The 121896-nt window shown below is 49.4% G+C and overlaps 2 protein-coding genes across 3 annotated transcripts; one reads left to right on the forward strand and one right to left on the reverse strand.

The window, feature by feature from the left end:
* Positions 1-39081: 39081 nt before the first annotated feature.
* On the reverse strand, positions 39082-86637 carry TRIR (telomerase RNA component interacting RNase). Of its 2 annotated transcripts, XM_063931184.1 has the most exons (3): positions 85810-86607; positions 42204-42284; positions 39082-40630 (listed from the first exon to the last, which is right to left on the reverse strand). In XM_063931184.1, the coding sequence occupies exons 1-3, from the start codon at positions 86368-86370 to the stop codon at positions 40523-40525; spliced, it is 750 nt and encodes a 249-aa protein (XP_063787254.1). In that variant the 5' UTR covers positions 86371-86607; the 3' UTR covers positions 39082-40522. The 2 variants fall into 2 exon arrangements, with proteins under 2 accessions (XP_063787254.1, XP_063787255.1); XM_063931185.1 differs by lacking the exon at positions 42204-42284 and having other exon boundaries at positions 85810-86637.
* A 280-nt stretch (positions 86638-86917) lies between these two features.
* GET3 (guided entry of tail-anchored proteins factor 3, ATPase) lies at positions 86918-120670 on the forward strand. Its single transcript, XM_063931183.1, has 7 exons — positions 86918-87118; positions 94493-94640; positions 94879-95027; positions 95967-96117; positions 96212-96319; positions 118723-118920; positions 120108-120670. The coding sequence occupies exons 1-7, from the start codon at positions 86976-86978 to the stop codon at positions 120237-120239; spliced, it is 1029 nt and encodes a 342-aa protein (XP_063787253.1). The 5' UTR covers positions 86918-86975; the 3' UTR covers positions 120240-120670.
* Positions 120671-121896: the final 1226 nt, after the last annotated feature.

The raw sequence follows: 121896 nt of genomic DNA on the forward strand, positions 1-121896 counted from the left end.
GGTGGAGGTCGTGCCTGCTGAGGAAGTCTGCTTCCCAGTTGTCCACTCCCGGAATGAACACCGCTAACAGTGCTAGCACGTGATTCTCCGCCCATCGGAGAATCCTTGTGGCTTCTGCCATCGCCATCCTGCTTCTTGTGCCGCCCTGTCGGTTTACATGGGCGACCGCCGTGATGTTGTCTGACTGAATCAGCACCGGTTGGTCTTGAAGCAGGGGTTCTGCTTGACCTAGGGCATTGTAAATGGCCCTTAGTTCAAGGTCTGACTCGACCACTGTCCTTGGAAGTTTCTTCCCTGAGTGACTGCCCCCCAACCTCGGAGGCTTGCATCCGTGGTCACCAGGACCCAGTCCTGAATGCCGAATCTACGGCCCTCGAGAAGATGAGCACTCTGCAGCCACCACAGCTGAGACACCCTGGCCCTCGGGGACAGGGTGATCAGCCGATGCATCTGAAGATGCGATCCGGTCTAACAGATCCCACTGAAAGATCCTTGCATGGAACCTGCCGAAGGGAATTGCTTCGTAAGAAGCTACCATCTTTCCCAGGACTCGCGTGCAGTGATGCACCGACACCTGTTTTGGTTTCAGGAGGTCTCTGACCAGAGATGACAACTCCTTGGCCTTCTCCTCCGGGAGAAACACCTTCTTCTGTTCTGTGTCCAGAATCATGCCCAAGAACAGCAGACGTGTCGTAGGAATCAGCTGCGACTTTGGGATATTCAGAATCCAGCCGTGCTGTTGTAGCACTTCCCGAGATAGTGCTACTCCGACTAACAACTGCTCCTTGGACCTTGCCTTTATAAGGAGATCGTCCAAGTACGGGATAATTATAACTCCCTTCTTTCGAAGGAGTATCATCATTTCGGCCATTACCTTGGTAAATACCCTCGGTGCCGTGGACAGACCAAACGGCAACGTCTGGAATTGGTAATGGCAGTCCTGTACCACAAACCTGAGGTACTCCTGGTGAGGTGGGGAAATGGGGACATGTAGGTAAGCATCCTTGATGTCCAGTGACACCATAAAATCCCCCTCTTCCAGGCTTGCAATAACCGCCCTGAGCGATTCCATTTTGAACTTGAACTTCCTTATATAAGTGTTCAAGGATTTCAAATTTAGAATGGGTCTCACCGAACCGTCTGGTTTCGGTACCACAAACATTGTGGAATAGTAACCCCGTCCCTGTTGAAGGAGGGGAACTTTGATTATTACCTGCTGAAGGTACAGCTTGTGAATTGCCGCCAGTACTACCTCCCTTTCCTTGGGAGTAGCTGGCAAGGCTGATTTGAGGTAACGGCGAGGGGGAGACGCCTCGAACTCCAGCTTGTATCCCTGAGATACCACTTGTAGAACCCAGAGATCCACCTGTGAGCGAACCCACTGGTCGCTGAAGTTCCGGAGACGGGCCCCCACCGCACCTGGCTCCACCAGTGGAGCCCCAGCGTCATGCGGTGGACTTAGTGGAAGCAGGGGAGGATTTTTGTTCCTGGGAACTGGCTGTCTGGTGCAGCTTTTTCCCTCTACCCCTGCCTCTGGGCAGAAAGGACGCGCCTCTGACCCGCTTGCCTTTCTGAGGCCGAAAGGACTGTACTTGATAATACGGTGCTTTCTTAGGCTGTGAGGGAACCTGAGGTAAAAAAGTCGACTTCCCAGCTGTTGCTGTGGATACGAGGTCCGAGAGACCGTCCCCAAACAATTCCTCACCTGTATAAGGCAAAACTTCCATGTGCCTTTTAGAATCAGCATCACCTATCCACTGCCGAGTCCATAATACTCTCCTGGCAGAAATGGACATTGCATTAATTCTAGATGCCAGCCGGCAAATGTCCCTCTGTGCATCCCTCATATATAAGACTACGTCTTTAATATGCTCTATGGTTAGCAAAATAGTATCCCTGTCAAGGGAATCAATGTTATCTGACAGGGTATCAGACCATGCTGCTGCAGCACTACACATCCATGCTGAAGCAATAGCAGGTCTCAGTATAGTACCTGAGTGTGTATACACAGACTTCAGGATAGCCTCCTGCTTTCTATCTGCAGGCTCCTTTAAGGCAGCCGTATCCTGAGACGGCAGTGCCACCATTTTTGATAAGCGTGTGAGCGCCTTGTCCACCCTAGGGGATGTTTCCCAACGCAACCTGTCCGTTGGCGGGAAAGGGTACGCCATTAGTAACCTCTTAGAAATCACTAATTTCTTATCTGGGGAACACCACGCTTCTTCACACAATTCATTTAACTCATCAGATGGGGGAAAAGTCACTGGCTGCTTTTTCTCCCCAAACATAATACCCTTTTTAGTGGTAACCGGGTTAATGTCAGAAATGTGCAACACATTTTTCATTGCCATAATCATGCATCGGATGGCCCTTGTGGATTGTACATTTGTCTCATCCTCGTCTACACTGGACTCAGACTCCGTGTCGACATCTGTGTCTGCCATCTGAGGTAGCGGGCGTTTTTGAGCCCCAGATGGCCTCTGAGACGCCTGGGCAGGCGCGGGCTGAGATGCCGGCTGTCCCAAAGCTGTTACGTCATCGAACCTTTTATGCAAGGAGTTGACACTGTCCACATATCCATCCACTCTGGTGTCGGCCCCGCAGGGGGCGACATCACACTTATCGGCTCCTGCTCCGCCTCCACGTAAGCGTCCTCATCAAACATGTCGACACAGCCGTACCGACACACCGCACACACACAGGGAATGCTCTGACTGAGGACAGGACCCCACAAAGTCCTTTGGGGAGACAGAGAGAGAGTATGCCAGCACACACCAGAGCGCTATATAACAGAGTGATTTACACTAACACAAAGTGAATTTTCCCCCAATAGCTGCTTATATCACCTTTTGCGCCTAAATTTGTGCCCCCCCTCTCTTTTTTACCCTTTCCGTAGTGTATACTGCAGGGGAGAGCCTGGGGAGCATCCTTCCAGCGGAGCTGTGAAGAGAAAATGGCGCTGGCTGTGCTGAGGAAGATAGCCCCGCCCCTTCAGCGGCGGGCTTCTCCCGCTTTTTTAATAAAATTTATGGCGGGGGATTAGGCACATATACAGTTTATAACTGTATTATGTGCATTTTGCCAAAAAGGTATACATATTGCAGCCCAGGGCGCCCCCCCCCAGCGCCCTGCACCCACCAGTGACCGGAGCGTGTGGTGTGCTGTGGGAGCAATGGCGCACAGCTGCAGTGTTGTGCGCTACCTTATTGAAGACCAGAGTCTTCAGCCGCCGATTTTCTCCTGTTCTTCCGTCTTCTGGCTCTGCAAGGGGGACGGCGGCGCGGCTCCGGGAACGGACGATCGAGGTCGGGCCCGGTGTTCGATCCCTCTGGAGCTAATGGTGTCCAGTAGCCTTAGAAGCACAAGCTAGCTGCAAGCAGGTAGGTTTGCTTCTCTCCCCTCAGTACCTCGTAGCAGTGAGTCTGTTGCCAGCAGATCTCACTGAAAATAAAAACCTAACAAATACTTTCTTTTCTAGTAAGCTCAGGAGATCCCACTAGGTGCATCCAGCTCTGGCCGGGCACAGATTCTAACTGAGGTCTGGAGGAGGGGCATAGAGGGAGGAGCCAGTGCACACCAGATATAGTACCTAATCTTTCTTTTAAGAGTGCCTAGTCTCCTGCGGAGCCCGTCTATTCCCCATGGTCCTTACGGAGTACCCAGCATCCACTAGGACGTCAGAGAAATATATATATATATATATATATATATATATATATATTATAAACACACTTCACTGCTCCAATTACATGTGCCCCCGTCCCCCTCTTTTATGCCCTCTGTAACCGTGGTCAGCAGGGGAGAGTCCGGGGAGCCAGCTTCTGCAGTGTGCTGTGGAGAAAATAAGAATTTACTCACCGGTAATTCTATTTCTCGTAGTCCGTAGTGGATGCTGGGAACTCCGTAAGGACCATGGGGAATAGCGGGCTCCGAAGGAGGCTGGGCACTCTAGAAAGATCTTAGACTACCTGGTGTGCACTGGCTCCTCCCACTATGACCCTCCTCCAAGCCTCAGTTAGGTACTGTGCCCGGACGAGCGTACACAATAAGGAAGGATTTTGAATCCCGGGTAAGACTCATACCAGCCACACCAATCACACCGTACAACTCGTGATATGAAACACAGTTAACAGTATGAAACAATAGAGCCTCTCAACAGATGGCTCAACAATAACCCGATTTAGTTAACAATAACTATGTACAAGTATTGCAGATAAACCGCACTCGGGATGGACGCCCAGCATCCACTACGGACTACGAGAAATAGAATTACCAGTGAGTAAATTCTTATTTTCTCTAACGTCCTAGTGGATGCTGGGAACTCCGTAAGGACCATGGGGATTATACCAAAGCTCCCAAACGGGCGGGAGAGTGCGGATGACTCTGCAGCACCGAATGAGAGAACTCCAGGTCCTCCTCAGCCAGGGTATCAAATTTGTAGAATTTTGCAAACGTGTTTGCCCCTGACCAAGTAGCTGCTCGGCAAAGTTGTAAAGCCGAGACCCCTCGGGCAGCCGCCCAAGATGAGCCCACCTTCCTTGTGGAATGGGCATTGACAGATTTTGGCTGTGGCAGGCCTGCCACAGTATGTGCAAGCTGAATTGTACTACAAATCCAACGAGCAATAGTCTGCTTAGAAGCAGGAGCACCCAGCTTGTTGGGTGCATACAGGATAAACAGCGAGCCAGATTTTCTGACTCCAGCCGTCCTGGAAACATATATTTTCAGGGCCCTGACAACGTCTAGCAACTTGGAGTCCTCCAAATCCTTAGTAGCCGCAGGCACCACAATAGGCTGGTTCAGGTGAAACGCTGACACCACCTTAGGGAGAAACTGGGGACGAGTCCTCAATTCTGCCCTATCCATATGGAAAATCAGATAAGGGCTTTTACATGATAAAGCCGCCAACTCTGACACTCGCCTGGCTGAAGCCAAGGCCAATAACATGACCACTTTCCACGTGAGATATTTCAGATCCACGGTTTTTAGTGGCTCAAACCAATGTGATTTTAAGAAACTCAACATCACGTTGAGATCCCAAGGTGCCACAGGAGGCACAAATGGGGGCTGAATATGCAGCACTCCTTTCACAAATGTCTGAACTTCAGGTACTGAAGCTAGTTCTTTTTGAAAGAAAATCGACAGAGCCGAGATCTGTACCTTAATGGAGCCCAGTTTTAGGCCCATATTCACTCCTGCTTGCAGGAAATGCAGAAATCGACCTAGTTGAAATTCCTCTGTTGGGGCCTTTTTGGCCTCGCACCATGCAACATATTTCCGCCATATGCGGTGATAATGCTTTGCCGCAACATCTTTCCTGGCTTTAATAAGCGTAGGAATGACTTCCTCCGGAATGCCCTTTTCCTTCAGGATCCGGCGTTCAACCGCCATGCCGTCAAACGCAGCCGCGGTAAGTCTTGGAACAGACAGGGGCCCTGCTGCAGCAGGTCCTGTCTGAGCGGCAGAGACCACGGGTCCTCTGAGATCATCTCTTGAAGTTCCGGGTACCACGCTCTTCTCGGCCAATCCGGAACCACGAGAATTGTGTTTACTCCTCGCTTTCTTATTATTCTCAATACCTTTGGTATGAGAGGTAGAGGAGGGAACACATAAACTGACCGGTACACCCCGGTGTCACTAGAGCGTCACTAGAGCGTCCACAGCTATCGCCTGAGGGTCTCTTGACCTGGCGCAATACTTCTCTAGTTTTTTGTTTAGGCGGGACGCCATCATGTCCACCTGTGGACGACCCCATTGATTTACAATCATTTGGAAGACTTCTGGATGAAGTCCCCACTCTCCCGGGTGGAGGTCGTGCCTGCTGAGAAAGTCTGCTTCCCAGTTGTCCACTCCCGGGATGAACACTGCTGACAGTCCTAGTACATGATTCTCCGCCCATCGGAGAATTTTTGTGGCTTCTGCCATCGCCGTCCTGCTTCTTGTGCCGCCCTGTCGATTCACATGGGCGACTGCCGTGATGTTGTCTGACTGGATCAGCACCGGCTGGTGTAGGAGCAGGGATTTTGCTTGACTTAGGGCATTGTAAATGGCCCTTAGTTCCAGAATATTTATGTGAAGGGCAGTCTCCTGACTTGACCATAGTCCTTGGAAATTTCTTCCCTTTGTGACTGCCCCCCAGCCTCGTAGGCTGGCATCCGTGGTCACCAGGACCCAGTCCTGTATGCCGAATCTGCGGCCCTCCAGAAGATGAGCACTGTGCAGCCACCACAGAAGAGACACCCTGGTTCGTGGAGACAGGGTTATTAAACGATGCATCTGAAGATGCGATCCGGACCACTTGTCCAACAGGTCCCACTGAAAAATCCTGGCATGGAACCTGCCGAATGGAATTGCTTCGTAAGAAGCTACCATCTTTCCCAGGACCCGCGTGCAGTGATGCACCGATACCTGTTTTGGTTTTAGGAGGTCTCTGACTAGAGAAGACAACTCCCTGGCTTTCTCCTCCGGGAGAAACACTTTTTTCTGGGCCGTGTCCAGAATCATTCCCAGGAACATTAGACGTGTCGTGGGGACCAGCTGTGACTTTGGGATATTCAGAATCCAGCCGTGCTGGCTCAGCACTTCCTGAGATAGTGCTACTCCCACTAACAACTGTTCCTTGGATCGTGCCTTTATTAGGAGATCGTCCAAGTATGGGATAATTAAAACTCCCTTTTTTTTCGAAGGAGTATCATCATTTCCGCCATAACCTTGGTAAATACCCTCGGTGCCGTGGAGAGTCCAAACGGCAGCGTCTGGAATTGGTAATGGCAGTCCTGTACCACAAATCTGAGGTACTCCTGGTGAGAATTGTAAATGGGGACATGCAGGTAAGCATCCTTGATGTCCAGGGATACCATGTAATCCCCCTCGTCCAGGCTTGCAATAACCGCCCTGAGCGATTCCATCTTGAACTTGAATTTTTTTATGTATGTGTTCAAGGATTTCAAATTTAAAATGGGTCTCACCGAACCGTCCGGTTTCGGCACCACAAATAGTGTGGAATAGTAACCCCGGCCTTGTTGAAGTAGGGGTACCTTGATTATCACCTGCTGGGAATACAGCTTGTGAATCGCTGCTAGCACCGCCTCCCTGTCTAAGGGAGCAATCGGCAAGGCGGATTTTAGGAAACGGCGGGGTGGAGTCGCCTCGAATTCCAGCCTGTATCCCTGAGATACTATTTGAAGGATCCAGGGATCCACCTGTGAGCGGGCCCACTGATCGCTGAAATTCCTGAGGCGGGCCCCCACCGTACCTGGCTCCGCCTGTGAAGCCCCACCGTCATGCGGCGGACTTGGAAGAGGAAGCGGGGGAGGACTTTTGTTCCTGGGAACCTGCTGTTTGCTGCAGCCTTTTTCCCCTGCCTCTGCCTCTTGACAGAAAAGACCCTCCTTTTCCCCGCTTGTTTTTCTGGGACCGAAAGGACTGAACCTGATAAAATGGCGCCTTCTTAGGCTGTGAGGGGACATGGGGTAAAAATGCTGACTTCCCAGACGTTGCTGTGGAAACTAGGTCGGAGAGACCATCCCCAAATAATTCCTCCCCCTTATAAGGCAAGACTTCCATGTGCCTTTTGGAATCTGCATCTCCAGTCCACTGGCGAGTCCATAAGCATCTCCTAGCAGAGATAGATAATGCACTTATTTTAGATGCCAGCCGGCAGATTTCCCTCTGTGCATCTCTCATGTATAAGACTGAGTCTTTTATATGGTCAATTGTTAGCAGGATCGTGTCTCTGTCTAACGTGTCAATATTTTCTGACAGTTTATCTGACCACGCAGCGGCAGCACTGCACATCCATGCTGACGCAATAGCTGGTCTGAGTATAATGCCTGAGTGTGTATATACAGACTTCAGGATCGCCTCCTGCTTTCTATCAGCAGGTTCCTTAAGGGCGGCCGTATCCTGGGACGGTAGTGCCACCTTTTTAGACAAACGTGTGAGCGCTTTATCCACCCTCGGGGGTGTTTCCCAACGTAACCTATCCTCTGGCGGGAAAGGGAACGCCATTAGTAGCTTCTTAGGAATTACCAATTTCTTATCAGGGGAAGCCCACGCTTCTTCACACACTTCATTTAATTCATCTGACGGGGGAAAAACTACAGGTAGTTTTTTCTCCCCAAACATAATACCCTTTTTTGTGGTACCTGGATGTAAATCAGAAATATTTAACACCTCTTTCATTTCCTCAATCATGCAGTGAATGGCCTTAACGGGCATTAAATTTGACTCATCGTCGTCGACACTGGTGTCAGTATCCGTGTCGACATCTACTTGTGCCACCTGAGATAACGGGCGTTTCAGAGCCCCTGATGACTTTTGAGACACCTGGACAGGCACGAGCTGAAGACTCGGCTGTCCCACAGTCGGCATGTCGGCAAATTTTTTATGTAAGGAGTCTATACGTGCACTCATTTCCTGCCATAATACCATCCACTCAGGTGTCTGACCCCCAGGGGGTGACATCCCTGCTAAAGGCATCTGCTCCCCCTCCACATCATTATCCTCCTCAAACATGTCGACACAGCCGTACCGACACTCCACACACACAGGGAATGCTCAAATAGAGGACAGGACCCACAAAAGCCCTTTGGGGGGACAGAGTAAGAGTATGCCAGCACACACCAGAGCGCTATATATATACAGGGACTAACTGAGTTATGTCCCTAATAGCTGCTTTTTATATAATATACTGTATACAGTGCCAATTTTAATGCCCCCCCTCTCTTTTCCCTCTTACTGTACTGTAGAATTGCAGGGAAGAGCCAGGGAGCTTCCTTCCAGCCGAGCTGTGAGGGAAAAATGGTGCCAGTGTGCTGAGGAGATAGGCTCCGCCCCTTTTTCGCGGCCTATTCTCCCGCTTTTTATGGGATTCTGGCAGGGGTATTTACCTCATATATAGCCCCAGGGGCTATATATTGAGGTATTTTAGCCAGCCAAGGTGTTTTTATTGCTGCCTCAGGGCGCCCCCCCCCCCAGCGCCCTGCACCCTCAGTGACCGGAGTGTGAAGTGTGTATGAGGAGCAATGGCGCACAGCTGCAGTGCTGTGCGCTACCTTGTTGAAGACAGGATGTCTTCATGCCGCCGATTTTCCGGACCATCTTCTTGCTTCTGGCTCTGTAAGGGGGACGGCGGCGCGGCTCCGGGACCGAACATCAAGGCTGGGCCTGCGGTCGATCCCTCTGGAGCTAATGGTGTCCAGTAGCCTAAGAAGCCCAATCCGGCTGCAAGCAGGCGAGTTCGCTTCTTCTCCCCTTAGTCCCTCGCTGCAGTGAGCCTGTTGCCAGCAGGTCTCACTGAAAATAACAAATTCTAAGACTATAACTTTCTAAGAGCTCAGGAGAGCCCCTAGTGTGCATCCAACCTCGGCCGGGCACGAAATCTAACTGAGGCTTGGAGGAGGGTCATAGTGGGAGGAGCCAGTGCACACCAGGTAGTCTAAGATCTTTCTAGAGTGCCCAGCCTCCTTCGGAGCCCGCTATTCCCCATGGTCCTTACGGAGTTCCCAGCATCCACTAGGACGTTAGAGAAAATGGCGCTGGTTAGTGCTGGAAGGATCAAGCCCTGCCCCCTCACCGGCGGGCTTTGGTCCAGCTCAAATTATTTATACTGGCGGGGGTTTATTAATATACTGCCTCTGCAGTATCTATTTTATATGCCAGTGTCCCTTGAGGTTAATAATGCTGCCCAGGGCGCCCCGCCTGCGCCCGTACAGTGCCTGTTGTGTGTGATCTGTGTGGGAGCAATGGCGCGCAGCGTTACCTCAGTGAAGATCATGAAGTCTTCTTTCTTCTCATACTCACCCGGCTTCTATATTCCGGCTCTGTGAGGAGGACGGCGGCGAGGCTCCGGAACGAACGGCGAGGGTGAGACCTGCGTTCTGACTCCCTCTGGAGCTAATGGTGTCCAGTAGCCTAAGAAGCAGAGCCTATCATTTAAGTAGGTCTGCTTCTCTCCCCTCAGTCCCACGATGCAGGGAGCCTGTTGTCAGCAGTGCTCCCTGAAAATAAAAAACCTAACAAAGAGTCTTTTTCAGAGAAACTCAGGAGAGCTCCCCTGCAGTGCATCCAGTCACCTCTGGGCACAGGATCTAACTGAGGTCTGAAGGAGGGGCATAGAGGGAGGAGCCAGTGCACACCCATTCTATTCTAAAGTCTTTAGAGTGCCCATGTCTCCTGCGGAGCCCGTCTATACCCCATGGTCCTTACGGAGTCCCCAGCATCCTCTAGGACATGAGAGAAAATAAGATTTTACTCACCGGTAAATCTATTTCTCGTAATCCGTAGTGGATGCTGGGGACTCCGTAAGGACCATGGGGATTAGCGGCTCCGCAGGAGACTGGGCACAACTAAAGAAAGCTTTAGGACTACCTGGTGTGCACTGGCTCCTCCCACTAAGACCCTCCTCCAGACCTCAGTTAGGATACTGTGCCCGGAAGAGCTGACAAAAGAAGGAAGGATTTTGAATCCCGGGTAAGACTCATACCAGCCACACCAATCACACCGTATAACTCGTGATACTATACCCAGTTAACAGTATGATAACAACTGAGCCTCTCAACAGATGGCTCAACAATAACCCTTTAGTTAGGCAATAACTATATACAAGTATTGCAGACAATCCGCACTTGGGATGGGCGCCCAGCATCCACTACGGACTACGAGAAATAGATTTACCGGTGAGTAAAATCTTATTTTCTCTAACGTCCTAAGTGGATGCTGGGGACTCCGTAAGGACCATGGGGATTATACCAAAGCTCCCAAACGGGCGGGAGAGTGCGGATGACTCTGCAGCACCGAATGAGCAAACTCTAGGTCCTCCTCAGCCAGGGTATCAAACTTGTAGACTCTTGCAAGAGTGTTTGACCCCGACCAAGTAACAGCTCGGCAAATTTGTAAAGCAGAGACCCCTCGGGCAGCCGCCCAAGAAGAGCCCACTTTCCTCGTGGAATGGGCTTTTACAGATTTAGGGTGCGGCAGTCCAGCCGCAGAATGTGCAAGTTGAATCGTGCTACAGATCCAGCGAGCAATAGTCTGCTTAGAAGCAGGAGCACCCAGCTTGTTGGGTGCATACAGGATAAATAGCGAGTCAGTCTTTCTGACTCCAACCGTCCTGGAAACATATATTTTTCAGGGCCCTGACTACGTCCAGAAACTTGGAATCCTCCAAGTCCCAAGTAGCCGCAGGCACCACAATAGGTTGGTTCACATGAAAAACGGATACCACCTTAGGAAGGAATTGGGAACGAGTCCTCAATTCCGCCTTATCCATATAAAATACAGATAAGGGCTTTTGCATGACAAAGCCACCAATACTGATACACGCCTGGCCGACGCCAAGGCCCACAGCATGACCACTTTCCACATGAGGTATTGTAGCTCCACGGATTTAAGTGGCTCAACTCAATGCGACTTCAGGAAATCCAACACTACGTTGAGATCCCACGGTGCCACTGGAGGCACAAACGGGGGCTGACTATGCAGCACTCCCTTAACAAAAGTCTGAACTTCAGGCAGTGAAGCCAGTTCTATTTTGGAAGAAAATCGATAGAGCCGAAATCTGGACCTTAATGGAACTCAATTTTAGGCCCATAGTCACCTCTGACTTGTAGGAAGTGCAGAAATCGACCTAGCTGAAATTCCTCCTTTTGGGGCCTTACTGGCCTCACAGCACGCCACATATTTCCGCCATATGCGGTGATAATGGTTTGCGTTCACTTTTTTCCTAGCTTTAAATAGCGTAGGGATAACTTCCTCCGGAATGCCCTTTTCCTTCAGGATCCAGCGTTCAACCGCCATGCCGTCAAACGCAGCCGCGGTACGTCTTGGAACAGACAGGCCCCCTGCTGCAGCAGGTCCTGTCTGAGCGGCAGAGGCCATGGGTCCTCTGAGATCCTTTCTTGGAGTTCTGGGTACCAAGCTCTTCTTGGCCAACCCGGAACAATGAGTATAGTTCTTACTCCTCTCCTTCTTATTATTCTCATTACCCTGGGTATGAGAGGCAGAGAAGGGAACACATACACCGACTGGTACACCCACGGTGTTACCAGAGCGTCCACAGCTATGGCCTGAGGGTCCCTTGACCTGGCGCAATATCTTTGTAGCTTTTTGTTGAGGCGGGACGCCATCATGTCCACCTGTGGCCTTTCCCAACGGTGTACAATCATTTGGAAGACTTCTGGATGAAGTCCCCACTCTCCCGGGTGGAGGTCGTGTCTGCTGAAAAAGTCTGCTTCTCAGTTGTCCACTCCGGGAATGAACACTGCTGACAGTGCTAACACATGATTTTCCGCCCATCGGAGAATCCTTGTGGCTTCTGCCATCGCCATCCTGCTTCTTGTGCCGCCCTGTCGGTTTCCCTGAGCGACCGCCGTGATGTTGTCTGACTGGATCAGCACCGGACGGTGTTGAAGCAGGGGTCTAGCCTGACTTAGGGCATTGTAAATGGCCCATAGTTCCAGAACATTTATGTGTAGGGAAGTCTCCTGACTTTTCCATAGGCCTTGGAAGTTTCTTCCCTGTGTGACTGCCCCCTAGCCTTGAAGGCTGGCATCCGTGGTCACCAGGACCCAGTCCTGTATGCCGAATCTGCGGGCCCCCTAGAAGATGAGCACTCTGCAGTCACCACCACAGCGACACCCTGGCCCTTAGAGACAGGGTTATCCGCCGATGCATCTGAAGATGCGACCCGGACCACTTGTCCAACAGATCCCACTGGAAGATCCTTGCATGGGACCTGGCGAATGGAATTTCTTCGTAAGAAGCTACCATCTTTCCCAAGGCTCGCGTGCATTGATGCACCGACACCTGTATTTGTATTAGGAGGTCTCCGTCTAGAGACGCCAACTCCTTGGATTTCTCCTCCGGGAGAAACCCTTTTTATCCTGTTCTGTGTCCAGAACCTTACCCAGGAACAGTAGACGCGTCGTAGGAACCAGCTGCGACTATGGAATATTCAGAATCCAGCCGTGCTGTTGTAGCACTTCCCGAGATAGTGCTACTCCGACGAACAACTGCTCCCTGGACCACGCCTTTATAAGGAGATCGTCCAAGTACGGGATAATTATTTCGGCCATTACCTTGGTAAATACCCTCGGTGCCGGGGACAGACCAACGGCAACGTCTGGAATTGGTAATGACAATCCTGTACCACAATTTTGAGGTACACCTGGTGAAGAGGGTAAATAGGGACATGCAGGTAAGCATCCTTGATGTCCAGTGATACCCTGAAATTCTCCAGGCTTGCAATAATCGCCCTGACGATTCCATTTTGAACTTGAACCTTCGTATATAAGTGTTCAAGGATTTCAATTTTAGAATGGGTCTCACCGAACCGTCTGGTTTCGGTACCACAACATTTTTGGAATAGTAACCCCGGCCTTGTTGAAGGAGGGGTACCTTGATTTCACCTGCTGGAAGTACAGCTTGTGAATTGCCGCCAGTACTACCTTTCTCCGAGGGCAGCAGGCAAGGCTGATGTGAGGTAACGGCGAGGGGGAGTCGCCTCGAACTCCAGCCTGTATCCCTGTGATACTACTTGCAGAACCTAGGGATCCACCTGTGGGCAAGCCCACTGGTCCTGAAGTTCCCGAGACGCGCCCCCACCGCACCTGTCTCCACCTGTGGAGCCCCAGCGTCATGCGGTGGACTCAGAGGAAGCGAGGGAAGATTTTTGATCCTGGGAACTGGCTGCCTGGAGCAGCTTTTTCCTTCTTCCCTTGTCTCTGTGCAGAAAGGAAGCGCTTTTTACCCGCTTGCTTTTCTGAAGCCGAAAGGACTGTACCTGAAAATACGGTGCTTTCTTAGGCTTTTGTGAGGAAACCTGAGGTAAAAAAAATTTCTTCCCAGCTGTTGCTGTGGATACGAGGTCCCAGAGACCATCCCCAAACAATTCCTCATCCTTATAAGGCAGAATCTCCATGTGCCTTTTAAAGGCAGCATCACCTGTCCACTGCCGGGTTTCTAATACCCTCCTGGCAGAATGGACATTGCATTAATTCTGGATGCCAGCCGGTAAATATCCCTTTGTGCATCCTTCCTATATAAGACGACGTCTTTAAAATGCTCTATGTTAGCAAAATATTATCCCTGTCTAGGGTATTAATATCATCTGACAGGGTATCAGACCACGCTGCAGCAGCACTATTTTGCTGAGGCAATTGCAGGTCTCAGTATAGAACCTGAGTGTGTGTATACACAGACTTCAGGATAGCCTCCTGCTTTTTATCAGCAGGCTCCTTCAAGGTGGCCGTATCCTAAGACGGCAGTGCCACCTTTTTTGACAAACGTGTGAGCGCCTTATCCACCCTAGGGGATATCTCCCAGCGTGACCTATCCTCTGGCGGGAAAGGGTACGCCATCAGTAACTGTTTAGAAATTACCAGTTTCTTATCGGGGGAACCCACGCTTCTTTACACACTTCATTCATTCATCTGATGGGGTAACAAAACACTGGCTGCTTTTTCTCCCCAAAAATAAAACCCCTTTTATGTGGTACTTGGGTTCATGTCAGAAATGCGTAACACATTTTTCATTGCCGAGATCATGTAACGGATGTTCCTAGTGGATTGTGTATATGTCTCAACCTCGTCGACACTGGAGTCAGACTCCGTGTCGACATCTGTGTCTGCCATCTGAGGTAACGGGCGTTTTTTGAGCCCCTGATGGCCTTTGAGACGCCTGGGCAGGCGCGGGCTGAGAAGCCGGCTGTCCCACAGCTGCTACGTCATCCAGCCTTTTATGTAAGGAGTTGACATTGTCGGTTAATACCTTCCACCTATCCATCCACTCTGGTGTCGGCCCCACAGGGGGCGACATCCCATTTATCGGCCTCTGCTCCGCCTCCACGTAACCTTCCTCATCCAACATGTCGACACAGCCGTACCGACACACACAGGGAATGCTCTGACTGAGGACAGGACCCCACAAAGTCCTTTGGGGGGACAGAGAGAGAGAGTATGCCAGCACACACCAGAGCGCTATATAATGCAGGGATTAACACTATAACTGAGTGATTTTCCCCCCAATAGCTGCTTGTATACATATATTGCGCCTAAATTTAGTGCCCCCCCTCTCTTTTTAACCCTTTGAGCCTGAAAACTACAGGGGAGAGCCTGGGGAGCTGTCTTCCAGCTGCACTGTGAAGATAAAATGGTGCCAGTGTGCTGAGGGAGATGGCCCCGCCCCTTTTTCGGCAGACTTTCTCCCGCTTTTTCTGGAATACTGGCAGGGGTAATTTTACATCTATATAGCCTCTAGGACTATATATGATGTAGATTTGCCAGCCAAGGTGTCATATATTGCCCTCAGGGCGCCCCCCCCCAGCGCCCTGCACCCATCAGTGACCGGAGTGTGAGGTGTACATGAGGAGCAATGGCGCACAGCTGCAGTGCTGTGCGCTACCTTGGTGAAGACCGAAGTCTTCTGCCACCGATTTTCCGGACCTCTTCTTGCTTCTGGCTCTGTAAGGGGGACGGCGGCGCAGCTCCGGGAACGAACACCAAGGTCGGGTCCTGCGGTCGATCCCTCTGAAACTAATGGTGTCCAGTAGCCTAAGAAGCCCAAACTACCACCTGTTAGGTAGGTTCGCTACTTCTCCCCTTAGTCCCTCGCTGCAGTGAGTCTGTTGCCAGCAGATCTCACTGTAAAATAAAAAAAACTAAAATATACTTTCTTTCTAGGAGCTCAAGAGAGCCCCTAGTGTGCATCCAGCTCAGCCGGGCACAAGAATCTAACTGAGGTCTGGAGGAGGGTCTTAGTGGGAGGAGCCAGTGCACACCAGGTAGTCCTAAAGCTTTCTTTAGTTGTGCCCAGTCTCCTGCAGAGCCGCTAATCCCCATGGTCCTTACGGAGTCCCCAGCATCCACTTAGGACGTTAGAGAAATGGGGTTTGGATGATATGTAGATCATATTGCTGATAAGGTGTCTTATATGTGATTTTTGGAAATAAATATTACGGAAGCGCTTATAAACATTAGTGTAACGCAACAGTAGCATTTCCCTACTCTTGGGGAACCCTAACAGTCCGTGTTTTCTAGACTACATGCTGAAGCACAGGCACTACTAATCAGTTTGCTTGTAATTCTGTGGAGAGACCTGGAACACCCGTACTGTTAGGGTTCCCCACAGACTGTAGCTGTGGAACACAGTACTACAGTGCAAAGCACATCCAAACTGACTACTTTTGGTCTGCATTCCATTAACAGAACAGGCCCACCAGGTGTACCGAGATGGTAGGTGACCCTTTATACACCCCCTACTCATCGGTTAGTTTATGAAGGAGCAGTGTCGGCAATATCCATTGGATATTATTAATAGTCTAGTGCAAATAATATCTTACCACTACATCCATGCAAGAGACAACTTTAGTCCATGAAAATAAATAAGAATTTACTTACCGATAATTCTATTTCTCATAGTCCGTAGTGGATGCTGGGGACTCCGAAAGGACCATGGGGAATAGCGGCTCCGCAGGAGACTGGGCACAAAGTAAAAGCTTTAGGACTAGCTGGTGTGCACTGGCTCCTCCCCCTATGACCCTCCTCCAAGCCTCAGTTAGGATACTGTGCCCGGACGAGCGTACACAATAAGGAAGGATTTTGAATCCCGGGTAAGACTCATACCAGCCACACCAATCACACCGTACAACTTGTGATCTGAACCCAGTTAACAGCATGATAACAGAAGGAGCCTCTGAAAAGATGGCTCACAACAACAATAACCCGATTTTTGTAACAATAACTATGTACAAGTAATGCAGACAATCCGCACTTGGGATGGGCGCCCAGCATCCACTACGGACTATAAGAAATAGAATTATCGGTAAGTAAATTCTTATTTTCTCTAACGTCCTAGTGGATGCTGGGGACTCCGAAAGGACCATGGGGATTATACCAAAGCTCCCAAACGGGCGGGAGAGTGCGGATGACTCTGCAGCACCGAATGAGAGAACTCCAGGTCCTCCTCAGCCAGGGTATCAAATTTGTAGAATTTAGCAAACGTGTTTGCCCCTGACCAAGTAGCTGCTCGGCAAAGTTGTAAAGCCGAGACCCCTCGGGCAGCCGCCCAAGATGAGCCCACTTTCCGTGTGGAATGGGCTTTTACAGATTTTGGCTGTGGCAGGCCTGCCACAGAATGTGCAAGCTGAATTGTACTACAAATCCAACGAGCAATCGTCTGCTTAGAAGCAGGAGCACCCAGCTTGCTGGGTGCATACAGGATAAACAGCGAATCAGATTTTCTGACTCCAGCCGTCCTGGAAACATATTTTCAGGGCCCTGACTACGTCCAGCAACTTGGAATCCTCCAAGTCCCTAGTAGCCGCAGGCACCACAAAAGGCTGGTTTAAGTGAAATGCTGAAACCACCTTAGGAAGAAATTGAGGACGAGTCCTCAATTCTGCCCTGTCCGTATGAAAAATTAGGTAAGGGCTTTTATAGGATAAAGCCGCCAATTCTGAGACACGCCTGGCTGAAGCCAGGGCTAACAGCATTACCACTTTCCATGTGAGATATTTTAAGTCCACAGTGGTGAGTGGTTCAAACCAATGTGATTTTAGGAATCCCAAAACTACATTGAGATCCCAAGGTGCCACTGGAGGCACAAAAGGAGGCTGTATATGCAGTACTCCCTTGACAAACGTCTGAACTTCAGGAACAGAAGCCAGTTCTTTTTGGAAGAATATTGACAGGGCCGAAATTTGAACCTTAATGGACCCTAATTTGAGGCCCATAGACAGTCCTGTTTGCAGGAAATGCAGGAAACGACCCAGTTGAAATTCCTCTGTAGGGGCCTTCCTGGCCTCGCACCACGCAACATATTTACGCCAAATACGGTGATAATGTTGTATGGGTACATCCTTCCTGGCTTTGATCAGGGTAGGGATGACTTCATCCGGAATGCCTTTTTCCTTCAGGATCCGGCGTTCAACCGCCATGCCGTCAAACGCAGCCGCGGTAAGTCTTGGAACAGACATGGTCCCTGCTGGAGCAGGTCCTTTCTTAGAGGTAGAGGCCACGGGTCTTCCGTGAGCATCTCTTGAATTTCCGGGTACCAAGTCCTTCTTGGCCAATCTGGAGCCACGAGTATAGTCTTTACTCCTCTCCTTCTTATGATTCTCAGTACTTTTGGTATGAGAGGAAGAGGAGGGAACACATACACTGACAGGTACACCCACGGTGTTACCAGAGCGTCCACAGCTATTGCCTGAGGGTCCAGTTTTTTGTTGAGGCGGGACGCCATCATGTCCACCTTTGGTTTTTCCCAACGGTTCACAATCATGTGGAAGACTTCTGGGTGAAGTCCCCACTCCCCCGGGTGAAGATCGTGTCTGCTGAGGAAGTCTGCTTCTCAGTTGTCCACTCCCGGAATGAACACTGCTGACAGTGCTATCACATGATTCTCCGCCCAGCGAAGAATCCTTGCCACTTCCATCATTGCCCTCCTGCTTCTTGTGCCGCCCTGTCTGTTTACGTGGGCGACTGCCGTGATGTTGTCCGACTGGATCAACACCGGCTGACCCTGAAGCAGAGGTCTTGCCTGACTTAGGGCATTGTAAATGGCCCTTAGTTCCAGGATATTTATGTGAAGTGACGTTTCCATGCTTGACCACAAGCCCTGGAAATTTCTTCCCTGTGTGACTGCTCCCCAGCCTCTCAGGCTGGCATCCGTGGTCACCAGGACCCAATCCTGAATGCCGAATCTGCGGCCCTCTAGGAGATGAGCACTCTGTAACCACCACAGGAGAGACACCCTTGTCCTTGGAGACAGGGTTATCCGCTGATGCATTTGAAGATGCGATCCGGACCATTTGTCCAGCAGATCCCACTGAAAAGTTCTTGCGTGGAGTCTGCCGAATGGAATCGCTTCGTAAGAAGCCACCATCTTTCCCAGGACCCTTGTGCATTGATGTACTGACACTTGGCCTGGTCTTAGGAGGTTCCTGACTAGGTCGGATAACTCCTTGGCTTTCTCCTCCGGGAGAAACACCTTTTTCTGTACTGTGTCCAGAATCATCCCTAGGAACAGCAGACGTGTCGTCGGAATCAGCTGCGATTTTGGAATATTTAGAATCCATCCGTGCTGTCGTAGTACTACTTGAGATAGTGCTACTCCGACCTCTAACTGTTCTCTGGACCTTGCCCTTATCAGGAGATCGTCCAAGTAAGGGATAATTAAGACGCCTTTTCTTCGAAGAAGAATCATCATTTCGGCCATTACCTTGGTAAAGACCCGGGGTGCCGTGGACAATCCAAACGGCAGCGTCTGAAACTGATAGTGACAGTTCTGTACCACGAACCTGAGGTACCCTTGGTGAGAAGGGCAAATTGGGACATGGAGGTAAGCATCCTTGATGTCCAGAGACACCATATAGTCCCCTTCTTCCAGGTTCGCTATCACTGCTCTGAGTGACTCCATCTTGAACTTGAACCTTTTTATGTAAGTGTTCAAGGATTTCAGATTTAAAATGGGTCTCACCGAGCCGTCCGGCTTCGGTACCACAAACAGCGTGGAATAATACCCCTTTCCCTGTTGTAGGAGGGGTACCTTGATTATCACCTGCTGGGAATACAGCTTGTGAATGGCTTCCAATACCGCCTCCCTGTCGGGGGGAAGACGTTGGTAAAGCAGACTTCAGGAACCGGCGAGGGGGAGACGTCTCGAATTCCAATTTGTACCCCTGAGATACTACCTGCAGGATCCAGGGGTCCACTTGCGAGTGTGCCCACTGCGCGCTGAAATTCTTGAGACGGGCCCCCACCGTGCCTGAGTCCGCTTGTAAGGCCCCAGCGTCATGCTGAGGACTTGGCAGAAGCGGGGGAGGGCTTCTGTTCGTGGGAAGAGGCTGTTTGCTGCAGTCTTTTTCCCCTTCCTCTGCCCCGGGGCAGATATGAGTGGCCTTTTGCCCGCTTGCCCTTATGGGGACGAAAGGACTGAGCCTGAAAAGACGGTATCTTTTTCTGCTGCGAGGTGACTTGGGGTAAAAAGGTGGATTTTCCAGCCGTTGCCGTGGCCACCAGGTCCGATAGACCGACCCCAAATAACTCCTCCCCTTTATACGGCAATACTTCCATATGCCGTTTGGAATCCGCATCCCCTGACCACTGTCGCGTCCATAATCCTCTTCTGGCAGAAATGGACATCGCACTTACTCTTGATGCCAGAGTGCAAATATCCCACTGTGCATCTCGCATATATAGAAATGCATCCTTTAAATGCTCTATAGTCAATAATATATTGTCCCTGTCCAGGGTATCAATATTTTCAGTCAGGGAATCCGACCAAGCCACCCCAGCACTGCACATCCAGGCTGAGGCAATTGCTGGTCGCAGTATAATACCAGTATGTGTGTATATACTGTTAAGGATATTTTCCAGCTTCCTATCAGCTGGTTCCTTGAGGGCGGCCGTATCAGGGGACGGTAACGCCACTTGTTTTGATAAGCGTGTGAGCGCCTTATCTACGCTAGGGGGTGTTTCCCAACGCGCCCTAACCTCTGGCGGGAAAGGGTATAATGCCAATAATTTTTTAGAAATTAGCAGTTTTTTATCGGGGGAAACCCACGCTTCATCACACACCTCATTTAATTCATCTGATTCAGGAAAAACTACGGGTAGTTTTTTCAAACCCACATAATACCCTTTTTTGTGGTACTTGTAGTATCAGAAATGTTCAAAACCTCCTTCATTGCCGTGATCATGTAACGTGTGGCCCTACTGGAAAATACGTTTGTTTCCTCACCGTCGACACTGGAGTCAGTGTCCGTGTCTGTATCGACCTGAGGTAACGGGCGTTTTATAGCCCCTGACGGTGTTTGAGACGCCTGTACAGGTATTAACTGATTTGCCGGCTGTCTCATGTCGTCAACAGTCTTTTGTAAAGTGCCGACACTATCACGTAATTCTTTCCATAAGACCATCCAGTCAGGTGTCGACTCCCTAGGGGGTGACATCACTAACACAGGCAATTTGCTCCGCCTCCACACCATTTTCCTCCTCATACATGTCGACACAGCGTACCGACACACAGCACACACACAGGGAATGCTCTGATAGAGGACAGGACCCCACTACCCCTTTGGGGAGACAGAGGGAGAGTTTGCCAGCACACACCAGAGCGCGCGCTATATATATATATATATATATATATATATATATATATATATATATATATATACACAGGGATAACCTTATATAAGTGTTTTTCCCTAATATAGCTGCTGTATATATTAATATGCCAATTTAGTGCCCCCCCCTCTCGTTTTACCCTGTTTCTGTTGTGCAGGACTGCAGGGGAGAGTCAGGGAGCCTTCCTCCAACGGAGCTGTGAGGAAAAAATGGCGCTTGTGTGCTGAGGAGATAGGCTCCGCCCCTTTTTCGGCAGCCTTTCTCCCGCTTTTTTGTGGAAAACTGGCAGGGGTTAAATACATCCATATAGCCCAGGAGCTATATGTGATGTATTTTTAGCCATTTAAGGTATTTTCATTGCGTCCCAGGGCGCGCCCCCCCCCCCCCCCCAGCGCCCTGCACCCTCAGTGACCGGAGTGTGAAGTGTGCTGAGAGCAATGGCGCACAGCTGCGATGCTGTGCGCTACCTTATTGAAGACAGGACGTCTTCTGCCTCCGATTTTCCGGACCTCTTCACTCTTCTGGCTCTGTAAGGGGGCCGGCAGCGCGGCTCCGGGACCCATCCATGGCTGGGCCTGTGATCGTCCCTCTGGAGCTAATGTCCAGTAGCCTAAGAAGCCCAATCCACTCTGCACGCAGGTGAGTTCGCTTCTTCTCCCCTTAGTCCCTCGATGCAGTGAGCCTGTTGCCAGCAGGTCTCACTGAAAATAAAAAAAAATAAGATTTTACTTACCGATAAATCTATTTCTCGTAGTCCGTAGTGGATGCTGGGACTCCGTAAGGACCATGGGGAATAGCGGCTCCGCAGGAGACAGGGCACAAAATAAAAGCTTAAGGATCAGGTGGTGTGCACTGGCTCCTCCCCCTATGACCCTCCTCCAAGCCTCAGTTAGGATACTGTGCCCGGACGAGCGTACATAATAAGGAAGGATATTGAATCCCGGGTAAGACTCATACCAGCCACACCAATCACACCGTACAACTTGTGATCTGAACCCAGTTAACAGTATGATAAACGCAAAGGAGCCTCTGAAAAGATGGCTCACAACAATAATAACCCGAATTTTTGTAACAATAACTATATACAAGTATTGCAGACAATCCGCACTAGGGATGGGCGCCCAGCATCCACTACGGACTACGAGAAATAGATTTATCGGTAAGTAAAATCTTATTTTCTCTGACGTCCTAGTGGATGCTGGGACTCCGTAAGGACCATGGGGATTATACCAAAGCTCCCAAACGGGCGGGAGAGTGCGGATGACTCTGCAGCACCGAATGAGAGAACTCCAGGTCCTCCTCAGCCAGGGTATCAAATTTGTAGAATTTAGCAAACGTGTTTGCCCCTGACCAAGTAGCTGCTCGGCAAAGTTGTAAAGCCGAGACCCCTCGGGCAGCCGCCCAAGATGAGCCCACTTTCCTTGTGGAATGGGCTTTTACTGATTTTGGCTGTGGCAATCCTGCCACAGAATGTGCAAGCTGAATTGTACTACAAATCCAACGAGCAATCGTCTGCTTTGAAGCAGGAGCACCCAGCTTGTTGGGTCCATACAGGATAAACAGCGAGTCAGATTTTCTGACTCCAGCCGTCCTGGAAACATATATTTTCAAGGCCCTGACAACGTCAAGCAACTTAGAGTCCTCTAAGTCCCTGGTAGCCGCAGGTACCACAATAGGTTGGTTCATGTGAAATGCAGAAACCACCTTAGGTAGAAATTGAGGACGAGTCCTCAATTCCGCCCTGTCAGAATGAAAAATTAAGTAAGGGCTTTTATATGATAAAGCCGCCAATTCTGACACACGCCTGGCTGAAGCCAAGGCTAACAGCATCGACACCTTCCATGTGAGATATTTTAAGTCCACAGTGGAAAGTGGTTCAAACCAATGTGACTTTAGAAAACTCAACACAACATTGAGATCCCAAGGTGCCACTGGAGGCACAAAAGGAGGCTGTATGTGCAGCACCCCTTTTACAAATGTCTGAACTTCAGGTACTGAAGCCAGTTCTTTCTGGAAGAAAATCGACAGGGCCGAAATTTGAACCTTAATGGACCCTAATTTTAGGCCCATAGACAGTCCTGTTTGCAGGAAATGAAGGAAACGACCCAGTTGAAATTCCTCTGTAGGGGCCTTCTTGGCCTCACACCACGCAACATATTTACGCCAAATGCGGTGATAATGTTTTGCGGGTACGTCCTTCCTGGCTTTGACCAGAGTAGGGATGACTTCTTCTGGAATGCCTTTTTTCCTCAGGATCCGGCGTTCAACCGCCATGCCGTCAAACGCAGCCGCGGTAAGTCTTGGAACAGACAAGGCCCCTGCAGTAGCAGGTCCTTTCTTAGAGGTAGAGGCCACGGTTCGTCCGTGAGCATCTCTTGAAGTTCCGGGTACCAAGTCCTTCTTGGCCAATCCGGAACCACGAGTATAGTTCTTACTCCTCTCCTTCTTATGATTCTCAGTACTTTTGGTATGAGAGGCAGAGGAGGGAATACATACACTGACTGGTACACCCACGGCGTTACCAGAGCGTCCACTGCTATTGCCTGAGGGTCCCTTGACCTGGCGCAATATCTGTCCAGTTTTTTGTTTAGACGTGACGCCATCATGTCCACCTTTGGTTTTTCCCAACGGTTTACAATCAGGTGGAAGACTTCTGGGTGAAGTCCCCACTCTCCCGGGTGAAGGTCGTGTCTGCTGAGGAAGTCTGCTTCCCAGTTGTCCACTCCCGGAATGAACACTGCTGACAGTGCTATCACATGATTTTCCGCCCAGCGAAGAATCCTTGCAGCTTCTGCCATTGCCCTCCTGCTTCTCGTGCCGCCCTGTCTGTTTACGTGGGCGACTGACGTGATGTTGTCCGATTGGATCAACACCGCCTGACCCTGAAGCAGAGGTTTTGCTTGACTTAGGGCATTGTAAATGGCCCTTAGTTCCAGAATGTTTATATGAAGAGATGTTTCCATGCTTGACCACAAGCCCTGGAAATTCCTTCCCTGTGTGACTGCTCCCCAGCCTCTCAGGCTGGCATCCGTGGTTACCAGGATCCAATCCTGAATGCCAAATCTGCGGCCCTCTAGTAGATGAGCACTCTGCAGCCACCACAGGAGAGACACCCTTGTCCTTGGCGACAGGGTTATCCGCTGATGCATCTGCAGATGCGATCCGGACCATTTGTCCAGTAGATCCCACTGAAACGTTCTTGCATGGAATCTTCCGAATGGAATCGCTTCGTAAGAAGCCACCATTTTTCCCAGGACCCTCGTGCACTGATGCACTGAGACCTGGCCTGGTTTTAGGAGGTTCCTGACTAGCTCGGATAACTCCCTGGCCTTCTCCTCCGGGAGAAACACCTTCTTCTGGACTGTGTCCAGAATCATTCCTAGGAACAGTAGACGTGTCGTTGGAATCAGCTGCGATTTTGGAATATTTAGAATCCACCCGTGCTGACGTAACACTACCTGAGATAGTGCTACTCCGACTTCTAACTGTTCCCTGGATCTTGCCCTTATCAGGAGATCGTCCAAGTAAGGGATAATTAAAATGCCTTTTCTTCGTAGAAGAATCATCATTTCGGCCATTACCTTGGTAAAGACCCGAGGTGCCGTGGACAATCCAAACGGCAGCGTCTGAAACTGATAATGACAGTTTTGTACTACAAACCTGAGATACCCTTGGTGAGAAGGGTATATTGGGACGTGGAGATAAGCATCTTTGATGTCCAGAGACACCATATAGTCCCCTTCTTCCAGGTTCGCTATCACTGCTCTGAGTGACTCCATCTTGAATTTGAACCTTTTTATGTAAGTGTTCAAGGATTTCAGATTTAAAATTGGTCTCACCGAGCCGTCCGGCTTCGGTACCACAAACAGCGTGGAATAATACCCCTTTCCTTGTTGCGGGAGGGGTACCTTGATTATCACCTGCTGGGAATACAGCTTGTGAATGGCTTCCAAAACTGCCTCCCTGTCGGAGGGAGACTTTGGTAAAGCAGACTTCAGGAACCGACGAGGGGGAAACGCCTCGAATTCCAGTTTGTACCCCTGCGATACTACCTGTAGAATCCAGGGATCCACTTGCGAGTGAGCCCACTGCGCGTTGAAATTCTTGAGACGGGCCCCCACCATATCCGAGTCTGCTTGTAAAGCCCCAGCGTCATGCTGAAGACTTGGCAGAAGCAGGGGAGGGCTTCTGCTCCTGGGAAGCGGCTGCATGGTGCAGTCTTTTTCCTCTTCCTCTGCCCCGGGGCAGAAAGGAGTGGCCTTTTGCTCGCTTGTACTTATGGGAACGAAAGGACTGAGTTTGAAAAGACGGTGTCTTTTTCTGCTGATGTGAAGTGACCTGGGGTAAAAAGGTGGATTTTCCAGCCGTTGCCACCAGGTCCGATAGACCAGCCCCAAATAACTCCTCCCCTTTATACGGCAATACTTCCATGTGCCGTTTGGAATCCGCATCCCCTGACCACTGTCGCGTCCATAACGCTCTTCTGGCAGAGATGGACATAGCACTTACTCTTGATGCCAGGGTGCAAATATCCCTCTGTGCATCACGCATATATAGCAATGCATCCTTTAAATGTTCTATAGTTAACAAAATATTGTCCCTATCCAGGGTATCAATATTCTCAGTCAGGGAATCCGACCATGCGACTCCAGCACTGCACATCCAGGCTGAGGCGATTGCTGGTCGCAGTATAACACCAGTATGTGTGTATATACTTTTTAGGATATTTTCCAGCCTTCTATCAGCTGGTTCTTTGAGGGTGGCCGTATCAGGAGACGGTAACGCTACTTGTTTAGATAAACGTGTGAGCGCCTTATCTACCCCTAGGGGGTGTTTCCCAACGCCCCCTAACCTCTGGCGGGAAGGGATATAATGCTAATAATTTTTTAGAAATTAGCTGTTTTTTATCGGGGGAAACCCACGCTTTATCACACACCTCATTTATTTCCTCTGACTCAGGAAAAACTATTGGTAGTTTTTTCACACCCCACATAATACCCTTCTTTGTGGTACTTGTAGTGTCAGAAAGGTTCAATGCCTCTTTCATTGCCGTGATCATGTAACGTGTGGCCCTACTGGACATTACGTTTGTCTCGTCACCGTCGACACTAGACTCAGTATCTGTGTCAGGGTCTGTGTCGACCCACTGAGGTAACGGGCGTTTTAGCGCCCCTGACGGTGTCTGAGACGCCTGGACAGGCACTAATTGATTTGCCGGCTGTCTCATGTCGTCAACAGTTTTTTGTAAATTGCTGACATTATCACTTAATTGTTTAAATACAATCATCCAGTCAGGTGTCGACTCCCTAGGGGGTGACATCACCAACACAGGCAACTGCTCCGCCTCCACATCATTTTCCTCCTCATACATGTCGACACACGCGTACCGACACACAGCACACACACCGGGAATGCTCTGATAGAGGACAGGACCCCACTTAGCCCTTTGGAGAGACAGAGGGAGAGTCTGCCAGCACACACCCAGCGCTATATATATACAGGGATAACCTTATATAAGTGTTATTCCCTTATAGCTGCTGTTATTATCGTTATTTGCTGCCAAAAATGCCCCCCCTTCTCTTTTTTACCCTGATTCTGAAGCAGGACTGCAGGGGAGAGTCAGGGAGCCGTCCTTCCAGCGGAGCTGTGAGGGAAAATGGCGCTTGTGTGCTGAGGAGATAGGCTCCGCCCCTTCACGACGTCCTTATCTCCCGCTTTTTTGTGTAAAAATGGCAGGGGTTAAAATACATCCATATAGCCCAGGAGCTATATGTGATGTATTCTTTTTGCCACCTAAGGTATAATAAGAATTTACTTACCGATAATTCTATTTCTCGGAGTCCGTAGTGGATGCTGGGGTTCCTGAAAGGACCATGGGGTTCCTGAAAGGACCATGGGGAATAGCGGCTCCGCAGGAGACAGGGCACAAAAGTTAAGCTTTAGGATCAGGTGGTGTGCACTGGCTCCTCCCCCTATGACCCTCCTCCAAGCCTCAGTTAGGATACTGTGCCCGGACGAGCGTACATAATAAGGAAGGATTTTGAATCCCGGGTAAGACTCATACCAGCCACACCAATCACACTGTACAACCTGTGATCTGAACCCAGTTAACAGTATGAGAACAGAGGAGCCTCTGAAAGATGGCTCACTACAACAATAACCCGATTTAGTTAACAATAACTATGTACAAGTATTGCAGATAATCCGCACTTGGGATGGGCGCCCAGCATCCACTACGGACTCCGAGAAATAGAATTATCGGTAAGTAAATTCTTATTTTCTCTATCGTCCTAGTGGATGCTGGGGTTCCTGAAAGGACCATGGGGATTATACCAAAGCTCCCAAACGGGCGGGAGAATGCGGATGACTCTACAGCACCGAATGAGAGAACTCCAGGTCCTCCTTAGCCAGGGTATCAAATTTGTAGGATTTTACAAACGTGTTCTCCCCCGACCACGTAGCCGCTCGGCAAAGTTGTAAAGCCGAGACCCCTCGGGCAGCCGCCCAAGATGAGCCCACCTTCCTTGTGGAATGGGCATTTACATATTTTTGGCTGTGGCAAGCCTGCCACAGAATGTGCAAGCTGAATTGTACTACAAATCCAACAAGCAATAGTCTGCTTAGAAGCAGGGGCACCCAGCTTGTTGGGTGCATACAGGATAAAACAGCAAGTCAGATTTCCTGACTCCAGCCGACCTGGAAAACTATATTTTCAGGGCTCTGACAACATCCAGCAACTTGGAGTCCTCCAAGTCCCTAGTAGCCGCAGGTACCACAATAAGCTGGTTCAGGTAAAACGCTGACACCACCCTAGGGATAAACTGGGGACGAGTCCGCAGCTTTGCTCTGTCCGAATGGACAATCAGATATGGCTTTGTGAGACAAAGCCGCCAATTTTGACACTCGCCTGGCCGAGGCCAGGACCAACCGCATGTTCACTTTCCATGTGAGATATATCAAATCCACAGATTTGAGTGGTTTAAACCAATGTGATTTTTGGAATCCCCAAAACTACGTTGAGATCCCCCAGTGCCACTGGAGACATCAAAAGGGGTTGTATATGCAGTACTCCCCTGACAAACTTCTGGACTTCAGGAACTGAAGCCAATTTTTTCTGGAAGAAAATCGACAGGCCGAAATTTGAACCTTAATGGACCCCAATTTGAGGCCCATAGACACTCCTGTTTGCAGGAAATATAGGAATTAACCTAGTTGAAATTCTTCCGTGGAGCCTTCCTGGCCTCACACCATGGAACATATCTTCACCTAAACTGTGATAATGTTGTGCGGTCACCTCCTTCCTGGCTCTGACCAGGGTAGGGATGACCTCTTCCGGAATGCCTTTTTCCCTTAGGATCCGGCGTTCACCCGCCCCTGCGTCAACGCAGCTGCGGTAAGTCTTGGAACAGACATGATTCTTGCTGAATCAAGACCCTTCTTATCTCTTGAAGTTCCGGTTACCAAGTCCTTCTTGGCCAAACCGGAGCCACGAGTATAATTCTTACTCCTCTCCTTCCTATAATTCTCAATACCCTGGGTATGAGAGGCAGAGGAGGGAACACATACCCGACTGGTACACCCACGGTGTTACCAGAGCGACCCAGCTATTGCCTGAGGGTCTCTTGGCGTCCCACCTGAAGCGCCAGGTCATCTTATGACCACCTTTGGTCTTTCCCACGGTTTACAATCATGTGGAAACTTCCAGATGAAGTTCCCACTTTTCCGAGTGGAATTCATTCCTGCTGAGGAAATTCAGTTTTCCACTCCCGGAATGAACACTGCTGACAGTGTTATCACATGATTTTTTTTTTTTTTTTTGCTCAGCGAAAAGTTCTTGCTGTCATTGCCCTCCTGCTTCTTGTGCCGCCCCGTCTGTTTACGTGGGCGACTGCCATGATGATGTCCGTGACTTTGAAGCAGAGGTCTTCCTAGGCTCAGAGCATTGGAAATTGCTCTTGGCTCCAGTATATTCATGTGGAGAAAAGTCTCCAGACTTGACCACATTCCTTGGAAATTTCTTCCCTGTGTGACTGCTTCCCAGCCTCTCAGGCTGGCATCCGTGGTCACCAGAACACAGTCCTGAATGCTGAATGTGCTGTCCTCTAGAAGATGAGCACTCTGCAGCCCCCACAGAAGAGACACCCTTGTCCTTGGAGACAGGATTATCTGCTGATGCATCTGAAGATGCGATCCGGACCATTCGTCCAGCAAATCCCCCTGAAAATTTTTTTGCGTGAGATCTGCCGAATGGAATTGCTTCATAAGAAGCCACCATTTTTCCCAGGACTCCTGTGCATTGATGCACTGATACTTGGCCTGGTTTTAGGAGGTTTCTGACTAGTTCGGATAGCTCCCTGGCTTTCTCCTCCAGGAGAAACACCTTTTTCTGGACTATGCCCAGAATCATTCCTAGGAACAGCAGACGTATCGTCGGAAAAACGCTGCGATTTTTGGAATATTTAGAATCCACTCGTGCTGTCATAGAACTACTTTAGATAGTGCTATTCCGACCTCCAACTGTTCTCTGGACCTTTCCCTTTTCAGGATATCGTCCAAGTAAGGGATAATTTAGATGCCCTTTTCTTTGAAGAGAATCATCTTTTCGGCCATTACCTTGGTAAAGGCCCGGGGTGCTGTGGATAATTCAACGGCAGCGTCAGAAACTGATATTGACAGTTCTGTACCACGAACCATAGGTACTGAGTGACTCCATCTTGATTTGAACCTTTGTATGTAAGTGTTCAAAAATTTCAGATTTAGAATATGTCTCACCAAGCCGTCTGGCTTCAGTACCACAATATAGTGTGGAAGACTAATACCCTTTTCCTTGATTGTAGGAGGGGTACTTTGATTATCACCTGCTGGAAATACAGCTTGTGAATTTTTTTCCCAATACTGCCTCCCTGTCGGAGGGAGCCTTTGGTAAAGCAGACTTCAGGAACCTGCGAGGAAAAGATGTCTCGAATCTCCAAACTGTACCCCTGGGATAATACTTTGTACGATCTAGGGGTCAACTTGCGAGTGATCCCACTGCACGCTGAGACTCTTGAGACGACCCCCCACCTCACCTGAGTCAGCTTGCACGGCCCCAGCGTCCTGCTGAGGACTTGGCAGACTCGGTGGAGGGCTTCTGTTCCTGGAAAGGGGCTGCCTTCTGCAGTCTACTTCCCTTTCCTCTATGTCTGGGCAGATATGACTGGCCTTTTGCCCGCATGCCCTTATGTGAACGGAAGGATTGAGGCTGAAAAGACAGTGTCTTTTTCTGCTGAGATGTGACTTGGGGTAAAAAGGTTGGATTTCCCAGCTGTTGCCGTGGCCCCCAGGTCCGATGGACCGACCCCAAGTACCTACTTTCCTTTATACGACCATACTTTCATGTGCCGTATGGGATCTGCATCACCTGACCACTGTCGTGTCCATAACATCTTCTGGCAGATATGGACAACGCACTTATCTTGATGCCAGAGTGCAAATATCCCTCTGTGCATCTCGCATATATATATATATATATATATATATATATATAGACTGCATCCTATTAAATGCTCTATATCACTAAAATATTTTCAGTCAGGGAATCCGACCAAGCCAACCCAGCACTGCATTTCCAGGCTGAGGCGATCGCTGGTCGCAGTATAACCACCGTATGTGTGTATATACTTTTTAGGATATTACTCCAGCTTCATATCAGCTGGCTCCTTGAGGGCGGCCGTATGATAAGCGTGTGAGCACCTTATCCACCCTAAGGGGTGTTTCCCAACGCGCCCTAACTTCTGGCGGGAAAAGGTATAACGCCAATATTTGCTATCGGGGGGAACCCACGCCTCATCACACACTTCATTTTATTTTATCTGATTCAGGAAAAACTACGGTAGTTTTTTCACTGCCACATAATACCCATCTCTGTGGTACTTGTAGTATCAGAAATATGTAACACCTCCTTCATTGCCCTTAACGTGTGGCCCTAATGAGGAATACGTTTGTTTATTCACCGTCGACACTGGATTCAGTGTCCGTGTCGACCGACTAAGGTAAACGGGCGTTTTAAACCCCTGACGGTGTTTTTGAGACGTCTGGACCGGTACTAATTGTTTGTCGGCCGTCTCATGTCGTCAACCGACCTTGCAGCGTGTTGACATTATCACGTAATTCCCTAAATAAGCCATCCATTCCGGTGTCGACTCCCTAGAGAGTGACATCACCATTACAGGCAATTGCTCCGCCTCCTCACCAACATCGTCCTCATACATGTCGACACACACGTACCGACACACAGCACACACACAGGGAATGCTCTGATAGAGGACTGGACCCACTAACCCTTTGGAGAGACAGAGGGAGAGTTTGCCAGCACACACCAAAAACGCTATAATTATATAGGGACAACCTTATATGTGTTTTCCCTTATAGCATCTTTATATATATATATGTCTAACGCCAAATTAGTGCCCCCCCTCTCTGTTTTAACCCTGTTTCTGTAGTGCAGTGCAGGGGAGAGCCTGGGAGCCTTCCCTCCAGCCTTTCTGTGAGGGAAAATGGCGCTGTGTGCTGAGGAGATAGGCCCCGCCCCCTTTTCGGCAGGCTCGTCTCCCGTTCTTCAACGGATTCTGGCAGGGGTTAAATATCTCCATATAGCCCCCGGAGGCTATATGTGAGGTATTTTTTGCCAATTAACAGGTTTCCATTGCTGCCCAGGGCGCCCCCCCCAGCGCCCTGCACCCTCAGTGACTGCCGTGTGAAGTGTGCTGAGAGCAATGGCGCACAGCTGCAGTGCTGTGCGCTACCTTAAGAAGACTGAAGAGTCTTCTGCCGCCGATTTCTGGACCTCTTCTCTTTTCGGCATCTGCAAGGGGGCCGGCGGCGCGGCTCCGGTGACCCATCCAGGCTGTACCTGTGATCGTCCCTCTGGAGCTAATGTCCAGTAGCCTAAAAAGCCAATCCATCCTGCACGCAGGTGAGTTCACTTCTTCTCCCCTAAGTCCCTCGATGCAGTGATCCTGTTGCCAGCAGGACTCACTGTAAAATAAAAAACCTAAAACTAAACTTTTCTAAGCAGCTCTTTAGGAGAGCCACCTAGATTGCACCCTTCTCGGCCGGGCACAAAAACCTAACTGAGGCTTGGAGGAGGGTCATAGGGGGAGGAGCCAGTGCACACCACCTGATCCTAAAGCTTAACTTTTGTGCCCTGTCTCCTGCGGAGCTGCTATTCCCCATGGTCCTTTCAGGAACCCCATGGTCCTTTCAGGAACCACAGCATCCACTAGGACGATAGAGAAATGCTAGTATATTGCGTCCCAGGGCGCTCCCCCCCAGCGCCCTGCACCCTCAGTGACCGGAGTGTGAAGTGTGCTGAGAGCAATGGCGCACAGCTGCGGTGCTGTGCGCTACCTTAGTCTGAAGACAGGATGTCTTCTGCCGCCGATTTCACCAGACCTCTTCGTCTCTTCTGGCTCTGTAAGGGGGACGGCGGCGCGGCTCCGGTGACCCATCCAGGCTGTACCTGTGATCGTCCCTCTGGAGCTAATGTCCAGTAGCCTAAGAAGCCCAATCCACTCTGCACGCAGGTGAGTTCGCTTCTTCTCCCCTTAGTCCCACGATGCAGTGAGCCTGTTGCCAGCAGGACTCACTGAAAATAAAAAATAAAAAACCTAAACTAAACTTTTATTCTAAGCAGCTCAGGAGAGCCACCTAGATTGCACCCTTCTCGGCCGGGCACAAAGATCTAACTGAGGCTTGGAGGAGGGTCATAGGGGGAGGAGCCAGTGCACACCACCTGATCTTTAAGCTTTTATTTTGTGCCCTGTCTCCTGCGGAGCCGCTATTCCCCATGGTCCTTACGGAGTCCCAGCATCCACTAGGACGTCAGAGAAATAAGAATTTACTTACCGATAATTCTATTTCTCGTAGTCCGTAGTGGATGCTGGGGACTCCGTAAGGACCATGGGGAATAGCGGCTCCGCAGGAAACAGGGCACAAAAGTAAAAGCTTTAGGATCAGGTGGTGTGCACTGGCTCCTCCCCCTATGACCCTCCTCCAAGCCTCAATTAGGATACTGTGCCCGGACGAGCGTACACAATAAGGAAGGATTTTGAATCCCGGGTAAGACTCATACCAGCCACACCAATCACACTGTACAACCTGTGATCTGAACCCAGTTAACAGCATGATAACAGCGGAGCCTCTGAAAAGATGGCTCACAATAATAACCCGATTTTTGTAACAATAACTATGTACAAGTATTGCAGACAATCCGCACTTGGGATGGGCGCCCAGCATCCACTACGGACTACGAGAAATAGAATTATCGGTAAGTAAATTCTTATTTTCTCTGACGTCCTAAGTGGATGCTGGGGACTCCGTAAGGACCATGGGGATTATACCAAAGCTCCCAAACGGGCGGGAGAGTGCGGATGACTCTGCAGCACCGAATGAGAAAACTCCAGGTCCTCCTCAGCCAGGATATCAAATTTGTAGAATTTTGCAAACGTGTTTGCCCCTGACCAAGTAGCAACTCGGCAAAGTTGTAAAGCCGAGACCCCTCGGGCAGCCGCCCAAGATGAGCCCACCTTCCTTGTGGAATGGGCATTTACATATTTTGGCTGTGGCAGGCCTGCCACAGAATGTGCAAGCTGAATTGTACTACACATCCAACTAGCAATCGTCTGCTTAGAAGCAAGAGCACCCCGTTTGTTGGGTGCATACAGGATAACAGCAAGTCAGTTTTCCCGACTCCAGCCGTCCTGGAAACATATATTTTCAGGGCCCTGACAACATCTAGCAACTTGGAGTCCTCCAAGTCCCTAGTAGCCGCAGGTACCACAATAAGCTGGTTCAGGTGAAACGCTGACACCACCTTAGGGAGAAACTGGGGACGAGTCCGCAGCTCTGCCCTGTCCGAATGGACAATCAGATATAGGCTTTTGTGAGACAAAGCCGCCAATTCTGACACTCGCCTGGCCGAGGCCAGTGCCAACAGCATGGTCACTTTCCATGTGAGATATTTCAAATCCACAGATTTGAGCGGTTTAAACCAATGTGATTTGAGGAATCCCAGAACTACGTTGAGATCCCACAGTGCCACTGGAGGCACAAAAGGGGGCTGTATATGCAGTACTCACTTGACAAACTTCTGGACTTCAGGAACTGAAGCCAATTCTTTCTAGAAGAAAATCGACAGGGCCGAAATTTGAACCTTAATGGACCCCAATTTGAGGCCCATAGACAGTCCTGTTTGCAGGAAATGCAGGAAACGACCGAGTTGAAATTCCTCCGTGGGAGCCTTCCTGGCCTCACACCATGCAACATATTTTCGCCAAATGCGGTGATAATATTGTGCGGTCACCTCCTTCCTGGCTTTGACCAGGGTAAGGATGACCTCTTCCGGAATGCCTTTTTCCCTTAGGATCCGGCGTTCAACCGCCATGCCGTCAAACGCAGCCGCGGTAAGTCTTGGAACAGACATGATCCTTGCTGAAGCAAGTCCCTTTTTAGTATCTCTTGAAGTTCCGGGTACCAAGTCCTTCTTGGCCAATCCGGAGCCACGAGTATAGTTCTTACTCCTCTCCGTCTTATAATTCTCAGTACCTTGGGTATGAGAGGCAGAGGAGGGAACACATACACCGACTGGTACACCCACGGTGTTACCAGAGCGTCCCAGCTATTGCCTGAGGGTCTCTTGACCTGGCGCAATACCTGTCCAGTTTTTTGTTCAGACGGGACGCCATCATGTCCACCTTTGGTCTTTCCCAACGGTTCACAATCATGTGGAAGACTTCCAGATGAAGTCCCCACTCTCCCGGGTGGAGGTCGTGTCTGCTGAGGAAGTCTGCTTCCCAGTTGTCCACTCCCGGAATGAACACCGCTGACAGTGTTATCACATGATTTTTCGCCCAGCGAAGAATCCTTGCTGCCATTGCCCTCCTGCTTCTTGTGCCGCCCTGTCTGTTTACGTGGGCGACTGCCGTGATGTTGTCCGACTGGATCAGCACCAGTTGACTTTGAAGCAGAGGTCTTCCTAGGCTCAGAGCATTGTAACTTGCCCTTAGCTCCAGTATATTTATGTGGAGAGAAGTCTCCAGACTTGACCACACTCCTTGGAAATTTCTTCCCTGTGTGACTGCTCCCCAGCCTCTCAGGCTGGCATCCGTGGTCACCAGGACCCAGTCCTGAATGCCGAATCTGCTGCCCTCTAGTAGATGAGCACTCTGCAGCCACCACAGAAGAGACACCCTTGTCCTTGGAGACAGGATTATCCGCTGATGCATCTGAAGATGCGATCCGGACCATTCGTCCAGCAGATCCCACTGAAAAATTCTTGCGTGAAATCTGCCGAATGGAATCGCTTCGTAAGAAGCCACCATCTTTCCCAGGACTCTTGTGCATTGATGCACTGACACTTGGCCTGGTTCTAGGAGGTTCCTAACTAGCTCGGATAACTCCCTGGCTTTCTCCTCCGGGAGAAACACCTTTTTCTGGACTGTGTCCAGAATCATCCCTAGGAACAGCAGACGTGTCGTCGGAATCAGCTGCGATTTTGGAATATTTAGAATCCATCCGTGCTGTCGTAGAACTACTTGAGATAGTGCTACTCCGACCTCCAACTGTTCTCTGGACCTTGCCCTTATCAGGAGATCGTCCAAGTAAGGGATAATTAAGACGCCTTTTCTTTGAAGAAGAATCATCATTTCGGCCATCACCTTGGTAAAGACCCGGGGTGCCGTGGACAATCCAAACGGCAGCGTCTGAAACGGATAGTGACAGTTCTGTACCACGAACCTGAGGTACCCTTGGTGAGAAGGGCAATTTGGGACATGGAGGTAAGCATCCTTGATGTCCAGAGACACCATATAGTCCCCTTCTTCCAGGTTCGCTATCACTGCTCTGAGTGACTCCATCTTGATTTGAACCTTTGTATGTAAGTGTTCAAAGATTTCAGATTTAGAATAGATCTCACCGAGCCGTCTGGCTTCAGTACCACAAATAGTGTGGAATAATACCCCTTTCCTTGTTGTAGGAGGGGTACTTTGATTATCACCTGCTGGGAATACAGCTTGTGAATTGTTTCCAATACTGCCTCCCTGTCGGAGGGAGACGTTGGTAAAGCAGACTTCAGGAACCTGCGAGGGGGAGACGTCTCGAATTTCCAATCTGTACCCCTGGGATACTACTTGTAGGATCCAGGGGTCCACTTGCGAGTGCGCCCACTGCGCGCTGAAACTCTTGAGACGACCCCCCACCGCCTTTGAGTCCGCTTGTACGGCCCCAGCATCATGCTGAGGACTTGGCAGAAGCGGTGGAAGGCTTCTGTTCCTGGGAAGGGGCTGCCTGCTGCAGTCTTCTTCCCTTTCCTCTACCCCTGGGCAGATATGACTGGCCTTTTGCCCGCTTGCCCTTATGGGGACGAAAGGACTGAGGCTGAAAGACGGTGTCTTTTTCTTTATACGGCAATACTTCCATGTGCCGTTTGGAATCTGCATCACCTGACCACTGTCGTGTCCATAAACATCTTCTGGCAGACATGGACATCGCATTTACTCTTGATGCCAGAGTGCAAATATCCCTCTGTGCATCTCTCATATATAGTAATGCATCCTTTAAATGCTCTATAGTCAATAAAATACTGTCCCTGTCAAGGGTATCAATATTTTCAGTCAGGGAATCCGACCAAGCCACCCCAGCGCTGCACATCCAGGCTGAGGCGATCGCTGGTCGCAGTATAACACCAGTATGTGTGTATATACTTTTTAGGATATTTTCCAGCCTCCTATCAGCTGGCTCCTTGAGGGCGGCCGTATCTGGAGACGGTAACGCCACTTGTTTTGATAAGCGTGTGAGCGCCTTATCCACCCTAGGGGGTGTTTCCCAACGCGCCCTAACTTCTGGCGGAAAAGGGTATAACGCCAATAATTTTCTATCGGGGGAAACCCACGCATCATCACACACTTCATTTAATTTATCTGATTCAGGAAAAACTACAGGCAGTTTTTTTACACCCCACATAATACCCTTTTTTGTGGTACTTGTAGTATCAGAAATATGTAACATCTCCTTCATTGCCCTTAACATGTAACGTGTGGCCCTAATGGAAAATACGTTTGTTTCTTCACCGTCGACACTGGAGTCAGTGTCCGTGTCTGTGTCGACCGACTGAGGTAATGGGCGTTTTAAAGCCCCTGACGGTGTTTGAGACGCCTGGACAGGTACTAATTGGTTTGCCGGCCGTCTCATGTCGTCAACCGACCTTGCAGCGTGTTGACATTATCACGTAATTCCCTAAATAAGCCATCCATTCCGGTGTCGACTCCCTAGAGAGTGACATCACCATTACAGGCAATTGCTCCGCCTCCTCACCAACATCGTCCTCATACATGTCGACACACACGTACCGACACACAGCACACACACAGGGAATGCTCTGATAGAGGACAGGACCCCACTAGCCCTTTGGGGAGACAGAGGGAGAGTTTGCCAGCACACACCAAAACGCTATCATTTTACAGGGACAACCTTATATAAGTGTTTTCCCTTATAGCATCTTAATATGTAATAATATCGCCACAAAAATGCCCCCCTCTCTGTTTTAACCCTGTTTCTGTAGTGCAGTGCAGGGGAGAGCCTGGGAGCCTTCCCACCAGCAGTTCTGTGAGGGAAAATGGCGCTGTGTGCTGAGGAGAATAGGCCCCGCCCCCTTTTCAGCTGGCTTCTTCTCCCGTTTTTCTGACAACCTGGCAGGGGTTAAATACATCCATATAGCCCCAGGGGCTATATGTGATGTATTTTTAGCCAGCATAGGTACTTTCATTGCTGCCCAGGGCGCCCCCCCAAGCGCCCTGCACCCTCAGTGACCGTTGGTGTGAAGTGTGCTGAGAGCAATGGCGCACAGCTGCAGTGCTGTGCGCTACCTTAAGAAGACTGGGAAGTCTTCAGCCGCCGATTTCTGGACCTCTTCTTTCTTCAGCATCTGCAAGGGGGTCGGCGGCGCGGCTCCGGTGACCCATCCAGGCTGTACCTGTGATCGTCCCTCTGGAGCTAGTGTCCAGTAGCCTAAGAAGCCAATCCATCCTGCACGCAGGTGAGTTCACTCCTTCTCCCCTAAGTCCCTCGATGCAGTGAGCCTGTTGCCAGCAGGACTCACTGAAAATAAAAAACCTAACAAAACTTTTACTCTAAGCAGCTCTTTAGGAGAGCCACCTAGATTGCACCCTTCTCGGCCGGGCACAAAGATCTAACTGAGGCTTGGAGGAGGGTCATAGGGGGAGGAGCCAGTGCACACCACCTGATCCTAAAGCTTTTACTTTTGTGCCCTGTCTCCTGCGGAGCCGCTATTCCCCATGGTCCTTACGGAGTCCCCAGCATCCACTTAGGACGTCAGAGAAACCTATTTAAACTTTTACTCTAAGCAGCTCAGGAGAGCCACCTAGATTGCACCCTTCTCGTTCGGGCACAAAATCTTAACTGAGGCTTGGAGGAGGGTCATAGTGGGAGGAGCCAGTGCACACCAGCTAGTCCTAAAGCTTTTACTTTGTGCCCAGTCTCCTGCGGAGCCACTATTCCCCATGGTCCTTTCAGAGTCCCCAGCATCCACTAGGACGTTAGAGAAATTAGGGAACTGTAATTAGAGTGTGATGTTAGAGACGGTAAGAAAGGACCACTGTACACATTAACACAACTTTATATTTCATTACTATGATATCATTTGTTGGTATTTGTGTTAAGTTTTATCAAACCTTATTTTATTACCCATATTGAACAGAATCACCTTCAGACTGCATCAAATAGGAACAGCCGTACTACCTGTCCTGCACTCCCCCAGCACTATATAGCCGCAAGTGACTCTTCCTGGTAACAGAGGGATATAACAAAGTAGGGGATTCCTGTATTACACCCCCTTCCACATCAGTAGATAGGTAAAGGAAGTGACATCATATTCACCAAAACACCCTTGTATTTACTCCAATAATGTAACAGATCGCTTTATTCGGACTCTAAAAAGGAAAGAGGGCATCCATACACCCCGACTAATGACACATCAGTACATGCAGCGTAATAGTAAAGCAATCCATGGGGGCGTTAAACCTGGTAGCAAGTGAGTGACATTTACCTCAACCTGGTAATGTAAAGTGGCAAGAACTTTGTCAATATACACCTTCTTGATGACAGGACTAAACACATCCCTTACAAGAATCAGAAAGAAAGGGAAAAAAAAAAAACCCACACAGGGCCCCATGGGGCAGATGTATTAAAACTTGAAGTGGTAAGAGGAAGGTGATACCACACCAGCCAATCATTACAGGTTTTAAAAATGAGTTAGGAGCCGAATGGCTGGTGCATTATCACCTTCAACTTATCACTTCTCAGTGCTTAATACATCTGCCCCCATATTCTGGAACCGTATCCAGTTCTATACAGTCTACTGTAAGAGAGACTATGCATTACTACGACTCCTGCCTGGTAATTACTGACTTCTTATGACGTTTATACTTGGTTAGTGACTCTGCTGCGATTTTAAACCAAGAAAGTTACATTAATAAGCCAAGTCACATTGTCTGTCACAGACAACTGCTACAAAAGGTCCCCTCTCCTAACTATATAGTCACAAAACTCAGACCGAACGAAGGATGGTTATTAATGCATTATCCAAGTCTAACACTATGACTAGACTGCCGTGTTCAATACACAGGTTCTATTCTAGAAGCCTATCCTTGTACACTTCAATACGGGGTTTTTTTGAAAAAAAAAAAAAAAAATGGAATAAAAATAAAATATATATACACTCCCTACACTATCTATACGTATTTAGGCAGCCAGCCCGTCTCTCGGCCTTCAGAACATGGAAAAAGATGGTTTTCAACCATAAATTAAAAAAAAACCCATAAAGATCAGATATAATTTTTTCTTTCTTTTAGCACAACTCCAATACTTCATCATTAGGATAGGAATATATTTAGGGGTAAAGGTATGTTTAGTTTAGAGGACAATATTCTACACGGATATTCGAAACAAGCATTCTTACAAAACTTAATTGTAAAATAATTCATGCCCCACGCAGGAAAAATAAAATAAAATACAAATATAAGAAAATAAAAAGAAAAAAGAAAATTAAAAAGACATTATCTATATTCTTCTATGCCACGGCAGCAGACGGGTTGTGGCCGGAGGTCTCCCCATGCGCCAGCACTGCGTTACAGGACCCAATCAGAAAGTCTCTTCTTTCCCTCATAAAGCATAAGGAGTTCAGTAAGGGTTTAGCAATGTATAATCCACAGTGAAGTAAGGGGGTGTGGGGGGGCAGCAAGAGGAGCCTGCAACAGAAGGGTAGGTGGGGCAAGAAAATACTCTTGTTTGGGAAGCCCAAGCTATCCCCAAAGCACTGTGCAACACAAGTCTGATCCTTGGCGTTATTTCACTAGCGGTCGGGTTTTGTCGTCATCGCTGCATTGGTGCGCTTTGTATTTCTTCACTTCAGCCATGTATTGTGCCCACGCCCCTCCTTTGCGCAACAGGACCTGGGAGAAGGACAGAAAACAGGGAGTTACCATATGTAGCTGAAACACCCCCCAACAGATCACACAGTGCTGCGCTTCCAACAGCATGAAAAATAATCGGCGCTCCTCCCTGCATGGGGCTCATTTATACTGGGGAGCACATCTAGTAAAGGGGATAGGCCATGCTGTGATACAAAGCGTTAGGGGAGGGGGTTGGTAACTGCACGTGTGCCTTCCGCATATAGCACAGATACTGCGCTGCTTTATCTTTACATGGCGATAAGAAGCCAACGATGCGACATCTGTCCACACATGTCATAGGGTATCCTTGGTACTCCAGCTGTTGTAGAACTACACCTCCCAGCTGCCCTGCTACAGTTTTGCTATTTGGCCATGCTGAAACTGTAGCAGGGCATGCTGGGATGTGTAGTTCAACAATAGCTGGAGTGCCAAAGGTTCCCCATCACTGCTCTAGAAACACCAATATTACAGTTACAGGTAATTCATGTTATGGTCCATATGGCAGAGGTGTTGTGGCACGTATTAGAGGCATCTGGCTGTATGTAGAGGCGCAGAGAGTTTAATGACCACCATTCAGGAACGTGCCACTACAGACAGTCATAGGACATACAAGTGTAAATGCTTTGCCGATATAGGGGTATATTCAATTGAAGTCGAAAACTGCCGTCTGTCAAAAAGACGGCAGTTTTCGACTTTTTAAGGTCGAATCCTGATTCGACCTATTCAATATCCCTACATTTTTCAACAAGTCGATGAATTAGAGTTGTCGAAAAGCATGTGGATCGGCGGAATAGCTGTCGATCCACGTGACTTTTCGCCCATCTCAGTCCGATAATCAAAAGATGCGGACCCAGAGGATGTGAGCTGCAGGGAGAAGGGGGGGGAGAAGCTTGCTGGAGCCGGGTGGACACTGCCGAGAGGTCGGGCAGCGGTGTGACATCCATCTGTAGCGCTGATCTCCTCTGGCTGCCGGCGGCTGTCCCCCACGGCTCCCCCCCCCCCCCTCTCCTCCTCTGCGTCCCTCATCTCAATTCGACTTGAAAAAGTCGAATTAAGATGAGATTTGAATAGGGGTTGTGGGATCCATTCCGACAAATACATGTCGGAATGGATCAGACTAATTGAATATACCCCATACTGTATATTTGGTTATAGTGCACTTATAACACACAGAATCATGTGCTCTATGGTTGGGCTCAGAAGCTGTAATACCACCACCCTGGATCAGACAGTATGAATACAACAACACTCACTGGAATCAGGCTATAGCATTATGCATCAATTCCAGGTGGTGCCGATTACAGGTATCATCCCAAACATCGCCTTGGGCCCAACACAGACACAGAGCTACCCGTGTGACAGACTAATTACCATATTCCCTATAAGAACAATTCTCTCCCACCCACAGCACATCCTACTGACATTGTACAATAAAGCTTTATGCTCTGAAATAGAGCAACATGCACCTGTTGGGAGTAATGGCAATAGTTATACAGATGTGAACAGCAGGAACACAGACTGAAGCAAACAGTAGAAGGGTTCCACCACCACACACAGAACAGTCATTTCTCACCTCATCATCTTCCGACTTTGGCTTCTTGGCTACTATGCCGGTCTTCAGGGCCAGCTTTGCCCCTCCTCTACGCTTGCCCACCTGGGGGTGGAAGGGACAGAAGACTGCAACCGTTATACGAGCCCTTGCAGCCTCTCTGTGTCCCTCTATATGACAGAATATAAGGGAGGCCTGGGTTAGACAGGCACATACACTCCCCACCTGCAGTGCAACAGAAACCAGACAAATCTACTGTATATTCCCCCCCCTCCCGCCCCCAGATGCCACCCAGGGGTCAGAAGGATATGAGATGGGGCTCGCTGAGTCAATTAAGAAAAATAAATACAGGGGGTGGCTGGGGCATGCAAATACACAGATTCTCACATCTACAACAAGTTAAAAGAAATGGTTCATAAAAATAAAGTTAGTCCATAAAAAAAAAAATAACTAAAAAATAAGAATTTACTTACCGATAATTCTATTTCTCGTAGTCCGTTGTGGATGCTGGGGACTCCGTCAGGACCATGGGGAATAGCGGCTCCGCAGGAGACAGGGCACAAAAGTAAAAGCTTTAGGATCAGGTGGTGTGCACTGGCTCCTCCCCCTATGACCCTCCTCCAAGCCTCAGTTAGGATACTGTGCCGGACGAGCGTACACAATAAGGAAGGATTTTGAATCCCGGGTAAGACTCATACCAGCCACACCAATCACACTGTACAACCTGTGATCTGAACCCAGTTAACAGCATGATAACAGCGGAGCCTCTGAAAAGATGGCTCACAACAATAATAACCCGATTTTTGTAACAATAACTATGTACAAGTATTGCAGACAATCCGCACTTGGGATGGGCGCCCAGCATCCACTACGGACTACGAGAAATAGAATTATCGGTAAGTAAATTCTTATTTTCTCTGACGTCCTAAGTGGATGCTGGGGACTCCGTCAGGACCATGGGGATTATACCAAAGCTCCCAAACGGGCGGGAGAGTGCGGATGACTCTGCAGCACCGAGTGAGAGAACTCCAGGTCCTCCTCAGCCAGGGTGTGCCCCTGACCAAGTAGCAGCTCGGCAAAGTTGTAAAGCCGAGACCCCTCGGGCAGCCGCCCAAGATGAGCCCACCTTCCTTGTGGAATGGGCATTTACATATTTTGGCTGTGGCAGGCCTGCCACAGAATGTGCAAGCTGAATTGTACTACACATCCAACTAGCAATCGTCTGCTTAGAAGCAAGAGCACCCAGTTTGTTGGGTGCATACAGGATAACAGCAAGTCAGTTTTCCTGACTCCAGCCGTCCTGGAAACCTATATTTTCAGGGCCATGACAACATCTAGCAACTTGGAGTCCTCCAAGTCCCTAGTATCCGCAGGTACCACAATAAGCTGGTTCAGGTGAAACACTGACACCACCTTAGGGAGAAACTGGGGACGAGTCCGCAGCTCTGCCCTGTCCGAATGGACAATCAGATATGGGCTTTTGTGAGACAAAGCCGCCAATTCTGACACTCGCCTGGCCGAGGCCAGGGCCAACAGCATGGTCACTTTCCATGTGAGATATTTCAAATCCACAGATTTGAGCGGTTTAAACCAATGTGATTTGAGGAATCCCAGAACTACGTTGAGATCCCACAGTGCCACTGGAGGCACAAAAGGGGGTTGTATATGCAGTATTCCCTTGACAAACTTCTGGACTTCAGGAACTGAAGCCAATTCTTTCTGGAAGAAATTCGACAGGGCCGAAATTTGAACCTTAATGGACCCCAATTTGAGGCACATAGACACTCCTGTTTGCAGGAAATGTAGGAATCGACCGAGTTGAAATTCCTCCGTGGGGGCCTTCCTGGCCTCACACCATGCAACATATTTTCGCCAAATGCGGTGATAATGTTGTGTGGTCACCTCCTTCCTGGCTCTGACCAGGGTAGGGATGACCTCTTCCGGAATGCCTTTTTCCCTTAGGATCCGGCGTTCAACCGCCATGCCGTCAAACGCAGCCGCGGTAAGTCTTGGAACAGACATGATCCTTGCTGAAGCAAGTCCCTTCTTAGTATCTCTTGAAGTTCCGGGTACCAAGTCCTTCTTGGCCAATCCGGAGCCACGAGTATAGTTCTTACTCCTCTCCTTCTTATAATTCTCAGTACCTTGGGTATGAGAGGCAGAGGAGGGAACACATACACCGACTGGTACACCCACGGTGTTACCAGAGCGTCCCAACTATTGCCTGAGGGTCTCTTGACCTGGCGCAATACCTGTCCAGTTTTCTGTTCAGACGGGACGCCATCATGTCCACCTTTGGTCTTTCCCAACGGTTCACAATCATGTGGAAGACTTCCAGATGAAGTCTCCACTCTCCCGGGTGGAGGTCGTGCCTGCTGAGGAAGTCTGCTTCCCAGTTGTCCACTCCCGGAATGAACACCGCTAACAGTGTTATCACATGATTTTTCGCCCAGCGAAGAATCCTTGCTGCCATTGCCCTCCTGCTTCTTGTGCCGCCCTGTCTGTTTACGTGGGCGACTGCCGTGATGTTGTCCGACTGGATCAGCACCGGTTGACTTTGAAGCAGAGGTCTTCCTAGGCTCAGAGCATTGTAAATTGCCCTTAGCTCCAGTATATTTATGTGGAGAGAAGTCTCCAGACTTGACCACACTCCTTGGAAATTTCTTCCCTGTGTGACTGCTCCCCAGCCTCTCAGGCTGGCATCCGTGGTCACCAGGACCCAGTCCTGAATGCCGAATCTGCTGCCCTCTAGTAGATGAGCACTCTGCAGCCACCACAGAAGAGACACCCTTGTCCTTGGAGACAGGATTATCCGCTGATGCATCTGAAGATGCGATCCGGACCATTCGTCCAGCAGATCCCACAGAAAAATTCTTGCGTGAAATCTGCCGAATGGAATCGCTTCGTAAGAAGCCACCATTTTTCCCAGGACTCTTGTGCATTGATGCACTGACACTTGGCCTGGTTCTAGGAGGTTCCTAACTAGCTCGGATAACTCCCAGGCTTTCTCCTCCGGGAGAAACACCTTTTTCTGGACTGTGTCCAGAATCATCCCTAGTAACAGCAGACGTGTCGTCGGAATCAGCTGCGATTTTGGAATATTTAGAATCCACCCGTGCTGTCGTAGAACTACTTGAGATAGTGCTACTCCGACCTCCAACTGTTCTCTGGACCTTGCCCTTATCAGGAGATCGTCCAAGTAAGGGATAATTAAGACGCCTTTTCTTTGAAGAAGAATCATCATTTCGGCCATTACCTTGGTAAAGACCCGGGGTGCCGTGGACAATCCAAACGGCAGCGTCTGAAACGGATAGTGACAGTTCTGTACCACGAACCTGAGGTACCCTTGGTGAGAAGGGCAATTTGGGACATGGAGGTAAGCATCCTTGATGTCCAGGGACACCATATAGTCCCCTTCTTCCTGGTTCGCTATCACTGCTCTGAGTGACTCCATCTTGATTTGAACCTTTGTATGTAAGTGTTCAAAGATTTCAGATTTAGAATAGATCTCACCGAGCCGTCTGGCTTCAGTACCACAAATAGTGTGGAATAATACCCTTTTCCTTGTTGTAGGAGGGGTACTTTGATTATCACCTGCTGGGAATACAGCTTGTGAATTGTTTCCAATAATGCCTCCCTGTCGGAGGGAGACGTTGGTAAAGCAGATTTCAGGAACCTGCGAGGGGGAGACGTCTCGAATTTCCAATCTGTACCCCTGGGATTCTACTTGTAGGATCCAGGGGTCCACTTGCGAGTGAGCCCACTGCGCGCTGAAACTCTTGAGACGACCCCCCCCCACCGCACCTGAGTCCGCTTGTACGGCCCCAGCGTCATGCTGAGGACTTGGCAGAAGCGGTGGAGGGCTTCTGTTCCTGGGAAGGGGCTGCCTGCTGCAGTCTTCTTCCGTTCCTCTACCCCTGGGCAGATATGACTGGCCTTTTGCCCGCTTGCCCTTATGGGGACGAAAGGACTGAGGCTGAAAGACGGTGTCTTTTTCTGCTGAGATGTGACTTGGGGTAAAAAGGTGGATTTTCCAGCTGTTGCCGTGGCCACCAGGTCCGATGGACCGACCCCAATAACTCCTCCCCTTTATACGGCAATACTTCCATGTGCCGTTTGGAATCTGCATCACCTGACCACTGTCGTGTCCATAAACATCTTCTGGCAGACATGGACATCGCACTTACTCATGATGCCAGAGTGCAAATATCCCTCTGTGCATCTCGTATATATAGAAATGCTCTATAGTCCATAAAATACTGTCCCTGTCAAGGGTATCAATATTTTCAGTCAGGGAATCCTACCAAGCCACCCCAGCGCTGCACATCCAGGCTGAGGCGATCGCTGGTCGCAGTATAACACCAGTATGTGTGTATATACTTTTTAGGATATTTTCCAGCCTCCTATTAGCTGGCTCCTTGAGGGCGGCCGTATCTGGAGACGGTAACGCCACTTGTTTTGATAAGCGTGTGAGCGCCTTTAATTTTCTATCGGGGGAAACCGACGCATCATCACACACTTCAATTAATTTATCTGATTCAGGAAAAACTACAGGCAGTTTTTTCACACCCACCCCACATAATACCCTTTTTTGTGGTACTTGTAGTATCAGAAATATGTAACACCTCCTTCATTGCCCTTAACATGCAACGTGTGGCCCTAATGGAAAATACGTTTGTTTCTTCACCGTCGACACTGGAGTCAGTGTCCGTGTCTGTGTCGACCGACTGAGGTAATGGGCGTTTTAAAGCCCCTGACGGTGTTTGAGACGCCTGGACAGGTACTAATTGGTTTGCCGGCCGTCTCATGTCGTCAACCGACCTTGCAGCTTGTTGACATTATCACGTAATTCCCTAAATAAGCCATCCATTCCGGTGTCGACTCCCTAGAGAGTGACATCACCATTACAGGCAATTTGCTCCGTCTCCTCACCAACATCGTCCTCATACATGTCGACACACGTACCGACACAGCGCACACACACAGGGAATGCTCTGATAGAGGACAGGACCCCACTAGCCCTTTGGGGAGACAGAGGGAGAGTTTGCCAGCACACACCAAAACGCTATCATTTTACAGGGACAACCTTATATAATAAGAATTTACTTACCGATAATTCTATTTCTCGTAGTCCGTAGTGGATGCTGGGGACTCCGTCAGGACCATGGGGTTTAGCGGCTCCGCAGGAGACAGGGCACAATAATAAAAGCTTTAGGATCAGGTGGTGTGCACTGGCTCCTCCCCCTATGACCCTCCTCCAAGCCTCAGTTAGGATACTGTGCCCGGACGAGCGTGCATAATAAGGAAGGATATTGAATCCCGGGTAAGACTCATACCAGCCACACCAATCACACCGTACAACCTGTGATCTGAACCCAGTTAACAGTATGATAACCACGAAGGAGCCTCTGAAAAGATGGCTCACAACAAGAATAACCCGATTTTTGTAACAATAACTATGTATAAGTATTGCAGACAATCCGCACTTGGGATGGGCGCCCAGCATCCACTACGGACTACGAGAAATAGAATTATCGGTAAGTAAATTCTTATTTTCTCTAACGTCCTAAGTGGATGCTGGGGACTCCGTCAGGACCATGGGGATTATACCAAAAGCTCCCAAACGGGCGGGAGAGTGCGGATGACTCTGCAGCACCGAATGAGAGAACTCCAGGTCCTCCTCAGTCAGGGTGTGCCCCTGACCAAGTAGCAGCTCGGCAAAGTTGTAAAGCCGAGACCCCTCGGGCAGCCGCCCAAGATGAGCCCACTTCCTTGTGGAATGGGCTTTTACTGATTTTGGCTGTGGCAAGCCTGCCACAGAATGTGCAAGCTGAATTGTACTACAAATCCAGCGAGCAATCGTCTGCTTAGAAGCAGGAACACCCATCTTGTTGGGTGCATACAGGCTAAACAGCGAGTCAGATTTTCTGACTCCAGTCGTCCTGGAAACATATTTTCAGGGCCCTGACAACGTCAAGCAACTTGGAGTCCTCCAAGTCCCTAGTAGCCGCAGGTACCACAATAGGTTGGTTCATGTGAAAAACAGAAAACACCTTAAGGAGAAATTGAGGACGAGTCCTCAATTCTGCCCTGTCAGAATGAAAAATTAAGGGCTTTTATATGATAAAGCCGCCCATTCTGACACACGCCTGGCTGAAGCAAGGGCTAATAGAATCTTCACCTTCCATGTGAAATATTTTAATTCCACAGTGGTGAGTGGATCAAACCAATGTGACTTTAGGAAACTCAAAACAACATTGAGATCCCAAGGTGCCACTGGGGGCACAAAAGGAGGCTGTATATGCAGTACCCCTTTTACAAACGTCTGAACTTCAGGCACTGAAGCCAGTTCTTTCTGGTAGAAATTTGACAGGGTCGAAATTTGAACCTTAATGGACCCTAATTTTAGGCCTATAGACAGTCCTGTTTTCAGGAAATGTAGGAAACGACCCAGTTGGAATTCCTCTGTAGGGACCTTCTTGGCCTCACACCACGCAACATATTTTCGCCAAATGCGGTGAAAATGTTTTGCGGTTACATCCTTCCTGGCTTCGACCAGGGTAGGGATGACTTCATCTGGAATGCCCTTTCAGGATCCGGCGTTCAACTGCCATGCCGTCAAACGCAGCCGCGGTAAGTCTTGGAACAGACAAGGCCCCTGCTGGAGCAGGTCCTTTCTTAAAGGTAGAGGCCACGGTTCTTCCGTGAGCATCTCTTGAAGTTCCGGGTACCAAGTCCTTCTTGACCCATCCGGAACCACGAGTATCGTTCTTACTCATCTCCTTCTTATGATTCTCAATACTTTTGGTATGAGATGCATAGGAGGGATAACATACCCTGACTGGTACACCCACAGTGTTACCAGAGCCTCCACCGCTATTGCCTGAGGGTCCCTTGACCTGGCGCAATATTTGTCTAGTTTTTTGTTCAGGCGGGACGCCATCATGTCCACCTTTGGTTTTTCCCAACGGTTTACAATCATGTGGAAGACTTCCCGCTGAAGTCCCCACTCTCCCGGGTGGAGGTTATGCCTGCTGAGGAAGTTTGCTTCCCAGTTTTCCACTCCCGGAATTAACACTGCTGAGAGTGTTATCACATGATTTTTCGCCCAGCGAAGAATCCTTGCAGTTTCTGCCATTTCCCTCCTGCTTCATGTGCCGCCCTGTCTGTTTACGTGGGCGACTGCCGTGATGTTGTCCCACTGGATCAATACCGGCTGACCTTGAAGCAGAGGTCTTGCTAAGCTTAGAGCCTTGTAAATTGCCCTTAGCTCCAGTATATTTATGTGGAGAGAAGTCTCCAGACTTGATCACACTCCCTGGAAATTTTTTCCTTGTGTGACTGCTCCCCAGCCACTCAGGCTGGCATCCGTGGTCACCAGGACCCAGTCCTGAATGTCGAATCTGCGGCCCTTTCATAGATGAGCACTCTGCAGCCACCGCAGAAGAAAACACCCTTGTCCTTGGAGACAGGGTTATCCGCTGATGCATCTGAAGATGCGATCCGGACCATTTTCCCAGCAGATTCCACTGAAAGGTTCTTGCGTGAAATCTACCGAATGGGATCGCTTTGTAAGAAACCACCATTTTTCACAGGACCCTTGTGCAATGATGCACTGATACTTTTCCTGGTTTTAGGAGGTTCCTGACTAGCTCAGATAACTCCCTGGTCTTCTTCTCCGGGAGAAAACATCCTTTTCTGGACTGTGTCCAGAATCATTCCTAGGAACATTTGACGTGTCGTCGGAAAAAGCTGCGATTTTGGAATATTTAGAATCCACTCGTGCTGTCGTAGAACTACTTGAGATAGTGCTACTCCGACCGCCAACTGTTTTCTGGACCTTGCCCTTATCAGGAAAGCGTCCATATTTCTTTTAGGAAGAATCATCATTTCGGCCATTACCATGGTAAAGACCCGGGGTGCCGTGGACAACCCAAACGGCAGCGTCTGAACTGATAGTGACAGTTCTGTACCACGAACCCGAGATACCCTTGGTGAGAAGGGCAAAATTTGGACATGTAGGTAAGCGTCCCTGATATCCAGTGACACAATATCGTCCTGGTTCGCTATCACTGCTCTGAGTGACTCCATCTTGATTTGAACCCTTGTATGTAATTGTTCAAATCTTTTAGATCTCACCGAGCCGTTTGGCTTCAGTACCACAATATAGTGTGGAATAATACCCCTTCCCTTGTTGTAGGAGGGGTACTTTGATTATCACCTGCTGGGAATACAGCCTGTGAATTTTTTTCCAATACTGCCTCCCTGTCGGAGGGAGACGTTGGTAAAGCAGACTTCAGGAACTTGTGAGGGGAAGACGTCTCGAATTTCCAATGTACACCTGGGATACTACGTGTAGGATCCAGGAGTCCACTTGCGAGTGAGCCCACTGCGTGCTGAAACTCTTGAGATGACCCCCCACCGCACCTGAGTCCGCTTGTATGGCCCCAGCGTCATGCTGCGGACTTGGCAGAAGCTGTGGAGGACTTCTGTTCCTGGGAATGGGCTGCCTGCTGCAGTCTTCTTCCCTTTCCTCTAACCCTGGGCAGATATGACTGGCCTTTTGCCCTCCTGCCTTTATGGGTACGAAAGGACTGAGACTGAAAAGACTGTGTCCTTTTCTGCTGAGATGTGACTTGGGGTAACAAAAGTGGATTTTCCAGCTGTTGCCATGGCCACCAGGTCCGATGGACCGCCCCTTTATACGGCAATACTTCCATGTGCCGTCTGGAATCTGCATCACCTGACCACTGTCGTGTCTATAAACATCGTCTGGCAGATATGGACATCACATCTACTCTTGATGCCAGAATGCAAATATCCCTCTGCGCATCTCGCATATATAGAAATGCATCCTTAAAATGCTCTATAGTTAATAAAATATTGTTCCTGTCAAGGGTATCAATATTTTCAGTCAGGAAATCCGACCAAGCCCCCCCAGCGCTGCACATCCAGGCTGAGGCGATTGCTGGTCGTAGTATAACACCAGTATGTGTGTATATACTTTTTAGGATATTTTTCAGCTTCCTATCAGCTGGCTCTTTGAGGGCGGCCGTATCTGGAGACGGTAACGCCACTTGTTTTTATAAGCGTGTGAGCGCCTTATCCACCCTAAGGTGCGTTTCCCAACTCGCCCTCACTTCTGGCGGGAAAAGGTATACCTCCAATAATTTTCTATCGGAGGAAACCCACGTATCATCACACACTTTAATTTATCTGATTCAGGAAAAACTACAAGTAGATTATTCCCACCCTACATAATACCCTTATTTGTGGTACTTGTAGTATCAGAAATATGTAACACCTCCTTCATTGCCCTTAACATGTAACGTGTGGCCCTAAAGGAAAATACGTTTGTTTCTTCACCGTCGACACTGAAGTCAGTGTCCGTGTCTGTGTCGACCAACTGAGGTAAATGGGCGTTTTTACAAGCCCCTGACGGTGTCTGAGACGCCTGGACAGGTACTAATTTGTTTGCCGGCCGTCTCATGTCGTCAACCGACCTTGCATCGTGTTGACATTATCACGTAATTCCTAAATAAGCCATCCATTCCGGTGTCGACTCCCTAGAGAGTGACATCACCAATACAGGCAATTTGCTCCGCCTCCTCACCAACATCGTCCTCCTACATGTCGACACACACGTACCGACACACAGCACACACACAGGTAATGCTCTGATAGAGGACAGGACCCCACTAGCCCTTTGGGGAGACAGAGGGAGAGTTTGCCAGCACACACCAAAAACGCTATAATTATACAGGGACAACCCCTTATACAAGTGTTTTCCCTTATAGCATTTTCACATATGTAATCATATCGCCAAATAAGTGCCCCCCCTCTCTGTTTTAACCCTGTTTCTGTAGTGCAGTGCAGGGGAGAGCCTGGGAGCCTTCCTCACAGCAGAGCTGAGCAGAAAAATGGCGCCGTGTGCTGAGGAGAATAGGCCCCGCCCCCTAAAACGGCGGGCTCTTCTCCCGGAGTTTGTGAGATCTGGCAGGGGTTAAATACATCCATATAGCCTCAAGGGCTATATGTGATGTATTTTAGCCATAAAAAAGGTATAATACATTGCTGCCCAGGGCGCCCCCCCCAGCGCCCTGCACCCTCAGTGACCGCTGGTATGAAGTGTGCTGACAACAATGGCGCACAGCTGCAGTGCTGTGCGCTACCTTATGAAGACTGAAAGTCTTCTGCCGCCTGTTTCTGGACCTCTTCAACTTCGGCATCTGCAAGGGGGGTCGGCGGCACGGCTCCGGGACGAACCCCAGGGTGAGACCTGTGTTCCGACTCCCTCTGGAGCTAATGGTGTCCAGTAGCCTAAGAAGCAAATCCATCCTGCACGCAGGTGAGTTTACTTCTCTCCCCTAAGTCCCTCGTAGCAGTGAGCCTGTTGCCAGCAGGACTCACTGAAAATAAAAAACCTAACTTAAACTTTTCTTCTAAGCAGCTCAGGAGAGCCACCTAGATTGCACCCTTCTCGGCCGGGCACAAAGATCTAACTGAGGCTTGGAGGAGGGTCATAGGGGGAGGAGCCAGTGCACACCACCTGATCCTAAAGCTTTTATTATTGTGCCCTGTCTCCTGCGGAGCCGCTAAACCCCATTGTCCTGACGGAGTCCCCAGCATCCACTTAGGACGTTAGAGAAAAGTGTTTTCCCTTATAGCATCTTAATATGTAATAATATCGCCACAAAAATGCCCCCCCTCTCTGTTTTAACCCTGTTTCTGTAGTGCAGTGCAGGGGAGAGCCTGGGAGCCTTCCCACCAGCAGTTCTGTGAGGGAAAATGGCGCGGTGTGCTGAGGAGAATAGGCCCCGCCCCCTTTTCGGCGGGCTTCTTCTCCCGTTTTTCTGACAACCTGGCAGGGGTTAAATACATCCATATAGCCCCAGGGGCTATATGTGATGTATTTTTAGCCAGAATAGGTACTTTCATTGCTGCCCAGGGCGCCCCCCCAAGCGCCCTGCACCCTCAGTGACCGTTGGTGTGAAGTGTGCTGAGAGCAATGGCGCACAGCTGCAGTGCTGTGCGCTACCTTAAGAAGACTGGGAAGTCTTCAGCCGCCGATTTCTGGACCTCTTCTCTCTTCAGCATCTGCAAGGGGGTCGGCGGCGCGGCTCCGGTGACCCATCCAGGCTGTACCTGTGATCGTCCCTCTGGAGCTAGTGTCCAGTAGCCTAAGAAGCCAATCCATCTTGCACGCAGGTGAGTTCACTCCTTCTCCCCTAAGTCCCTCGATGCAGTGAGCCTGTTGCCAGCAGGACTCACTGAAAATAAAAAACCTAACAAAACTTTTACTCTAAGCAGCTCTTTAGGAGAGCCACCTAGATTGCACCCTTCTCGGCCGGGCACAAAGATCTAACTGAGGCTTGGAGGAGGGTCATAGGGGGAGGAGCCAGTGCACACCACCTGATCCTAAAGCTTTTACTTTTGTGCCCTGTCTCCTGCGGAGCCGCTATTCCCCATAGTCCTGACGGAGTCCCCAGCATCCACTTAGGACGTCAGAGAAAATCATTAAAGAGCTAAGCCTATTGTGTGCAGGGCACCAAATTTACCCCATAGTAACATTGGTGGGGGAACAGGAGGGATTCAATTTTTTTTTTTCATGCCAGTAAGTAATGGCAGACATTCAACTGTTTTGGGTGCCCATTACTGATCGCACCCAAATGCGCTGGGTTAAGATGCGTAAAGAAGTTAAACCCCTGCCAATTAACTGGACGCTGAAACTGCTGTTTCAGAGGCTTGCCAAAAAGCCGCCTTTTAGCCAATTTCTATTCACTAAATCATGAGGCTGTGAGAAGAAATCCTGCAGTCATGCCCATTCAGGGAAAAAGCAATTCATTCGCTCTTTCAGGCATCCAAGAATACAACAGTTTCCCCCATAGAACACAAGGTGAAGGAGGGTGGTGGCATTCAATTGTTTTTGCATCTGCACTCCCGCCAGTCCTTACAGATGGTGCAATATTCAGTGGTGCTGGTGGGCATGACTAAACGGAAAAACAATTCTTTTTGCACTAGTCGCGAACAAACAGGACGGGGAAAATCTGCAGAAAGCTGGACTTTTCACACACTCCTGATTGCCCCCTTGGGAGGTAGCAAACAGAAAAACAATTGAATTGCTCCATCGGGCACTCAAAAAAAAAAAAAAAATCCATACACCAGGATTTTGACCCCTTGAGAGAATGTGGGATCCTACACATGGGCAATATGATTACACTAAATCTAGTCATACCCAAATAACTAGCTACGATTTCATGTTAAGTGCAGGTTTATACCTAGATAATACAATATAGATTTGCGCAGAGAAAAGGCCTACTGTATGATCTGGCTGTCTGATGCCATGTTATTACTTATGCGGCACAGTGATGCATGCAGCTTACAATAATACAAATAGAAGATATAAATAATAAGAATTTACTTACCGATAATTCTATTTCTCGGAGTCCGTAGTGGATGCTGGGGTTCCTGAAAGGACCATGGGGAATAGCGGCTCCGCAGGAGACAGGGCACAAAAGTAAAGCTTTCCGATCAGGTGGTGTGCACTGGCTCCTCCCCCTATGACCCTCCTCCAAGCCAGTTAGGTACTGTGCCCGGACGAGCGTACACAATAAGGGAGGAATTTTGAATCCCGGGTAAGACTCATACCAGCCACACCAATCACACCGTACAACTTGTGATCTAAACCCAGTTAACAGTATGATAACAGCGGAGCCTCTGAAAAGATGGCTCACAACAATAATAACCCGATTTTTGTAACTATGTACAAGTATTGCAGATAATCCGCACTTGGGATGGGCGCCCAGCATCCACTACGGACTCCGAGAAATAGAATTATCGGTAAGTAAATTCTTATTTTCTCTATCGTCCTAGTGGATGCTGGGGTTCCTGAAAGGACCATGGGGATTATACCAAAGCTCCCAAACGGGCGGGAGAGTGCGGATGACTCTGCAGCACCGAATGAGAGAACTCCAGGTCCTCCTTAGCCAGGGTATCAAATTTGTAGAATTTAGCAAACGTGTTTGCCCCTGACCAAGTAGCCGCTCGGCAAAGTTGTAAAGCCGAGACCCCTCGGGCAGCCGCCCAAGATGAGCCCACCTTCCTTGTGGAATGGGCATTTACATATTTTGGCTGTGGCAGGCCTGCCACAGAATGTGCAAGCTGAATTGTATTACACATCCAACTAGCAATAGTCTGCTTAGAAGCAAGAGCACCCAGTTTGTTGGGTGCATACAGGATAACAGCAAGTCAGTTTTCCTGACTCCAGCCGTCCTGGAACATATTTTCAGGGCCCTGACAACATCTAGCAACTTGGAGTCCTCCAAGTCCCTAGTAGGTGCAAGGCACCACAATAAGCTGGTTCAGGTGAAACACTGACACCACCTTAGGGAGAGAACTGGGGACGAGTCCGCAGCTCTGCCCTGTCCGAATGGACAAACAGATATGGGCTTTTTTGAGAAAAAAAACACCAATTTGACACTCGCCTGGTCCAGGCCAGGGCCAAGAGCATGGTCACTTTTCATGTGAGATGCTTCAAATCCACAGATTTGACTGGTTTTAAACCAATGTGATTTGAGGAATCCCAGAACTACGTTGAGATCCCACAGTGCCACTGGAGGCACAAAAGGGGGTTGTATATGCAATACTCCCTTGACAAACTTCTGGACTTCAGGAACTGAAGCCAATTCTTTCTGGAAGAAAATCGACAGGGCCGAAATTTGAACCTTAATGGACCCCAATTTGAGGCCCATAGACACTCCTGTTTGCAGGAAATGCAGGAAACGACCGAGTTGAAATTTCTTTGTGGGGCCTTCCTGGCCTCACACCACGCAACATATTTTCGCCACATGTGGTGATAATGTTGTGCGGTCACCTCCTTTCTGGCTTTGACCAGGGTAGGAATGACCTCTTCCGGAATGCCTTTTTCCCTTAGGATCCGGCTTTCCACCGCCATGCCGACAAACGCAGCTGCGGTAAGTCTTGGAACAGACATGGTACTTGCTGAAGCAAGTCCCTTCTTAGCGGCAGAGGCCCTAAGACCTCTGTAAGCATCTCTTGAAGTTCCGGGTACCAAGTCCTTCTTGGCCAATCCGGAGCCATGAGTATAGTTCTTACTCCTCTACGTCTTATAATTCTCAGCACCTTAGGTATGAGAAGCAGAGGAGGGAACACATACACCGACTGGTACACCCACGGTGTTACCAGAACGTCCACAGCTATTGCCTGAGGGTCTCTTGACCTGGCGCAATACCTGTCCCGTTTTTTGTTCAGACGGGACGCCATCATGTCCACCTTTGGTATTTCCCAACGGTTTACAATCATGTGGAAAAAACTTCCCGATGAAGTTTCCACTCTCCCGGGTGGAGGTCGTGCCTGCTGAGGAAGTCTGCTTCCCAGTTTCCATTCCCGGGATGAAACACTGCTGACAGTGCTATCACATGATTTTCCGCCCAGCGAAAAGTCCTTGCAGTTTTTGCCATTGCCCTCCTGCTTCTTGTGTCGCCCTGTCTGTTTACGTGGGCGACTGCCGTGATGTTTTTCCCACTGGATCAATACCGGCTGACCTTGAAGCAGAGGTCTTGCTAAGCTTAGAGCATTATAAATTTACCCTTAGCTCCAGTATATTTATGTGGAGAAAAGTCTCCAGACTTGATCACACTCCCTGGAAATTTTTTCCTTGTGTGACTGCTCCCCAGCCTCTCGGGCTGGGCTCCGTGGTCACCAGCATCCAATCCTGAATGCCGAATCTGCGGCCCTCTAGAAGATGAGCACTCTATAACCACCACAGGAGAGACACCCTTGTCCTTGGATATAGGGTTATCCGCTGATGCATCTGAAGATGCGATCCGGACCATTTGTCCAGCAGATCCCACTGAAAAGTTCTTGCGTGAAATCTGCCGAATGGAATTGCTTCGTAGGAAGCCACCATTTTTTACCAGGACCCTTGTGCAATGATGCACTGTTTTTAGGAGGTTCCTGACTAGCTCGGATAACTCCCTGGCTTTCTCTTCCGGGAGAAACACCTTTTTCTGGACTGTGTCCAGAATCATCCCTAGGCACAGCAGACGTGTCGTCGGGATCAGCTGCGATTTTGGAATATTTAGAATCCACCCGTGCTGTTGTAGCAGTATCCGAGATAGTGCTACTCCGACCTCCAACTGTTCCCTGGACTATGCCCTTATCAGGAGATCGTCCAAGTAAGGGATAATTAAGACGCCTTTTCTTCGAAGAAGAATCATCATTTCGGCCATTACCTTGGTAAAGACCCGGGGTGCCGTGGACAATCCAAACGGCAGCGTCTGAAACTGATAGTGACAGTTCTGCACCACGAACCTGAGGTACCCTTAGTGAGAAGGGCAAATTTGGGACATAGAGGTAAGCATCCCTGATGTCCCGGGACACTATATAGTCCCCTTCTTCCTGGTTCGTTATCACTGCTCTGAGTGACTCCATCTTGATTTGAACCTTTGTAAGTGTTCAAAAAAATTTTTTTTTTTAGAATAAGTCTCACCTAGCCTTCTGGCTTCAGTACCACAATATAGTGTGGAATAATACCCCTTTTCTTGTAGTAGGAGGGGTAATTTAATTATCACCTGCTGGGAATACAGCTTGTGAATTTTTTTCCATACTGCCTCCTTGTCGGAGGGAGACCTTGGTAAAGCAGACTTCAGGAGCCTGCGAAGGGGAAACGTCTTGACATTCCAATCTGTACCCCTGGGATACTACTTGTAGGATCCAGGGGTCCTGTACGGTCTCAGCGCCCTGCTGAGAACTTGTCAGAAGCGGTGGAACGCTTCTGTTCCTGGGAATGGGCTGCCTGCTGCAGTCTTCTTCCCTTTCCTCTATCCCTGGGCAGATATGATCTTATAGGGACGAAAGGACTGAGGCTGAAAAGACGGTGTCTTTTTCTGCAGAGATGTGACTTAGGGTAAAAAACGGTGGATTTTCCAGCAGTTGCCGTGGCCACCAGGTCCGATGGACCGACCCCAAATAACTCCTCTTCCTTTATACGGCAATACACCTTTGTGCCGTTTGGAATCTGCATCACCTGACCACTGTCGTGTCCATAACATCTTCTGGCAGTTATGGACATCGCATTTACTCATGATGCCAGAGTGCAAATATCCCTCTGTGCATCTCGCATATATAGAAATGCATCCTTTAAATGCTCTATAGTCAATAAAATACTGTCCCTGTCAAGGGTATCAATATTTTTAGTCAGGGAATCCGACCAAGCCACCCCAGCTCTGCACATCCAGGCTGAGGCGATCGCTGGTCGCAGTATAACACCAGTATGTGTGTATATACTTTTTATGATATTTTCCAGCCTCCTGTCAGCTGGTCCTTGAGGACGGCCCTATCTATAGACGGTACCGTCACTTGTTTTGATAAGCGTGTGAGCGCCTTATCCACCCTAAGGGGTGTTTCCCAACGCGCCCTAACTTCTGGCGGGAAAGGGTATACCGCCCATAATTTTCTATCGGGGGGAACCCACGCATCATCACACACTTTATTTAATTTATCTGATTCAGGAAAAACTATGGTAGTTTTTTCACATCCCACATAATACCCTCTTTTGTGGTACTTGTAGTATCAGAAATATGTAACACCTCCTTCATTGCCTTTAACGTGTGGCCCTAATAAGGAATACGTTTGTTTATTCACCGTCGACACTGGATTCAGTGTCCCTGTCTGTGTCTGTGTCGACCGACTAAAGTAAACGGGCGTTTTAAAACCCCTGACGGTGTTTTTGAGACGTCTGGACCGGTACTAATTGTTTGTCGGCCGTCTCATGTCGTCAACCGACCTTGCAGCGTGTTGACATTATCACGTAATTCCCTAAATAAGCCATCCATTCCGGTGTCGACTCCCTAGAGAGTGACATCACCATTACAGGCAATTGCTCCGCCTCCTCACCAACATCGTCCTCCTACATGTCGACACACACGTACCGACACACAGCACACACACAGGGAATGCTCTGATAGAGGACAGGACCCACTAGCCCTTTGGAGAGACAGAGGGAGAGTTTGCCAGCACACACCAAAAACGCTATAATTATATAGGGACAACCTTATATAAGTGTTTTCCCTTATAGCATCTTTTTTATATATTTCTAACGCCAAATTAGTGCCCCCCCTCTCTGTTTTAACCCTGTTTCTGTAGTGCAGTGCAGGGGAGAGCCTGGGAGCCTTCCCTCCAGCCTTTCTGTGAGGGAAAATGGCGCTGTGTGCTGAGGAGATAGGCCCCGCCCCTTTTTCGGCGGCCTCGTCTCCCGCTCTTAACGGATTCTGGCAGGGGTTAAATATCTCCATATAGCCTCCGGAGGCTATATGTGAGGTATTTTTAGCCAAAATAGGTATTCATTTGCCTCCCAGGGCGCCCCCCTCCCAGCGCCCTGCACCCTCAGTGACTGCCGTGTGAAGTGTGCTGAGAGGAAAATGGCGCACAGCTGCAGTGCTGTGCGCTACCTTTAGAAGACTGAGGAGTCTTCTGCCGCCGATTCTGGACCTCTTCTTACTTCAGCATCTGCAAGGGGGCCGGCGGCAAGGCTCCGGTGACCATCCAGGCTGTACCTGTGATCGTCCCTCTGGAGCTGATGTCCAGTAGCCAAGAAGCCAATCCATCCTGCACGCAGGTGAGTTCACTTCTTCTCCCCTAAGTCCCTCGTTGCAGTGATCCGGTTGCCAGCAGGACTCACTGTAAAATAAAAAACCTAAGCTAAACTTTTCTAAGCAGCTCTTTAGGAGAGCCACCTAGATTGCACCCTTCTCGGCCGGGCACAAAAATCTAACTGGCTTGGAGGAGGGTCATAGGGGGAGGAGCCAGTGCACACCACCTGATCGGAAAGCTTTACTTTTGTGCCCTGTCTCCTGCGGAGCCGCTATTCCCCATGGTCCTTTCAGGAACCCCAGCATCCACTAGGACGATAGAGAAAAAAGGATTACCCTTCACAGAGCTGTCTGGAGAAAGTGCACCCAAATTAGAGCAACAGATACACACACCAACCCACCACTGGATGTAACATACTCTCCTGTCTGGAGGAAGCATGCCCAGGAGAGAGTATAACACACACAGCTACCACCGCTAGATGTAACATACTCTTCTGTCTGGAGGAAGCATGCCCCGGAGAGAGTATAACACACACAGCTACCACCGCTGGATGTAACATACTCTCCTGTCTGGAGGAAGCGTGCCCTGGAGAGAGTACAACATACACATACACCACCGCTGGTTGTAACATACTCTCCTGTCTGGAGGAAGCATGCCCGGAGAGAGTATAACACACACACACACCCACACCCCCCACCGCTGGTTGTAACAAACTCTCCTGTCTGGAGGAAGCATGCCCGGAGAGAGTATAACACACACACACCTACCACCGCTGGATGTAACATACTCTCCTGTCTGGAGGAAGCATGCCTCGAGAGATTATAACACACACACACACACACACACACACACACACCTACCACCGCTGGTTGTAACATACTCTCCTGTCTGGAGGAAGCATGCCCGGAGAGAGTATAACATACACCCCCCACTGCTGGTTGTAACATACTCTCCTGTCTGGAGGAAGCATGCCTTGGAGAGAGTATAACATACACCCCCCACCGCTGGTTGTAACATACTCTCCTGTCTGGAGGAAGCGTGCCCAGAGAGAGTATAACATACACCCCCCACCACCACCGCTGGATGTAACACTCTCCTGTCTGGAGGAAGCGTGCCCAGAGAATAAAACACACACACACACACAACCCCCCCCCCCCACCCCCACCGCTGGTTGTAACATACTCTGTCTGGAGGAAGCATGCCCGGAGAGAGTATAACACACACACACACACACACACCTACCACCGCTGGATGTAACATACTCTCCTGTCTGGAGGAAGCGTGCCCAGAGAGAGTATCACAAACATACACACCACCACTGGATGTAACATACTCTCCTGTCTGGAGGAAGCGTGCCCGGAGAGAGTATAACATACACCCCCCACCACCGCTGGATGTAACATTCTCTCCTGTCTGGAGGAAGCGTGCCCAGAGAGAGTATAACACACACACACACACACACACACACACACACCCCACCGCTGGTTGTAACAAACTCTCCTGTCTGGAGGAAGCATGCCCGGAGAGAGTATAACACACACCTACCACCGCTGGATGTAACATACTCTCCTGTCTGGAGGAAGCGTGCCCAGAGAGAGTATAACACACACACACACACACACACACACACACCTACCACCGCTGGTTGTAACATACTCTCCTGTCTGGAGGAAGCATGCCCGGAGAGAGTATAACATACACCCCCCATTGCTGGTTGTAACATACTCTCCTGTCTGGAGGAAGCGTGCCCAGAGAGAGTATAACATACACCCCCCACCACCACCGCTGGATGTAACATACTCTCCTGTCTGGAGGAAGCGTGCCTTGGAGAGAGTATAACATACACCCCCCCCCCCCCCCACCGCTGGTTGTAACATACTCTGTCTGGAGGAAGCGTGCCCAGAGAGAGTAAAAATAAGAATTTACTTACCGATAATTCTATTTCTCGGAGTCCGTAGTGGATGCTGGGGTTCCTGAAAGGACCATGGGGAATAGCGGCTCCGCAGGAGACAGGGCACAAAAAAGTAAAGCTTTACTAGGTCAGGTGGTGTGCACTGGCTCCTCCCCCTATGACCCTCCTCCAGACTCCAGTTAGGTACTGTGCCCGGACGAGCATACACAATAAGGGAGGCATTTTGAATCCCGGGTAAGACTCATACCAGCCACACCAATCACACCGTACAACTTGTGATCTAAACCCAGTTAACAGTATGACAACAGAAAGGGCCTCTTAAAGATGGCTCCTTAACAATAACCCGAATTAGTTAACAATAACTATGTACAAGTATTGCAGATAATCCGCACTTGGGATGGGCGCCCAGCATCCACTACGGACTCCGAGAAATAGAATTATCGGTAAGTAAATTCTTATTTTCTCTATCGTCCTAAGTGGATGCTGGGGTTCCTGAAAGGACCATGGGGATTATACCAAAGCTCCCAAACGGGCGGGAGAGTGCGGATGACTCTGCAGCACCGAATGAGAGAACTCCAGGTCCTCCTTTGCCAGGGTATCAAATTTGTAAAATTTTACAAACGTGTTCTCCCCCGACCACGTAGCTGCTCGGCAGAGTTGTAATGCCGAGACCCCTCGGGCAGCCGCCCAAGATGAGCCCACCTTCCTTGTGGAGTGGGCTTTTACAGTTTTAGGCTGTGGCAGGCCTGCCACAGAATGTGCAAGTTGAATTGTGTTACAAATCCAACGAGCAATCGACTGCTTAGAAGCAGGTGCGCCCAACTTGTTGGGTGCATACAATATAAACAGCGAGTCAGATTTTCTGACTCCAGCCGTCCTTGCAATGTATATTATTAAGGCTCTGACAACGTCCAACAACTTGGAGTCCTCCAAGTCGCTAGTGGCCGCAGGCACCACAATAGGTTGGTTCAGATGAAATGCTGATACCACTTTAGGGAGAAAATGCGGACGAGTCCGCAGTTCTGCCCTATCCGAATGGAAGATTAGATAAGGACTTTTATAAGATAAAGCCGCCAATTCAGATACTCTCCTGGCAGAGGCCAGGGCTAGTAACATAGTCACTTTCAATGTGAGATATTTCAAATCCACCTTTTTCAATGGTTCAAACCAATGGGATTTGAGGAAATCTAAAACTACATTTAGATCCCACGGTGCCACCGGAGGCACCACAGGAGGCTGTATATGCAGTACTCCCTTGACAAAAGTCTGGACCTCAGGGACAGAGGCCAATTCTTTTTGGAAGAATATTGACAGGGCCGAAATTTGAACCTTAATGGATCCCAATTTGAGACCCATAGATAATCCTGATTGCAGGAAATGTAGGAAACGACCCAGTTGGAATTCCTCCGTCGGAACCCTCCGATCCTCGCACCACGCTACATATTTTCGCCAAATGCGGTGATAATGTTTCACGGTGACTTCCTTCCGTGCCTTAATCAAGGTAGGAATGACTTCTTCTGGAATGCCTTTCCCTTTTAGGATCTGGCGTTCAACCGCCATGCCGTCAAACGCAGCCGCGGTAAGTCTTGAAAAAGACAGGGACCCTGCTGTAGCAGGTCCCTTCTCAGAGGTAGAGGCCACGGTTCGTCCGTGAGCATCTCTTGAAGTTCCGGATACCAAGTCCTTCTCGGCCAATCCGGAACCACTAGTATTGTTCTTACTCTTCTTTGCCGTATGATCTTCAAAACCTTAGGTATGAGCGGCAGAGGAGGAAACACATACACTGACTGGTACACCCAAGGAGTTACCAGTGCGTCCACAGCTATTGCCTGTGGATCTCTTGACCTGGCGCAATATTTGTCCAGTTTCTTGTTGAGGCGAGACGCCATCATGTCTACAATTGGTCTTTCCCAACGGTCTATTAACATGTTGAAGACTTCTGGATGTAGACCCCACTCTCCCGGATGAAGATCGTGTCTGCTGAGGAAGTCTGCTTCCCAGTTGTCCACGCCCGGGATGAACACTGCTGACAGTGCTATCACGTGATTCTCCGCCCAGCGAAGAATCTTGGCAGCTTCTGCCATTGCACTCCTGCTTCTTGTGCCGCCCTGCCTGTTTACATGGGCGACCGCCGTGATGTTGTCCGACTGAATCAACACCGGCTTTCCTTGCAGGAGAAGTTCCGCCTGGCTTAGAGCATTGTAGATTGCTCTTAGTTCCAGAATGTTTATGTGAAGAGACTTTTCCAGACTCGTCCATACTCCCTGGAAGTTTCTTCCTTGTGTGACTGCTCCCCAGCCTCTCAGGCTGGCGTCCGTGGTCACCAGGATCCAATCCTGAATGCCGAATCTGCGGCCTTCTAATAGGTGAGCCTTCTGCAACCACCACAGAAGTGACACCCTTGTCTTTGGTGACAGGGTTATTCGCAGGTGCATCTGCAGATGCGACCCTGACCATTTGTCCAACAGATCCCTTTGGAATATTCTTGCATGGAATCTGCCGAATGGAATTGCTTCGTAAGAAGCCACCATTTTTCCCAGGACTCTTGTGCATTGATGTACTGACACTTTTCCTGGTTTTAGGAGGTTCCTGACCAGATCGGATAACTCCTTGGCTTTTTCCTCTGGAAGGAAAACCTTTTTCTGAACCGTGTCCAGAATCATTCCTAGGAACAGCAGACGAGTTGTCGGGATTAAATGGGATTTTGGAATATTCAGAATCCACCCGTGTTGTCTTAGCACCTCTTGAGATAGTGCTAAAGCTGTCTCCAGCTGTTCTCTGGACCTTGCCCTTATTAGGAGATCGTCCAAGTATGGGATAACTAATACGCCTTTTCTTCGAAGAAGAATCATCATCTCGGCCATTACCTTGGTAAAGACCCGAGGCGCCGTGGACAATCCGAACGGCAGCGTCTGAAACTGATAGTGACAGTTTTGAACAATGAACCTGAGGTACCCCTGGTGTGCGGGGTAAATCGGAACGTGTAGATACGCATCCTTGATGTCCAAGGATACCATAAAGTCCCCTTCTTCCAGGTTCGCTATCACTGCTCTGAGTGACTCCATCTTGAACTTGAACTTTTTTATGTAGAGGTTCAAGGACTTCAGATTTAGAATAGGCCTTACCGAGCCATCCGGCTTCGGTACCACAAATAGAGTGGAATAATACCCCTTTCCTTGTTGTAATAGGGGTACTTTGACTATCACCTGCTGAGCGTACAGCTTGTGAATGGCTTCCAACACCCTCTCCCTTTCGGAAGAGACGGTTGGTAAGGCAGACTTCAGGAAACGATGAGGAGGATCCGTCTCTAATTCCAACCTGTACCCCTGAGATATTATCTGCAGGATCCAGGGGTCTACCTCTGTTCCTGGGAAGGAGCTGCCTGTTGGTGTCTCTTCCCTCTTCCTCTGCCTCGTGGCAGGTACGACAAGCCCTTTGCTCTCTTATTTTTGTAGGAGCGAAAAGGCTGCGGTTGAAAGGTCGGTGCCTTTCTCTGTTGGGGAGTGACTTGAGGTAAAAAAGTGGATTTCCCGGCAGTAGCCGTGGCCACCAAGTCTGATAGACCAACTCCAAATAACTCCTCCCCTTTATACGGCAAAACCTCCATGTGACGTTTTGAATCCGCATCGCCTGTCCACTGTCGTGTCCATAAGGCTCTTCTGGCTGAAATGGACATAGCACTCACCCGAGATGCCAGTGTGCAAATATCCCTCTGTGCATCACGCATATAGATAAATGCATCCTTTATTTGTTCTAACGACAGTAAAACATTGTCCCTATCTAGGGTATCAATATTTTCAATCAGGGATTCTGACCAAACTACTCCAGCACTGCACATCCAGGCAGTTGCTATAGCTGGTCGTAGTATAACACCTGCATGTGTGTATATATTCTTTTGAATAACTTCCATCTTTCTATCTGATGGATCCTTAAGTGCGGCCGTCTCAGGAGAGGGTAACGCCACTTGTTTGGATAAGCGTGTGAGCGCCTTGTCCACCTTAGGGGGTGTTTCCCAGCGCGCCCTAACCTCTGGCGGGAAAGGGTATAATGCCAATAACTTTTTTGAAATTATCAACTTTTTATCAGGAGCAACCCACGCTTCATCACACACGTCATTTAATTCTTCTGATTCAGGAAAAACTGTTTGTAGTTTTTTCACACCATACATAATACCCTGTTTTACGGTATCTGTAGTATCAGCTAAATGTAACGTCTCCTTCATTGCCAAAATCATATAACGTGTGGCCCTACTGGAAAATACGTTTGAATTTCTACCGTCGTCACTGGAATCAGTGCCCGTGTCTGGGTCTGTGTCGACCGACTGAGGCAAAGGGCGTTTTACAGCCCCTGACGGTGTTTGAGGCGCCTGGACAGGCATTAATTGATTGTCCGGCCGCCTCATGTCCTCAACTGACTGTTTAAGGGAAGATAAACCATCACGTAATTCCACAAATAAAGGCATCCATTCTGGTGTCGACCCCCTGGGGGGTGACATCTGCATATTTGGCAATTGCTCCGCCTCCACACCAATATCGTCCTCATACATGTCGACACCACGTACCGACACACACCGCAAACTCACAGGGAATGCTCTAATGAAGACAGGACCCACTAGCCCTTTTGGGGAGACAGAGGGAGAGTCTGCCAGCACACACCACAAAGCGCTATATATACAAGGGATATCCTTATATTAAGTGCTCCCTTATAGCTGCTTTAATATATATATATATATATATATATATATAGCCATTAATGTGCCCCCCCTCTCTGTTTTACCCTGTTTCTGTAGTGCAGTGCAGGGGAGAGACCTGGGAGCCGTTCTGACCAGCGGAGCTGTGACAGAAAATGGCGCCGTGTGCTGAGGAGATAGGCCCCGCCCCTTTTTCGGCGGGTTCTTCTCCCGCTATTTTTCCAGTCAGGCAGGGGTTAAATATCTCCATATAGCCCCTATGGGCTATATGTGAGGTATTTTTAGCCTTGTATAAGGTTTATATTTGCCTCTCAGAGCGCCCCCCCCCAGCGCTCTGCACCCTCAGTGACTGCCCAGTGAAGTGTGCTGAGAGGAAAATGGCGCACAGCTGCAGTGCTGTGCGCTACCTTATGAAGACTGAGGAGTCTTCAGCCGCCGGTTTCCGGACCTCTTCACGCTTCAGCATCTGCAAGGGGGTCGGCGGCGCGGCTCCGGGACCGGACTCCACGGCTGGGCCTGTGTTCGATCCCTCTGGAGCTAATGGTGTCCAGTAGCCAAGCAGCAAATCCACTCTGCATGCAGGTGAGTTTACTACTTTCCCCCTAAGTCCCACGTTGCAGTGATCCTGTTGCCAGCAGGACTCACTGTAAAGAAAAAAACCTAAACTAAACTTTCTCTAAGCAGCTCTTTAGGAGAGCCACCTAGATTGCACCCTTCTCGTTCGGGCACAAAATCTAACTGGAGTCTGGAGGAGGGTCATAGGGGGAGGAGCCAGTGCACACCACCTGACCTAGTAAAGCTTTACTTTTTTGTGCCCTGTCTCCTGCGGAGCCGCTATTCCCCATGGTCCTTTCAGGAACCCCAGCATCCACTTAGGACGATAGAGAAACACACACACACACACACACACACACACACACACACACACCTACCACCGCTGGATGTAACATACTCTCCTGTCTGGAGGAAGCGTGCCCAGAGAGAGTATAACATACATACACACACGCCACCACTGGATGTAACATACTCTCCTGTCTGGAGGAAGCGTGCCCAGAGAGAGTATAACATACACACATACACCACCACCGCTGGATGTAACATACTCTCCTGTCTGGAGGAAGCGTGCCCAGAGAGAGTATAACATACATACACACACACCACCGCTGGATGTAACAAACTCTCCTGTCTGGAGGAAGCGTGCCCAGAGAGTATAACACACACACCCCACCGCTGGTTGTAACAAACTCTCCTGTCTGGAGGAACCATGCCCGGAGAGAGTATAACACACACACACACACCTACCACCGCTGGATGTAACATACTCTCCTGTCTGGAGGAAGCATGCCCGGAGAGAGTATAACATACACCCCCCACCGCTGGTTGTAACATACTCTCCTGTCTGGAGGAAGCATGCCCGGAGAGAGTATAACATACACCCCCCACCGCTGGTTGTAACATACTCTCCTGTCTGGAGGAAGCGTGCCCAGAGAGAGTATAACATACACCCCCCACCACCACCGCTGGATGTAACATACTCTCCTGTCTGGAGGAAGCGTGCCCAGAGAGAGTATAACACACACACACACACACACACACACACCTACCACCGCTGGTTGTAACATACTCTCCTGTCTGGAGGAAGCATGCCCGGAGAGAGTATAACATACACCCCCCACCGCTGGATGTAACACTCTCCTGTCTGGAGGAAGCGTGCCCAGAGAGAGTATAACATACACCCCCCACCACCACCGCTGGATGTAACATACTCCTGTCTGGAGGAAGCGTGCCCAGAAAGTAAAAAACACACACACACACACCCCACCGCTGGTTGTAACAAACTCTCCTGTCTGGAGGAAGCATGCCCGGAGAGAGTATAACACACACACACACACACACCTACCACCGCTGGATGTAACATACTCTCCTGTCTGGAGGAAGCGTGCCCGGAGAGAGTATAACACACACACACACACACACACACCTACCACCGCTGGTTGTAACATACTCTCCTGTCTGGAGGAAGCGTGCCCAGAGAGAGTATAACACACATACACACCGCACTGCTGGATGTAACATACTCTCCTGTCTGGAGGAAGCGTGCCCAGAGAGAGTATAACACACACACACACCTACCACTGCTGGATGTAACATACTCTCCTGTCTGGAGGAAGCGTGCCCAGAGAGAGTATAACATACACCATCACCGCTGGATGTAACATACTCTACTGTCTGGAGGAAGCGTGCCCGGAGAGAGTATAACACACACACCTACCACCGCTGGTTGTAACATACTCTCCTGTCTGGAGGAAGCATGCCCGGAGAGAGTATAACATACACCCCCCACTGCTGGTTGTAACATACTCTCCTGTCTGGAGGAAGCGTGCCCAGAGAGAGTATAACACACACACACACACACCTACCACCGCTGTATGTAACATACTCTCCTGTCTGGAGGAAGCGTGCCCGGAGAGAGTATAACACACACACCTACCACCGCTGGTTGTAACATACTCTCCTGTCTGGAGGAAGCGTGCCCAGAGAGAGTAAAACACACACACACACCCCACCGCTGGTTGTAACATACTCTGTCTGGAGGAAGCATGCCCGGAGAGAGTATAACACACACACACACACACACCACCGCTGGATGTAACATACTCTCCTGTCTGGAGGAAGCGTGCCCAGAGAGAGTATAACATACATACACATACATACATACACACACACACACACACACACCCCCCCACCGCTGGTTGTAACAAACTCTCCTGTCTGGAGGAAGCATGCCCGGAGAGAATATAACATACACCCCCCACCGCTGGTTGTAACATACTCTCCTGTCTGGAGGAAGCGTGCCCAGAGAGAGTATAACATACACCCCCCACCGCTGGTTGTAATAAACTCTCCTGTCTGGAGGAAGCATGCCCGGAGAGGGGTTAACTACGGCTGGCCGGCGGTCGGGCTCCCGGCGACCAGCATCCCGGCGCCGGGAGCCCGACCGCCGGCTTACCGACAGCTTGGCGAGCGCAAATGAGCCCCTTGCGGGCTCGCTACGCGCGCCACACTATTTTATTCCCCCTCTATGGGGGTCGTGGACCCCCACGAGGGAAAATAAGTGTCGGTATGCCGGCTGTCGGGCTCCCGGCGCCGGTATACTGAGCGCCGGGAGCCCGACCGCCGGCAAACAGAAGACCACCCCCGGAGAGAGTATAACATACACCCCCCACCGCTGGTTGTAACATACTCTCCTGTCTGGAGGAAGCGTGCCCAGAGAGAGTATAACATACACCCCCCACCGCTGGTTGTAACATACTCTCCTGTCTGGAGGAAGCGTGCCCAGAGAGAGTATAACATACACCCCCCACCGCTGGTTGTAACATACTCTCCTGTCTGGAGGAAGCGTGCCCAGAGAGAGTATAACATACACCCCCCACCGCTGGTTGTAACATACTCTCCTGTCTGGAGGAAGCGTGCCCGGAGAGAGTATAACACACACACCTACCACCGCTGGATGTAACATACTCTCCTGTCTGGAGGAAGCGTGCCCGGAGAGAGTATAACATACACACACACCCCCACTGGATGTAACATACTTTTCTGGACAAACTGGGTAACGTTTCTGTTTGCTTGTTACACAGCACTATGTAGTAAAATCACATTACAGAATCTGGTGCACAATTTACTTCTGTGTAAGTGTGCAGAAATGCTCAGCTATGTAGCAGCAGGACTGTTGTGTGCTTCTTAGAGATAAGGGAAAGATAAATAAGAATTTACTTACCGATAATTCTATTTCTCGTAGTCCGTAGTGGATGCTGGGGACTCCGTCAGGACCATGGGGAATAGCGGCTCCGCAGGAGACAGGGCACAAAAGTAAAAGCTTTAGGATCAGGTGGTGTGCACTGGCTCCTCCCCCTATGACCCTCCTCCAAGCCTCAGTTAGGATACTGTGCCGGACGAGCGTACACAATAAGGAAGGATTTTGAATCCCGGGTAAGACTCATACCAGCCACACCAATCACACTGTACAACCTGTGATCTGAACCCAGTTAACAGCATGATAACAGCGGAGCCTCTGAAAAGATGGCTCACAACAATAATAACCCGATTTTTGTAACAATAACTATGTACAAGTATTGCAGACAATCCGCACTTGGGATGGGCGCCCAGCATCCACTACGGACTACGAGAAATAGAATTATCGGTAAGTAAATTCTTATTTTGTCTGACGTCCTAAGTGGATGCTGGGGACTCCGTCAGGACCATGGGGATTATACCAAAGCTCCCAAACGGGCGGGAGAGTGCGGATGACTCTGCAGCACCGAGTGAGAGAACTCCAGGTCCTCCTCAGCCAGGGTGTGCCCCTGACCAAGTAGCAGCTCGGCAAAGTTGTAAAGCAGAGACCCCTCGGGCAGCCGCCCAAGATGAGCCCACCTTCCTTGTGGAATGGGCATTTACATATTTTGACTGTGGCAGGCCTGCCACAGAATGTGCAAGCTGAATTGTACTACACATCCAACTAGCAATCGTCTGCTTAGAAGCAAGAGCACCCAGTTTGTTGGGTGCATACAGGATAACAGCAAGTCAGTTTTCCTGACTCCAGCCGTCCTGGAAACCTATATTTTCAGGGCCCTGACAACATCTAGCAACTTGGAGTCCTCCAAGTCCCTAGTATCCGCAGGTACCACAATAAGCTGGTTCAGGTGAAACGCTGACACCACCTTAGGGAGAAACTGGGGACGAGTCCGCAGCTCTGCCCTGTCCGAATGGACAATCAGATATGGGCTTTTGTGAGACAAAGCCGCCAATTCTGACACTCGCCTTGCCGAGGCCAGGGCCAACAGCATGGTCACTTTCCATGTGAGATATTTCAAATCCACAGATTTGAGCGGTTTAAACCAATGTGATTTGAGGAATCCCAGAACTACGTTGAGATCCCACAGTGCCACTGGAGGCACAAAAGGGGGTTGTATATGCAGTACTCCCTTGACAAACTTCTGGACTTCAGGAACTGAAGCCAATTCTTTCTGGAAGAAATTCGACAGGGCCGAAATTTGAACCTTAATGGACCCCAATTTGAGGCACATAGACACTCCTGTTTGCAGGAAATGTAGGAATCAACCGAGTTGAAATTCCTCCGTGGGGGCCTTCCTGGCCTCACACCATGCAACATATTTTCGCCAAATGCGGTGATAATGTTGTGTGGTCACCTCCTTCCTGGCTCTGACCAGGGTAGGGATGACCTCTTCCGGAATGCCTTTTTCCCTTAGGATCCGGCGTTCAACCGCCATGCCGTCAAACGCAGCCGCGGTAAGTCTTGGAACAGACATGATCCTTGCTGAAGCAAGTCCCTTCTTAGTATCTCTTGAAGTTCCGGGTACCAAGTCCTTCTTGGCCAATCCGGAGCCACGAGTATAGTTCTTACTCCTCTCCTTCTTATAATTCTCAGTACCTTGGGTATGAGAGGCAGAGGAGGGAACACATACACCGACTGGTACACCCACGGTGTTACCAGAGCGTCCCAGCTATTGCCTGAGGGTCTCTTGACCTGGCGCAATACCTGTCCAGTTTTTTGTTCAGACGGGACGCCATCATGTCCACCTTTGGTCTTTCCCAACGGTTCACAATCATGTGGAAGACTTCCAGATGAAGTCTCCACTCTCCCGGGTGGAGGTCGTGCCTGCTGAGGAAGTCTGCTTCCCAGTTGTCCACTCCCGGAATGAACACCGCTAACAGTGTTATCACATGATTTTTCGCCCAGCGAAGAATCCTTGCTGCCATTGCCCTCCTGCTTCTTGTGCCGCCCTGTCTGTTTACGTGGGCGACTGCCGTGATGTTGTCCGACTGGATCAGCACCGGTTGACTTTGAAGCAGAGGTCTTCCTAGGCTCAGAGCATTGTAAATTGCCCTTAGCTCCAGTATATTTATGTGGAGAGAAGTCTCCAGACTTGACCACACTCCTTGGAAATTTCTTCCCTGTGTGACTGCTCCCCAGCCTCTCAGGCTGGCATCCTTGGTCACCAGGACCCAGTCCTGAATGCCGAATCTGCTGCCCTCTAGTAGATGAGCACTCTGCAGCCACCACAGAAGAGACACCCTTGTCCTTGGAGACAGGATTATCCGCTGATGCATCTGAAGATGCGATCCGGACCATTCGTCCAGCAGATCCCACTGAAAAATTCTTTCGTGAAATCTGCCGAATGGAATCGCTTCGTAAGAAGCCACCATTTTTCCCAGGACTCTTGTGCATTGATGCACTGACACTTGGCCTGGTTCTAGGAGGTTCATAACTAGCTCGGATAACTCCCAGGCTTTCTCCTCCGGGAGAAACACCTTTTTCTGGACTGTGTCCAGAATCATCCCTAGGAACAGCAGACGTGTCGTCGGAATCAGCTGCGATTTTGGAATATTTAGAATCCACCCGTGCTGTCGTAGAACTACTTGAGATAGTGCTACTCCGACCTCCAACTGTTCTCTGGACCTTGCCCTTATCAGGAGATCGTCCAAGTAAGGGATAATTAAGACGCCTTTTCTTTGAAGAAGAATCATCATTTTGGCCATTACCTTGGTAAAGACCCGGGGTGCCGTGGACAATCCAAACGGCAGCGTCTGAAACTGATAGTGACAGTTCTGTACCACGAACCTGAGGTACCCTTGGTGAGAAGGGCAATTTGGGACATGGAGGTAAGCATCCTTGATGTCCAGGGACACCATATAGTCCCCTTCTTCCTGGTTCGCTATCACTGCTCTGAGTGACTCCATCTTGATTTGAACCTTTGTATGTAAGTGTTCAAAGATTTCAGATTTAGAATAGATCTCACCGAGCCGTCTGGCTTCAGTACCACAAATAGTGTGGAATAATACCCTTTTCCTTGTTGTAGGAGGGGTACTTTGATTATCACCTGCTGGGAATACAGCTTGTGAATTGTTTCCAATAATGCCTCCCTGTCGGAGGGAGACGTTGGTAAAGCAGATTTCAGGAACCTGCGAGGGGGAGACGTCTCGAATTTCCAATCTGTACCCCTGGGATACTACTTGTAGGATCCAGGGGTCCACTTGCGAGTGAGCCCACTGCGCGCTGAAACTCTTGAGATGACCCCCCCCCCCCACCGCACCTGAGTCCGCTTGTACGGCCCCAGCGTCATGCTGAGGACTTGGCAGAAGCTTCTGTTCCTGGGAAGGGGCTGCCTGCTGCAGTCTTCTTCCGTTCCTCTACCCCTGGGCAGATATGACTGGCCTTTTGCCCGCTTGCCCTTATGGGGACGAAAGGACTGAGGCTGAAAAGACGGTGTCTTTTTCTGCTGAGATGTGACTTGGGGTAAAAAGGTGGATTTTCCAGCTGTTGCCGTGGCCACCAGGTCCGATGGACCGACCCCAAATAACTCCTCCCCTTTATACGGCAATACTTCCATGTGCCGTTTGGAATCTGCATCACCTGACCACTGTCGTGTCCATAAACATCTTCTGGCAGACATGGACATCGCACTTACTCATGATGCCAGAGTGCAAATATCCCTCTGTGCATCTCGTATATATAGAAATGCTCTATAGTCAATAAAATACTGTCCCTGTCAAGGGTATCAATATTTTCAGTCAGGGAATCCGACCAAGCCCCCCCAGCGCTGCACATCCAGGCTGAGGCGATCGCTGGTCGCAGTATAACACCAGTATGTGTGTATATACTTTTTAGGATATTTTCCAGCCTCCTATTAGCTGGCTCCTTGAGGGCGGCCGTATCTGGAGACGGTAACGCCACTTGTTTTGATAAGCGTGTGAGCGCCTTTAATTTTCTATCGGGGGAAACCCACGCATCATCACACACTTCAATTAATTTATCTGATTCAGGAAAAACTACAGGCAGTTTTTTCACACCCCACATACTACAAGTACCACAAAAAAAAAGGGTATTATCAGAAATATGTAACACCTCCTTCATTGCCCTTAACATGTAACGTGTGGCCCTAATGGAAAATACGTTTGTTTCTTCACCGTCGACACTGGAGTCAGTGTCCGTCTCTGTGTCTGTGTCGACCGACTGAGGTAATGGGCGTTTTAAAGCCCCTGACGGTGTTTGAGACGCCTGGACAGGTACTAATTGGTTTGCCGGCCGTCTCATGTCGTCAACCGACCTTGCAGCTTGTTGACATTATCACGTAATTCCCTAAATAAGCCATCCATTCCGGTGTCGACTCCCTAGAGAGTGATATCACCATTACAGGCAATTGCTCCGTCTCCTCACCAACATCGTCCTCATACATGTCGACACACACGTACCGACACACAGCACACACACAGGGAATGCTCTGATAGAGGACAGGACCCCACTAGCCCTTTGGGGAGACAGAGGGAGAGTTTGCCAGCACAAACCAAAACGCTATCATTTTACAGGGACAACCTTATATAAGTGTTTTCCCTTATAGCATCTTAATATGTAATAATATCGCCACAAAAATGCCCCCCCCCCTCTCTGTTTTAACCCTGTTTCTGTAGTGCAGTGCAGGGGAGAGCCTGGGAGCCTTCCCACCAGCAGTTCTGTGAGGGAAAATGGCGCTGTGTGCTGAGGAGAATAGGCCCCGCCCCCTTTTCGGCGGGCTTCTTCTCCCGTTTTTCTGACAACCTGGCAGGGGTTAAATACATCCATATAGCCTCAGGGGCTATATGTGATGTATTTTTAGCCAGCATAGATACTTTCATTGCTGCCCAGGGCGCCCCCCCAAGCGCCCTGCACCCTCAGTGACCGTTGGTGTGAAGTGTGCTGAGAGCAATGGCGCACAGCTGCAGTGCTGTGCGCTACCTTAAGAAGACTGGGAAGTCTTCAGCCGCCGATTTCTGGACCTCTTCTCTCTTCTCTCGATGCAGTGAGCCTGTTGCCAGCAGGACTCACTGAAAATAAAAAACCTAACAAAACTTTTACTCTAAGCAGCACTTTAGGAGAGCCACCTAGATTGCACCCTTCTCGGCCGGGCACAAAAATCTAACTGGGGCTTGGAGGAGGGTCATAGGGGGAGGAGCCAGTGCACACCACCTGATCCTAAAGCTTTTACTTTTGTGCCCCGTCTCCTGCGGAGCCGCTATTCCCCATGGTCCTGACGGAGTCCCCAGCATCCACTTAGGACGTCAGAGAAAATGGGAATTTCCTGGGAGGTACAATATGGACACTGCAACATGTCTCTCAGACTGACCATTATACTAGGCCCTGTAGCAGCTACTGCTGTGGGACCTGCAACAGTGTTCTCCCCAGAATTTACTTTTTGGGCACGTGAGTGTGCATCTCGGATGTTGCGCGTGATCCGGAATGAACAGCGTGGAGTCTCGCTTACAGTACTGTTGTGCCAGTACCCCCCTGACGGGGGCGGCTCCGACAGCATGGGTCGACTTGGCCAGCGGTCTCTTTCTGGTGGGGGTGTCTTCTAGCTGTACTGTGCCATGGCCAATAAGTTGTGCTGTGGTCACAATGCCATATTCTGGCTGGCCAGGCCTGGCTAACAGCCTAACCTCCCCACATATACACAGGTCCATGGCGTCAATATGCTTTCTTTTTCTTTTTTATATTATGGGAGTAAAGAGCAAAAAATAAGAATTTACTCACCGGTAATTCTATTTCTCGTAGTCCGTAGTGGATGCTGGGTACTCCGTAAGGACCATGGGGTATAGACGGGCTCCGCAGGAGACTGGGCACTCTTAAAAGAAAGATTAGGTACTATATCTGGTGTGCACTGGCTCCTCCCTCTATGCCCCTCCTCCAGACCTCAGTTAGGGAAACTGTGCCCGGAAGAGCTGACATTACTAGGAAAGGATTTGGAATCCAGGGTAAGACTCATACCAGCCACACCAATCACACCGTACAACTCGTGATAACTTACCCAGTTAACAGTATGAACAATAACTGAGCCTCTCTCAACAGATGGCTCATACAATAACCCTTTAGTTAAGCAATAAACTATATACATGTATTGCAGAGAGTCCGCACTTGGGACGGGCTCCCAGCATCCACTACGGACTACGAGAAATAGAATTACCGGTGAGTAAATTCTTATTTTCTCTGACGTCCTAGTGGATGCTGGGAACTCCGTAAGGACCATGGGGATTATACCAAAGCTCCCAAACGGGCGGGAGAGTGCGGATGACTCTGCAGCACCGAATGAGCAAACTCTAGGTCCTCCTCAGCCAGGGTATCAAACTTGTAGAATTTTGCAAAAGTGTTTGAACCCGACCAAGTAGCAGCTCGGCAAAGTTGTAAAGCCGAGACCCCTCGGGCAGCCGCCCAAGAAGAGCCCACCTTCCTCGTGGAATGGGCTTTTACTAATTTAGGATGCGGCAGTCCAGCCGCAGAATGTGCAAGCTGAATCGTGCTACAGATCCAGCGAGCAATAGTCTGCTTTGAAGCAGGAGCACCCAGCTTGTTGGGTGCATGCAGGATAAATAGCGAGTCAGTTTTTCTGACTCTAGCCGTCCTGGAAACAAAGTTTCAGGGCCCGGACTACGTCCAGCAACTTGGAATCCTCCAAGTCCCTAGTAGCCGCAGGCACCACAATAGGTTGGTTCAAATGAAACGATGATACCACCTTAGGGAGAAATTGGGGACGAGTCCTCCATTCTGCCCTTTCCATATGGAAGATCAGATATGGGCTTTTACATGACAAAGCCGCCAATTCTGACACACGCCTAGTCCAAGCTAAGGCCAAAAGCATGACCACTTTCCACGTGAGATATTTTAGCTCCACGGTCTTAAGTGGCTCAAACCAGTGGGATTTTAGGAATCAAACACACGTTAAGATCCCAAGGTGCCACTGGAGGCACAAAAGGGGCTGAATATGCAGCACCCCTGTAACAACGTCCGAACTTCAGGCAGTGAAGCCAGTTCTTTTTGAGAGAAAAAGGGATAGGGCCGAAATCTTGGCCTTTATGGATCCTAATTTTAGGCCCATAGTCACTCCTGACTGTAGGAAGTGCAGGAATCGACCCCCCCTGGAATTCCTCTGTAGGGCCTTCCCGGCCACACACCAAGCAACCTATTTTCGCCATATACAGTGAAAAAGTCTTGCTGTCACGTCTTTCCTAGCCTTTATCAGCGTAGGAATAACTGCATCCGGAATGCCCTTTTCCGCTAGGATCCGGCGTTCAACCGCCATGCCGTCCAACGCAGCCGCGTTAAGTCTTGGATCAGACAAGGTCCCTGTTGCAACATGTCCTGACTGAGAGGCAGAGGCCATGGGTCCTCTGAGAGCATTTCTTGCAGTTCCGGGTACCGAGTCCTTCTTGGCCAATCCGGAGCAAAGAATATTGTTCACACTCCTCCGTTTATTACAATTCTCAGCCCTTGGGTCTGAGAGGAAGAGGAGGGAATATATAGACCGACTGGAACACCCACAGTGTTACTAGTGCGACCACAGCTATCGCCTGAGAGTCCCTTGACCCAGCGTAAAACCTTTTTTATCTTTTTATTGAGGTGGGACGCCATGTAGTCCACCTGAAGCAGTTTCCATCAATTTGCAAAACTGCGTGAAGACTTCCTGATGAAGTCACCACTTTCCCGGGTGGAGGTCGTGTCCACTCCCGGAATGAACACTGCTGACAGTGCGCTTACTTGATTCTCCGCCCAGCGAAGAATTCTGGTGGCTTCTACCCTCGCCACCCTGCTCCTTGTGCCGCCCTGGCGGTTTACATGAGCCCCTGCGGTCTGACTGGATCAGAACCGGTTGGTCGCGAAGCAGGAACTCAGCTTGACTTAGGGCGTTGTATATGGCCCTTAGTTCCAGGATATTGATGTGAAGGCAAGTCTGTTGGCTTGACCACAAACCTTGGAATTTTCTTCCCTGTGTAACTGCCCCCCACCCTCGGAGGCTTGCATCCGTGGTCACCAGGACCCAGTCCTGAATGCAGAATCTGCGGCCCTCGAGAAGGTGAGCACTCCGCAGCCACCACAGGAGAGACACCCTGGCCCTGGGGGATAGGGTGATTAACCGATGCATCTGAAGATGTGATCCGGACCACTTGTCCAGTAAGTTCCATTGTCCTTGCATGGAACCAGCCGAAGGGGATGGCCTCGTATGATGCCATCATCCTTCCCAGGACTCGAGTGCAGTGATGCACTGACACCTGTTTTGGTTTTCAATGGATTCCTGACCAGTGTCATGAGCTCCTGAGCTCTCTCTATCGGGAGATAAACCCTCTTCTGGTCTGTGTCTAGGATCATGCCTAGGCGAGGCAGATGAGCTGTAGGAACCAACTGCGAAATATATAGAATCCAGTCGTGTTGCCGTTTCACTTCCAGAGAAGGTGATACGCTGTCCAGCAACTGCTCTCTTGATCTCGCTTTTATGAGGAGATCATCCAAGTATGTGATAATAGTGATACCTTGCTTCCGCAGGAGCACCATCATATCCGCCATTACCTTGGTGAAATTGGTAATGACAATCCCGTACCGCAATTCTGAGGTACGCCTGATGAGGTGGATAAATGGGGACACGAAGGTATGCATCCCTTATGTCCCGATTCATTTCAGGCATGCAATGACCGCTCTTAGCGATTCCATCTTGAACCTGAACCTTTTCAGGTATATGTTCAGGGATTTTAATACAATATGGATCTAACTGAACCGTCTGGTTTAGGGATTATAACATGGTCGAATAATAACACCCTCTTGTTGAAGAAGGGGACCCTTGACCACCACCTGTTGAAGATACAATTTACGAATTGCAGTTAACACTGGCTCCCTCTCTTGGGGGGAAGCCCGCCGGGTCCTCGGTGAGGGGGCATCTTCTCACAGTCCAGCCTGTATCCCTGCGATACAATTTCTATTGCCCAGGGATCTAACAGGGAGTGAACCCACTTGTGGCTGAACTTACGAAGGCGTGTCCCCACCGGGCCTAGCTCCGCCTGTGGAGCCCCAGCGACATGCGGTGGATTTTTGTAGAGGCCGGGGAGGACTTCTGTTCCTGGGGACTAGCTGTGTTGTACAGCTTCTTTCCTCTGCCCCCGGCTCTGACAAGAAAGGACGCACCTCAGACTTTCTTGTTTCTTTATCCGAAAAGCTGCATTTAATAATGTCGTGCTTTCCTAGGCTGTGCAGGAATATAAGGCAAAATATCAGAATTACCAGCTATAGCTGTGGAGACCAGGCCCGAGAACCTTTCTCCACACAATCCTCAGCCTTCCATATGCCTCTTAAGTCGGCATCATCTGTCCAATGTATATTCTACAGGACACGTCAAGCAGAAATCGACATAGCTTTTGTCTCTAGGACCCAGTATACTCATGTCCCTTTGGGCATGCTTTATAATTATATATCTATCACTTAAGACAGCATCTTAAAATATTTATATGCATACTAGGGTCTCAATCTCTGCTGATAAGGTACCTGTCCACGCTGCCACAGCGCTATAAACCCATGCCGACACAATCGCCGGTCTGGGTAGTATACTAGAATGTGCACACTATCGGCAGGATCCCTGAGAATAGCTAGTGCAAACAGGACACCCAAGGGGAAGATTCTCAACACATCCTGGCCCTAGTGGGGAAAGGATACAGCCGGGAATTCTCTTGTGGGAAGCTGCCGTCTCTTGTCTGGAGATTCCCGCTCTTTTTCCTCATGAGAGGAGGGAAATTTACCTCAGCATTCTTCCCCTTAACGTGTACTCTCGTGTCAGGGACAGATGAGTCATCAGTGATTTGCAAATCATCTTTTATTCCAATAATCATATATTGAATATCTTTTAGCCCTCTTGGCTGTAACTTTGCATTATCGTAGTCGACAGTGGAGTTAAACTCTGTCGATACTTTGTTATTTTGGATAGTGAACATAGAGAGACTCTGAAGGACTCTGACATAGGGACAGACCAGGGTAGATTTCCTTTCTGTTCCCTAACCTTTTGTGCAATAATTTTACCTCAGCACCTACACATATCCAAACAGGTGTCGGCGTTGTCGACGGAGACACCCTCCCACACACATATCCGCTCTATCACCTCCTTAGAGGAGCCTTTTACCTCAGACATGTCGACACACGCGTACCGACACACCACACACACAGGGGATGCTCTATTTGAAGACAGTTCCCCTACCAGGCCCTTTGGAGAGACAGAGAGAGAGTATGCCAGCACACACCACAGCGCTATAGAATACAGGGATGTACACTATACTGAGTGATTTTTCCCCTATAGCAGCTTATATACACAGTTTTGCGCCTAAATTTATGTGCCCCCCCCCTCTCTTTTTTACCCTTTGTATACCAGGATACTGCAGGGGAGAGCCTGGGGAGCTTCCTTCCAGCTGAGCTGTGAAGCGAAAATGGCGCCGGTGTGCTGAGGAAGAAGGCCCGGCCCCCTCAGCGGCGGGCTTCTGTCCTTTTATGTGCTTTAATGGCGGGGGTTAATGCACATATACAGTTTATCAGACTGTATTATGTGCTTTTCGCCAAGTAAGGTAATCTAATTGCAGCCCAGGGCGCCCCCCCCCCCCCCCCCAGCGCCCTGCACCCATCAGTGACCGGAGTGTGTGGTGTGCTAAGGGAGCAATGGCGCACAGCTGCAGTGCTGTGCGCTACCTTAATGAAGACCGGAGTCTTCAGCCGCCGATTTTCAACTTCTCTTCGTTCTTCTGGCTCTGCAAGGGGGACGGCGGCGCAGCTCCGGGACCGGACAACCGAGGACTGGGCCTGTGTTCGATCCCTCTGGAGCTAATGGTGTCCAGTAGCCTTAGAAGCCCAAGCTAGCTGCAAGCAGGTAGGTTCGCTTCTCTCCCCTCAGTCTCACGTAGCAGCGAGTCTGTTGCCAGCAGATCTCACTGAAAATAAAAAACCTAACAAATACTTTCTTTTCTAGGAAACTCAGGAGAGCCCCTAGGGTGCATCCAGCTCTGGCCGGGCACAGATACTAACTGAGGTCTGGAGGAGGGGCATAGAGGGAGGAGCCAGTGCACACCAGATATAGTACCTAATCTTTCTTTTAAGAGTGCCCAGTCTCCTGCAGAGCCCGTCTATACCCCATGGTCCTTACGGAGTACCCAGCATCCACTAGGACGTCAGAGAAATGAGGAGAATGTACAGACTCTGCCCATATAGTAGTACCTAGCTTAGAATCAGAGCCATGACACCATGGCTATTTCACAGGAACACTAAACAATGCACCAATTCAGTAATTAGCATTAAGATAATGTGGTCATATAAAGCCAACACTAAACATTACATCATGTGCGCACACAGACACCACATGCCAAAATCTATGGCAGTAACTATACAGATTACACAGCAAATAATAATGACACAATGCACCCAGATTACACATACACTTGCTATTAAGCAGCTAAAATAGTTTATATGTGCAAGGTAAACACATAAGCATAATGGGTGCGATATAATATCCTGGCAGGCAAGACTGATGGAAGCAACCCCAACTGAGGCTAGGTTAGTACACTTACCCTCCCCTAATACCTCCCTTCCCGCAGTCTTTTCCCTACCCATGTTAAGTGCCGCACTGCGGAAATATTACTCAAGACAAGTCAATAGCTCCCAGGCTCTTTAGACGGATGTTACAATACACACATGAACCGAATCAGTCAGATTGGAGGGAGGCACTGCTCCGAAGCCGGATCTAATCTGAAGCGGACAGTACATCCTTCAACAGCTGGAAGAACACTTCTTCGTAAGCTTGTGTAAACTCTGAAAACCACCACAAAATCTAGAAGAGCATCCTGTACACAAGGACACATCCTACCCCTTGCTGATTGGATAAAAGTGGACTGATCTGTACAAATGGTCTATAAAGACTGTCCCAAAAACAGATTTGATCGGCTTGGTGTTTTGTTCCTTAGTCCTACCTGCACTGGCAGACAGGCTAGTGCTCATTAACACATGCTCAACTGTCTGAGCTCCAAGGGAGGACTTATCTGGAGAAGTCACATTTGGGGAGATGTATCAAGACTATCTAAAGAGTGAAGAAGTGCAGAAGTTGTCCATAGCAACCAAGCCGCTTCTACCCATCATTTATTGAATGCACTTAATAGAGATAAGCTGGTTGGTTGCATTGGGCAACTTCTCCACACTTTATTGCTTGAGGCAACTCCCCAAATGTATAAAAAGAAATAAAAAGAGGGGTGAATGCTTCCAAATGATAGAGATAAAAGTAGCTCAATTCTAAGAAAAGACCAGAAATTCTAATATAGGAAAAACAACAACTGTGTGTGCTGGCTGCTAACGCCACTATTAATATGGATTAGTGACCAGAAGGAAAGGAACCAGATCATGAAATGACAAAAGGGGTCAATTCAATTCAGCGCCTGGAATTAGCCGTTATGTTGGAGAAGGCCGGTTCTCTCAGACTAAACAGGGTGTTCTGCGACGAGAAACGGCATGCTCAGACACATATATGCAACGCTCTTTCTGCCACACTAACAGCAGAAAACAGCATTGCGCCAACACTTGTCAGCTATCTGCTCGGAGAGGTGCAAGAAGAAATCTTCTTGTTACATCACATTAAGGTCGATTCAATTCGGCAACTTAAGAATAGCGGCGGGAATTAGCTCCCGACGCTATTCAATTCAGCTGCTAGTGACCCGCAATTGTCGGGAATTCTTCTCTCATCCCCGGGGGATGAGAGAAGAAACCCGACAAAAGTGCTGCCTCGCGGCCAGCGCAAGGCTGATTCTCTCGGGAATCAGCCTCGCGCCGGGGAGTTAAGTCGGAGAATGCCCGTTCTCCCGACAATTCAACCTGTTTAGTCGGCGAGAACGGGCTATCGCCGACTTAACTTTAGCTGAATTGAATAGCGTCGGGAGCTAAGTCCCGGCGCTATTCTTAAGTTGCCGATTTGAATCGACCCCACTGAATTGAATAGCACCGGTAGCCAATTGCCAGCGCTATTCAGTCCACCCTGAATTGACCCCAAAGTATTTAATATTATTTATATATCTGCAAATTTACCAGTGTATTAACCACAAAATAAAGAAACAGTAACTGCAATCAGCACATAAATATTCAAAAAGTTACTGGAGCAACAGCAAAAGGTGGCACCAATCTCGGCTGGGTACATACTATCCCACCAGAACGTGAGGCAAAGGGAAACCAGACAGTGATTACCAGCTGAAATCCCCAGCATGTGTGTTCAGTGGCCAGCTGAGGAATGGCAGGCCATAGAAATTGCAGCTAGATCAGATGAGCAGAGGTCTGTATTATCATAGTTGTCAATATGCAGATATAGCTGTAATATCCATTGTCATTTCACTGTGGTCCACTTCCATTCTTTCTGGTCACCAATCAACCAAACATTGACAACCAGCAGGTTTCAACATCTTTCCCATTGTAGCTTAACCACCCCTGAATAGACACGGGATGCATTCAACATACTAGCGTTCAGTAGACAGACCACGGAATCCCGACATTTTACTTTTTACCGGCGGTCTGGATCCCGACACCCCATCCCCCAATTCCCACTCTGTTGATGGGTCTGCACCACCACCTAAGTGGGAATAGAACCTGTGGTGAGTGAAGCTTGCAAGCGGGACCAAAGCTTGGAGAGTGCAGCGAGCCCACGAGGGGACTCGCTGCCAGTATACCGTATATCATACCGTACCAGACAGACGGAAATGTGGAGTCTACAAAAACTCAAACCCCACCCTAATAACAAGCCTTTACTTTACAATAACATTAGCCACTGTTGGCCTTTTGGTTCCTCCATTACTTAGGCATCATTATAGTGTGTGAAACCTAAAAGGAGACTGGTGTCAATATAGGAGAGGACTCAATAGCAAATGACGCAGCTTCTATTGATGAGAATGCAGCGGACCAATAACATGTGAATAATACACACACACACACACACAGAGTAGCAATGCACAGCTGCTGAGGCTGGGGATCTTACACACACACAGCGACATAGTAATGTAAAGGTGGTTACACACTAGGCAATGTGCTCCGTGAGCAACATTGCCTAGTGTGTAACCTCCCGGCCAACGGCGGGTATACGCACTGTGCGATATTGCGCAGTGACATCATGCCGCTTTGGATGATGAGTCCAAACTGAGCTGCATATATGGTCGACACTGCGGGTTGTTAACAATCTGCGCATCGGCTGTTGTCAGCTGTATACACACTGGGCGATATGGTAAACGATATCGCTCAGGAGGGGGAAAATGAGATATTGTTTACTATACCGCTAAGTGTGTATGCACCTGAAAGCTGAACCTGCTGCTGGGTCTCTTAAGGTGGGTACACACTTAGCGATAAATTAAACGACGTCGCTCATTTTGACCCTTCCCGAGCGACGTTGTTTACTTTTGCTAGGTGTGCATGCTGCCGAACGATGCACGGCCCCGTGGGGCGTTAGCCAGCCATGCTGTCGGCTGTGCATGCAGCTCAATTTGGACTACCATCCAAAAACTACATGCACAGCCCGTTCCGTGGCGTGACATCACTGAGCGATATTGTTTGCATATCGCTCAGTGTGTGCGCACTGCCACCGACCGCCCCGGGAGTGGAAACACTAGGCGACGTTACTCAGAGCACATCGCCTACCGTGTACCCACCTTTACACATGTATATACACACACTGCAATGTACAGCCACCGCTGGGTCTCATACACATGTATACAAACATCTATAGAGTAATACGAGGCTGCAGCAGATGCCAGGTTGCTCTTACACATGTATACACACACACATATATACATACATATACATATATAGAGAGAGTAATATGAGGCTGCAGCAGCCGGGATTGCTCTATTACACATGTATATACACACACATATAGGGGGTTATTCCGACCCGATCGCTTGCTGCAGTTTATCTCAGCGCAGCGATCAGGTCGGAATTGCGCGTGCGCCAGCCAAAGGCCGCTGTTTCCCTGCGATCGCATGGCCGGACCGTGCGGGCCGCAGCGGCTGCAACACATCACACACGGCTGCTGCGGGCCGTGGAGCGACGAGTAGCTCCCGGCCAGCACACTAAAGCTGCAATGGCCGAGAGCTACTCCTAAAGTGCAAAAGCATCGCCGCTGTGCGATGCTTTTGCACTTCTGCAGGGAGGGGCGCGGCACTGACATGCAGGGCAGGATAGCCTGTGCTGGGTGACCCCCCGCATGTCTATTGTCATGATCGTAGCCCTGGATCAACTTGGAATGACCCCCATAGTGTAATATGAGGCTGCAGCAGCCGGGGTTGCTATATTACACATGTACACACACATATAGAGTAATATGAGGCAGCTATGGTACATTTTTATATATATATATATATATATATATATATATATATATATATATACACACATACATACACACACACACATACAGGTATATAAGGCGGCTATGGTACACATACATATATATATATATATATATATATATACATATACATACACACACACACACACACACACATATACACAGGTATATGAGGCAGCTGCGGCCGGGTTGGTCTCTTACAAAGCTGATTGGCTTCCTGCGCTCGGGCTCCGGCTTCTTGTCCTCCTCCTCGGGCCGGGCCTCCTCCTTGCTGCCGGACTCCATCTTCTTCTTGAAGAGCTCCATGAAGCTGCCGTCGTTGGCGAAGATGTTGACCCCCCCGGTGGAGGAGGAAGAGGCGGCGGCAGCGGGTGCGGGCTGGGGTCTGTACTTGACCACGGGCGTGCTAAAGAGGAAGGGGGGCGCCGGGGAGGGCTCCGGCACGGCCTGGGGATAGACCGGGGAGATGCCCAGCAGCGGGGGCCGGGGTGGCTGGGGGAGCAGAGGCCGGAATGTCCGGCGGAGCGTTGGATCGGCGAAGAGAGGTGGTTTCGTGGGCGCGGGGGAAGGGGGTAGCGGGGCCTCTACTTTCTCCACCGCGGGCTGCGGATCCTCCGGTAAGGCGGCCTCTTCCCCTTCATCCTCCTCCGACTCCCCAGGGGCCTCCATCACCGGCCGCAACGGGACCTCTGCGGCCTCCTCTCCCTCCTCCACCTCATCGCTGTCCTCCTCAGATCCGGGCCGCGGCCTCTCCTCCGCCATCGTCTGTGGCTGCCGCCGGCAGCAGCAGGCCCGTCCCCTCACACACAGGAACCAACCGGACCCGCCGCCGAGGCAGGGAAATGGCGGGAAATCCGGTTGTGTGGCGGTAAAATGGCGGCCACTGCTGCCTCAACGGTGAATTCGGTGTGGGCGGAGTCACTAGGATGTTTGGCACGGAGCAGCCAATAGTGGATCGCTATTGGCGTGACGACACTTAACCCCGGTTGAGGAAGTGACGGCCAGGCCGATCAGCCAATTGGGGGTGCGGAAGTAGCTGAACAGTGCGCTGATTGACACAATGCCCAACAAATCAGCGGTTCGGGGTGTGCTCTTCTCTGGTTACGTGTTGTTGCCATGCATTTGACAGTGATAGGCACTCAGGCCAGCCAATCAGAACTCAACATGGTAAGGCACCGCGCCAATCATACAGCATGGCTTTCAAACGTCACTTGTCACTGATTGACATCTCACGCAGCCTATTGCAGAGGCGACAACCGCCTCTGGGATTGGTGAGTGGAGGGGCGGGGTCTCTGCGCCCAGTCTGATTGGGTAACACCGTGCGATGAGACGGTTGGCCGCTCGGCATCACGTGACACCGCGGAAAGATGGCAGCGCCGGTGGACGATGAGTTTGAGGATGCCCCAGATGTGGAGCCCCTGGAGCCCACACTCAGCAACGTCATTGAGCAGCGGTCCCTCAGGTGGATCTTCGTGGGTGGGAAGGGCGGAGTGGGCAAGACCACCTGCAGGTGAGAGACGGGAGGAGCTCCAAGGCCAGATGTCAGCTGGGAGGAGGCGGGCTGTACCAACTGCGCACCTGTGCAGGGGAGGGAGGACGTGGGTGCAACCATCCCTGTATAGGGGGGTGCTTCTGGGTAGATACCCGGGCTCTCACCCTGTGGCGGCACTACATGTCCCAGTATGGGCTCTCACAGTCTGCCATTCTGGGTTTTGAGGTCTCAGGAGAGACCAGAGACCTGCAGGATGGAGATGTGGCCATGGATGGGTGATGTATCCTAATTATTCTGCAAGATCAGCCCTAAGACGCTGCACCCACCCCTCCTGCGGTGCCCCTGCGCCCATCCCCCTGAGGTGAATCTTGGTTCATCTCCCTGCGCCCGCTTCTCATGCTGTGCCTCTGCACCTGCCCCCCCCCCCCCCCCCCCCCCTCTCTTCCTGTGGTGGCCCTGCGGAGCCTCTAGGGTTATCTCCCGGTGCCCCTGCTTCCATCCCCCTGAGGTGCCCCTTTGGTTATCCTCCTCTGCCCGCTCTCCCTGCAGTACCCCTGTGCCTGCCGTCCCTACGCTGTACATATTTCAGAAGGGATCCGGTCTGAAGATCGACAGTGTCTAGGTCGACAATGTTTAGGTCGACCACTATAGGTCGACAGTCACTAGGTCGACATGGATGGAAGGTCGACAGGGTTTCTAGGTCGACATGTGCTAGGTCGACAGGTCTAAAGGTCGACATGAGTTTTTCACATTTTTTTTCTTTTTTTTAATTTTTTCATACTTAACGATCCACGTGGACTACGATTGGAACAGTAAAGTGTGCCAAGCGAAGGCACTGAAAGGATTATATCTCTGAACCACCTCGATTTAATAACCCCTTAGGTACCCGTGAGAGCGAAGCTCTATACGTAACACACTATACGAACTCTATACGTAACACACGACACCAAGTAGTTAAGATTCACTCTGCTTTATTATATGGTTAACAAAGGTTTATAAAGACAACGTACATGGGTGTATACAATATGTGCAAGCATATGATTGGATAAATAGAAGTAGCATACGACATTACATGCAGGATAATTAGTAACACACAGAAGTAACAGTTTTGATCTGGTATGTAATTGTCCTTGAAGATAAGACACACACAAGCCTTATATTATATGAACAGACAAGGGCATCTTGTAGAGAGTGCGTACGTGTCTATTCAAACACATAACAATTCATATAGCATGTTTAACCCTTCTGGCACCATGCCCGAAGCATGGCGAGCGAAGCGGTGCACTAATTTGGGATCCCGGTCACTCTACGAAGAAAACGACACCAAAAAAAAAAAAATCCTCATGTCGACCTTTAGACCTGTCGACCTAGTGACTGTCGACCTATAGTGGTCGACCTAAACATTGTCAACCTAGACACTGTCGATTTGATGAACCACACCCATTACAGAACTCTGAAATCAGCATCAGTGACTGGTTGTGAAAGTGAAGCCGTTATTTTGCCCCTGTTTATCCATATTGTGCGCCATTGTGTCCCTGGCCAGTACGCCTCACAGTGACTTGACCAAGGAGCTAACACTCACCCCGGGGTTATTGGCAAACATGCTGACTCCATGCTGAGACATTGGTTCCATAATCTTTGATCTGTGTCCTTACCAGGATGGTGCAGTGTGTCGGTAAAACATGGTTTGCTGATCAGTAAATGATAATTGCAACAATGTAGCAGAATTATAAAGTGGGATCAAGCTTTTTCCCAGCAAGTCCTGCTGGCTGCGGGGCGAGGGGTGATTGTTGTCACTACTCCATATGGTCATTTGCTTTACAAAGCACCTGTATAGTGTTTGAGCAAGACCATCACTGATAGTAACACGCCTTAATGTTAACGTATAGGGGACACGGTGCACTAATTGGGGTTCCCGATCACTTTATAAAGAAAACGACACCCATATTTAAAAAAAAAAAAAAACCTTATGTTGACCTAATGACCGTGTTGACATATTTCATGTGTCGACTTAGTCACTGTCAACCAGTAGTGATCGACCTCATGACTGTCGACCTAGTTACTTTCGATCCAATGAACCATACCCAATGTAGGGTTCCAGAACTGTCAGAACATTACATTGCAGCTATCGTCCCTAATTAAATTGACACAATAGTGTTAGAAAGTTTTCTAATCGTTTCATGTTTATATAGCCACAATTTATTTGGTTTGGTTTTGTAACTGATGCAACAATTTCATGGAATGAGCCTAAATTTCCTGTTGCTTTTGTTACTGAGCAATCCCCACTCCGCCCCAAGTCTAGTTCTCCTGTGTCCATTCACTTTAACTGCTGCATGTTTCATGGGACTAGGGGCATAATTCAGACCTGTGCGCTTTCGCACAGCACCCGATCGGGTCTGGACTGCGCATGTGCCGGTGCATGCCAGACAGCCATCTCAGCCCAGCGATCGCCTCTGCCTGATTGACAGGCAGAGGCGGTCGCTGGGCGGGCCGGCGGCGTTGGGCCGCCGTTTTGGTGGCGCGGTCTGGGCAATGCAGGCGTGCCCGGACCATGCTGGAGGAGGGCCGTGGCGGCAGCTTGAGGTCACACGCAGCCGATGCGACCCGGACAGCGACGGGTAGCACCCTGCAAGTGCGCAGGAGTTGTGCAGGTAGGGAGCTACTCGTCAAGTACAAAAGCATCGCCGCTGTGCGATGCTTTTGTACTTCTGCGACGGGCCAGGGCCTGCCATGCGGAGTAGACTAGCTCTGTGCTGGGTGTCCCCCCTGCATGTCTGAGTAACTGATCGTAGCCGTTCAGAATTTTGCACGGCTACGATCAGGTCTGAATTAGGCCCTAGATCCCCTTGCTCAGGCAAATGGTAATGGCCCTGTTCCATGAAATGTAGCAGTTGGTGTGAGACACCTTTATATCTTTCTTTATTGCTTTTATGGTAGATTTATTCCAAAAGTGCATATTTTTCCTAATTTCCCTGCTTTGGCATCTTTATTGCTTTTTTTTTTTTTTTATCTCATTGTTACTGTGAACATTGGATTACAAAAATTATCTGGAAGGTAAAGTTTGGTTTTAACGGGTGTGGATTATTAGCTCTACACTAATAAGGTCTACAGCCATTAGGTCTACCACTAATGGTAGACATGCATTAGGTCGACTGGGTCAAAGGGTCAACATGTGAATGGTCGACACACAAAAAAGTAGACAGATTTTTTATTTTATTTTGGGGCTGTTTTGTCACTTTTCTGCCACAAACAAGCCCCATTAGTGTACTACGTTCCCTCGCATGGCTCGCCATGCTGCGGGCAAGGTGCCTCGCTCCGCTACCACTGCACTCAGCACAGGTTACTATTCCCAGTCGTAGTCCACGTGGATGGTAAAGTATGAAGAAGTTTAAAAAAATTAACAATAAATAAATAAAACTTGTGTCTACATATGTCGACCTCTGTCATGTCAACCTTTTAACCCTGTTGAACTGTCTATCTTTTACATGTCGACCTTTTTACCCTGTCGACTTAATGCATGTCTACCATTAGTGGTATACCATTGACTGTAGACCCCTTTAGTGTAGATCTATAGTCCGGATACCGGTTTTAACTCCAAGACACCTCTGTGAACTTCTAAATAAAATAATATATTTATTTTAAACCTTGAAAACCTGATGGACTTTTTATATTCATAACTCACTACGGTTGGAGTGAGTAAAGCTTGTTCCTATGTTCAGGTTCTAACACGCCAGTCATCATTGTTTCTTCTATTCACCAGCTCAGAGCCGCATCTTTCTAAGGGTCCTGAAATGCTTGAGATCATTAATCCAGTAGACCATAATCTCTATCTCTTGGCCAAACTATTGAATCCCCACCATTGGCATTTGCCTAGCCTTCCCTCCTCTTCCCATGTCTCCTGTAGGAACCATTCCCCTCATTACTAGTAGTTGTGGCCTCCTGGAGCTATGCTATGAGAACTTGCTACGACCAGTATCAGACCATTTCAGTTTCTTGGAGTGCGGCAGATCAGGACTGACCTATACTTATACAGAGAAATGAGCTGCTACTTAGGAAAAGGACTATAAAGGTATAATATTATGGACGCTGTCTGTATATATTATTGGATAAGAACATGCAGGTTGGTGTGAATTTGATAATCCCTGCAGTGCAGGGTTTGAAGACTGTAAGGGGGCTATTTACTAATCTGCGACTCAAAGGGGTAAATTTACTAAGATTCGTATTTTCCCGTTTCAGGTCAAAGTTCAATCACGAATGACATCGAAAGTGTAAAACTGCAACTTTTTGAATTTGTTACGATGGATTTACTAAGCTGTCGTATTCGGGTTTTTCTTTTCTTCCGATGTCGATGTCATTCGTGTTTTTTTTGTGTTTTTTACGGCAGTGATTAGCAAAACACTGCCGACTTTTTTACAATTAATCTCGGCCGGATCTGTGTGATCCGTGCTGGGGTTCTATTTTTTTTTTTTTTTTTAATTAAACACTGTAAAATTTAAAAAAAAAATTGCGTGGGGTCCCCCCTCCTAAGCATAACCAGCCTCGGGCTCTTTGAGCCGATCCTGGTTGCCGAAATATGGGGAAAAAAATGACAGGGGTTCCCCCATATTTAAGCAACCAGCATCGGGCTCTGCGCCTGGTCCTGGTTCCAAAAATACGGGGGACAAAAAGAGTAGGGGTCCCCCGTATTTTTAAAACCAGCACCGGGCTCCACTAGCTGGACAGATAATGCCACAGCCGGGGGTCACTTTTATATAGTGCCCTGCGGCCGTGGCATCAAAAATCCATCTAGTCACCCCTGGCCGGGGTACCCTGGGGGAGTGGGGACCCCTTCAATCAAGGGGTCCCCCCCCCCCAGCCACCCAAGGGCCAGGGGTGAAGCCCGAGGCTGTCCCCCCCATCCAATGGGCTGCGGATGGGGAGGCTGATAGCCTTTGTTGTAAAAGAAAAGATATTGTTTTTAGTAGCAGTACTACAAGGCCCAGCAAGCCTCCCCCGCATGCTGGTACTTGGAGAACCACAAGTACCAGCATGCGACGGAAAAACGGGCCCGCTGGTACCTGTAGTACTACTACTAAAAAAATACCCAAAAAAAGACAAGACACACACACCGTGAAAGTATAATTTTATTACATACATACATACACACATACATAGATACTTACCTTAAGTTCCCACGCAGGTCGGTCCTCTTCTCCAGTAGAATCCAAGGGGTACCTGTTGAAGAAATTATACTCACGAGATCCAGGGGTCCAGGCTCCTCGGGAAATCCAGGGGTAATCCACGTACTTGAAAAAAATAACAAAACGGTGTCCCGACCACGAACTGAAAGGGGACCCATGTTTGCACATGGGTCACCTTTCCACGAATGCCAGAAACCCACTTTGACTTCTGTCTAAGTGGGTTTCTTCAGCCAATCAGGGAGCGCCACGTTGTAGCACTCTCCTGATCAGCTGTGTGCTCCTGTCCTCACTGACAGGCAGCACACGGCAGTGTTACAATGTAGCGCCTATGCGCTACATTGTAACCAATGATGGGAACTTTCTGCCCTGCGGTTGACCTAAAGTGACGTCACCGCTGAGCAGAAAGTTCCCAGCATTGGTTACAATGTAGCGCATAGGCGCTACATTGTAACACTGCCGTGTGCTGCCTGTCAGTGAGGACAGGAGCACACAGCTGATCAGGAGAGTGCTACAACGTGGCGCTCCCTGATTGGCTGAAGAAACCCACTTAGACAGAAGTCAAAGTGGGTTTCTGGCATTCGTGGAAAGGTGACCCATGTGCAAACATGGGTCCCCTTTCAGTTCGTGGTCGGGACACCGTTTTGTTATTTTTTTCAAGTACGTGGATTACCCCTGGATTTCCCGAGGAGCCTGGACCCCTGGATCTCGTGAGTATAATTTCTTCAACAGGTACCCCTTGGATTCTACTGGAGAAGAGGACCGACCTGCGTGGGAACTTAAGGTAAGTATCTATGTATGTGTGTATGTATGTAATAAAATTATACTTTCACGGTGTGTGTGTCTTGTCTTTTTTTGGGTATTTTTTTAGTAGTAGTACTACAGGTACCAGCGGGCCCGTTTTTCCGTCGCATGCTGGTACTTGTGGTTCTCCAAGTACCAGCATGCGGGGGAGGCTTGCTGGGCCTTGTAGTACTGCTACTAAAAACAATATCTTTTCTTTTACAACAAAGGCTATCAGCCTCCCCATCCGCAGCCCATTGGATGGGGGGGGACAGCCTCGGGCTTCACCCCTGGCCCTTGGGTGGCTGGGGGGGGGGGACCCCTTGATTGAAGGGGTCCCCACTCCCCCAGGGTACCCCGGCCAGGAGTGACTAGTTGGATTTTTGATGCCACGGCCGCAGGGCACTATATAAAAGTGACCCCCGGCTGTGGCATTATCTGTCCAGCTAGTGGAGCCCGGTGCTGGTTTTAAAAATACGGGGGACCCCTACTCTTTTTGTCCCCCGTATTTTTGGGACCAGGACCAGGCGCAGAGCCCGATGCTGGTTGCTTAAATATGGGGGAACCCCTGTCATTTTTTCCCCCATATTTCTGCAACCAGGATCGGCTCAAAGAGCCCGAGGCTGGTTATGCTTAGGAGGGGGGACCCCACGCAATTTTTTTTGAAAAAATAAGCACTTTCCCACCCCTTCCCACTGATATACATGCACGGATCTCATGGATCCGTGCATGCCTATCCAATCACGAATAAAAAAAAAAAAGGTCTGTTTTTTTTTAGCACTTTTTTACGAGTTGTAATTTTTCACGGCAGTGTTTGTTTGTTTTTTGCTTTGCACTTCTTAGTAAATGACCGAGATTCATACTTAAACAGCCGCGTTTTGACCGATGGTGTATTCATTCGTAATTTTTTACTTGGACTTGCAAAAAATAACGAATGCCCTCATCTCTGCCGTGATTAGTGTTTAGTAAATTACCGAGATGACACTTTGATGAAAAAACGGCATCTCGGTCAAAATCGGGAGCTTAGTAAATTTCCCCCAAAGTGTGAAATGTAAAAGGCAATGCTTTTAATCGCAGAACATCCCATGTTTTGCTACCACAAGCTTTACCTTTTTACATTTTGGGCTTAAACACACTGGGAAGTGTCTGCCTTTAAAAGCCGTCACTCAGTAAACCGTAAATAGATGCCTAAGTGTGGTGTGCATAGGAGACGATGCTCCCACTTGTTTCCTCCCAACTAGCAACTGGCCTAGACTTCTGCATGTAACTAAAAAATATCTGTCTGTGTGTATATATATGTGTGTGTGTGTGTGTGTGTGTGTGTGTATATGTGTGTATATATATATATATATATATATTTACAGTTCAGTGGCTGTATGTTGGAGAGGATTGGGAGCTAGTGACCAGAGCTTGGTGTCTGTGTCCCCCCTAGTTGCAGTCTGGCCGTGCAGTTGTCACGGGGACGGGAGAGCGTGCTGATCATCTCCACAGACCCCGCTCACAACATCTCCGATGCTTTCGACCAGAAGTTCTCCAAGGTCCCCACCAAAGTTCGCGGCTATGACAACCTCTTTGCAATGGTGAGTGGGCTCCATACATTGTAACCTGGACACATGTACCACTGGCTGTCATACCCTCTGACATGTACATTCCAGTTTCCTTTACAGTGTGTGTTCATGGTCGTTATAGGGTCATATATTCTGAATTAATGCTGGGATTGCCACAAGCTCATGGGGTCACTTGTGTTATGTGTCCCACCTTGTGTCGTGCCCTCAGTGATTGTATGTGTGACTGTCTCCACCCGTGTCTCCTGTGCAGGAGATAGACCCCAGCCTGGGGGTGGCAGAGCTGCCAGATGAGATATTTGAGGAGGACAACATGCTGAGCATGGGTAAGAAGATGATGCAGGAAGCCATGAGCGCGTTCCCAGGAATAGATGAAGCCATGAGCTACGCGGAGGTGATGAGGTGAGCCGGGTCCGTTCTGTCTGTCCTGTGTAATGCCATCTGCCTGGTTATACAGTATTGAAAGGGAAAGGGGGTTGAGCTCCCTATTTTAAAAAAATAAATAAAAAGGGTATCTGACACCCCAAATGGGATCTTGCTGGTGTAACCGGGTGTCTGTCCTGCTCTCTCCTAGTATTACTTACCCCCCCCTAGATCTCTGTCTGTGGCAAGTCGGTGACTTTGGTTGACCTGATGAGTCCAGCAAGGGTGGGAGAACCAATGGTGGGATCTCGTCATTTGCACATATTCTGTGTCATTGTTCTATGATAGTAAAACCCATAATGCCTCTTGGTCAGAGCGTTGGTTCATTATACAGTTTAGTATTGAGATACTTACTGCTATTGCCGGCTGGGTTGTCTGTACGGGTAATTGGCCTGTCCAGCAAAGCTGGGTATTCAGTCTGTGGGGCCTATTTGCTTGCCCAGTAGATAGCTTTCAGCTGTTTAATGACGTTACTTTAAAGAAAGGCAATATGTGATTGGTTGCAGAGTTTCTCTTTGCATCATGTTACTGAATAAGCCCTTTGGTTTATTTTGTGGGCATAGTGTTTAGAATTTTGCCGGCAGCAGAAGAGCCTCATGATGGAAATGTTGGTGGGATATGGTCTAGGTGTAATGTACGAGGGGAGGTTGCTTTTGCTGGTCAGTAGGGTCTCCTATGTTGCGTATAGAGACCCTGTTTGCTGATAGATAGATCAGAGTGTTTTGGGAGGGTGAGTGCATCCGATATTGGCTAGAGAATAGGCGGAGAGTTGTAGCTGGAGGGGGAGATGTTACCACCAGTGGCATCCCCCAAGGCTACCAGTTGGTATAGTATGGAGAATAGAAGAGGGAATAAGAGGAGGGAAGCATTCTATGTAGGAGGACTTGTATGAATTCTTTCTCTGCTTGCTTCCCTCAGGCTGGTGAAGGGGATGAATTTCTCAGTGGTGGTCTTTGATACGGCCCCCACAGGACACACACTACGGCTCCTCAACTTCCCAACCATTGTAGAGCGAGGCCTGGGGAGGCTAATGCAGATCAAGAACCAGATCAGCCCCTTTATATCCCAGGTAGGAACGCCTCCCTGTTCTGTAGCCACCAATCGCCCTGATCCCTTCAGGCCGCTCACTCCTAATACTCTGCCTTCCACGTTCTATCCTCCAGATGTGCAATATGCTGGGGCTGGGGGACATGAACGCCGACCAGCTCGCTTCCAAGTTAGAGGAGACTCTCCCTGTCATCCGATCGGTCAGCGAACAGTTCAAAGACCCGGTGAGAGACTTATAGGTGTAGTATACACGGAACTGATGGCCTGTTGTGTGTTACAGTATGTAGGCTGTCACCCATGGAAGCCACTATTTCTTTATCATCCACTAGGGGTCACTGGAGTACTCTTGGGATATGGACGGGCTTCCGTAGGAACAGCACTGAATATTTAAATTTAGAACACTCCACCCCTCCATATCCCCGAGTACCTCTCAGTGTTTTTTCTGTGCTCGAAGTAGTAACAGCTATATGGCTCAGGTCACAATTACTTTGAATTATTTTTATTTTTATTTTTTTCTATTTTACACATCCCTTTCCCCCTTCCAAAAGGCAGGGTCAGGGATAGTGCAGCTGCTGATAGCAGCAGGGGCGTGTCGGGCCTCTCTGAAAGAGCTCCCTCACAGCCACACACACACAGATCTTGTGTACACAGGCTGGCCGGCGCTTACTAAGAAGCCCCGTCGGAGCCTCTTCACAGACGTTTCCACAACTATTGCAGGTATGTGAGGGGGGAGAACGGGGCGGTCAGCTTCCGCTGCCGCCCCGACGTGTGGGGAAGGCGCTGGTTTTCGTCTGACTGCGCTCGCCGCAGCGGCTCCGGCCGCCGGGTAACGTGGCCGCTACAACTGCTCTGGCCGCCGGGTCTCGGCTCCGGCGCTTCTTACAGCTGCTCCCCGCGTCTGGTCCGCCCGCCGCTTCTCTTACAGACATCTGCTCCCCGTGTCTGGTCCGGCCGCCGCTTCTCCCAATGCTCCGGCCGCCGCTTGTATCGGCTGCGGCCAGGTAGTCATAGCGATAACACGCGCTCCCAGTCTTCCACGATGCCCGGCCGCACTGCACGCTATAGAGCAGATGCGAGGGGGGGGGAGAAGGGACAGCAGCAACAGGCTGTTGATAGTTTGCCACAGATTTATATATAATATAATGATGTTTATGCTGGCAGGGAGACTGTTTATAAGATCAGTATGGAATGCACTGTGATTATATGTATAAGCATGGCAGCCATTTTAACCATGCTTCCTGTGTCTTCCTGCTGTGATTCCAGAATGTTCCTGTCCTACATCTCTACTCCACCGGAGGCGCAGGGGTGTTAGTGGGAATTTGGGATCACATTTCATAGTACTGGCCACGTGTACTGCACTTGGCCAGATATATATACAGAGACACCTTACTGCTATTTTACGGAGTCGTGCAAGTGTCTGTTTTTTGTGTATTGTATTGTCTGTCGCCATAATGAGTAAGGCACCAGCAAAAACTAAAAAGCATAATTGCAAAGTCTGTAACAGTGTGTTACCGGATGGATCTACCACATGTACAGTATGTTTTGTGAATTCGGTTCAGAATACCATTTCTGCTCTAGTTTTACAACCAATGTCCTCACCGGACCCTCCGTGGGGTATGTTAGTAAATGTACTAGATAGGTTACAATCAGAATTGACCGCCGCTCGTCAGGAGCGGGAAACGGCAAGATCTGAGTCTAGGGTGAGACCGCCAGAACTACCGGAGGCGTCTCAGCCTTGCGTAAGGTCCAAATCCATTTTGGGTAAACGGGATAAATTTCATATGTCTTATGATTTTCCAGTGTCTGCTATGTTGCATTCTGACGATTCCATGCCAGACCTCACGGAACAAGATGAGGGTGAGGAGGGCGAAGTGGAGTCAGATGGCGAGGATTTTAACAGTTCCGGCATTGATGATCTCATCAGAGCGGTACGTCAGTCTCTGAAGTTTACTGAAACTGAGGAGCCTCTCACAAATGATCAGGTCGTATTTACTAAACGAAAAAAAAACTCCAATAAGTTTCCCTGTGTCGGAATCCCTTAATCAGATGTTAGTAGAAACACGACAGAATCCAGATAAACGGTTTTCTATACCTCGCAGATTTAAGTCTAGTTACCCGTTTCCAGACTCGGTAACATGTACATGGGAGAATCCACCAATAGTTGATTCTTCAGTGTCAAAGCTTACCAAGAAATTAACCATACCAGTGCCAGCAGCTACTACGCTTAAAGACCCGTCAGATCGCAAGATAGAAACTATGCTAAAATCCATGTATGTAGCCGCAGGTGTGATGCTGAGACCTGGATTGGTTGGCATTTGGGTCACTAAGGCACTCATAATATGGCTTACAGAACTCAAATCTGCTTTACATGACGAAAACCTGATAATTCTTGTAAATCAAATGATTGAGGCTGTAGAGTATCTCTGTACAGCGTCTACTGACGTCTGTCAGCTCACTTCTCGTATTTCATCTTCGCTAGTTACGGCACGAAGAGCACTCTGGCTGCGTGCTTATCATGCGGAGGCAGAGGTCAAACGAGGTATAGAGGCGTTGCCTTACGATGGCAAGAAGTTGTTTGGTCCTGAATTGGACGCATGGATTGCTGAGGCTACGGGAGGTAAGTCTGTTTTCTTACCATTGCCTCCACCGGTATCAAGAAGAAGGTACGCTGGACCTTCGTTCAAATCCTTTAGACCTCAGCCCTTTCGAGGACGTGGCAGAGGAACAGCCACGCCTGCTAGACGTGGTCGCGGACGTGGTTTCCAACAAACCAACACAACTCGCCAGGACGCTAAGGTTACCGACAAGCCAGTGGCATGACGGGCTACCAGCCCATCTCGGTTCTCCGATTGTGGGAGCACGCCTTCAGAAGTTCCATTTGGCGTGGTTCCACACATCCGCGGATGGGTGGATCCGCAATTTAGTGTTAAAAGGTTACAAAATAGAGTTCGACTGTCTTCCGCCTCTGCGGTTTTTCAAGACAGGATTGCCTCTGTCGGACGACAAGAGGATGGTTCTGCAAATTGCCATTCAGTCCCTACTCCGACATCATCTTTCAAGTTATCCCGCCTTTTGTTGTTTATACAAACAGGGTTAGATGGAGGACTGCGTTTATCTACACTAAAGGTGCAGGTATCTGCTTTGTCAATTTACTTTCAAAGACGATTGGCTCTATTGCCGTCTATACGCACTTTTCTCCAAGGTGTCCTCAGAGTACAGCCTCCATTCATTCCACCTACAGCGCCATGGGACTTGAATCTGGTTTTAGAGTTCTTACAGTCTTCATATTTTGAACCCTTACAGCAAGTGGATATAAAGTTTCTCACTTGGAAAACAATTTCTCTAACGTCCTAAGTGGATGCTGGGAACTCCGTAAGGACCATGGGGAATAGCGGCTCCGCAGGAGACTGGGCACATCTAAAGAAAGCTTTAGGACTAACTGGTGTGCACTGGCTCCTCCCCCTATGACCCTCCTCCAAGCCTCAGTTAGATCTTTGTGCCCGAACGAGAAGGGTGCACACTAGGGGCTCTCCTGAGCTTCTTAGTGAAAGTTTTAGTTAGGTTTTTTATTTTCAGTGAGACCTGCTGGCAACAGGCTCACTGCATCGAGGGACTAAGGGGAGAAGAAGCGAACTCACCTGCGTGCAGAGTGGATTGGGCTTCTTAGGCTACTGGACATTAGCTCCAGAGGGACGATCACAGGCCCAGCCTGGATGGGTCCCAGAGCCGCGCCGCCGGCCCCCTTACAGAGCCAGAAGGCAGAAGAGGTCCGGAAAATCGGCGGCAGAAGACGTCCTGTCTTCAACAAGGTAGCGCACAGCACTGCAGCTGTGCGCCATTGCTCTCAGCACACTTCACACTCCGGTCACTGAGGGTGCAGGGCGCTGGGGGGGGCGCCCTGAGACGCAATAATAAACACCTTGGATGGCAAAAAATGCATCACATATAGCTCCTGGGCTATATGGATGCATTTAACCCCTGCCAAAATACATAAAAAAACGGGAGATAAGGCCGCCGATAAGGGGGCGGAGCCTATCTCCTCAGCACACTGGCGCCATTTTCCCTCACAACTCCGTTGGAGGGAAGCTCCCTGTCTCTCCCCTGCAGTCACTACACTACAGAAAGGGTTAAAAAAAGAGAGGGGGGGCACTAATTACGCGCAGTATTAAAGATACAGCAGCTATAAGGGGAAAAACACTTATATAAGGTTATCCCTATATATATATATATATATATATATATATATATATATATATATATAGCGCTCTGGTGTGTGCTGGCAAACTCTCCCTCTGTCTCCCCAAAGGGCTAGTGGGGTCCTGTCCTCTATCAGAGCATTCCCTGTGTGTGTGCTGTATGTCGGTACATTTGTGTCGACATGTATGAGGAGAAAAATGATGTGGAGACGGAGCAGATTGCCTGTAATAGTGATGTCACCCCCTAGGGGGTCGACACCTGAGTGGATGAACTGTTGGAAGGAATTACGTGACAGTGTCAGCTCTGTATAAAAGACAGTGGTTGACATGAGACAGCCGGCTACTCAGCTTGTGCCTGTCCAGACGTCTCATAGGCCGTCAGGGGCTCTAAATGATTGAGGCAATGAAAAATGTTTTTACACATTACTGATAATACGAGTACCACCAAAAAGGGGTATTATGTTCGGTGAGGAAAAACTACCTGTAGTTTTCCTGAATCTGAGAAATTAAATGAGGTGTGTGATGATGCGTGGTTTTCCCCCGATAACAACTGATAATTTCTAAAATGTTATTGGCATTATATCCTTTCCCGCCAGAGGTTAGGGTGCGTTGGGAAACACCCCCTAGGGTGGATAAAGCGCTCACACGCTTGTAAGGGCTCTACCCTCTCCTGAGATGGCCGCCCTTAAGGATCCTGCTGATAGAAAGCAGGAGGGTATCCTAAAATGTATTTACACACATACTGGTGTTATACTGCGACCAGCAATCGCCTCAGCCTGGATGTGCAGTGCTGGGTTGGCGTGGTCGGATTCCCTGACTGAAAATATTGATACCCTAGATAGGGACAGTATATTATTGCCTATAGAGCATTTAAAAGATGCATTTCTATATATGCGTGATGCACAGCGGAATATTTGCCGACTGGCATCAAGTCAAAGTGCGTTGTCCATTTCTACCAGTAGAGGGTTATGGACACGTCAGTGGTCAGGTGATGCGTATTCCAAACGGCATTTGGAAGTATTGCCTTATTAAAGGGAGGAGTTATTTGGGGTCGGTCTTTCAGACCTGGTGGCCACGGCAACAGCTGGGAAATCCACGTTTGTACCCCAGGTCGCCTCTCAACATGAGAAGACGCCGTATTATCAGGCGCAGTCTTTTCGTGGACAAGCGGGCAAAAGATTCCTCATTTCTGCCCCGTGACAGAGGGAGAGGAAAAAGGCTGCAGAAATCAGCCAGTTCCCAGGAACAGAAACCCTCTCCCGTCTCTGCCAAGCCCTTAGTATGACGCTGGGGCTTTACAAGCAGAATCAGGCACGGTGGGGGGCCCGTCTCAATGAATTTCAGCGCGCAGTGGGCTCACTCGCAAGTAGACCCCTGGATCCTTCAGGTGATATCTCAGGGGTACAAATTAGAATTCGAGACGTCTCCCCCTCGCCGTTTCCTAAAGTCGGCTTTACCGATGTCTCCTTCTGACAGGGAGGCTGTTTTGGAAGCCATTCACAAGCTGTATTCCCAGCAGGTGATAACAAGGTACCCCTCCTGCAACAGGGAACGGGGTATTATTCCACACTGTTGTGGTACCGAAGCCGGACGGCTCGGTGAGACCGATTCTAAATCTAAAATCTTTGAACACTTATATACAGAGGTTCAAATTCAAGATTGAGTCACTCAGAGCAGTGATTGCGAACCTGGAAGAAGGGGACTACATGATGTCTCGGGACATCAAGGATACTTACCTTCATGTCAAAATTTACCCTTCTCATCAAGGGTACCTCAGGTTTATGGTACAGAACTGTCACTATCAGTTCAGATGCTGCCGTATGGATGGTCCACGGCACCCCGGGTCTTTACCAAGGTAATGGCCGAAATGATGATATTCCTTCGAAGGAAGGGAATTTTAGTTATCCCTTACTTGGACGATTCCCTGATAAGGGTAAGATCCAGGGAACAGTTGGAGGTCGGTGTAGCAAGGTAGTGTTGCGGCAGCACGTTTGGATTCTCAATATTCCAAAATCGCAGCTGGTTCCGACGACTTGTCTTCTGTTCCTAGGGATGATCCTGGACACAGTCCAGAAAAAGGCTTTTCTCCCAGAGGAAAAAGCCAGGGAGTTATCCGAGCTAGTCAGGAACCTCCTAAAGCCGAGCCAAGTCTCAGTGCATCAATGCACAAGGGTTCTGGGTAAAATGGTGGCTTCCTAAGAAGCAATCCCATTCGGCAGAGTCCACGCAAGAACTTTCCAGTGGGACCTGCTGGACAAATGGTCCGGTTCGCATCTTCAGATGCATCAGCGGATAACCCTGTCACCAAGGACAAGGGTGTCCCTCCTGTGGTGGTTGCAGAGTGCTCATCTTCTAGAGGGCCGCAGATTCGGCATTCAGGACTGGGTCCTGGTGACCACGGATGCCAGCCTGCGAGGCTGGGGAGCAGTCACACAGGGAAGGAATATCCAGGGCTTATGGTCAAGTCTGGAGACATCACTTCACATAAATATCCTGAAGCTAAGGGCCATTTACAATGCTCTAAGCTTAGCAAGTCCTCTGCTTCAAGGTCAGCCGGTGTTGATCCAGTCGGACAACATCACGGCAGTCACCCACGTAAACAGACAGGGTGGCACAAGAAGCAGGAGGGCAATGGCAGAAGCTGCAAGGATTCTTCGCTGGGCGGAAAATCATGTGATAGCACTGTCAGCAGTATTCATTCCGGGAGTGGACAACTGGGAAGCAGACTTCCTCAGCACGACCTCCACCCGGGAGAGTGGGGACTTCACCCAGAAGTCTTCCACATGATTATAAACCGTTGGGAAAAACTCGACAGGTATTGCGCCAGGTCAAGGGACCCTCAGGCAATACCTGTAGATGTTCTGGTAACACCGTGGGTGTACCAGTCCGTGTATGTGTTCCCTCCTCTGCCTCTCATACCCAAGGTACTGAGATTGATAAGATGGAGAGGAGTAAGCACTATATTCGTGGCTCCGGATTGGCCAAGAAGGACTTGGTAACCGGAACTTCAAGAGATGCTCACGGAGGATCCGTGGCCTCTACCTCTAAGAAGGGACCTGCTCCAGCAAGGACCCTGTCTGTTCCAAGACTTACCACGGCTGCGTTTGACGGCATGGCGGTTGAACGCCGGACCCTGAAAAGGCATTCCGGATGAAGTCATCCCTATCCTGATCAAAGCCAGGAAGGATGTAACCGAAAAACATTATCACCGCATTTGGCGAAAATATGTTGCGTGGTGCGAGGCCAGTAAGGCCCGACGGAGGAAAATTCAACTGGGTCGTTTCCTACATTTCCTGCAAACAGGAGTGTCTATGGGCCTGAAATTGGGGTCCATTAAGGTTAAAATTTCGGCCCTGTCAATTTTCTTCCAAAAAGAACTAGCTTCAGTCCCTGAAGTTCAGACGTTTGTAAAAGGGGTACTGCATATACAGCCTCCTTTTGTGCCTTCAGTGGCACTTTGGGATCTCAATGTAGTTTTTGGGTTCCAAAAGTCACATTGGATTGAACCACTTAAATCTGTGGAGTTAGAATGTCTCACATGGAAAGTGGTCATGCTGTTGGCCCTGGCCTGGGCCAGGCGCGTGTCAGAATTGGCGGCTTTATCCTGTAAAAGCCCTTATCTGATTTTCCATTCGGACAGGGCGGAATTGAGGACTCGTCCTCAGTTTCTCCCTAAGGTGGTTTCAGCGTTTCACCTGAACCAACCTATTGTGGTGCCTGCGGCTACTAGGGACTTGGAGGACTCCAAGTTGCTAGACGTTGTCAAGGCCCTGAAAATATGTTTCCAGGACGGCTTGAGTCAGGAAAACTGACTCGCTGTTTATCCTGTATGCACCCAACAAGCTGGGTGCTCCTGCTTCTAAGCAGACTATTGCTCGTTGGATTTGTAGTACAATTCAGCTTGCACATTCGGTGGCAGGCCTGCCACAGCAAAAAATCTGTAAATGCCCACTCCACAAGGAAGGTGGGCTCATCTTGGGCGGCTGCCCGAGGGGTCTCGGCTTTACAACTTTGCCGAGCAGCTACTTGGTCAGGAGCAAATACGTTTGTAAAATTCTACAAAATTGATACCCTGGCTGAGGAGGACCTGGAGTTCTCTCAATTGGTGCTGCAGAGTCATCCGCACTCTCCCGCCCGTTTGGGAGCTTTGGTATAATCCCCATGGTCCTTACGGAGTCCCCAGCATCCACTTAGGACGTTAGAGAAAATAAGAATTTACTTACCGATAATTCTATTTCTCGTAGTCCGTAGTGGATGCTGGGCGCCCATCCCAAGTGCGGATTGTCTGCAATACTGGTACATAGTTATTGTTACCAAAAAAATCGGGTTATTGCTGTAGCGAGCCATCTTTTCTAGAGGCTCCTCTGTTATCATGCTGTTAACTGGGTTCAGATCACAAGTTGTACGGTGTGATTGGTGTGGCTGGTATGAGTCTTACCCGGGATTCAAGATCCTTCCTTATTGTGTACGCTCGTCCGGGCACAGTATCCTAACTGAGGCTTGGAGGAGGGTCATAGGGGGAGGAGCCAGTGCACACCAGTTAGTCCTAAAGCTTTCTTTAGATGTGCCCAGTCTCCTGCGGAGCCGCTATTCCCCATGGTCCTTACGGAGTCCCCAGCATCCACTACGGACTACGAGAAATAGAATTATCGGTAAGTAAATTCTTATTTTTTCTTCTAGCCTTAGCTTCGGCAAGGCGTGTTTTGGATTTGGGTGCCTTGTCATGCAAGTCACCGTATTTGGTGTTTCATGATGACAGAGCGGAACTTCGGACGAATCCCGCTTTCTTACCAAAGGTAGTGTCCTCTTTTGACATCAATCAACCAATAGTAGTTCCTGTGTTGACAGCACATTCTGGAACTCTGGATGTGGTACGCGCATTACGCGTTTATGTATCCCGAACGTCTTCAGTTCGTAAGACGGATACGTTGTTTGTTCTCTATGATGCTGCCAAGATGGGTTGGCCAGCGTCTAAACAAACCTTATCCAGATGGATAAAACTGACCATACGTCAGGCTTACCTTCATGCTAGGTTACAACCGCCTACGTCAGTAACCGCTCATTCCACACGTTCTGTGGGAACTTCATGGGCAGCTGGTCGGGGAGCTTCTACGACGCAGCTTTGCCGTGCGGCTACATGGTCTTCAGTGCACACGTTTGTGCGCTTTTACAAGTTTGATACGTTTGCGGCATCAGCATCTAGCTTTGGCCGCCTAGTGTTACAAGTGCCAAACAGCTCTCCCGCCCACGGGGGAAGCTTTGGTACGTCCCAAGAGTACTCCAGTGACCCCTAGTGGATGATAAAGAAAATAGGATTTTGGTACTTACCAGGTAAATCCTTTTCTTTGAATCCATAGGGGGCACTGGACGCCCACCCAGAGCAGTTTTACCTAGTTGTGGTGAGTTCTGAGGATCTTATGGTAACACACTTTCACCGACTGGTTCAAATTACAAGTGCTGGTTAGGGTGTCAACTGTTTAGTTGTCGGTAACGTTATGTGTCAACTTCGTTATTGTCCGTTATGTTATATGTAATACTCCATTGTCAACCTCTCTATAGTTCCTGTTCGGCTCAGTAAAAAACACTGAGAGGTACTCGGGGATATGGAGGGGTGGAGTGTTCTAAATTTAAATATTCAGTGCTGTTCCTACGGAAGCCCGTTCATATCCCAAGAGTACTCCAGTGCCCCCTATGGATTCAAAGAAAAGGATTTACCTGGTAAGTACCAAAATCCTATTTTCTGTTAAGTCCTAGAGGATGCTGGGGTCCACATTAGTACCATGGGGTAAAGACTGGTCTACCAGGAGCCATTGGCACTTTAAGAATTGGAGAGTGTGGGCTGGCTCCTCCCTCTATGCCCCTCCTACCAGACCTAGTTTAGAAAATGTGCCCGAAGGAGCCGGTCACATAGTGTTCATTCTAGGATTTTTTTAGGGCAGGGTGCTGATCATTGAGGAGGGCACATTTTCATTTTGAAGGGCACATTTTTGATGCGACTCTTTGCGCACAAAGCATAGTGCTTATGTTATAGTATATATATATATATATATATATATATATATATATATATATATATATATATATATATATATATTCCCTTGAATGTATCATTTACCGCTACATACACATAGGACACCCATGTAACACCCAACATCTGTACTGAGAAAAATACTATATTTGTCCAGTCTCCTTGAAAGAATGGCTACTGTATATACACATAATAAATAATGTATCCTCCACTGATGAAGTAGTTATAATCCCTATGTGTTATAAAACAGAAAAGTTAAGTAGAGGGTTAAATTATACAGTATAGGTACAAAATAAAAGTCTGTTCTTCTACTAAGGAAATAGTGTAAGCAGTACATGCTCACTGCTTACCCTGTTCTTTCCCTCTATATCAGAGTGCTGTGTTATGCAGGCAGCCACAGCAGTGATGCCAGTTACACTGCCTCCTCTGCCATCCAGTTCATTAAGGATAGAAATGGTATCCAATTTCAGAGGTAGGCAAGGAGTAGACAACTACATTGGAACATGCACTCTGTTGCATTCTGTATACAAGGGGGCGATTTATGATCCTGCAGGGTGCACTGAAAAAGGGCAGGGTGCTTTTTCACATTTAAAAAATGGGCAGGGTGCAGCACCCTGCTGAAACAGCCTAGAAGGAACACTAGTCACAGCTAGGGGAGCTCTACAGAGCTTCTTTAGAAAAAGTTTTTTTAGAGTTGATTATTTTACAGGGAGGCTTCGTGGGACTATGGGGAGGGGAGGAGTAGTGTCCGCCCTGTGGGGTCTGAGCCACTATCTCCGCTGACAGGACACTGATCTCCTGAGGGGATCGATCGTTCCCCGCCACAGGGGATTGCTCACCCCAGCAGCATGCTGCCACCCCCTTACAGAGCCAGAAGATTGGTGGCGAGGGAGTCACCGACCCCCCCTAACAAGCAGGGGGCCGGTGTGAAGATGGCGGCAACAGGGTATGGAGCGCAGTACTAACTGCGCTCCGGGGCTCAGCGGTACATGGTGCGGCGCTGTGAGGGGCGCCCTGAGCCAGCGCCTACACCCTACACTTGTCACATAGCCTGTCGAGGTCCCGGGATCTCTGCCAGCATAATTCCTCAGGCCAGTATAATCCTATGAAGAGCGGGAAGACAGCGCCATTTTGGGGGCGGAGCTTCTCCTCAGAGCAGACCCAGCAGCGTTCAGTGCCATTTACCTGCCTGCACAGCGCTGTCACTGAAGAGCAAGTCCATCCAGAACAACTCCAGCTGTCTCTCACTGTACCAGGGGGTTGTAGAAGGGGGGGAGGCTGTATACAGGCTGTGTAACCTATTAAGGTGCACAGTCAGCGCTAGTAGGGGTCTCCCTTTACCTAAAAAGCGCTGTGTGTGGGTTGGCTCCAATCTCTGTGTCTCTCTTGCCATTCTTGGGGGGTGAAACTCTGTCTGCCCTCGTGTGTGTGTGTGTGTGGTGTCTGCGGTCTCCATTAAGCTATGTCCAGGGACTCTGTGTCATATGCTGCAGAGGATATGTCCTCTCAGGATGATCTCATTCCATGTAATCAGGATTGCACTGGTGTAGCATAGATACCAGCAAGGGAGCCTGAGTGGTTATCCTCTATCAAATATATGATTTCTACTAGGGTTGCACAGAATGAGTCTGCTACTCAGGATTTACAGAGCTCTATGGCAGTCTGGCCCAGTTCTGTTACCTCAGGGCCCCCCGCTGTATATTCACAAAAGCGTGCTCTTGCACACATTATGCAAGATGACACGGATACCGATTCTGACACTGAGGACGGTGATGGGGATGTGTTGAGGGGGGCCGCATCTCTTGCAAAAGGGGAGCAGTTGATGATAGAGGCCATTATGAATGTGTTGAATATTACTGATACAACACCTGTGCATTACTTCACTGAACATAAGAAAGCCTCGCTAACTTTCCCTGCGTCAAATGAATTAAATGCTATTTTTGAAAAAGCATGGGAAAACCCTGAGAAAAAATGCCAGATCCCTAAAAGGGTCCTGGTAGCGTTTCCTTTCCCTGTGGAGGATAGAAAAAAATGGGAAAACCCGCCCATTGTTGACGCGTCAGTATCCAGACTCTCAAAAAAGGTGGTTTTACCTGTTCCCGGATCCACCGCCTTGAAAGAGCCGGCTGATCGTAAAATTGATAATATGCACAAATCCATATACACGGCTTCAGGGACTATATTACGTCCCACTATTGCTAGTGCTTGGATTGGCAAAGCTATAGTAAAGTGGTCAGGAACATTACTTGAAGATTTGGATACAATGGATAAAAGTGACGTTGATTTGTTTTTACGTAACATTCAGGATTCTGCAGGATTTATGGTGGAATCCATGAAAGACCTGGGTTCCATGGCTGCAGGAATTTCTTCCATGTCTGTCTCAGCTCGTCGAGGACTGTGGCTGCGCCAGTGGTCTGCCAACGTGGAATCCAGGAGAGGTGTGGAGACCCTACCCTACACAGGTCAGGCTCTCTTTGGGAAAGCGTTAGATGCGTGGATCTCCACGGCTACAGCGGGTAAGTCACCTTTTCTTCCCTCAGCTGCACCTGCTACGAAAAAACTCTTTTCTCTATCGTCCTAGTGGATGCTGGGGTTCCTGAAAGGACCATGGGGAATAGCGGCTCCGCAGGAGACAGGGCACAAAAAGTAAAGCTTTTCCAGATCAGGTGGTGTGCACTGGCTCCTCCCCCTATGACCCTCCTCCAGACTCCAGTTAGATTTTTGTGCCCGGCCGAGAAGGGTGCAATCTAGGTGGCTCTCCTAAAGAGCTGCTTAGAAAAAGTTTAGCTTAGGTTTTTTATTTTACAGTGAGTCCTGCTGGCAACAGGATCACTGCAACGAGGGACTGAGGGGAGAAGAAGTGAACTCACCTGCGTGCAGGATGGATTGGCTTCTTGGCTACTGGACATCAGCTCCAGAGGGACGATCACAGGTACAGCCTGGATGGTCACCGGAGCCGCGCCGCCGGCCCCCTTGCAGATGCTGAAGTCAGAAGAGGTCCAAAATCGGCGGCTGAAGACTCCTGCAGTCTTCTAAAGGTAGCGCACAGCACTGCAGCTGTGCGCCATTTTCCTCTCAGCACACTTCACACGCAGTCACTGAGGGTGCAGGGCGCTGGGGGGGGGCGCCCTGGGAGGCAAATGTAACCTATATAAAGGCTAAAAATACCTCACATATAGCCCCCAGAGGCTATATGGAGATATTTAACCCCTGCCTGGATTCACAAAATAGCGGGAGACGAGCCCGCCGGAAAAGGGGCGGGGCCTATCTCCTCAGCACACGGCGCCATTTCCTCTCACAGCTCCGCTGGTCAGGACGGCTCCCAGGTCTCTCCCCTGCACTGCACTACAGAAACAGGGTAAAACAGAGAGGGGGGGCAAATTTATGGCGATATTTTTATATATATAAAGCAGCTATAAGGGAGCACTTATTATAAGGCTATCCCTGTTATATATAGCGCTTTTGGTGTGTGCTGGCAAACTCTCCCTCTGTCTCCCCAAAGGGCTAGTGGGTCCTGTCTTCGTTAGGAGCATTCCCTGTGTGTCTGCTGTGTGTCGGTACGTGTGTGTCGACATGTATGAGGACGATATTGGTGTGGAGGCGGAGCAATTGCCAAATATGAGGATGTCACCCCCTAGGGAGTCGACACCAGAATGGATGCCTTTATTTATGGAACTACGGGATAGTGTCAACACGCTAAAGCAGTCGTTTGACGACATGAGACGGCCGGACAATCAATTAGTGCCTGTCCAGGCGACTCAAACACCGTCAGGGGCTGTAAAACGCCCTTTGCCTCAGTCGGTCGACACAGACCCAGACACAGGCACTGACTCCAGTGGTGACGGTGACGAATCAACCGTATTTTCCAGTAGGGCCACACGTTATATGATTTTGGCAATGAAGGAGGCGTTACATTTAGCTGATACTACAGGTACCACTAAACAGGGTATTATGTGGGGTGTGAAAAAACTACCTATAGTTTTTCCTGAATCAGAAGAATTAAATGACGTGTGTAATGAAGCGTGGGTTGCTCCTGATAAAAAGCTGAAAATTTCAAAGAAATTATTGGCATTATACCCTTTCCCGCCAGAGGTTAGGGAGCGCTGGGAAACATCTCCTAGGGTGGACAAGGCGCTAACACGCTTATCTAAACAAGTGGCGTTACCCTCTCCTGAGACGGCCGCACTTAAAGATCCATCAGATAGGAGGATGGAAAATATCCAAAAAAGTATATACACACATGCAGGTGTTATACTACGACCAGCTATAGCGACTGCCTGGATGTGCAGTGCTGGGGTAGTTTGGTCAGAGTCCCTGATTGAAAATATTGATACCCTGGACAGGGACAATATTTTACTGTCGTTAGAACAAATAAAGGATGCATTTCTTTATATGCGTGATGCACAGAGGGATATCTGCACACTGGCATCACGGGTAAGTGCTATGTCCATTTCGGCCAGAAGAGCTTTATGGACGCGACAGTGGACAGGCGATGCGGATTCAAAACGGCATATGGAAGTTTTGCCGTATAAAGGGGAGGAGTTATTTGGAGTCGGTCTATCAGATTTGGTGGCCACGGCTACAGCCGGGAAATCCACCTTTCTACCTCAAGTCACTCCCCAACAGAAAAAGGCACCGACTTTTCAACCGCAGCCCTTTCGTTCCTTTAAAAATAAGAGAGCAAAGGGCTATTCATATCTGCCACGAGGCAGAGGTCGAGGGAAGAGACAGCAACAGGCAGCTCCTTCCCAGGAACAGAAGCCCTCCCCGGCTTCTACAAAAGCCTCAGCATGACGCTGGGGCTTCTCAAGCGGACTCGGGGACGGTGGGCGGTCGTCTCAAAAATTACAGCGCGCAGTGGGCTCACTCGCAAGTAGATCCCTGGATCCTGCAGATAATATCTCAGGGGTACAGGTTGGAATTAGAGACAGATCCACCTCGCCGTTTCCTGAAGTCTGCTTTACCAACGTCCCCCTCCGAAAGGGAGACAGTTTTGGAAGCCATTCACAAGCTGTACTCTCAGCAGGTGATAGTCAAGGTACCTCTTCTACAACAAGGGAAGGGGTATTATTCCACTCTTTTTGTGGTACCGAAGCCGGATGGCTCGGTAAGGCCTATTCTAAATCTGAAGTCCTTGAACCTGTACATAAAGAAGTTCAAGTTCAAAATGGAGTCACTCAGAGCAGTGATAGCGAACCTGGAAGAGGGGGATTTTATGGTATCCTTGGACATCAAGGATGCGTATCTCCACGTTCCAATTTCCTAGGGATGATTCTGGACACGGTTCAGAAAAAGGTTTTTCTCCCGGAGGAAAAAGCCAAGGAGTTATCCGAGCTTGTCAGGAACCTCCTAAAACCAGGAAAGGTGTCTGTACATCAATGCACAAGAGTCCTGGGAAAAATGGTGGCTTCTTACGAAGCAATTCCATTCGGCAGATTCCACGCAAGAATTTTCCAAAGGGATCTGTTGGACAAATGGTCAGGGTCGCATCTTCAGATGCACCTGCGGATAACCCTGTCTCCAAGGACAAGGGTGTCTCTTCTGTGGTGGTTGCAGAGTGCTCATCTATTGGAGGGCCGCAGATTCGGCATACAGGATTGGATCCTGGTGACCACGGACGCCAGCCTGAGAGGCTGGGGAGCAGTCACACAAGGAAGAAACTTCCAGGGAGTATGGACGAGCCTGGAAACGTCTCTTCACATAAACATTCTGGAACTAAGAGCAATCTACAATGCTCTAAGCCAGGCAGAACCTCTGCTTCAGGGAAAACCGGTGTTGATCCAGTCGGACAACATCACGGCAGTCGCCCATGTGAACAGACAGGGCGGCACAAGAAGCAGGAGTGCAATGGCAGAAGCTGCAAGGATTCTTCGCTGGGCAGAGAATCATGTGATAGCACTGTCAGCAGTGTTCATCCCGGGAGTGGACAACTGGGAAGCAGACTTCCTCAGCAGACACGATCTTCACCCGGGAGAGTGGGGACTTCGTCCAGAAGTCTTCCACATGCTGGTAACCCGTTGGGAAAGACCAATGGTGGATATGATGGCGTCTCGCCTCAACAAAAAACTGGACAGGTATTGCGCCAGGTCAAGAGATCCGCAGGCAATAGCTGTGGACGCGCTGGTAACGCCTTGGGTGTACCAGTCGGTGTATGTGTTTCCTCCTCTGCCTCTCATACCAAAAGTATTGAGAATTATACGGCAAAGAGGCGTAAGAACGATACTAGTGGTTCCGGATTGGCCAAGAAGGACTTGGTACCCGGAACTTCAAGAGATGATCACGGAAGATCCGTGGCCTCTACCTCTAAGGAGGGACTTGCTTCAGCAGGGTCCCTGTCTGTTTCAAGACTTACCGCGGCTGCGTTTGACGGCATGGCGGTTGAACGCCGGATCCTAAAGGAAAAAGGCATGCCGGAAGAAGTCATTCCTACTTTGATTAAAGCAAGGAAGGAAGTAACCGTGCAACATTATCACCGAATTTGGCGAAAATATGTTGCGTGGTGCGAAGATCGGAGTGCTCCGACGGAGGAATTTCAACTGGGTCGATTCCTACATTTCCTGCAATCAGGATTGTCTATGGGTCTCAAATTGGGATCTATTAAGGTTCAAATTTCGGCCCTGTCGATTTTCTTTCAAAAAGAATTGGCTTCAGTCCCTGAAGTCCAGACCTTTGTTAAGGGAGTGCTGCATATACAGCCTCCTGTGGTGCCTCCAGTGGCACCGTGGGATCTCAATGTGGTTTTGGACTTTCTAAAATCTCATTGGTTTGAACCACTAAAAAAGGTGGATTTGAAATATCTCACATGGAAAGTGACCATGCTTCTAGCCCTGGCTTCGGCCAGGAGAGTGTCAGAACTGGCAGCTTTATCTTACAAAAGCCCATATCTGATTTTCCATTCGGACAGGGCAGAACTGCGGACTCGTCCGCATTTTCTCCCTAAGGTGGTGTCAGCATTTCATCTGAACCAGCCTATTGTAGTGCCTGCGGCTACAAGTGACTTGGAGGACTCCAAGTTACTGGACGTTGTCAGAGCATTAAAAATATATATTGCAAGGACAGCTGGAGTCAGAAAATCTGACTCGTTGTTTATATTGTATGCACCCAACAAGATGGGTGCTCCTGCGTCTAAGCAGACGATTGCTCGTTGGATCTGTAGCACAATCCAACTTGCACATTCTGTGGCAGGCCTGCCACAGCCTAAATCTGTAAAGGCCCACTCCACAAGGAAGGTGGGCTCATCTTGGGCGGCTGCCCGAGGGGTCTCGGCATTACAACTTTGCCGAGCAGCTACGTGGTCAGGGGAGAACACGTTTGTAAAATTTTACAAATTTGATACTCTGGCTAAGGAGGACCTGGAGTTCTCTCATTCGGTGCTGCAGAGTCATCCGCACTCTCCCGCCCGTTTGGGAGCTTTGGTATAATCCCCATGGTCCTTTCAGGAACCCCAGCATCCACTAGGACGATAGAGAAAATAAGATTTTACTTACCGATAAATCTATTTCTCGGAGTCCGTAGTGGATGCTGGGCGCCCATCCCAAGTGCGGATTATCTGCAATAATTGTACATAGTTATTGTTAACAAATTCGGGTTATTGTTGAAGGAAGCCATCTTTCAGAGGCTCCGCTGTTATCATACTGTTAACTGGGTTTAGATCACAAGTTGTACGGTGTGATTGGTGTGGCTGGTATGAGTCTTACCCGGGATTCAAAATCCTCCCTTATTGTGTACGCTCGTCCGGGCACAGTACCTAACTGGAGTCTGGAGGAGGGTCATAGGGGGAGGAGCCAGTGCACACCACCTGATCTGGAAAAGCTTTACTTTTTGTGCCCTGTCTCCTGCGGAGCCGCTATTCCCCATGGTCCTTTCAGGAACCCCAGCATCCACTACGGACTCCGAGAAATAGATTTATCGGTAAGTAAAATCTTATTTTCTTCAACTGCATCACAGCCCTTTCGGGCTGCCAAGCCACGAACGGCCAGACCGTCCAACACGGTTTCTTTAGGGGAGGTCGGCCCAAATCCAAGAAACCTGCTGTGGCCGGTTCCCAGGAACAGAAACCTGCTTCAGGTACGCTGAAGTCCTCCGCATGATGGTGGACTGCACGCCCCGGAGGTGGGGCCGGTGGGGGCGAGACTCTGGCATTTCTGTCACGTCTGGGTGTTGTCTGGCCTGGATCCCTGGTTGCAAGATATCGTGTCCCAGGGGTACAGGCTGGAATTTCAAGATCTTCCTCCTCACCGATTATTCAAATCAGGCTTGCCAGCTTTGCTGGCAGACAGGTATGTCCTGCTGGCAGCCGTCCAGAAGTTGGTAGAGGCACAGGTTATTTTACCGTCCCTCCTCATCTGAAAAACAAAGGTTACTATTCGAACCTTTTCGTGGTACCGAAACTGGATGGTTCGGTCAGGCCCATTCTGAACCTAAAATCGCTAAATCCCTTTCTGAAGGAGTTCAAGATGAAGTCTCTAAGGGCGGTGATATCAGGTCTGGAAGAGGGGGAATTCCTGGTATCCCTGGATATCAAGGATGTGTACCTCCACATTCCGATTTGGTCGCCGCATCAGGCTTATCTCCGATTCGCACTGTTGGACTGTCACTATCCGTTCCAGGCTCTGCCATTTGGCCTCTCCACAGCACTGAGGGTATTCACCAAGGTGATGGCGGAAATTATGGTTCTCCTCCGCAGACAGGGGGTGAACATAATTCCATATCTGGACGATCTGCTGATAAAGGCATCGTCCAAGGAGAAGCTGTTACAGTCAATCCTTCTCACCACCCACCTGCTCAGGGAACACGGTTGGATCCTGAATCTTCCAAAATCAAATTTTTAACCAACAAGGAGGTTGTCCTTTCTGGGAATGATCCTCGACACGGAAGTGCAGAGGGTGTTTCGTCCAGAGGAAAAGCGTTGGTGATACAAACAATGGTCCGGGATGTCCTGAAGCCAGCCCGTGTGTCAGTTCATCAGTGCATTCGCCTTACGAGGCTCTACAGTACGGGAGGTTTCATGCTCGATCCTTCCAACTGGATCTCCTGGACAAGTGGTCGGGATCCCATCTACATATGCACCAGGGGATACGTCTGTCACCAAAGGCCAGGATTTCACTCCTCTGGTAGTTGCAACTACCTCACATTCTGGAGGGCCGCAAGTTCGGGATTCGGGAATGGATCCTTCTTACCACGGATGCAAGTCTCCGGGGCTGGGGCGCAGTCACTGAAGGGGAGACCTTCCAAGGAAGGTGGTCAAGTCTGGAAGCCGGCCTGCCGATAAACACTCTAGAACTAAGAGCCGTCTACAATTGTCTTCTCCAAGCGGCCCATCTTCTTGGAAATCGGGCCATTCAAGTGCAGTCGGACAATGTAGCGACAGTGGCTTACATCAACCGACAGGGCGGAATGAAGAGCAGAGCTGCAATGTCAGAGGTATCAAGAAGCATCCTCTGGGCAGAAAAACACGCGTTGGCGCTGTCAGCAATCTTCATTCCGGGAGCAGACAACTGGGAAGCGGACTCCCTCAGCAGAAACGATCTCCATCCAGGAGAGTGGGGACTCCATCCGGAGGTGTTCACGGAGGTAACAGATTTTTGGGGTGTACCTCAAATCGACATGATGGCCTCTCATCTCAACTAGAAGCTTCGGCGATATTGTTCCAGGTCGAGGGTCCCGCAGGCAGTGGCGGTGGACGCCCTGGTGACTCCTTGGGTTTTCCAGTCGGTGTACGTGTTACACCACTCTCACTCATTCCAAGAGTGCTAAAGCTCATAAGGAGAACAAGGGTTCAAGCGATCCTAATTGCTCCAGACTGGCCAGAAGGTCTTGGTACGCAGATCTACTGCTAGAAGAGCCGAGGCCTCTTCCTCTTCGGGAGGACCTGCTGCAGCAGGGGCCGTTCGCCTATCAAGACTTACCGCGGCTGCGTTTGACGGCATGGAGGTTGAATGCCAGATACTAGTTTGGAAGGGCATTCCGAACAAGGTTATTCCTACCCTGATACAGGCTAGCAAAGGAGTTATGTCCAAACATTACCATCGTATTTGGTAAAAATATGTATCTTGGTGTGAGTCCAAGAAGTTTCCTACGGTGGAGTTTCAACTGGGACGTTTTCTCCTCTTCCTGCAAGCAGGTGTGGCTATGGGCCTGAGGTTGGGATCCATAAAGGCCCAAATTTCGGCCCTATCCATTTTCTTCCAGAAACAGTTGGCTGCCCTCCCTGAAGTTCAGACTTTTTTGAAGGGAGTTCTGCACATCCAACCTCCCTTTGTGCCGCCTACGGCGCCCTGGGATCTTAACGTGGTGTCGCAGTTCCTCCAGTCGGACTGGTTTGAGCCTCTATAGGAGGTTGAGGTCAAGTTTCTCACGTGGAAGGCTGTCACTTTGTTGGCCTTAGCTTCTGCTAGACGGGTGTCGGAGTTGGGGGCTTTGTCCTGTAGAAGCCCATACTTGATCTTCCATGAAGATAGGGCTGAGTTTCAAACACGTCAGCAGTTTCTTCCGAAGGTTGTGTCGGCATTTCATATCACCAACTTATTGTGCCAGTTGCGACTGACTCCTTAAATGTTGTAAGGACTCTAAAAATCTATGTGAGGAGGACTGCTCGTCACAGGAAGTCGGACTCGCTGTTTGTCCTGTATGATCCCAAGAAACTTTGGTGTTCTGCTTCTAAGCAGACAATCTCTCGCTGGATCAGGTTCACTATCCAGCATGCGTATTCTACAGCGGGATTACCATGTCCTACGTCTGTTAAGGCCCACTCTACTCGTAAGGTGAGGTCTTCCTGGGCGGCTGCCCGGGGTGTCTCGACGTTACAACTTTGCCGAGCGGCTACTTGGTCTGTGTCGAACACGTTTGCAAAGTTCTACAAGTTCGATACTTTGGCCGCTGAGGACCTGAAGTTTGGTCAATCAGTTCTGCAGGAGCCTCCGCACTCTCCCTCTCGTTCTGGGAGCTTTGGTACATCCCCAGTACAACTTTGTTTTAGTTGAGTACTGCATTGTTGCTTGGGTAAGTAATGTTTCAGTGGTTGCTGAGTTTCAAGCTAGTTAGCTTGGTTTGCCTTGTATGTGTGAGCTGGTATGAATCTCGCCCCTATCCGTGTAAAATCCTTCTCTCAAAGATGTCCGTCTCCTCGGGCACAGTTTCTAGACTGGGTCTGGTAGGAGGGGCATAGAGGGAGGAGCCAGCCCACACTATCAAACTCTTAAAGTGCCAATGGCTCCTGGTGGACCCGTCTATACCGCATGGTACTGATGTAGACTCCAGCATCCTCTACGGATAATGAGAAAAAGATTTACCGGTAGGTAACCAAAATCCTATTTTCGGGGGTTTATAAAAAGACCTATTGACTTGAACATGACATCTAAACTCTGCTTCTATGTTCTGTTAGAGGTTATGTGTGCGGATTAGAGTCTATGGGTGACCCCTGTCCTATCTGCAACGGTTTTATATATACCTGCCTATCCGTATTCAGGAGTCGGCCATTGCGGGTCCTCTGTCCACCGCTGGCTCCTTCGTAACATCCGGTTTCCCCAGAGCAGTGTGAAAGTCTACTCACTCCACCCCATTGTAACCCCCCTTCCCCCATCCACCCATAAGGGGCGGAGCGAGCAGTCTGGTAAAGGATATTTATACACTATTAATAAGTGTCTGTCTATAGTTTATAGAGCCAGAGAAGATGATAGTAGTATTAGTAGTATTACTACTGCTATTAACATATCTTGGTACCACTATACTCTGTAGTGCTTAGGAGGCTCACCCTTAGAGGCTAGGGGCAGGATTTAATGAAGTCCGAGTTGAACGGCCGTGTGGAATGCCGGCTGTACTCTGCCTTTTTTTTTTTTTTTTTTTAAAGGGGCAGTCATTTGCAAGACATGGTTTAGCCATGTAAATTATTAATAACAACGCCCGAGTTCAGCTGCCATCCCGCACGGTCGCTGAACTCGGACTTTATTACACCCCGCCCTAGTTTTGCACACTGGACACACTAACTAATATAATAATAATATCTATAGAGCATTTTTTATCCCAGTAGTACTCTAAGTGCTTCACATTTACATTTAAGAACACCAGGAAAGATAACTTTAAGCATTTGGGATGTATTTTTTTTAGGAACTTCAGGGACAAGTCTTGAGTCTATTTTAGAAGGATTCTAGAGTGGGGGCCTCTCGCATTGTGCAGGGCAGCGAGTTCCACAGAGTCGGAGCCACAAAGCTAAAAGATCAACCCCCAGATGAATTCAGGGAGATTCTAGGTACTCTTATAGTAGTCCTTCATCTACAGATCGCAGCGATTGTGAGGGACAATAAAGCAGCAGAAACTACTGTGTCCCCCCCCCCCCCCGTTAGATGAGTTCCCCTCCAGTGTGATACGTAGTTGGGTACCGCTGACAATTTGGTTTTGCTTACAGGAGCAGACGACGTTTATCTGCGTCTGTATCGCCGAGTTCCTGTCGCTGTACGAGACCGAGCGCTTGATCCAAGAGTTGGCAAAGTGTAAGATAGACACCCACAACATCATCGTCAACCAGCTGGTATTTCCCGAGCCAGAGAAGCCGTGCAGGATGTGCGAGGCCAGACACAAGATCCAGTCCAAGTACCTGGACCAGGTATACAGGTGGAAGGAGTGGGACGGCGCGGGGGAGGGGGCGGCGACAGAAAGGAGGTGGTAGGAATCGACATAGGGCGTTATTCAGTAAGGATTGCAGGTTCTGCTAAAAAAAAAGCTGAATCTGCAATCCGTTCTATTGCAAGCTGAATGGCCTGCCCAGCGGCTGCAAACGCAACTGTGGACGACCCCCTGCAGCCGCAGCTGTGCTTCGTATACAAGCGGTCCACCGCCATTTTTCCCATCGAAGTAACGCAGCCGACCCGTCACCGGTTTTCCCTCCCCTGCCATCCCCGCAACGGCCCGTCGCCCCCTACCCCCCGCCCCCCCCCCCCCCCCCCCCCAGCGAACGAACGCCTCTGTCTGTCAATCATTGCGAACCGAACACATTCAGCGGGCGTGCATGTGTAGGACAGAACCTGCTTAGTGACGCCGACAACGGGGATTTTGCAGCGATGCGGCCTGAATAATTATCCCCATAGTCAACAGGTGGAGAATAGTAGACAGAGGAAGGATAGAGATGGGTGATGCAGTTGGCTGAAGGGATGGGGAGCAGCAGCAGAGAAACATGGGGCAAGAATCAGGGATGGGAGCTGCTGGCAGGACAGGTGGTGGCAGGATGCAGAGGCTTCTGGGAAGAGAGACTAGCCACAACGCTCTGACCAATATGGTCCCATATAGTGATCTGGCTGTTCGGCTGCCAGAACAGAGATTTGGGCATATTGGTCTCTAGGTATCACTTTACCATGCAACACACCCCAAGGTGCTGCAAACAAGAGGTCTGTAGTGCTCCTTCTAAGACCAATGGTGGTGCGGTTGTGTCTATGTTCCCTTCGTGATCAGGACCAGGAAGTGACAGCACGAGAGGGCAGTAGAAAACTTCCGCCCTAACAGCGCCTAAATGTTTTCTCCATTCGTTTGAGGTTATTTTGTTTTTTCTATGCGCCATTAGACCCTTGCGGGCTTGGTGTCTCGCTCCGCTCGCCACAGGTTACTATTCCAGAGAGTTTGTGACATGGACCCAGGGGCTTATGGGAAAGGTCCTCTCCACGAAGGGAAACTAGACGCTACCGTGATGGTGCAGGCAGGGGTGAACGATATGATAAGTAGTACCATTCTCCTACCACTAGGTGGCACACATAGCAAGGCGGTGAGTGTAACTGACTGATACAATTCCTATTCTCTTAGATGGAGGATCTCTATGAAGATTTCCATATTGTGAAGCTTCCTCTTCTCCCACATGAAGTCCGGGGTGCAGAAAATGTCAACACCTTTTCCAACCTCCTCCTGGAGCCGTACAGCCCCCCCAGCGAGAAGTGAGGTGACAGGGGCTGGGCGGGTACCCCACCGTTTCATAAGCACTACAGAGGCCAGCAAGACAGACACCACCTCTCCAGCTGACAGACCAGGTTTTTCCATCCCAAAGCCTCCTGTCACCCCCCAAACTCTTACTTTTGGGAAGGGCTTATTTATTTTTGGATTTTGGGGAACAAGTCGCTTTGTCCCTCTCACTCCGATCTCTCCTTGTTTTCTTGGTCTGTTCTGTCTCCCTCCCTTGTTATCTGTCTATTTGTCTCATATTTTCACTGACTCATGAGTATGACACAACATATATCAGTAAAGAGCATGACCACCACCAGAACTGTAGTTACAGTATACGCCGTATACAGTCCTCCCTTCCATAATAAACACATTCTGTAGTGCTCTGCGACTCGAGCGACTATTAAATTCTGTTTATAAAAAACCTTAAACTGTTGTGTGATCATTATTGGGGTGTTATACAGGATGGGGTGACCATTATGTGTGTATTATACAGGGCCGTTTGATCGTTATATCTGTACTAGGTGATTCATCGCGCCCTACGGGCTACACCCCCTTAACCCTTGCATGCCCTTGTGGCGTGCAATATTTGTATTATGTGGAGTATTACCTCCAATCATAATTGTGTGAGTGGTTAAATATTGCACGGACAAAGGGCATGCGATGGTTAAGGGGTCGTAGCCCCTTGCAACGGCGTGAACAGTGCACGCAGAGCCTGATGAATCACCTAGTAGGTGCTGTGGTTGTGGGATTGGTGGGTGCGGGGGAGACGCGGATGGGGGAGGGTGGGGGAGGGGCGGTTGCGGGGGTACCGCGGGTGGGGGAAGGGCTGGTGCGGTGGTGCCAAAGGTGGGGGAGGGGCGGGTGCTGCGGGTGGAGGTCTGCAGGCACTGTGGGTGCCGCGGGTGGGGGAGGGGTAGGTATGGGTCTAGAGCCAGCGCAGGTGGGGGAGGGGGGAGAGTGGGGGTGCCGCGGGTGGGGGAGGGGCGGGTAATGCTTCTCCTCCTGGAAGCAGGTAAGCTGCTGTCCTCCCTTTGGCAGTGGCTCTCACAGAGACTCGCACAGCAGCCAGTCACTATCGTTAGCGCCGGTGTCCCAACGCGCCGCATTACAGGGAAGAAGATGCACTCAATAAACTACAGCTCCCAGCAGGCCTTAGCGCCGGAATACTTTGGCGCTAAGGACTGCTGGGAGCTGTAGTTTATTTAGTGCGTCTACATCCTGTAATGCGGCGCGTTGGGACACCGGCGCTAACAATAGTGACTGGCTGACAGAACTGACTGACTCGCTGAATCAAGGTAACAGTGACACTGCACACCCACTGCACTGCACAGCACTGTCACCTTTTACATTGATTCAGCGTCCACACATTACCCTCCGCGATATCACCCACTCTATCCGTTGCATTAGCCGTCTCGGGGCTTCCAGGCCGGCAGCCCAGGTGCTGTGTAGCGGAGTCAGGGCCTCTGGGGATCTGGGCGCTGCTGTGGCGGGGAGGCACTTCTGTGACATCACGCGCAGAGGAGGCTCCGGGGCTCAGAGAGTATGTGGCGCAGGGAGGGCTATGAAAGCCTTCCGCTGCGCCGATTTCATACACATCTATGCCGGTGGCCGCAGGAGCTTTTGTTCCACCTGCGCCGTGGCTAGGGAGTGGGGA

The sequence above is a fragment of the Pseudophryne corroboree genome, chromosome 6, assembly GCF_028390025.1.
Source record: "Pseudophryne corroboree isolate aPseCor3 chromosome 6, aPseCor3.hap2, whole genome shotgun sequence".
NCBI classification, from domain to species: Eukaryota; Metazoa; Chordata; class Amphibia; order Anura; family Myobatrachidae; genus Pseudophryne; species Pseudophryne corroboree.

Bases quoted from the DNA above. Each gene is read 5' to 3' on its own strand.
- GET3 (XM_063931183.1), top strand. From the start codon at position 86,976: ATGGCAGCGCCGGTGGACGATGAGTTTGAGGATGCCCCAGATGTGGAG. The intron at 87,119-94,492 runs GTGAGAGACGGG...TGTCCCCCCTAG, and splicing joins GTGGGCAAGACCACCTGCAG to TTGCAGTCTGGCCGTGCAGT. The intron at 96,320-118,722 runs GTGAGAGACTTA...TTTTGCTTACAG, and splicing joins GCGAACAGTTCAAAGACCCG to GAGCAGACGACGTTTATCTG.
- TRIR (XM_063931184.1), bottom strand. From the start codon at position 86,370: ATGGCGGAGGAGAGGCCGCGGCCCGGATCTGAGGAGGACAGCGATGAG. The intron at 42,285-85,809 runs GTAAGAGACCAA...TTCCACCCCCAG, and splicing joins GCAGGAAGCCAATCAGCTTT to GTGGGCAAGCGTAGAGGAGG. The intron at 40,631-42,203 runs GTGAGAAATGAC...TCCTTCTCCCAG, and splicing joins CAAAGTCGGAAGATGATGAG to GTCCTGTTGCGCAAAGGAGG.